We start from the raw sequence: 121896 nt of genomic DNA, 5'->3' as shown, positions 1-121896 counted from the left end.
GTTGGCTTGGTCCCTTTCACCCTTGTTGGTGTTGTAGTACGGGAGGGAGTACGTGACTCGGCTGATCACGAGGCTTCTGACCAGCTTTATAGTTTCACCCTCTCGCATACCGCTTCTTCTTTGCGATACTCGGGTGATAATTAGGGTGACTTGCATTGTTGCTTGTTTGAGGAGGCGGATTGCGTGCGTGCATCGCTGGTTGCTTCGCACCCACATACCCAACAGCCTAATTAGTTCTTTGTCCGGTATTTTTTGCCCTTCGAGGATGACGTTGAGATCTTCCTCCGATCGCCTTCCTCGCCTGACCCTCAGGAGCTCAGACTTTTCCGTTGAACAGGCAAGGCCTCTATTCTTGACGTATTCTTCTGCGCACGTTGCTGCTGCTTGCAGGCGTTCTTCTTTTTGGCTGAGGGAGCCTTGGTTGGTCCAGACCGTGATATCTGCGGCATATATGGTGTGTTGTATGCCTTCGATGTTTTCTAGTTTACGGGCCAATCCTATAATTGCGATGTTAAACAAAATCGGTGAAATGACTGATCCCTGCGGGGTTCTTTTGTTGGGGGTGTGGAACTTGTCACTTCGCAGGTCTCCTAATACCACCGTTGTCGTGCGATTTGAGAGGAATGCCTTCACATACCTGTGTATTTTCATGCCGCTGTTTAGACCGTCCAGCCCTTCTAGGATGGCTGCGTGGCTAACGTTGTCGAATGCGCCCTTGACATTCAGGGCCATTATCACGTTCTCTCCGTTGTATGAAATGTTGCTAAGGACTTCTTCGTTGATCTGTAGGAGGACGCCTTGCGTAGATAATTTGGTGCGGAATCCGAACATGCTGTGGGGGTACAGATCTTCGTCTTCCATGTGTTGCTGCAGTCTTCTTGTTACCACTCGTTCGTAAAGCTTGCCAAGGCATGTTCAAAAAGAACAGCGCGAAAAGACAAGGACCACAGGATGATACACAAAGACAAGCGCTGCTTTCAACTAAAGATTTATTGCTCGGAACGTGGTAATAAATACATCAGGCTCTAAGCAACAAAAAGAACACATAGGAGTGATACACACTTGTCCACGCACACAAAAAATACCAAACAGATACAGCAGCATTACTTCCTTGCAGATAGAAATTCTAATTCTTTCTTTGACAAAGATAAGGAGGGACTACTGATACATACGTCATTTAGCCGGGCGATTTCAGCAGCTTCAATGATTTCTCGAGTCAGCGTATTGGGGTGTCTACTTAACACTTTTGTTTGTTGGAAGAATGGTTGGCACGTTTTGCTTTCGCAGTCTCGGCAGTGGATGCCGAGGTGCCCTTTAACAGTATTATAAACAGTGATATCATGTTCTCTTAGGCGCTCGTTCACACATCTGCCCGTCTGGCCAACATACTGTTTCCCGCACGAAAGTGGAATAGAATAAATGACACCTTCTTGGCATGCAACAAACTTATTTTCATGCTTTATGGAACACTTTTTTGGCGTGAATTCATCATTAACTCGTTTACACAATTTCCCAAGCTTTTCGGGAGCCGAAAAAACAACTCTTACTTGAGCTCGGTTGCCTATCTTCTTTAGCTTATGGGAAAATTTATGAATGTAAGGAACAACTGTTGTTTTTTCTTTTTCCTTGGCAGACTCTGTCAGATCATTCTTGCTGTTTTTGCTTAAACTTGCGAGAATCGATTCAGAAACGGACACGAGCAGTTGCTTGGGATATCCTGCCTTTACAAGGCGATCAGTTTGCTGGTTGAAACTGTCTTGTTGAGCATGAATGCAAGATTTATTTAGAGCGTTGTAATAGCATGACTTAGCCACGGCACATTTAACTAGCTTGGAATGCGACGATGCGAATGGAAGTAGAGGCTTGTTGCTTCGCGGTTCAAACGACCAGCAGGTATGATTCGGCGTAAAGCTGAGTCAAAGATCAAGAAATCTAATCGTATTATTTTCAGGAACTTCGGAAGTCAACGTAAATGGATGAAGGTACTGGACAAAAATATCTTGAATCTCTTGCTTGACTGGTTCAAAATTGTGGACATCGGTGTCCAACAGAACAAAGAAATCGTCAAAAAACCGAAAACAGCGCAAGGCTTTTGACCCTTCTAATTGTCGTTGGAGCCTTCTGTCCTTTTGTGCGAGCAACAGATCACTAAGCACGGGCGCTATGCATGAGCCGATGCAGACTCCTTTTTTCTGCAGGTAAAGAACACCATCCCAGATTGCAAATGTTGAATTTAAATACACTTCAAGCAGTTCTAAGAACCCTGAGACTGAGATGCCTGCCTCATTTTGGAAGGCAACAACGTCGTGTTTTTCGATGCATTCTTCGATACATAAAAACAGCTCATCATGCGGCAGTGAATAATAAAGGTCTTTTACATCAAACGAGCAAGCCATGAGGCCTTTGTTCGTATGGGTTTCTAAAACCTGAATTACGTCCTGTGATTTTTTCAGCAGAAAGGGATCGTCTAAGGTCAATGAATTTAAAATCTTCTTAAGAAACACTGCTACACATTTTTGCCACGCGCCGTTCTCAGAGACGATTACACGGAAAGGACATTCCGGTTTGTGCGTCTTGGCATTAAAGAAAATATTTTAAATTCATTGACCTTAGACGATCCATTTCTGGTGAAAAAATCACAGGACGTAATTCAGGTTTTAGAAACCCATAAGAACAAAGGCCTCATGGCTTGCTCGTTTGATGTAAAAGACCTTTATTATTCACTGCCGCATGATGAGCTGTTTTTATGTATCGACGAATGCATCGAAAAACACGACGTTGTTGCCTTCCAAAATGAGGCAGGCATCTCAGTCTCAGGGTTCTTACAACTGCTTGAAGTGTATTTAAATTCAACATTTGCAATCTGGGATGGTGTTCTTTACCTGCAGAAAAAAGGAGTCTGCATCGGCTCATGCATAGCGCCCGTGCTTAGTGATCTGTTGCTCGCACAAAAGGACAGAAGGCTCCAACGACAATTAGAAGGGTCAAAAGCCTTGCGCTGTTTTCGGTTTTTTGACGATTTCTTTGTTCTGTTGGACACCGATGTCCACAATTTTGAACCAGTCAAGCAAGAGATTCAAGATATTTTTGTCCAGTACATTCATCTATTTACGTTGACTTCCGAAGTTCCTGAAAATAATACGATTAGATTTCTTGATCTTTGACTCAGCTTTACGCCGAATCATACCTGCTGGTCGTTTGAACCGCGAAGCAACAAGCCTCTACTTCCATTCGAATCGTCGCATTCCAAGCTAGTTAAATGTGCCGTGGCTAAGTCATGCTATTACAACGCTCTAAATAAATCTTGCATTCATGCTCAACATGACAGTTTCAACCAGCAAACTGATCGCCTTGTAAAGGCAGGATATCCCAAGCAACTGCTCGTGTCCGTTTCTGAATCGATTCTCGCAAGTTTAAGCAAAAACAGCAAGAATGATCTGACAGAGTCTGCCAAGGAAAAAGAAAAAACAACAGTTGTTCCTTACATTCATAAATTTTCCCATAAGCTAAAGAAGATAGGCAACCGAGCTCAAGTAAGAGTTGTTTTTTCGGCTCCCGAAAAGCTTGGGAAATTGTGTAAACGAGTTAATGATGAATTCACGCCAAAAAAGTGTTCCATAAAGCATGAAAATAAGTTTGTTGCATGCCAAGAAGGTGTCATTTATTCTATTCCACTTTCGTGCGGGAAACAGTATGTTGGCCAGACGGGCAGATGTGTGAACGAGCGCCTAAGAGAACATAATATCGCTGTTTATAATACTGTTAAAGGGCACCTCGGCATCCACTGCCGAGACTGCGAAAGCAAAACGTGCCAACCATTCTTCCAACAAACAAAAGTGTTAAGTAGACACCCCAATACGCTGACTCGAGAAATCATTGAAGCTGCTGAAATCGCCCGGCTAAATGACGCATGTATCAGTAGTCCCTCCTTATCTTTGTCAAAGAAAGAATTAGAATTTCTATCTGCAAGGAAGTAATGCTGCTGTATCTGTTTGGTATTTTTTGTGTGCGTGGACAAGTGTGTATCACTCCTATGTGTTCTTTTTGTTGCTTAGAGCCTGATGTATTTATTACCACGTTCCGAGCAATAAATCTTTAGTTGAAAGTCAGCGCTTGTCTTTGTGTATCATCCTGTGGTCCTTGTCTTTTCGCGCTGTTCTTCTTGAACATGGCATACCAACTCGCCCAAGCATCAGTCCTAACTTGCCAAGGCATGACGTAAGTGATATCGGTCGGAGATTTTCTACTTGTGGTTTCTTCCCAGGTTTGGGCATCATTACTACTTCCGAATCTTTCCATTCTTCCAGCACTGTTCCCGCAACCAAGTGCGCATTGAGGAAATCAGTCAGCTGCGTGACTGCCACATCGCTCGGATTGCAGATCAGTGCGTTCCTAAGCTTGTCTGCGCCCGCTGCTGTATTCCGGGTTTATGCCTTGATTGCCGCAAAGACCTCTTCTCTGGTAATCGGCCTGTCCAGGTTTGAGTTCTCCCGGCCGCGGTATTTACCCGTGTATGCTTCGGGTCGCTCCTCTCCGTAGCACTTGACACGGACTTTTTACAAAAGTTCTTCGTTTGTTCCTTCATATTGATGGAGTAGTCTTTGAATGGCTTTGTTGCTCTCCGATTTGGTCTTTGTGGGGTCCATTAAGGCTTTGAGGATACGCCACGTTCTTGCTGTGCTTAGGGTGCCGGTTAGCGAGCTGCTAAACTGTTGGTAGGTCTGTCTTGCAAGTTGCGTTGCGTACTCCTCTTCCTCTTTGGTGATTTCTGCAATCATCTTCTTTAGCTTCCTGTTTTGTCTCTGCTTTTTCCACCTTTTGGTGAGTCCGTGTCTTGCCTCCCATAGCCTGAGGAGCCGGGAATCTACCTCCTGTGTTTGTTCCGTTCTGTCCACTTCTTGAGTGCATCTCTGCTGTATGTCTTTCAGCTGCCTGCACCAATCTTCTATGGAGGTTATCCCCCCTTCCATTTGCTTGCAGTCCTTTCGGAAGGCGTTCCAGTCTATTCGGGTTGTTGCAATCTTGCGCTTGACATTTTCTGCTGACACTTTTTTTTTATTCGAGAAGTGTGCCATGACACTAGCGTTCTTATTATATAATGGTCGCTTCCCAGGTTCTCCAGCAGATTTTCCCACATGGCCTGCCTCGCTCCTCTGACGTACGTCAGATCAGGGCATGTGTCGGGGCTAACGCTGTTCCCTAGGCGCTTTGGATGATTTCCATCCGTTAGGAGGGTGCAGTTTGTGGTTTCAGCTGCCTCGCTGACCTGCGCCCTCTTTCTGTCGTCTTTTTGATACTCCCAGATCTGTCTGCGGGCGTTGAAATCTTCAACAATGAGCAGAGTATTAGATTTTGCCAATTTTCTTGCCCCTGCAAAGAGTTTCTGGAAGTCTCCGTCTCTCTGCAGCGGCGGACTATACAGATTTATAACGAATGTGCTTTTCACTTTCCTCTTTTTCTTGGGTATTACTTCCGTCACGATATGTTCTATCCGCGTGTCCGGGATTTCATTGTGCGCTAATGGTGACTAGCTTTTTGCTAACGAGCGTAGCCGTGAGACCCTTTTCCTGGCACGTGTATCCCTTGAGCGCCGGCACCGTGTTCATCTCCTGCAATGCTATTATGTCGGGAGAATTTTGTTGCGAATTTATGAATTGTTGCAGTAGGCCTTGTTTGTTGCGGTAGCCTCTGCAGTTAAAGCCTGTCTCTGGCTTCGCTAGTTATTCTCTGCGTGTTTTGATTTTTATGAAGTTTCGGAAACTTTGGTCCTGCATCGCCATTTTCTGGTTTTGCAATGCCATTTCCTGTTTCATGTGGCTCATCTGCTCTTGCTTTTTCTGCATGAACAATTTCATCTGATTTTCGAAGCTCATATCTGGCTGCTGTGGCTGTTGCTTCATTACTGGTGGGGACTGCGACCGTGGTGCGCTACCTGTCCTCTGCGCCTGCAGTTCCCTTACGAGATCATCTATGCGTTTTTTGAGCTGTCTGTTTTCTTTCTCGACATAGTTCTGGCTCTTTTTTCAGGGTTTTCATGCCTTCTGTTTCGTTCTTATTATTATTGCTGGTATTCTGATCCGAGTGCGGAAATAGCGATTTTGGAGGGCCCGCTCCCAAGCTCATCTTTACTCCGCCCTTCTTCTGCTCCTGCTGCTGCTTCTTGCCCTTGACGTTAGGTGGCGCCCCCAGCGGTGGAAACGAGCTGTCCCTGGACTGGCTCCGGCCCTGGCCCTGGTTCCGTGACTGGCTGCGGCCCCGGCTCCGTGAGCTGCTTCGTTCCCCTTCCGAGCTCAGTCACCTGGGACGTCGCCTGCGGCTCCAGCTCCGTCCCCGGTTTTGCTGCTGCTGTTGTTGTTGCTGCTGCTGTCGTTGCGGCTGCCTCCTGGCCCAATGCCCTCGCAGCTCCTTGGTGTCCTTGAGGCGCATGCGGCAGTCCTTGGTGCCGACCATGTGGTCGCCTCCGCATACGAGGCTCTGCGTGCGGCATTGGTGTCCCTCCACTGGGTTCTTCACTCCGCATGCTCTGCAGGCCTTCGCCTCTGGCGTCAGGCAGACGTCTGAGCGGTGTCCTTGCGTTCCGCATACGTAGCAAAATTGTATGGTTGGTCTGTAGGGGTAGGTTTTGTACTCCCCCGATCTGTAGACGACCCATTTGGGAAGGATGGGGCCGTCAAAGGTAATGAGCGCTGTTTCTGACTTGCCCAGCATCCTTGCCGCCAGGATCTCCACTCCTTGGGTGCATAGTCTCAGTCTGGATTCCAACGCTTCGGATGATAGCCCCGCCGGTATTCCGTGGATTACCGCGCGTTTCAGGTCCCCAGGCATGGCAGGATAGGCATTTGCTTCGTAGTTCCTCTCGCCGAATGAGATCTGTTTAATCTTCCTGATTTCGTCCGCCACTTCCAGCTTGGGAGTGCTCGCAAAGATGATGTTGGACCCCGGTCTGATCCTGACTAGAAAATCTTCTTCCTATAATCTTCCCCCGCACGCCTTCGCGATGGCTTGCGTTGCTTGATCCAGTTTGAGTTCGCTGACTTTGAGCCCAGCTCTGGGACGGATGATGACCTTCACGTCGTCACTCGGTAGCGGCGGCATCCTCTGCCTCGGCTGTCGGTGCGCTCCCGCCTTTTGTTGTTGCGGCGGCGCTCCCGTCGCGCCTGCCTGTGGCATGCCTCCGCTAGCTTTGGCTGCCGGCGCCATGTTGCCATTGCTCTTCATGTCTTGGGGTCTCTTCGCATTCAGTACAGCGTCGCCCTGCGTGGCGATCTTGGATCCTTTTTTCGGGCGCTTCGAGTAGCGTAGTACTTGCCAATGCTGCTCTTCGTCTTCTTGCTGCTGATTCGTGTCGCTCATGACGTCCTACTGCATCATTGCTTCTTCTACCCCTCCAGTATCCGCCTCCCCCGTGTTGGGGCACGTGGCAGCGGGAGCTTCCTCCATGTTTTCGACTTCCGCCGGTCTTTGGCCTGGCCCGGCCGTGAAACTATTTGCTAAAGCGTTGTTGCCCGGGACTCCATTTCGGCCGGTGCTGCGCCGCTCCGGCTTGATAGGTGCCCGCCCGGGTGTCGGGTGCGGCTAAGCCTACCGTTAGGCTTAGCTTCCCTGCCACGTGAAACTTTCGAGGTCCGGTAAAAAGTCAAAAAGGGGGCCTACCGGCTCGAGGGTGGTGCGCTCGTGGTCCTGATGCTTATCTTCGTGGAGGTTGCCAAAAAGTTTGGTGGCCCGATGGGTTTGTCCATCCGAAAACTTCGAAAATTCGCGGAGCCCACGCGACGTTCGTCAGACACCAAGCATGTGATCCGACTCGCTCCCATTGCGGAAATGTGCGATGCCTCTTGCGATGCTGATTCCTCGGTCTAGAAGCAACTGCTACCCCTCTACTCTTCTCGACGCAGGTAGTCGTCGATTTCCTGCGGACGTTGCCCTAAACGTGGTCGTGGGGTGTCAACAGCAGGTCCTCGAAGACCGATACGTCGGTACGGTCAGTGACGAAGAATATGCCCGGCCTCTCCGCAATGAAAGCACAACCGTCGGTTGTCGGAAGTCCTCCCGGCGTCGCATTTCCCGGGGCTTGAGCGTCGCTCACAGGCTGGTCGGGCGGGTGCTGGGAGGCCACGTTGTGGAATCAACGGCTCATCTCGACGAGGACGTAGGGGCTGTCGTTCTGGCTGAGGAGTCTCTACTACAGCGGCGTACGTCATGGCCTGGGGTTCTGTGGCCGTCGGGGTGCCAAGTGCCTGTTGCACTTCTTTCCGTACCACATCCATCAGATTCGCTACTCGCCGCTGTGGGGTGATTGGCAGTAATCGGCGCAGCTCCTCTCAAACGATTTCGAGGTTAATTCCCCGCAAGTTGTCGCTAGTGGTGGCCGTCATGTCCGAACGGGTTGCACAGGCAGAGGAAGGACGATTGTACTGCCGAGCTTCTCAATCGTGCAGGCTTCTTGCATGAATTCCTAGGCTGTTTTTGGACGAGGCTGCCAAAGAGATGTTTTTTCATGGCGCGCATTAAAAACTGAACTTTCTTTTCTCCGGTCATCTCGGGGTCGGCGCGGTGAAATAGGCGCTTCTTCTCTTCGACGTAACCACGGACGGGTTCATTCGGAAGCTGGATCCTGGACTCGAGGAGTCGTTCAGCTCTTTCTTTCCCCACGACACTGGTCAATACCTTCAATATTTCTCTCTTGAATACCTCCCATGTCGTAAGGGACGACTCGTAGTTTCCGTACCACGTGCGTGCGGAGTCATCCAATGAGAAGAACACGTGTCCAATTTTTGCCGCATCATCCCAATTGTTGAATGACGCCAGGCGCTCAAATTGGTCCAACCATTCTTCAGTGTCTTCGCCTAGGGATCTATTGAAAGTTGGCGGCATCCGCGGCTGCTGCAGTATGATCGGTGTCGACATTTTCGGCGAGGTTGCGCTGCTCGTTGCAGCCTCTTTTCGCTGTCTGGTGCGGTCCGGCAGTTTCCCGAACTCAGGCTCTTCTCCCTGGAGACGTCGGCTGGCTCGCTGAGCTGCTGGCTCGTCCTCGGGTGCGAAGCGCTGATGGCTGGCTTCACGACTTGAAGGGGGCGTCCGGAACATGAAAGGCTACCCAGCACCTCCATCAGATGTCACAAAGTCGTGACTGCAATCCGAGGAGCAGAACGACAGAGAAGATGGCGTCTAAACAAAAGTTTGTTTGGGGCTGACTTTCACCCACAATGGTCTGAATCACTCGGCAGCGGCGTAGCAACAAACGTGCTCAGCGGTCGTCTAACAGAATGCCCACCTCTGTCGGCCGTGCTCAATTTAAAGCTAATAGCGAACCCAGCACCTCCACCAGATGTCACGAAGTGGTCAGAACGACAGCGAAGATGGCGTCTAAACAAAAGTTTGTTTGGGGCTGGCTTTCACCCAAAATGGTCTGAATCACTAGGCAGCGGCGTTGCAACAAACGTGCTCGGCGGTCGTTTAACAGAATGCCTACCGCTGTCGGCCGTGCTCAAATTAAAGCTAATAGCGATCCCAGCACCTCCACCAGATGTCATGAAGTGGTGACTGCAATCCGAGGAGCAGAACGACAGCGAAGGTGGCGTCTAAACAAAAGATTATCTGGGGCTGACTTGCACCCACAATGGTCTGAATCACTCGGCGGCGGCGTAGTAACAAACGTGCTCGGCGGTCGTCTAACAGAATGCCCACCGCTGCCGGTTGTGCTCAATTTAAAGCTAATAGCGAGCCCAGCACCTCCACCAGATGTCACGAAGTGGTGACTGCAATCCGAGGAGCAGAACGACAGCGAAGATGGCGTCTAAACAAAAATTTATTTGGGGCTGACTTGCACCCACAATGGAGTGAATCACTCGGCGCGGCGTAGCAACAAACGTGCTCGGCGGTCGTCGAACAGAATGCCCGCCGCTGTCGGCCGTGCTCAATCTAAACCTATTAGCGAACTTTCTAATTAAAGCGTGCACAGTTACTAGAACATTCTGGAACAACGTAGAATCAGCTCTGCCAGGCTGCGCTCAGTTGAGATAAATCTAGTCGTGTCTTGCGTCGCAAACAAAGCGATAAAGCGGCGTGGCGGTTGATTTGAAGAATGAACAAACGCTGCAAAGATTCGCGGCCGCAGCATAGAACATGCGATGGTTGGTTCAAACGCCAATGCAGGATACCAGCGTTCCTCTGCCCGGCGCCCAGCTTGTTTGTTTAAGCTAACGTTCAAGCATTGACGTTACGTGCTCGTAACTTGCTGCGTTTTTTTTTACTTGGAATGTTGGCAAGACATCAATGGGTACTGTTACGTGCGGTGCAGAACAAGATTCGATGAGGAAAATTGCTAGTGGTCACCTAGAGAAGCCCAACATTTTAGTACTGTCTTGTCTTGCAGGCGGTAATGAAATGTCTTGCAGGCCGGACTTTATTTTCAGCGTGCAGGCTCTTCGCCAAATGTCGCAGCAGCAGCGTCACTGGAAGTCCATGCAGCCGCGGTACATGTTGCGGCAATCGTGTCCTCGGATGCCCATCATAGCGGAGTCCAGGTACTCCATGTTTTTGTCCACAGCCACTCTGGGAGGAAACATGACACAGCAAAATATGCGGTTGAGAAACGTCGCCCCTGTTTTCCAGTAAGTTTTAGAGGTCAACCTGAAATTTTTAATGTCGTCCGCTATCAACGAAACCTCCCAGAAAGGGCATACAATAATTCGGATTCATCACCATGCAGCTCCACTTCCCATGCACTTACCGGATTCGCTGAGAGCGGTGCTTAGGCTTTCGCACTTCATACGAGCTCATTTGTGTGGTCCCATAGAGCTTTCAAGAGGTAATCCCGTACCGGAGCCAGCGACGTCTGACTTGCATTATAATGTACCAACATTAATCTTGGTTTGGTATTCATATAAATCCTACAATGTTAATTGCCCCTTCCATTATCGGCGGATTCAGCCGATCATCGTTCGGGAATTGCGGTGAACCCGTCATAGAGCATGATGCCGAACTTATCCGGAAACCTCCAAAGTTTTCGTCCGAGCTGAGCAGGATTCGAAACCCCGCTGGAGCAAGCACAGCAGCTTCGCTTGCCATTGCCTTAGACCACTCGCTCGGCCATCAGCGCATTTGGTTTCCAACACGGTATCTTTACATAAAATAGCCAGGCAGTACCCGCGCTACATTAGCGTACTCGACTGGGCGGGTTGGCGCCGGAACATTATGAAGGAACCAAGAGCAAAAAAGATGGGACAAAATAAAAGAGAGATGCCAGAGCGCTGACTAGCAACCACATGCTTTTATTGCGCGGCCCCTACATACATCAGAAAATTGCTTGTGCAGAAGCAGAAAAAAAAGAAAAAGAGGAAAACATCAACGAAACCAAAGTCACTACTGCTCATCATTTAGAAATACACCAACTCGAGGCAGGACTGGGATACTGAAGGTTTGCTGACATTTGATGCGCCCTAGCGCGATAGCACAGGCCTCAGACATTTCAGTTGTCAGTGCATCTGAATAACGCCTGACGATGACACACCGATCAAAAAGTGGTCAACACTCTTGCCAGGTTTTGTAGTGGAGCGCCAGGTTGCTGTTGGGAGCGGCAGGCTGGAAACTGATCCTGGCAACATTTAACGCTAGAACCTTATGCAGTGAGGCTAGCCTAGCAGTGCTGTTCTATGAACTTGCTGGTAATAAATGGTATGTCATAAGGCTTAGTGAGGTTAGGAGGGCAGGACAGATTAGGCGTATACTTTACTGAAGGCCATGCTTATACTGTGCTCTCATGGGTTAGCGGACACACGGGAACTATGTGTTGAATTCATCATCAATATCGAAAGGCTGGCAATATAGAGGAGTTAGAGTATCAGCGAGAAGGTGGCAGTCATTGTAACTAGGTTTCATAAGAGGTAAAAGCTGCAGTTGGGGCAGGCCTACGCGTCTATATCCAGCCATGCTGACCAGATCGTTGAAACTTTCTATGAAGACGTTGAATCGCAAATAAACACAGCAAAACCACAGTACGTGCACTGTGGGCGACATCAGTGCGAAAGTACACAAAAAGAGGCCGGAGATCTGGCGGTAAGTGATCATAGCATAGGCTCCAGGTACAGCAAGGCGGAGTTATAAGCAGAGTTTGCTTAGAGAAAAATTTTACGGATCATGGATACCTTCCGCAAACGAGAGAACAGGAAGTAGACGTGGAAAAGCCCCAACTGTGAGATTAAAGTTGAAATTTATTTTATATTATGCGCTCAACCTAGCATCGCGAGGATGTGGAGGTCCTTAAGTTAGGGATATATTGTGGGACATATTTTTGCGTACCCTTTGATGCGGGCCAGGAGCAAAAATCAAATGTCAAGATCAGGTGCTTCATGGGATTCTTTTTCTTTGCGTATCTTCATTCTATATACATTCGTTACATTATATTCGGACAGACCTTTCAGCATTTCTTCTTTTGTCAAGTGCAGAAAGTCGTTGTCGGAGATGACACCACTCGTTGTGTCGTCTTTACTTCCGTATCCGTTTTTATTCGCGCTGTTCTTTCATAATGGACCGCGTACTGTGCCTAATGTTCTGTGTGCGGTCACGAAGACAGGGATGTCACCAAATTTTCGATGTTTGCAAGCTTCGATATCTCAGTTATGTCGAGCAGCTCAAGACAGGTCTCCACTAGACAATTTTGTTACCGTCTATTTCGGGCCCATGAATCTGTCAGAACTGATGAGTCTGTTAATAGGGATATTAATTTGGCTGTCTTTATTTTTTTGTTCACTATGAACGATTTGGTACATTGGGAACGTCGTTTTCTTTTTGCTGAAAAACTTGGAGGTCGCTGATTTAAAACTAAGGAGGCAGCCATAGAAAAAAAACCTTCGGCCATGGTGCCAGCTATACCCACCATGGTGTCGCAACTAAGGGATGTGACAGGAACTGAAAAACAAGTCTTGCCCACGCCAGCTGAACACCACTGCTATAACCAAATATCGGCAAGTGAGGGGCCTGCCCTGGAAAGTGGAAAAACCGAGAAGGGAGGAGGAGACAGGAGAGTTGTGAGAAAGAAGACAGGAAAGTGAAAAATGATGGGGAGGACAGGAAAAGGCGACTTCCGATTTCTCCCGGTCGGGTCAGGCCGGAGGTGTCGTCTACAGGAAGCTGGGGCCAAAGCGGTGTGTTTACTCCGCCAAGGGGCCTTAAGGTCCAAAGGCACGGCATCGGCTCAAGCACCAGATTTCCTTTTCCCCGGACACGGCTGAGCCACGCACTGCTGAGCGCGGGTGCTCGGGTCTGTGGTGTCGCAACTCACCAACATCTGCATGTAGCAGATGCCCCTGCGGGGTCCTACTTTCGACTGTGAAACAGGCCCTAAGCATTTGCTTCATGCCAAGCGACCAACACGAAAATGGTATGCCATACCCGCACGAGTACTGCCGCCCCCGCAGGGTTCGTTTAAGAGTCGTTGTGCATCGTCCATCGAAAGCTGTGGGTGGCATGTGTACTCACTCGGCCTGCTGACGTCCCATATCCAACACCATCTGCTGCCCGTGCTGGCAGGCAGCCATGCGTCCGCAGTAGACCCGCCGCATATCCTCTAGGGCTCTGAGACGCTCTTGGTTGCTGATCTGCGTGATCAACCTGTTGACGCCTTTCAGGCCGACCTGCGACAGTGAATACCAGAAGGCTACAGATTTAATCAATCAATCAATCAATCAATCAATCAATTAATCAATCAATCAATGAAAAAAAAAACAATAATCTTCCAGCGCTCTAAAATACTCTCATTTTGCCCGTTTTCAGGTTTCCCTTTCAATGCTCTTTTCAGAAGACAATTCATCTCGTCGAAGCGTCGGCAAGCGTCCTGAACCTCCTCCTCATTAGGACTCCAGTAGCTTCCGTCGACGCTTTGGCGATGGCGACTAGCGCCTCCTGGGTGCAGCTGGATAGCATCATCTCCCACTGCTCCAGCGCCGCGTCAGCTGACTAAGTGTTTGGGTTTACCTGTGCATATCCATGTAATGTGTGCGAATGTAGCAATATTACCACAGGCTCTATGTAACAAAAAACGGTGGTCTGAGTTGGCGGAAATTCGATGATTTGCGGATTACCGCGCCATTCTTGATCATTAGCATAAGCTGTGTTCAAGTTTCAAAATTCGAGATTGTTGATAAACGCGCAACCGCTTGGCAACAAAATCAGTGAAACAGAATCATTAACAAAAATGCATAGTGACAGCGAACATAACAGGTAAAATAAAAAATACATTTTGAGAACAATCACGATTTATGAAAAAAACACAATAAAAAGAAACACAAGAGCAATGTTAAACCAACTAGCCTGCAACAACACCCACGTAAACAAGAATATCAGAGCAAAATTTTATATGAAGAACGCGTGAGATAACTGGAAGATGACAGCTGGCCAGCTAAGGGACTTAAATATTTAGCAGCAATACAGTCAAATACTTAGAAATAACCATAGCTATGACTTAAGTGGGAGTATCTCCATTAAACAGAGTTGTTCAACTGCGGAAAAAAACTGGTTCTAGCGTCGATATTTAAAACTCGCTTTTCAATTCCCAAAATATATAGCTTATTTACAGTAAGTGAGAGCAATGCTCCAACATAAGTGACGCCAGTGTAATCTGAGATTCCTTCCAAATCGGGCTAATTCAAAAACTAGATGCAGTGCAACGCAGAGCAGCCAGCTTTATCTTATCAAAATATTCACGCAAACTGGCTGTCCCACAGATGATCAGTTCAAGAAGTTATCTTCTTTAGCAGACCGTGGAAAAACGGCTAGGCTGAAACTTCTCTCTTGATTATCAAGGAAGATCTTTAATATTGACACAACACATTACCTAACTTAAGCAGAATCAAAAATATTCACGACGAAGGCAAGATTATGAATACCGCACTCCACTAGCAGGCATTAATGCTTACGCCTACTCATTTTTCCCAAGAACTATCGCCAAGTTGAATAACTTAGCTGCTGTTCCACGATCAGTCACGTTGTCATCATTAGAAAAGGGTATTACCTAGAACCTTTAAATTGCATTTTGCATATGTTTCAATTATGGACTCATGTTTGTAATGTTTGTTGCTTTGTTCTTTTTCTAACATTTCTTTTTGTTGTGAAAAGGCTAGTTTTCTGCCTCCACCCTGTCACGGCATTCACCAGCCAATATTGCAAAATAAATAAATACTGGGAGACTGAGGATGGAGGAAGCTTTGTTGCCACTCAAAAGTATGGCGGCCACTTCTCCTCAGACGAAGATGAGAGACAATAATGAATATTTACAGACGTACACTAGATCGAACACAGCGCTTACTTTCTTACCCCACGGCCGAAAGCAACCGGCCCGGGCGCAGGATAGAGCGACGGGTTTAAGCGGGAGTCATGGACGATGACTGCATCACGGCAACGACTGTAATTGACAGGATGGGCATGGACGACGCGATAGTTCACAGAGGACGTTTGTTCGAGTACAAAGTACGAACCAATATAGCGGCTGCGCAATTCTTCGCACAAGCCGGGGGTACGCACTGGAGTCCACAGTAACGCTTAATGACCAGAGCAGACATAAACTGCACGGTGGCTGAAGTCATAGCTGCTTTTCCAGCAGGTTTGGCAGGCGGCATTATTCATTCGGGCAATAGCAGTCAAGACGGGAAGTAAATTTTTCGTGGGAGAGTATGGAAGAAGTTGTGGGGGCAGGAAACAAAAGCTCCGACAATGAAGGTAAATGCGCTGATATCATCATCATCATCATCTGCCTGACTACACTCACTGAAGGGCAAAACCCTCTCCCATGTCTCTACAATTAACCCTGTCCTTTTCCAGCTGCATACACCTTTTTCCTGTAAACTTCTTAATCTCATTTGCCCACCTAACCTTCGGCCGCCCCTGCTAAGCTTACTTTCTCTTTGAATCCACCCTTACAAAAATTGCTTTTGTGATTCTTTAGAAAATCTTTTAAATTTGCTAAATAGATATGTGTTTCCATTAGCTCTGTATGGAATTTTTGTCCACAGTTTCAATAACTAATTTGCAACCGCGTTGTTATAGTGACGCAACTAATGTCCTTTAAAAGAAACACTGTAATGACTTGCTTTAGAAACACCTTTTAGAATATGTTTAGAAACCCTTTTGAGTACACTCGTTTCATTGTAATGTGCTTCTTTTCAATCTTTATAAAATCTGGGTACAGTATTTCAATAACTAATTGGCCACCGCATGGTTATATAAATGCGGCTATTGTCCTAATTGCTCTAATGACTTGCTTTAGAAACTCCTTGAGAAATTGTTTAGAAACCCTTTTGAGTGCACTCCTTTCATTGCAATGTGCTGCTTTTGAATTTGTATAGAATTTGGGTACAGTGTTTCAATAACTAATTGGGCACCGCATTGTTATAGTGACACGGCTAATGTCATTTAAAAGAAACACCGTAACAACTTTATTTTGAAACTGGTTAAAGGAATTTTATAGAAATCTATTTGAATGCATTCATTTCATTGCAATGTGATCTATTTGTTTCTTTATAAGATTTGAGTAATGAGTTCCAATAACGAAATGGCCGCCACATTCCTACATAGCTCAGCTAGTGGCTTTCAGGAGACGCACTGTAATGAGACTCTTTTCAGGAAGCTCATCTGGAGTTATTTAGAAATGCTTTTCACACTCTTTTTTTGCAGCGTGTTTCTTTTGGATCTGCAAAAAATTCTGTAAGTAATTTGGATACAGCACTGCTGTGGAATGGGGTTACGCGTTGATCTCTATTTCCTGGTGGGAATGAAAACAGTCCGTAAGTGCACGATGTAAAAACTGTAAATGCTGTAAGCATGCAAGAAATACAGAGCAACAGCACACCTTATGCAATCAAGTAACTTTATTTCACTTAGCAACTTATACAGTAGCCTCTAGCGAGCCTTAGTAATTTGCAGCAATTGTGATGAAAATTGGTAGGAGGTACAATAAGTAGGAGGGACAATAATTTTCCACGCCACATGTGCAACAAAGATCAGATCTGAAAGAGGGAATGTTTTGATGAAAAAAACAGCGGAGTACCAACTCAAATATTGCCTAGCCTTCCCCCTTGAATAACTCTAAGTATGAGCCTGCCTTAATTTTGATACATTTATGCCCTACATAAGGTGCAAAATGGTAGTTGGAGCCACAGCAAAGGCTAGCTGCATGTTCATTCTACAAGAATTAAGCTAGAAAGCACTATGTTCCTTTTCTAAAAGGATATCATTTAAAGCTGTCCAGGGACTGTGAGCATAATAAAAAAGTGAACATGATCAAGGGATCAAAATTGTTTTGAAGAGCAAATACGAGATCTGTGCAGTATTGAAGTGACCTGCTATTGAAAGAGTATAGACTCTTAATTTTGGTGACAAGTGTTCTTCTCTACAATGATGCAGACGACACTACTATGCGTGAATCAACAGGTGGTATAATTTATAAGTGAATTTTTCTGTCATGCTGTTTTTGTTTCGACAGCTGAACAGTGAATGTGACGTTAAACTGATTATAGGCCACCTGATGAATGAAAAAACAGCATATCGCTGACATTCGTTGTCATTCCGGCTGTTGAGACCGGCTGCCTTTAGCATCGCAGTGAATTAAAATGACAAAGAAGCAATTACGTCGCATTTTCTTCCTGTCTCCCGTGACCTATAAGCATACTTTGATGTCACAGTCATCGTTCGGCTGTTGAATCCAAAACAGCATGAGAAACAAATTTGATTATAAATTATTTAGCGGTCGTACCAGAATACCACATGGAATTTTAGTATTCATGTATAATAATGCGTTATGCATCATTACAATGCAGAAAACATTCCCCCATACCTTAGGTGTCTTTACTCCATTAAGCAGCAGGAATAATAGCAAGACCCAAAATACAAGAATGAGCCAAAGAAAGAGTACGATATTCATTTCTACTCTGCATGACTGAAAATCATCTGATGAGAATGCAAATTTCACGGAGTACTTAATATCCGGTTCTGAGCAGTAATGAGCCAGTTAACCGTCACGCGTATTACTGTTTAGAAAATGGTGCGTATTGGTTGGCATTTCAGATCTGACCGGTTTGCAGCGCCTCCTAATAACCACAAAAACACTGTTTACTAAATCCGTGACCCTACCCAGCAAAAGGACTGGTTTCTTTTATTGCATATATGTCGCTTGCCTTTTCCTACACTGCTTTGCATGCACAGCTTGGTCCGCCCATATGGAATAGAGAGCGGTCAAAATAGGACGCTTTAGAGTTGGCTGTTGGACAATTCTTGTTAGGTGACAACATAAGCTGTGAATATCACCTGTTATAGCCCCCTTTCTTCACTCAACTGCTGCTGCCAACATGCAACTAGTGTTATACCTATGCACATGCTTTTCTGAACTGTGCTTAAGTATTTCCTGGATTCACAATAGACAGGTTGCTTCAAGCAATCTAAGAGATCATCAGAAGCAGGCTGCCAAATTTATTTCTCAAGAAAGGTATGGTGTGCTGCAGTAATTAATTGAACAAAAATAAAAAAGAAAGGAAAAGCATATCCGGTTTAGAGAACCAAAATATTTTGAAAAAAATTCTCTTTCACATTCGTTACATTCTTTTGTAGTAAATAGTAAGGAGGATAAATATGTTGGGATAATAAAAACCAACTCAAAGCACGCACTTGACATATGCAAACGCTTGATATGAGGTTTGCCTTTCTAACTATGCTGGTGTAAACATATTTAGTTTGTAATTCAGATCTTTGCACTGATTGCATTATACTGAAAATAAAAATTGGCCACAGGAGGCAGTTAGTTCATGCCGCCACTTCAAGCTATTCTTTGGATGTGATCTTCATTGTGCATATCCCGCAGTAAAATAATTCAGTTGCATAGACACCAGTATTTTCTAAAATAAAATGTGCTGACAACTTGCACTAAGCCGATGATGTGACCTGGCTGGCAGATTATGAGGTGCGTCGTTCTTGTCTGTGCAGAGATGAGGAGGTATCAGGTAGGAGCCACCCATGCTTGCCATTCTGAAGTGCTCAGATGTCTGCGTATAGACCAAAGCAAGAAAAAAATCTGTCAGTGAGATCGAGCGCACAACTGTTTTCACACAAATGCAAACAGAAGCAACAAACAGATCTGTATGTTTAAGCAGTAGCACTCTGGTCATTCAGCTTTGAAAATACTGCTAGCAGCATAATTCAGAAAGTACGACTTCAAACTAAATGCAATGTACCCTTAGAAAAGAACTGTAAACACCATCCAGCTCTGACTGATACCCCTGCCATATTGAACTATTTCATGACAATGAATAGTACTATTACATTAGCCTTTGACAATATTCTTCTGGTACACAAAATATTTGTTGCCGTTATAAAGCATGACAATCACAATCACTTGTATATGGAAAATTAATTCACCTTCTGTGTTTTACAAGTGACCAGTTAATTGCGGTAAGAAAATTAGGGCCAGTGAAAACTGTGAGAACAGCTGTCACTCAACCTCCATAGATGATAGGCAGCACAGAGCATCTACATCTGGGTCTCTCAGACTGGTGCCTCAAACACAGTGATTGCGCTTACTAAACATCTGACAAGACAGTGGTGCCGTCAACCCCCTTTGTTAAGGAGTAGAACACTCCTTCAATTCAGAAATGCTGCTTCATTTAGAAAGCTTCTCGCTTTCCTGCTCCAATAACGCTGAGTTAATACTGCTGAAATAGGTGCAAAAAGATAGCAGGTGTATTAAAAAAATCAAATCACACACACACACACACACACACACACACACACACACACACACACACACACACACACACACACACACACACACACACACACACACACACACACACACACACACACACACACACACACACACACACACACACACACACACACACACACACACACACACACACACACACACACACACACACACACACACACACACACACACACACACACACACACACACACACACACACACACACACACACACACACACACACACACACACACACACACACACACACACACACACACACACACACACACACACACACACACACACACACACACACACACACACACACACACACACACACACACACACACACACACACACACACACACACACACACACACACACACACACACACACACACACACACACACACACACACACACACACACACACACACACACACACACACACACACACACACACACACACACACACACACACACACACACACACACACACACACACACACACACACACACACACACACACACACACACACACACACACACACACACACACACACACACACACACACACACACACACACACACACACACACACACACACACACACACACACACACACACACACACACACACACACACACACACACACACACACACACACACACACACACACACACACACACACACACACACACACACACACACACACACACACACACACACACACACACACACACACACACACACACACACACACACACACACACACACACACACACACACACACACACACACACACACACACACACACACACACACACACACACACACACACACACACACACACACACACACACACACACACACACACACACACACACACACACACACACACACACACACACACACACACACACACACACACACACACACACACACACACACACACACACACACACACACACACACACACACACACACACACACACACACACACACACACACACACACACACACACACACACACACACACACACACACACACACACACACACACACACACACACACACACACACACACACACACACACACACACACACACACACACACACACACACACACACACACACACACACACACACACACACACACACACACACACACACACACACACACACACACACACACACACACACACACACACACACACACACACACACACACACACACACACACACACACACACACACACACACACACACACACACACACACACACACACACACACACACACACACACACACACACACACACACACACACACACACACACACACACACACACACACACACACACACACACACACACACACACACACACACACACACACACACACACACACACACACACACACACACACACACACACACACACACACACACACACACACACACACACACACACACACACACACACACACACACACACACACACACATATATATATGAAGGAAATGGGCCCCTCATTTCCTTTAACTTGTCTGCTATATATATATATATATATATATATATATATAATTGGTTTCTGGGGAAAAGAAATGGCGCAATATCTGTCTCATATATCCTTCGAAACCTGAACCGCGCCGTAAGGGAAGGGATAAAGGAGGGAGTGAAAGAAGAAAGGAAGAATAGGTGCCGTAGTGGAGGGCTACGGAATAATTTCGACCACCTGGGGATCTTTAACGTGCACTGACATCGCACAGCACACGGGCGCCTTGGCGTTTTTCCTCCATAAAAACGCAGCCGCCGCGGTCGGGTTCGAACCCGGGAACTCCGGATCAGTAGTCGAGCGCCATAAGAAAACTGCTAACCCACATACTCCTTTACCTGCATTTAAATGACTCCATTCAGTCATAGGCATATTAAAAACTCACGATATTCTAGCGCTCTGGTAGTGAGATCAATAAAGCATTGTTTCAGTTGCTGCAGAAAAGCAATGAAATTAGAGTCAGGTGAATGAATCAGCGCCAATATCACAGACATGACAAAACAATGTAAAATGGCAAGCTTTTTACGACACGACACTACAGCGCGAGTGGAAGCTCCAATTACATATCTAGGCGAAATTTAAGTGTCAGTACTTCTCTCAGTGAAGAACTCTGGCGAAACTGCATGTGTCACCATTGCACACATAAAGTCCTTTGAAATAAAATTATTTAAAAGCACACTCGATAAAACATTATGCGCAGTTTGGAATGGTACCGCCCAAAGTGTGCAATTACAAAAACTAAGGTATTTTCAGCACAATGCAGAGACACGTAGGAAGGTGTCAAGGTGTGTTACAGATCTTTTTCTTCGTAGAGGCCCATTACTGGAGCAGTTCGAAGTATGTTAAAAAAGAAAAATACCAGCCAAAAAAAGACGAACACACCAGGTGAGAACAACACAGGACAACTGCTGTACTAACGACTTAATTCTTTATTGTGTACAGACCGCCGAGTAATCTCAACGCATGCTCCAAGGCAGCACAGACGCTCAAGAATACTTATTCAAATAATCAAGTTCTTTTATCGTCAGCGCTATCAATGGTGAACTGACGCAAGCATCGCCATGTATTGCTATTTGAAAGGCCTCAAAGATTTCGCGGGCCTTCTGTGTTTTCCCATAGCCCAAAATGGTGACTTCAGAGAAACGTGGGAAACACTTGCCAGGACATATACTACATTGCCAATCAAGATTGCCATGTTCACCAGCGCCAACTTTTGTTTTGTGCTGGCGCATCCTCTCGTTCACACAGTCACCCGTCTGACCTATGTAAAATTTTCAACAGGTTAGCGGAATCTTATAAATCACTTCAGTCCGGCACTTTGCGTACATGGTTCTTCGTTTGGTCGTGCAACGCTTCTTGTTTCCGCCAGGCATAATTCGTGCACAATGTCCTGAAAGCTTAACGGGGGCCGAAAAAATCGAATTGACCCCTTGGCGCTCGGCGACTTCCTTAACATTGTGCGCCACTTCGTGCAAATAAGGCATAACTTGAAATCTTTTCCTTTTGTCAGTGGCATCATTATTTCCCTTCTTGACCTCGCGGTTCATCTCATTTGATACGGATTCAGCGACCGCTCTCAACATTTCTGCAGGGAAGCCTGCATCAGACAGGCGATTGGCTTGCGTAGCGACACTGGTTGACACGGTATGACAGCAACTTTTTTTCACAGAGTTCACGAAACATGCCTTAGCAGTACCTCTCTTGACTAGTTTCGAATGGTTAGAGCGAAAGGGTATGAGCCCTCTTTTTGTCCTAGGTAAATACATCCAGCACACAAGACCTTCTACAGAAAAGGTTAGTAGCAAGTCTAAAAGACGAATGGAGTTGTTAGTGGCTAATTCGTGAGTAAATTTCAGCAGGGATGAGCAGTGCCTAAAGGCACCCAAAACATGTTCAACTATCATCTGATAGGAGTCACTAGGACCGGTGTTTAAAAGCACTAAAAAGTCATCAACGTATCTGGCAATTCGCAGAACACGCCCGTTATCCAAAACACTTAGAAGCGAGCGGTCAAACTTTGCTAGGAAAATATTGCAGACCACTGGGGCCCCAGAAGCACCTATGCAGATCCCTTTCTTCTGAATATAAAACTCGTTTTTAAACCCGAAAAGAGTGGAAGAGAGGTACAGTACTCACGGATTGAAATAGGACATTCGGAGCGCTAGCCTTGCAGTGCCACGCAGGCATGTGGTAAGCCACAGGCCGGCTCATTGGCTACTGGAAGGAACAATTCTGCTTTGTAGATGTTCTCCCTCTCGCGCCATACCACAATGCACCACCTTGGTTCCATGAGCGTCTACGGGCGGCGCTCCATGAAGCGACGGCCACGCGCTCCGAATGTCCTATTTCAATCCGTGAGTACTGTACATAGCAAGGAGCTCCAAAAAGCTTTCACTCTAAATTCCACATCTTGTTTGAAAGGCAGTTCACCACACTCTTCAGTCAGTTCTCTCACCGCATGAAACAGTTCGTCGTGAGGGATAGAATAGTAAACGATGTCCTCGATGTCCACAGAGAAGGACATGTTTGCTCCTAGTAGGCCTTGGTGTAGCTCCTGTACAAGAGCTGCAGAGTTCCTAATCCCGAAAGGGTCTTTTGGCGTAAGGCTGTTCAGATGTCGTTGAAGATATTGTCCAACCACCTTTTGCCATGAGCCCTCTTCTGTAACGATGGCCCTCAACGGTACGGATGGCTTATGCGTCTTCGCTAAGAAAAAAACTTGCAGCGAATTCTGCGAAGATTTCTTCGCAGAATTTAGCTGGTGGTCCAAATTGAGTTCTCCGAGGAGCTGCTCAGCGGCGGACCTCACCTTGGTCGGCTTTTTCGAAGCGCTTACAATATACTTTCCATGGCTGCCGCAGCTTTTTCGCTGAACCGTTCCATAGACAGCTCAAAAAACAGCCTTCTTTGTCAGACTGTACAAGAGCCAGCTTTGAGTCACGAAAAAAAGTAACCACCTTGCGAAGGTTTTGCATTTTCCTTGCGATAACTTGGTTCCCCGACTTCTAAAGACCGTCAACACCTTTGGAGAGGCATCTCTCCTTTTCTTGGGTTGGTGCCAGGTCCGAGACACCTCTGAAAACCGCCAGTAGCTCATGGATCTTCACTTCAGGCACCAAGCTGTACTTGGGACCCTTTGACAACAGGGAGTCGATATTATCGGGTCCTGCTGCGCAGTAGATGTACGTCAGAGGTCCAGGGATCAGTGTTCTTTTCTTTCCAGGAAGCCAGCCCCGACATTGGTTCCAGTGGCATTCGGTGAGACGGGCTGCCAGCCGACATGAGCCCTGAAAACGTCTCTCGTTGGCCCAAGCATCATAGCTGTAAGCCGTCACGACACGGAGGCAGTCGGGCAGGTTCCTCACCTGTCGCCAGCATTCCGACTTAAGCATACGGCAGACCCTTCTCCAGTGCTCGGTGGACGGCTCCAGGAAGCCAAAAAACCCAGTCACGTCAGGTGGAGGCATGTCGTTCTTGATGCAGTACGTCAGGTATCGCGCATGGCAGGTAGTCATTGCAATGGCACTGACGCACGCGTCGGCACGATTATTCAGAGGTTGCCATAAAAGGAAAGAGCCCACGGTAGAAGAAAAGTACTGAAGCAGGACAAAATAGTGGGCCTATTGGTATGGCATGTTAAAGAAGAAAATACCACCGGGCACTGGAGAAGGGTGTGCCGTATACTTAAGTCGGAACGTTGGCGACAGGTGAGGAACCTGCGCGACTGGCTCCGTGTCGTGACGGCTTACAGCGCTGATGCTTGGGCCAACGAGAGACGTTTTCAGGGCTCATGTCGGCTGGCAGCCCGTCTCAACGAATGCCACTGGAACCAATGTCGGGTCTGGCTTCTTAGAAAGAAGAAAACAACACTGATCCCTGGACCGGTGACGTACATCGACTGTGCAGCAGGACCCGAGAATATCGACTCCCTGTTGTCCAAGGGTCCCAAGTACAGGTTGGTGCCTGAAGTGACGAACCATGAGCTACTGGCGGTCGTCAGAGGTGTCTCGAACCTGGCACCAACCCTATAAAAGGAGTGATGCCTCTCCGAAGGTGTTGACTGTCTTCAGAATTCGGGGAACCAAGTTATCGCAAGGAAAATGCAAGACCTTCGCAAGGTGGTTACTTTTTTTCGTGACTCAAAGCTGGCTCTTCTACAGTCTGACAAGGAAGGCTGTTTTTTTGTGCTGCCTATGGAACGGTTCAGCGAAAAAGCTGCGGCAGATATGGAAAAATATTTTGCAAGCGCTTCCAAAAAACCAACCAAGGTGAGGTCCGCAGCTGAGCAGCTCCTCGGTGAACTCAATTTGGACCACCTGCTAATATCTGTAAAGAAATCTTCGCAGAATTCGCTGCCAGTTTTTTCTCAGCGAAGACACATATGCCATCCGTACCGTTTAGGGCCATCGTTACAGAAGAGGGCTCGTGGCAAAAGGTGGTTGGACAAAATCATCCAAATCATCAACGACATCTGAACAGCGTTACGCCAAAAGACCCTTTCGGGATTAGGAACTCTGCAGCTCTTGTACAGGAGCTACAGCAAGGCCTACTAGGAGCAAACATGGCCTTCTTTGTGGACATCGAGGACGTTTACTATTCTATCCCTCACGACGAACTGTTTCATGCGGTCAGAGAACTGATTGAAGAGTGTGGTGAACTGGCCTTTCTAACAAGATGTGGAATCCAGAGTGAAAGTTTTTTGGAGCTCCTTGATATGTACCTCTCTACCACTCTTGTTGGGTTTAACAAAGAGTTTTATATTCAGAAGAAAGGGATCTGCAAAGGTGCTTGTGTAGCCCCTGTGCTCTGCAATGTTTTCCTTGCAAAGTTTGACCGCTCGCTTCTAAGTGTTTTGGATGACGGGCGTGTTCTGCGAATTGTCAGATACGTTGATGACTTTTTAGTGCTTTTAAACACCGGACCTAATAACTCCTACCAGATGATACTTGAACATGTTTTGGGTGCCTTTAGGCGCTGCTCATCCCTTCTGAAATTTACTCACGAATTAGCCACTAACAACTACATCCGTTTTTTAGACTTGCTACTAACCTTTTCTGGAGAAGGCCATGTGTGCTGGATGTATTCACCTAGGACAAAAAAAGGCACTTACACTTTGACTCTAACCATTCGAAACTAGTCAAGAGAGGTATTGCTAAGGCTTGTTTCGTGAACTCTGTGAAAAAAAGTTGCTGTCACACCGTGTCAACCAGTGTCGCTACGCAAGTCAAACGCCTGTCTGATGCAGGTTTCCCTGCAGAAATTTTGAGAGCGGTCGCTGAATCCGTATCAAATGAGATGAACCGCGAGGTCAAGAATGGAAATAATGATGCCACTGACAAAAGGAAAAAATTTCAAGTCATGCCTTATTTGCACGAAGTGGCGCACAATGTTAAGAAAGTCGCCGAGCGCCAAGGGGTCAATTTGATTTTTTCGGCCCCCGTTAAGCTTTCCGGACTTTGTGCACGAATTATGCCTGGCGGAAACAAGAAGCGTTGCACGGCCAAACATAGAACCATGTACGCAAAGTGCCGGACTGAAGTGATTTATAAGATTCCGCTGACCTGTGGAAAATTTTACATAGGTCAGACGGGTGACTGTGTGAACGAGAGGATGCGCCAGCACAAAACAAAAGTTGGCGCTGGTGAAGATGGCAATCTTGCTTGGCACTGTAGTAGATGTCCTGGCAAGTGTTCCCCACGTTTCTCTGAAGTCACCATTCTGGGCTATGGGAAAACACGGAAGGCCCCTGAAATCTTTGAGGCCTTTCAGAAAGCAAAACATGGCGATGCTTGCGTCAGTTCACCATCGATAGCACTGACGATAAAAGAACTTGATTATTTGTATAAGTATGCTTGAGCGTCTGTCCTGCCTTGGCGCATGCGTTGAGATTACTCGGCGGTCTCTACTCAATAAAAAATTCAGTTGTTAGTCCAGCCGTTGTCCTGTGTTGTTCTCTCCTGGTGTGTTCGTCTTTTTTTTGGCTGGTATTTTCTTCTTTACCATGCCATACCAACAGGCCCACCATTCTACCCTGCTTCAGTTAGAAGTGTGCTTGAAATGCCGAAAAATAAACTAATCAACCAAAACCAGTGCCCACAACATGCTTAATGCTCTATATGAGCGAACAACGCCGGAAATGAATTCAGAAAAGTTATTTTCGTGGCGACCGTCATCGGCAACATTTCTTGTGCATTTGCCGTGCACAACTCAGACAGCTGTAGCTACATCGTAATTTCACTTCGAGGCACTGAACGGTTGCGTGCAGTGAGTATTTGTAACATGAAATAGGCAGGCCATGTTTTTTTGAGCTTGGAATTATATCGTGTACGCACACACACACACACACACACATGCAAACACAAGCACGAAAAAATAAACGCCGAGCAAAACTGCTACTGGGAAGCATACGTCGTTCTAACAGAGCGCTTTCCACGCGTTGGTGCCATTCATCGCAATAATGAGGGCAAATATACCATGAAATCAAAACATGCAACTATACTACATAGCGCAACTTCTTCGCCTCGAATTTATAGGCGCGAAGCGACGGTTTCTACGGATGTGCAATGCCTCCTGAAGAACATGCCTGAAGCGTCAGGGGTTTTTCTGCCCGCCGTAGAGCGCGCGTCCGCCGTATGGCGGCGCTGTCAGATGACCCTCTAGCAGACGACACGCTGGCAGCACAGCATTTTCTTGTGAGTGCCGTCGCTGCAAAAAGTATGCCTTGTAGTGCGCTGTGTGTGATATTGTTTGTAAGGTGTGTTTAGTGTTACCGTTTGACAAGTGACGCGTTGATGACTGAAGTTGCTGGAGGGAGTAGCGAGCGAAGATGCATTGCTGTTGCGTTCCGTTTTGCACGTCCAGGCAGCGAAACAAGCCCGGTGTTTCGTTCCATGAAATTCCTGCCGACTTAGAACTCCGAGAAAGACGACTCAAGGTAATTTGAAGAAAAAAATGGGAGACAAACACAACATCAATTATTCTGCAGTTAGTAGCTTGCATTTCCACCCAAGGAAATGCTACTTGTAGACAGTTTGACTGGCCACCAAGACAGGGGTGGATTCTTTTACCCGACGTCAGCGCTCCTAAGATTGTTACAGGGCCTTAAGAAGTTCGTCGATGTCATGTTCAAAGACCAAACGCATCTTCAAAGACCACTGGACAAATGCTTGCTTTACAACTAGGGTGAAGAGAAGTGCGGGTTTGCCTACAGTCCTGACGTGTGAGAACAAGGATAGCGGCCACAGGGAAGCACTACTGCAGATTATATGCAAGAAGTTCAAACCGTTGCTAACAAACCATGCACTTGACGTAACGGACAAGAACGGAGTTGCGAAGATGTACAAGAAACCTCTTTCCCGAAAATTCTTGAAACTGCAGTAAGAAACGATTTCCGCCGTCTTCATCGCACCCACGCATGCCATGGTTTCTTGTAAGTGCGCTCGTGTCTGTGCCTTCAAGCTCAGTTTTTTTTAATATTCACAAGTCGCTCGCCATGGCTGATACTCCCCTTGTTTCAGTTGTCATTTCATCAACGCCTGCACTTGTCATTTGGAGAAATCCGGTCAGTCATCCCTGCTGTGTTACCCCCAAAGTCACTGTGTGCGTGTGCATCACACAGGAACCTAGTGAGCTGTTTCTAGCGGAAAGAATAGAGAAGAGGGGCATGGGTTCATTTGAAATTCGTCAACTTTATTCAAGGAGGTACCATTCAGCGAAAGCTCGTCGGAAAAATGATCAGAAACAGCGCAGGCTGCAGGGCCCCCCCAAGATCTGCTTCACCCAATTGAAACATCTCGCAATGCTCCGCAGCAAGATTGTAACAGACGCGCGCTCCGCAAAGTTCTAAGAACGTTAGATATGAGGGGTGTGCCCCCTGCGGGCAAACGACTCCCCAGACAGGTTACTGCGACCTCTCCGGCTTCCATCAATTGAGTGCCATTTGCAGGCCTCCTTTGCCACGGGTCACCTGGCTACAGTTGAGAGCTCAGGTAATTCCGGGCATCCTCCTTTCCTTATCCTATCTCATGGATTATTTTCCCTTTTTGCTTGTCTGAAGTAGTTGATTCCTTGCCATTGGCAGCAGTAAATATAAAACCATAGATCTTGCAGTGTAAATATTTATTTTGCGGCATTTCCAGCCACTTCAAGCACTTGTTGCAATATAGATGTTTCGTACATCTTCCTGTCGTTGTAAATCGTTCGAATGTTACTGATTATGCAGCAGACAAAAGGTCCTAACTTCATAATAGAACGGCGTGCAGACCACGCTTTCAGATTTCGAAAACGAAACTGATGATCCTTTTTCAGTATTTTGTGGAAGTCAGCTCAGACTTAAGCATTTGTTGCACTCTAAGCCCTTGGAAAACATGTTTTTTTGCCATTGACAAAATAAAAGTTGTTGCTCATTGCCTGAGTAAACGATGAAACAGCATGATCGGGCGCCGCGCATCACAGTCTCCCAGCCATTGAAACCGAAATTGAGGGCCATCTTTTAACGCCGCCAATCGGCCAGATTGCGCAATGTTGTGGCGATGTCGGGGCCCATTGAAATCGAGGAGACGCTTCAGAAATGTGCTTCAGGAGGCATTGGGCTGTGTGACTGGCTCGTGTTCACGTGAAAACAGCGCACTTGCGGAAGCAGTTGCGTCGAACTCGAACTTCTACTGCACTCCGAAGAAGTTGTGAGAGAACACTCAGCAGCATCTACAGCACTTCACGCACCCCACCAATACATTTTGAAAGAAAATTTCAAGCACTGGTACTCACATTCTTAAGCAATCCCGCCAGGTCGTTCTTTCTTTCAGGTTGTTGCCGGCGTTGTCACGGCGTGGTGCAAGGCGCAGTACGTCTTCTGATATCTTCAGAACAACTTCAGGTGCTTCAGAAGATCTTTCAAAGCGCACAAGTCGCACACTATTTTTTTTTTTTCACATTAGAGAACCACAGCACGAAAACGCCACGCAAGGTGCAACACGAAACGCAACGGTACTAGACAAAAAACAGCGCCCGAAATGCAGCCCAGCCACAAAAAGAACATTGCGCCGCAGCCTGCCGCAGCTGTCGACTTTGGGGATTGGAGTGAATTGGCTTCGACTGGCTATTTTAGCCGCGGCACATGGTGGGATTCTTGGTTTCCTTCGGATCCGGTTACTCTTGGGAGCGAAAATTCCTTTTGCGTGGCAGGGTTCGTAATTAGGACCAGCGCTGGCATATCGTTGGGCCTCTTTCCTGTAGCGGTCGCCACTCTAAACTGCATATTTCCTATACTGGAAAGGAATGTGCTGGGTGTGGCCATTATAAGCCGCTCCACGGTAGCTTGTCGGGCTTGCTTGAGGGAATTGTCAGTTTTGGCTTCGCGTCTAGCCACAGATGTGCTTGACAAGCCTGTGGATATCCCTTTAACACCGTATTTTGGCAGCGATGTACTTAATGTGCTTGATCCCTACACAATAAGTCTTGAGAACGAGACTACATGCTCTCGCTTGGGGCCAGGGCTTACTGGGACGACGCGGGAATCTGCGTGAGAATGGCCCTTAATTTGCAGAACTCTCAAAGTCAGCTTCTCTTTACAGCGGAAGGGGTCTTTACCATTCAGGCTAAACCTGTTTTAGGAGCTGATCGGGTGCAGCGCTGGAGCAACGTATTGTCAAAAATGTCGCGCACCTTTCGTGCACGCGCTTCTGGCTTGTGTTGTTGCGGCGATAAAGGGATTAGGCGAAGCTCTGCCAAGACATTTATGCGCAGATGAAATGCACCCTCAACCCGTTGCAATCCCGGCGGAATCGTGAAACGCAGCTTTGCAAATCCTCAGCGTAGCACCGAACTCCTGCCCCTAGGACAAGACGCGAAGCTGTAGTAGAAGTGTTTTTGCTATGCAGGAAACGTGACTTACGAAGTTTTGGAACTGTTCTACTAATACTGCACCGAATTATTGTCGTGCAGTGCGTCATGTGCTTGGTCGACTAACACCGTTCGTGGTAGAACACGTGCGCAATGCTCATGCTATACACAGGACGCAACGGGAAAATTAAGGCCCATTTTTTCCCCGAGGGAAAAATAGGAAATAACTTATGCTGACACAAATCAACACGAGCTCGAAAAATGGTGAATGCAGCAACTGCGGCGGTGAACAAAGCTACCCCTATTCGCGCTCATTAGTCAGTAGTGAGAGCTGATTTATATTTTGCCGTTCAACGAGGAAAAATATTCCTTTACAGATATCTGTATGCTTTGTTTATTCCGTTTCCGGAGATTTCAAGCGATCGCAATTGCAAGGAGGTTGTTTTTACTCAATAAAGGAAACGAATACACATATGAGCCGCTGAGTCCTGCCGAATTCTTTCTCGAGGTCAGTGGTTGATTCAGCGGTGCCTTTTGAAAATGTAACGCTTTACGTTTGCACTCAATTATTGCTAGCGTGCTCAGGCACACTTCGGTTTAAAATTTTACCGTGTTTTTACCGCGAACGGAGGGAGCTGATACAATGAAGACAGTGAACAGTCTCTAAAGTTTGGCTCATAAATACGTCTTACCGTGAGAATTCAATCGATTACTGCGAATGGAGCGAATTCATTCAGCGAAGGCACGACACAAGATTGATAAAGCACTCACTATGAAGTCTTACGGAGACGATTTCATTGAATTTGTTTTGAGTGCGAACGGAGCCAGTTCATATAGCGAAGGCACAAAACAAGCTGCAAAAAATTTGACTCATTATAAAGTCTTACGGAGGCAATTCTATTGAACTTGTTTTGACTCCGAACAGAAAGAACTCATATAGCGTAGGCACGAAACAAGCTCTATAAAATTATACTCATTTTGAAGTCTTAGCGAGCATGTTCTATAGAAACCGTGTTGACTCCGAACAGAGAGAGTTCGTAATCAAAAAAGCACAAAACAAGCGCTATAAAATTCGACTCATTTTAAAGTCATAAAGAGGAAATTCTATTGAATTTGTTTCGAATGCGAAAGGAGCGAGTTCATATAGCGAAGGCACAAAACAAGCTCTATAAAATTAGAATCATTTTTATATCTTACGCAGCTTGTTCTATAGAATCTGTTTTGACTGAGAACAGAGAGCGCTTATATAGCAAATGGCACAAAACAAGCTCTATAAAATTCGGCTCATTATGATGTCTTACAGAGGCAATTCTATAGATTTTGTTTTGACTGCGAACTGAGCGAGTTCGTATAGTGAAGGCACAAAACAAGTTCTATAAAATTTGGCTCATTATGAACTCTTATTCAGCCAATTCTATAGAATTTCCGCTGACCGCATACAGTGCTAGATTTTATAGTAAGGTCTCGTTAAAGATTAAATAAAAACTTAATGAGCTGGGTCGATATGCAGCGAGTTCCTAAGAGATCCTTTAAAATTATTGGGCTCCCTATACAAGTTAAAAAAACTCGATATTATTTTTGTAAGGGCTCCACTGCCCTTATGAACCAGCGGTTATCTTGCCTTCGCATTACATGCCCTGCTCAAGCCCATTTCTTCCTCTTGATTTCGACTAAGATGCCATTGACCCGCGTTTCCTGCCTCACCCACTCCGCCCGCTTCCGGTCTCTTAACGTTACACTTATAATTTTTCTTTCCATGGCTCGCTGCGTTGACCTCAACTTAAGCTGAACCCTTTTAGTTAGCCTCCACGTTTCTGCCCCGTGAGTGAGTACCGGTAAGATACAGCTATTGTACACTTTTCTTTTGAGGGGTATTGGTAACCTGCTAATCATGATCTGAGAGAACCTGCCATATGCGCTCCACCCCATTCCACTGAGTGGAATGCTTTCTCGTAATCAATGAAGGCTTTATATAGAGGTTGGTTATATTTTGCGCATTTCTCAATCACCTTATTGATAGTGTGAATATGATCTATTGTGGAATATTCTTTACGAAAGCCTGCCTGATCATTTGGTCGATTAAAGTCTGAGGTTGCCCTGACTCTATTTGCGATTACCTTGTAGACAACGGATACTAAGCTGATCAGTCTGTAATTTTTCAGGTCCTTGGCGTCTCCTTTTTATGAATTAAGATAATGTTTGCATTCTTCCAAGATTTTGGTACGGTCGAGTTCATAAGGCATTGCGTATAGAGTGTAGCTAGTTTTTCTAGCACGATGTCTCCTCCGTCCTTTAACAGATCTGCTGTTACCTGACCCTCCCCAGCTGCTTTTCCCCTTTTCATTGCTCCAAAGCATTTCATTACTTCATCTTTCGTTACTGGCGGGATGACGCATTGCTGTGCGCTACTGTGTCTCTCATTAATGTTCTGCTTACATTGGCTACTGTACAGATCTGTGTATACACGAGAAAAAACGGAGAGAAGTTGATTGTTCTTTGCATGGCAATGTTGTAAGCAAATGTAACGAAGGGGAGCATGGTGTCCCAGTTGCTGTGGTCGGGTTGGATATATGTGGACAACTGATCTGGTAGGGTCCGATGAAAGCCTTCGGTGAGCCCATTGGTCTGGGGCTGATAGGCGGAAGCGGTTTATGGAAGGTTCTCGAAGCGTGAAGCAGTTCGACAAAGACGTTGGATAGGAAGGACTTACCGCAGTCACTAAAGAAGATACGAGGGGCTCCATGGCGAAGAATTATAACGGTGAGAAATGAATGGGAAATCTCGAAAGAACAGCCGGGCGAAACGGGGCAGTTTCAGCATACCTGGTTAAGTAGTCGATTGCGGTGACGCTTTAACTGTTGCCCGAAGCCTTAAGGATAAGAGACCGTAGACGTCAATCCCAATGACTTCGAACGGTGAGAAAGGATGTGAGAGAGCCTGTAGCCCGCAGGAGGAGACATGGAGCGTTTGCACCGTTGGCAAGATATTCAAGATGCACTATATTTTGCAACAGACGTTGAGAGGCTAGGCCGAAACAAAAGGCGGTTGGTACGGTTAAATGTTTTCTGGAAGCGTAATTGGACGGCCATGGAGTCGTCGTGAAATGTGTGTAAAACTTCTCGGCACAAAAAAACAAGGAATGGCAGGTATCCAGCATTGACCGAGGGAGCTATAATTGTGCCAAAGAAGGGTGTCTTGAAACAGCAAGTTGGCGACAGAGGCGAGCATTTAGAGGTCACGTAGCGCCCCTCAGGCAATCCATGAAAGTCCGACAATTATAGTCGGCCTGATGTGCTGAGGCGAGATCACCGAGATTGGGAGCGGGCATCAAATGAGTGCCTACGGTTGTCAATATTCCAATGGCCATTGAATTAGCAGATTGGAGGGATGAAGAAGCAGGAGTCACCCCCGGAGGTGGCGTCGAGGCGAGGGCGCAACGAGCCAGCCCATCGGAGTCTTGGTGCTTTTTTTTCCGATTTGTATGAGACTGTAAAACAACACTCGTGGAGGCGGAGAATCCACCTTTCGAGGCGCCCGGAGAGGTTCTTCTGTGACGTTAGGAAGAACATAAAACTTCTTAAGTGACGACAACCTCCATAGCGCATGAGGATCAGTGACGATGGTGAAATGGCGGCCGTACAAATAGGGGAGAATTTTCTGAATGGTCCATACAACGGCGACGCACTCTTCTTCAGTGATCGTGTAGTTATTTTTCGTTGCAGTTAGGGCAAGACTTGCGTAGGCAATCATGTGCTCGGTTGACGAGTGCTGGCGCTGAAAAAAGACTGCACCAATGCAGTGCCTACGGCGTCCATGTGTTAAATTATTGGGGCGTTGGCAACAAAATGGTTCAGTATCGGATCAGACGTGAGAGCCTGCTTTTGGGTCATAAAGGCAACCTCGCAGGGTCCAGACTAAACGAAGGGCATGCTGGCGCAAAGAAGTTTATGCAAAGGGGCTGCGATGGCGGCGAAACTCCAGTATGAATTGAATGAAGTATAATCGTATAGTCCCGGGAAACTGCGCATGTCTGGACCCCGCGATGGGCGGGGAAAGTGCAGAACTGCAGTAACTTTGTCAGGGTTAGACTTTATACCATTCTGTGTAACGACGTGGCCGAGTACCTTGACAGAAGTGGGAGCGAAGCAGCAATTCTTCGTATTTAACTGAGGTCTGGCCTCGAAAAGCGCACCTAAAATTTCACCGAAGTGAGCAAGGTGCTCAGAAAAAGTCTAGGTGACAATTACGATGTCCTGGTAGCAGAGACAAGTTTTCCTTTTCATCCCGCGGCGTACGGTGTCAATCATGCTTTTATAAGCCATCGGGTGTGGCGAAAGCTGTCTTTTCTTTGTCGTCCTCATGCATCGATATTTTTCAGCATCCTGATCTCAGGTCGAAACTAGAGAAAATTTGAGCGCCTTGGAGGCAGTCGAGAGAGTCGCCAATCCGAGGGAGTGGGTAAACATCCTTTTGAGTGACGTTTATGGAGGCTTGGAAGTCGATAAAAAACGCGCTGAACCATCCTTCATCCTTCTTTTGAACCAAGAGAGAGAGAGAGAGGGTTTATTGATAAGAAAGGCAGAGAGGTTGGCCTAAAAAATAAATATCTGGCCTGCTACTCTGCTCTGGGGGACGGGAAGAGGAAATAAAAGAAGGTCACGATGGGGGACGATGATTATGGGAGGAGGCAGAAGGAAAACTACTTAAAAAAAAACAAGGCACACTTTCTGACATCACAAACGCGAGACAAGGTCCGTGTCGTTCAAAAAGCGTGAGAGCGCTCGCGTTGCCTTTACAGTTCTAAAACTATCTGGCCAAGCGCCGAGGATCAAATCCTCAGAGAGGAGCGATGTGTCCATAGACTTCAGAGCAGATGCGAGTATGAGTCTTTCACGTGCATACGCTGGACACGCCACTAAAACATGTTCTATAGTCTCTAGCACGCCACATGTGGTACAATCCGGGGAGTCCGCTTGTCCTATTAAGTGCAAGTATTTGCGCGTGAATGCCACGTTTAAACGTAGTCTGCGGATAACGCATGCAATAGGGCGAGTTATTCCGCGAGGAACTGAAAAGGTCATCGTCGGATCTAGCCGTTTAAGGCGGATGTGGCGGGTGTCTGGCAGGGCCCAGTACCTAGCCGTCGCCCTCCTCATCGATTCCGAAAGGAGACAAGTTATGTCCACTATATAGAACGGTACAGCTGTACGCAGGCCACTGCTGAAGGCGCTCCTTGCTTCAGCGTCGGCGGTCTCATTTCCATCGAGTCCGCAGTGTCCGGGGATCCACTGAAACACTATACGGTGGCCGTTTCCCTGAGCAAATGATACGAGACTAATGATGTCAATAGCCAGAGCTTGGTAAGCTGTGTGGCGTAGGAAGCATCCTAAAATGTGTAGCGCAGGTTTACAGTCGGTTAAAATGCACCATTCCTGAGGCGGTTCTCCGCAGATATGGCGAATCGATTCCCGAAGGCCCACAAGCTCTGCTGCGGCTGAAGTAGACTTGTGTCCCAAAATGAATCTGCGGGTCGTCTGTTGTGCAGGGATTGCGAAAGCTGCTGTTGATGATTTTGGAGACGCAGATTCATCCGTGTAGACGTGCACACATTTGTGGTATTCTGACCAGAAGTAGGCAAGTGCGAGTTGCTTCAGTCCGCTAACCGGCATCGCAGACTTCTTGATTATGCCAGGGACATGCAGGCAGACTGAAGGCTGAGCCATTACCCATGGGGGCTGCAAGGAAGGATGCGGCAGGGCATAGTCTGATGGCAATTCGGAGTGATGGAAGCGCAGTGCGCGTGCAAAACTGCTGTCCGTTCGCTCATCAAAATTATTCGTCAGCGGGTGACAGCGGTGCCGTATGAGCGCACGTAAATATACACGAAGTGGTTCGTGTGACAGGTACTGATATTGGGCACGCACGAGATTCCTCAATCGTGCCTTTGTTCGAGGCACAACATGGTAATCCGAGGCATATCTTTAGCGCATGTGCTTGGACACTCTCTAATGTCCGCAAGCAGGAAATACTCATGTTAGAGAGTACAGGAAGGCTGTGACGAATGTAGCCAATAAAGAGGGTATAGTAAAGTCGAAGCAAGGAGCGCTCCGTTGGGCCCCATTTAATGCCTGCCACTAAGTGAAGCACATGGCAAAAAAGAGTGAGTCTTTTCTTTAGCATGCTTATATGCCTCGACCATGGCAGATCGCGGTCAATGATAATGCCCAAAAATCTGTGGTGGGAGACGTATGGTATTGCAACCCCTTGAAGAGTTACCGGGTAGTGGCAAACAGACTTGCGCGTGAATGCGACCACAGAAAATTTTCCGCTGCCAAGTGCAAACCCTGACGCCGTAGGTACCTTGAAGTAGATGACACGGCACGTTGTAATCTCGCACGCATTTGCGGACGTGTCGAACCCGACGCCCAGATGCAGATATCATCAGCATAGGCAGTGATGTAAATGTTAGTGGGAAGTTCATTCACCAGTCCAATCAATGCTACGTTAAATAGGGTTGGGCTAAGAACTCCAACCTGAGGAACTCCACGGAAAACCTGATGACGGGTAGTCTCCCCATCAGGCGTAGACATGTAAACAGACAGGCCGTTGAGGTAGCTCCCAATCCACAAATACATCCGGCCGCCAACGCCAATGTCGTCAAGGGCATCAAGGATGGCGTGATGAAGTACATTATCGTAGGCCCCTTTAATGTCCAAGAAAACAGCAGCGACGAGTCGGCGACTACGTTTTTCATGTTCCACTGTCGATATGAGGTCGATTACGCTGTCAATCGAAGAACGTCCCCTCCGGAACCCGGTCACCATATGCGGATAGAGAGCATTCTGCTCTAAAAACCATTCGAGCCGCGCCAGCACCATTCGCTCCATAACTTTGCCGACGCAGCTTGCTAGTGCAACTGGCCGGTATGAGGTAAGCTCATAAGGAGGTTTGCCAGGCTTCAAAAGTGCAACCAGGCGGCTGATCTTCCAGTGTTCTGGAACGATTCCGGAAGCCCATGTATCATTGTAGTAACTGAACAGCACAGTTCGGCCTTCCATGCCAAGGTGAGAGAGCGACGCGTACGAAATCCCGTCAGGACCAGGTGCAGATGGACGCCTACACGAGGAAAGAGCAGCTTCTAGTTCAGGCATCGTGAATAGCATGTCGTAGTGGTTATCTGGTGAAGGTGGTACAAAAGCCTCCAAACTGGTTGATGGTACCATAGTTGTGCCCACAACCATTTTGCAGAATTCTTCTGCTCTCTCTACATTATTACGGCGTTGGTAAATAGACAGGGCATGGAAAGGATAGCGTTCCTGCGGGGGTGACCGCAAGCTCCTGGCTAAATGCCAAATACGCGACAGTGGTTTGCGAGGGTCCAGCGATGAACAGAACTGCCGCCAACGTTGTCTCCCTAGTCTCGCTAGGTGGTGCTTTATTTGTCGGTGAGCTCGGCGACAAAGAAAAGATCATACGTGGATTTGGTTCTTCTCTATTTCCTTTCGGCACGCCGACGGACTGCGCGTAGTCTTTCGAATTCCACGTGAAATTGTAGACCCTGGCGTAGGCGCACAAATATACCGCGTGGTCTCACTGAGAGAGGACGTAATCAGGCCTTCTATTTTAGATGGGATGGTGTTGAGAGGTCCACACAGGAAATCTCCACGGACGACCTAAAGGCAGGTCACTCTGTATATCGCACGCGAGACGGAGTAGTAGGTGCGTACCACTTGATGCAAACATAGGTTGGAATGTGGTCACTCCCATGTGTTTCCACGTCACTGCACCAGCTGACGTAAAACTGGAGACTTGTTGAAACAAACGCCAGATCCAAGCAGCTGCTGTACGACGTGCCACGCAGAAACGTAGGTGAACCATCGTTGATATTGATGAAGTTCTGTGAGTACATAAAGTCAAACAGGTTCCTGCCTCGGTTATTCATAACAGCACTGCCTCACTGAGGGTGATGAGCATTAAAATCGCCCACTATGATATGAGGAGCTGGACAACTCTGGATGGCTGAATATAGGAACGAAGTATCAATGGCATCTCTAGGTGGAATGTAGGCACCGATTATCGAAAAGACCCGTCCTTTTAGCGTGACTGTCAAACAGATGTAATGGTTTGTGTTGGGTGGCTGTAGAACTTGGCGGACGTGCGCAATGTCTTGGCGTATGCAAACTAACACTGCTAGTTTCGTCTTCTGTGCGAGACCACAGCAGCACGTATCCAGAAAGGCGGAAAGGCGACGGCATGTTTCGCTCACATATAACCAGCACAGGGAAGCGGTACTTGTGGACGCGTTGCCAGAAGTCACTCAGACGACCTCGTAGGCCTCGGGCATTCCATTGCAACACTACACTACGGCGCACGTGCATTGGCACAGAGGAGGTAGGTTTTGGTTGTGCCATAATGAATTACTGCAACGCCGCCAAGAGCGGCTCAAGTGCATCCAAAAACTGCACAACAATCTTTGCTGTTGGCGTGTTAATGCCTGAAAGCAGCACGCGCATGAACACACAAGCTTTTTTAACATTATGCTCACATCCTGACCTTCGGGCTTGCCAACAGTGTCAGCTGGAGTGGCAACCGGTCTTGGTCTTGCCATGGCGATCTCCTTGGATGGCAGAGCAGGCCATTCAGCATCAGAGGAAGAAGGTAAAACAAACGCATCAGACTGAGCTACTGCGGTAACATGGGACACGGCCGCAGACGTCTTGTTATCGTTGTTAGGCTCAAGCTGCTGTGCCGGCTGAGCTGATACTTCCCGCGACTGTGGTGCAGGTGGACTAGAATTGTGTGGAACCGGACGACGCCGCCGGGAACGAATACAACAGGTGGAGACCAGAGACTTAGAATAACGGCCTGAGGGGCGAGTTCGTGCATGATGAAATGAACGGCTGCGCAAATCAGGAGACAGACAAGAGACACCACATGCGCGTGTGGTGTCTCTTTCTTGTCTGTGTCCTGATTTGCGCAGCCGTTCATTTCACCAGAGACTTAAAGAAGGGCATATGATGTGGGACGTGAGCATGTCGGCTACATTATCGAGAATAATTTTGCGCTCACTAGAACACATGCAATACGGGCGACGGCGAATGATGCTCGAACCGTCAGCGTGGAGGTGAAACATAGCCGCACAGGTTAGGACGAAAACTATTGACTGGGTATCTAAGGAAGCCGCATGCTTGGTCAAGACGGCAAGCAATTCACCTCTTTGAGCCTGTATGAGATCGTTGCTGATCGTAGCTGAAATAGGTGCAAGGGGGAGAAGCGTTGGACTAAATGGAGAAGCTTGGTGGGGAGCAGGAAAGAACAGTGACAGATTGAGCGGCAGCCACAGAACCGACTTCAGTGCCTTCGTGCTGAAGAATGGGCCCGACGTGGAGGTGCAGGCACCGAGAAGTGAAGACCGATTGATTAAAAGAAGAAGGGACGCGACGAGTAAAATACCGCTTGAGAGAATACGGTGGCTTTGTGTGACGGAAACGTCCCCCAGCGTTCACGTGGGCAGAGAGGCCATCTTCGCAGCCTGGATAAAGTACATGATCAGTGGCGAAAACCAAATGATGAGAAGGCAGGACAGGAGTGACAGAAAGGGTGGATTCAATAACTTGCAGAGTAGGAGGACATGGAGTTACAGCTTGCGCACAGTGGAGGAAATCCCAGCGAGGATGAGGGGGGTGAGCACAGGAGGGAAGCACAGCGAACTCGATGTGCTGCAGGATGCTGTCGATAGTTTCCGCGTTGTACACCCGCGTTGTACACCAGGGTTGCCCGGAAGGAAGCGGTGATTCTTCGTCAGCATGGAGAGAAGGGCTGCAGTAAGTAATGTGGACTTTTCGCAGGTGGAAACACAAAGGAGAAATAATGACAGAAATAGCGGCGCCTGTATCAATCAAAGCTTCTACATTAGTGCCTTCACTATCAACAGTTAACATGTTTGACTGTGGCGGAGGATCAATTGAAGGATGGTGGGGCGGTGCAGTTTCACCTCCGCAAATTGCACAATTTAGTTCTCCGTGTGGCGGCCACAAGTCTGACAGGCTGAACGAAGAGGCGGCGAGCAGCGGCGGAAGCGTGAGGGGTAGCGGCGAGCAGCGGCGGAAGCGTGAGGGGTAGCGGCGGCGCGACGAACGGACGTTCGACGAGCGGTCAGGAGAAGTCGACAGAGAGGAGGAGCGAGGAGGAGCATTGGCGGAAAACGTCGTGGGGTAAGCATACGAAGAGTAAGCATGCGAGGAAGTTACCGAACTGTTCATGCTCGTCTCGCTCATGCCGACGACAAGCACAGAAAAAAATTTGCTGCGCTTTAACTACTGCTGATCCGGTTTAAAGAGCGAAAGCTGTGATGTATCGGACAAGGAGACGCAGCTTGGCGTCTGTAACGTTGAGTGCGTTCGGCACACTGGATAGACAGCGCGCCCACCCTGCCACCCTGGCAGGTGGCAGTTAAATTAATGGTTCATCGCCAGAGGTTGGTCACCGCATGAATGCTGCGGCCCTCTACATGCGAATCGAAATGTCAAAGCCAATGTGGTGCGCCACCATGGGGAACAACATATGGTAAGACCTATAGCCCCACTTGACCTCTGGCTCACTTGAAGGCCAACCGGCAAACACGGCGAAATCAGCTTCACCTAGCGTAGTGAAGCTTTCGCTTCAATATGGCTACGAATTCCATAGTAGTAGCAGACCGGACGAGGGGGAGGCGGGCGCCAAACCGATGGGTATATAGTGGGTCGCGGGGATAAGGAGGTGAGGCATGGCTGCACTGGCAGCGGCGTGAAGGATAGACAGCAACAGGAGGAGAAGAAGATGCAGCAAACTGGGCATTTTTCAAACGGAGTGGAATTTCAGCATTTGGCCTTCCCTCGGAGTGTGCGCTTATGCGGGCCACGCCAATGCGAGGTGTCAATGTCGCTTCTGCAACGCAGAATACAGCGATTAAATCTTTATTTGTGTCAGTCGGGGTTCACTCTGTCGATTTTTTTTTAATCATGTGGCGAAATTGAATCATTTGACACTCTACGGTCGATGTAGAGTGTCCAGGTGACTGAGGAGCAGTGGGTTCGGTGGAGTCGTAACTGGCGGCGGAGGGATCAGAATTGAGAGGAGGCGCACCGGCAAGTTCAGCGGAAGCACCAGTGCGATTTTGGTTGATGATTTCAATCTTGGGAAATGGTCCGACCAGGTAGCGGAGATTATGCAGGGATCGAGAGCAGCCTCCACCACTTGTGAGACTGAGGACGGAGCGAGCTTAACTGCCACTCGCAAGTACTGCTGCTGCTTCTCCGAACACGAATATGAGCGATGATGATGAATTTTTGCAGGTCAAGATGAAGGTAGCACACTGTACGTACAATACATTTACAGATTGAGAGTCGACTCACAAAGGAGGATAAGGACTACGAAACTAACCAATAAATGCGGTACACAAGGACAGAGAAATAGAGTTTTAAAAGACAGGTAGAAAAGAGACAAGGTTAAAACTCGATTACCTCAATGTAAAAGAGGAGACGAGAATTAAATGAATACAGGAGAGGTCTGCCTGGTGGTTCGCCTAGCATGCTACGCCAGGTGTTGGTGAAAGAACAGAAGAAGATAAGAAGAAAAAGGGGGAGGGGGAAGAGGAAAACTGAAAAATGGTGAGAGGTGAAGTCTAGCACACTCAACTTTCACGCACCCAAATGGTTTTTGGCTTTATGGGGGTTTAGCGTTTATTATATCAGATATTAGTGACCACTCTCCAGTATTTATGATCTACAACTCAGAACCAAGAGCTAAAACTGATTCTTCCTGCCAATTACATTGCAGTACATAACAGACCTGGATTGCAGCCATTCAAACAGATATCGCTATTTATGATCGGTCGTTCATACTTCACAATAAAGATGCAAGTGATGCCTATACCGCATTCATTGAAATCTCCGTACAGATATACATAAAACACTTTCCATTTAGAAGCTGTAAGAACCGAGAAAGATAAGGAAACCGTGGGTCACAAGGGCTCACATAGGCATGATCACAAAGAAGAATAATCTTTATCATGTCTTTCTAGCCAATCTAGTTGGTTTTAAAGCAGCCATAAACAAGTTGAATGCCGAATTGAAGAAGGCCAAGAAAGTACTTCCAGGAATCAGTCACTGACATCGCGCGGAACAGCCCAAATATCGTTTGGAAAGTAGTAAATAACGTTTTATGTCGCGGAAAGAAGAACACCGAACCAAACAGAATTGCATTTAACAACTCCGAATTGACTGTAAAGGCGCTCGAGGAATATTTTAATGAACATTTTATTAAATCTTTACCAAGTGACAAAAACCCTGCAAAATTAGATATGGCTATTCATAGTGCACCCGAAAGTGTGTTTTTGGAGCCATCCAATAAATCAAAAGTCTGCACAGCATTTATTCATTTGAATAGCATTACTGCATTAGATTTAGATAATATGCAAGTAAAGCCTGTTAATTATGTTATGCAGCATATCCTTCCTGTTTTAACTCATATCTATAAATTGGTCGTTTAAACGGGTGTATGTCCATTTGCCATGAAGAAATCTACATTACTAGCAGTTGATAAGGGCGGCGATAAAAAATTGCTGTCAAATTACAGAACAATATCTGTTCTCCCAATATTTTTAAAGTGGCTAGAGAAACAAACTTATGACCGAGTAATTCTTTTTCTAGACAAGCATAAAGTGCTAATCAGTGCCCAACATGGATTTTGGAAAAAAAGGTCAACAGAGACAGCCTTATTGACTCTAAAGGAAAATATGCTACAAAATATAGAAAATAACAATTCTACCTTAGGTTTATTTATTGGCTTCACGGAGGCCTTTGATTGTCTTAATCACGATATACTGCTGCATAAACTTTCACTCTACGGAATTCGGGGCATAGCACTGGAACTGTTTCGATCATATATGAGTGGTAGAACTCAGTGCGTATGCGTCGATAGGCAACAGTCAAATTTCTTAACAGTTGTACATGGTGTACCGCAAGGAAGTGTTTTTAGGCCGTTATGATTTAACTTATAAATAATGATGTTGTTACGCCAGACCAAACAGCGGAGTTCATAATATTGTCACGTTGGCGTAGAGTAAGCAACGGCGTTAAGCAACCGAGAGTCAGTAGCAGCGTAGCCCTGGACGAGAGCACTTCGTTCTCTTCTTGATCGGCGCGTTCGTCTTCCCGAGCGCTGGCGTCATTAGCCCCCTCCTCCGAAAGCATCTACCCGATGCTGAAAAGAAAGCAGGAGGTCTCGAGAAGAGCTTGAGTGGTGTCCTTGCGTAGTAGGCCTTCAGGCGAACCACGTGGACCACCTCGGGCCGGTGGTGGCATCGAGATTGTTGAGTCTCATGAGGGACGACTTCATAATTGAGGGCTCCAAGGCGTCGCACAATTCGGTAAGGACCGAAGTAGCGGCGCAAGAGCTTTTCACTCAGTCCGCGCCGTCGGATTTGAGACGAAACCCTGACAAGGTCACCTGGGTGGTATTCCGCATGCCGCCTCCGTAGGCTGTAGCGTTGTGCGTACGGGACCTGTTGGTCCTGAATTCAAACCCGTGCGAGTTGGCGGGCAGCTTCGGCGCGTTGCAAGAAAGACGCAACGTCGTCATTTGGATGATCGTCGACATGAGGCAGCATGGCATCGAGAGTTGTCTTGATCTGACGTCCATTTACTAGGCCAAATGGTGTCATGTGTCATGTTGGTTGTTTCCTGCACGGCTGTATTGTATGCGAACGTGACGTAGGGTAGGACGTCGTCCAAGCTTTTGTTCCACGTCCACGTGCATTGAAAGCATGTCCGCAAGCGTCTTGTTTAGACGATCCGTCAGTCCGTTAGCTTGGTGATGATTAGAAGTCGTTCGACGGTGACTGGTGTGACTGAAAATTAGATTATGGTGCAGGAGCTCAGAGGTAAAGGCAGCCCCTCTGTCCGTAATTAAAACTTGTGGAGAACCATGACGTAAGACGATTTGAGTAACAAAGAACTGGGCTACCTCGGTGGCGGTGATACTTTAAGAGATGCTGTCTCCGCATAACGTGTGAGATAGTCAGTGGCTACTATTATCCACCTTTTTCCGGAATCTGACGTAGGAAAGGGCACGAGCAAGTCCATGCCGACTTGTTCAAACACTTGCGAAGGCGGCTCAATTGGCTTGAGGAATCCGGCTGGCTTCACGGGCGGAACTTTGCGGCGCTGGCAATCCCGGCAAGTGCGGACATAATGCGCAACGTCAGGGCCCAGGCGAGGCCAGTAGCATTTGTCTTGAATCCTAGCTTGTGTTCTAGTAATACCAAGGTGGCCGGAAGCTGGTTCGTCATGGCAGGCGTGAAGAATTTCGTCGCGTAGTTTCACAGGGACGTCCAGCAAGTATTGCTTACTGTTCGCGGCGAAATTTTTCTTGAAGAGAACACCGTTTCGTATGCAGAGAGACGACAAAGCTCGCGTTAAGGCTTTAGGAACTCTCCTGCTGGTACCTTCAAGATAACGAATGATGTCGTGGAGGTCGGGGTCGGCGCGTTGATGCTCGACGAAATCGTTGGCATGTATTGCATTCAAGAAGACTTCATCGTCATCAGCAGCGTCGTCCGGAGCTGCTTGCACGGGAGCACGAGATAAGCATTCGGCGTCTGCGTGTGTGTGACCAGATTTGTAAATGACGGTGATATCGAACTCGAACTCTTGGAGTCGAAGTCTCCATCGTGCGAGGTGCCCGGAGGGATCCTTGAGGTTGGCAAGCCAGCATAGCGCGTGATGATCGGTCACTACTTTAAACAAGCGGCCATAAAGGTATGATCGGAACTTTGAAACTGCCCACACGATGGCGATGCATTCTTTTTCATTGGCAGAGTAGTTGGCTTCTGTCTTCGATAGTGCGCGGCTCGCATAGGCGATGACACGTGGTTGGTCCCGCCGAACTTGAATTAGAACAGCGCCCAAACCAACGTTGCTTGCATCGGTGTGGACCCTGGTGTCTGCAAGTTCATCAAAGTGCTCCAGCACAGGGGGTGACTGCTGGCGGCGTTGAAGCTCTTGAAATGTCATCTGCGGTGGTGGTTCCCAACTGAGCGGCACATGCGCCTTTGTCAGATCAGTGAGGGGTTAGGCAATGTTAGAGAAATTCTCCACGAAGCGGCGGTAATACGCGCATAGTCCGACGAATCGACGAAATTCCTTCTGATCACGCGTCGGTGGAAAATTGGCAATGGCGGATGTTTTCTCGGGATCTGGAAGGACTCCTTCGTAGTTCACGACTTGGTCTAACAACTTTAACTTTTCGTATGCAAAATGGCATTTTTCAGCTTTTAGAGTAAGGCCTGATGACGTTTTGGCCTGCATTACTTCCTCGAGGTGACGCTGGTGCTTCTCGAAACACGGGGAAAAACGATGACGTCGTCCAGGTAGACCAGACAAATTTGCCACTTCAAAGCCGCAAGAACGGTATCCATGAGCCTTTGGAAAGACTAAATGGCATCACCTGGAACTCGTAGAGGCCGTTTGGAGTGATGAATGCCGTTTTTTCGCGGTTCCTCTCGTCTACCTCAATTTTCCAATATCCAGCCTTCAGGTCCATGGAGGAGAAATATCTGGTGTTGCATAAGCGATCCAAGGCTTCGTAAATTCTGGGTAATGGGAACACATCCTTTTTGGTGATGTTGTTTAACCGACGGTAGTCAACAAAGGATCGTAAGGTGCCGTCCTTCTTCTTCACAAGCACGACAGGTGCCACCCACGGGCTCCTGGAAGGTCGAATAACGTCGTTGGCGAGCATTTCTTTCACTTGTGTGCTGATAGCCTCCCGTTATTTAGTGAACACTCGATAAGGTGACTGCCGGGCCGGAGTGGTGCAACATTATCATCAGTAATTATGCGATGTTTCGCACGATGCGTTCGCCCGACGCGTGACGACGACGCGAAGGCACCACGGTAGCGATCGAGCAGTTCGCGCACTTTGTCCCGCTGCTCGAGCGGCAGGGTTGAGTTAATGTCGTACTGAACACCAGGAGGTATATCAGGCTCAGTCGTTGAAGCAGTCGTTAAACTGTGCACACACCTAGCTTCACTAAGAGCGTTAATGTATGCCACAGTCGTCCGCTTGTCAAGGTGCTGGTGTTCGTTGCTGAAACTTGTGAGGAGAACGTTCACCTTGCTAACTTCGAAGAAGACAACCGCCCTGGCGACGGAAAGTCCTCTGTCCAGAAGCAACAATTGCTTGCTTTCCACGACACCCTCAATTTGCCGTATGTTCTTTGAGCCGACGGTTACCATTACACTGGAACGCGGAGGCACGGTCATGTGTTCGTCTAGAATGTGCAGCGCCGCTGGGAGAACACTATAAACGGATATTGCCGTCTCGGTCGAGAACTTGACGGACTGCGATTGAAGATCAATGACGGCACCGTTTTCAGTCGGAAAGCCCATGCCGAGTATGACGTCCCGAGAGCACTCGGCTACCACTACGAAACGTTGCCAGAAATGTTTGGCCTTGCACGGTTACCTGCGACGTGCGTGTTCCCGTTGGCGTGATCAAATGGCCCCCTGCAGTACGCATCTGTGGGCCGTCCCAAGCGGTTGTAACCTTTTTCACTGCCGCCGCATTTTTTCCACTGAGCACAGAATAATCGGCGCCAGTATCCACCAGCGCGGTTACATCGGCGCCACCGACCGAAATCTCTAAGTCGGCTGTTGCTAGCGTCTTACTTTGGGGATGTCGAGGCATTCGGTCTCGGCTGCAGTGCGTCGAAGGAGTCCGGCATTGAGGAAAAGGAGTCGTGGCCACGGAGGGATACGGGAGGACCTCGGCTTGTCTTGAGGCACTTTGTATGATGAGTCGTCGGTACGGCTAGGGCATTCGGCGTTGTGTGTGATTTGGAACTGTCTTGCGGCGATGGAGGATCTTGCACATTTTGTCGTTGAGCAGCCACATCTCCAGAGGCTGTTGCATCTAGTTTCCTCTACGGGAACTCCAAGACTGGTCCCGTCCTGGAGAACTGTAGCGACGAGGAGATGGTGATCGAGAGAAGCGACGCTGTGCTGAGCCCGCTTGCGAGACGTAGTCCGCGATCTCCTGCGGTCGTTCTCCACACGTCGGACGAGGACAACCGACGGGGAATCCTCGAAAACCCATCTCCTTGTACGGGCAGCGGCGCCAAACATGTCCAGCCTCACCGCAATGGTAGCACAGCGGCTGATTGTCTGGTGCTCTCCAGATATCCGTTCTGCGTCATCCTAGGCACTGTGGAGAATTCGGCTGCAGAGGTTGACTCCGCATAGCGGCGGAGGCAGGTGCATCGTAACGTGGGTTCGGCTGGGGCGGAATAAAACGTCGTGTGACGGCGGCGTAGCTGAGTTCAGGGTGCTGCGGCTGTACCGGGTCTGGGAGAGGTAGTGGTGTGCTCGCGCTTAAAGCTTGTTGCACCTCCTCGCGAACAATACCAGCAAGTGTGGCAACCTGAGGCTGTACCTTAGCCGGAAAGAGATTCTCCACTTCTTCGCGCATAATGGATCGAATTATCTCACGTAGAGATACTGCCGAGTTCATCGTGCCTCCCTCCACAGTGGCTGTGTGCATCGATGCTATTGCGCGGTCGTACTGTCGGGCCCTCATGTCAAGAGACTTCTCGATGGAGCTCGCCTCCTTTATGAAGTCAGTTACAGTCACTGACTGGAGGACTTCGAACCAGGCCGGCGAACAGCTGCTCCTTAACCCCTTTCATCAGCAAGCTTACCTTCCTCTTCTACGACATGCTTGGGTCCGCACGTCGGAAGAGTCGCTTCATTTCTTCGACGTACACCGTCACACTCTCGTTGGGGAGTTGATGTCGGGCACGCAAAAGCAGGTCAGCCTTCTCCTTGCGTAATGTGCTGTTCTTGGAGAAACTCGGATTTGAACGTATCCCACGTTCGAAGGCCATATTCGTTGTTGATAAACCAGGTCCTCGCGTAGTCTTCAAGGGCGAAATAAACATGAAGCATCTTGCAGTCAGCGCCCCAGCCATTGTAGATGGCCACCCGATCGTACTGGTCCAGCCAGTTTTTGGCGTCCTCGTGGGGTTGGCCGTAGATATGCGGTGGCTCACGCTGGTGGTGGAGCAGGACCGGCGGAACTGTAGCTGGGTTGGTATTCGTTGTGGGAGCCATTCGGGGTGAATTAGAAGAGAGTAGTCCAAATTCGGGAGATAGTCCTTGCAATCGGCGACTGCCCTGGTGGACTGGCGTGTCGACCTTAGGTATTTCTCCGGGTCTTGAACTGCGGCTTTAAGGGGGCGTACGATACATGAACAACGTACCCAGCACCTGGACCAGATGTCACGTTGGCGTTGGCGTAGAGTCAGCAAGGGCGTTAAGCGTCCGAGAGTCAGTAGCGGCGTAGCTGTAGTTGTTGTTGTTGTTGACCTCACACAATGGCACATACCCACAAGGGGGATTGGCCATAACCCCTGGACGAGAGCGCTTCCTCAACACTTCGTTCTCTTCTTGATCAGCGCGTTCGTCTTCCTGAGCGCTGGCGTCAATATATGCCGATGACAGCACAGTCTTATTTTCTGGTTCAAGCGTATCTAAATTAGTTTGAAAATGATGTGCTTGACAAGCTCTTGCTCTGGTCGCAGCGCCACAAGATATATATTTATGCAGCAAAAACAAAATCAATTATCATCTGGGCAAAAAATTAAACACTTGAAATTCAACTCGCAATTAGATATGCTGATAATGCAATTGAATTTGTGCATGAGCAAAAAATTATGGGAGTTCTTTTCTCATCTAATATCTGCTGAGATATGCAGGTGAATAAAATCTGTAAAAAGCTAGCTGCGAGAAAAGGAGCACTGTCACGATGCCGAAAGCTGCTGTCCTCAAAGGCGAAGCGACCAATTTATTATGCACTCTTCGAATCACCTTAATTACTGCAGCTTAATATGGGCGACCACTACAAAAACAAATATCGCGAATATTCTGTGCCTTGAAAGAAACCTCGTCGTCACATCACAAACGTACACTATTTATCCCCAACAAACGGTTTGTTTCCATTGTATCGCATTATCAGCATTGACCACATGTATGACTTCCGGATGCCACGTTTTGTTCCTTTTTCTAAGTTCTTATAAGGCCTTCATAACTGAAACAGCGTCCCTAAAAATTTAACATACTTCTGCTATTACCCGCAGCACGAATACTTGGTTTGTTCCTCATTTTAGAATTAATTTTAAACTCCAAGCATTGCAACACAATCTTCCGCATGTACTCAGCAAATATAAACTTACCACAAATTCCAGATTCAAAGAAATGCGACGGTGTTACGGTGTTTTGTCGAGTTGTGAGGTATTTTTTAGATTCATTAGTTCTGATTCTCTAGGTGCTCGGTGTTGTATAGAGAAAATTTTGTGCATTTCTCTAATTTTTTTGATTTAATACAACTGGATGTGTATATTCTGCTTTTCATGTATGTACAGTACTAACGGATTGAAATAGGACATTCGGAGCGCGTGGCCGTCGCTTCATGGAGCGCCGCCCGTAGACGCTCATGGAACCAAGGTGGTGCATTGTGGTATGGCGTGAGAGGGAGAACATCTACAAAGCAGAATTGTTCCTTCCAGTAGCCAATCAGCCGGCCTGTGGTTTACCACATGCCTGCGTGGCACTGCAAGGCTAGCGCTCCGAATGTCCTATTTCAATCCGTGAGTACTGTACATGTGTTTCAAATATGTATTAGTGAACATTAAGAACATCTTTGCGATTCTATTACATATGTGTTTCTTGATAACGTATTATTTTGCACTATAGGAGCCTAGAAGCTAAAGTTTTAATAAGACAATTGCATTTATTAAGTGTATTCAGTGTTTGTATTTATAGTGTTTACATGTGTTCTCTTTTGTTGTATCTTTCTTATGTTTTTTTTCCATCACCTGATATGTCGAAGCCATTGCTATCTAAAGGTTTTCCGGGCCCAGTCAAGCTGCGAAAGCAGCTTTTTGTCTGTAAATCCTTCCAGTTGTTCTGGATAAAATAAATTCAATTCAAAGCGACTCAGGCAATGAGGGACGCCCTAGTGAAAGTCTCCTGAAACTCGACCACCTGGGCTTCTTTAACGCGCACCGACATCGCACATGACACGGGCCTCTAGGATTTCGCCTCCATCGAAATTCCACCGCCGCAGCCAGGATCGAACCCGCGTCTTTCTGGTCAGCAGCCAGGTCCTGGACTGAGGACTCCAACCACTAGCTCAGTCAACATCTTTTCTTTGGTCATTAAACGTTTTCCATCCTTCGGCTCCGACGGCGATAATAAGCTATTGCTGTCAGAATGCTATGGCACAGCGAGGAGAAAAGAACGCTGACACAACGAGCCGTGTGACCTCCGCAAAGGGCGTATTGATCGTTTTTGTACGAAAACAACGAATGAAAGTATTAAGAAACGAAAAGTGAGAAGTGCATTAAGCCAGTGTTTACGAAAGCCCTAGAAGTGTGGCGCGTCGGCTGCTTGGCATATCGCTTTCTTGAGTCCTTCGGCGTGCGCTGTCATCAACTTCCTTAAGAAATCCACATAAAGGCCCCTCACGAGTGTGTCCAGTTGGTGTGAATAGGAAAGGCAATTGAGCACTGAGACGCCTGATAAGCACATCTACTAAAAAAAGGGTGGTTTGCCAGTTTTGAAAATGAAGAAAACGTGAGACAAGCTGATGCACGAATAAGTGAACAAGACGTATTCCACCAGACCCTAGCGAAATAAATAGATTACCGCGGCGCATGGGTTCCCATTGGGAATGGCATACAAGGGCAGCAGATATTCTGTGCATCACCTGCACTTTCTTCCTCGCGCAGTGGAGAACTTGCAACACGTAGGCAAGTTTTGCAAATAAAAAACTGTTGCAGACCTGAGGCCGAGCAAACACTCACAGTTTCCTACCCATCCAAGCCTGGGTTTGCCTCCTCATCGATACTGTGAATCCCAGTAGGCTCCACTGTTGACGATTCGGTGAAGAGGAACCCGCAGGTAGTGAAGGGTCCCTCAGTCCCAGCTTATGTCACCATAATGACTTGGCGTTGTACCTCAATGGCCCAACCAAAGCCGCTCGGATTCATCTAGAATAAGAGCCGCGCCTGATACTTCGGAAAACTGTTCAGCCAAAGGTAATGCCTGAAGTACACTTGTTTTGTCAAGAGAAAAGAGGGCGCATCATATGCATAGATTAAAATCTTAATTTCACATTGTGCCAGGGAAAAACCACGCACAGTTGCGCTGTTAATAACACTAAGGCATGTGCTTCCAGATATAAGGCAAACAACAAAGGCAATAATGGGCAGCATTGGCGAACAGATAATTTGAATTTAATAGGTTTGGTTAGCTCTTGGTAAACCAATTTCTTTTCATTTATTTATCTTAAAGGCCCTTTTCTAGGTATTACATAAGGAATGGGGTAATCAAAAGCTTTGTTACATTTTGTCATGATGATTCAAGAATCTAAACTTCGGCGTTGAAAGATGATTGGCAGGTGATAGCAGCAACGGAGTGGGACACCCTTCTATAGTACTCCTTATTGCAGTCTTATGTCCCTAAGCAAAACATCTCCAATATTTACATGCTCATAGACCACAAACAAGAAATCGTGATGGACTTTATTAAATGCCTTGACAAGGTCAATATGAATTAGAGCAACTTGTCCGGTCTCATCTGATCCTGTCTAAAATACTGAACGTGCAATATGAATATGGGTTTGGATGTTGCAGCTTCTGATACCGCAGACCTGATGCGTGCCTATTAGGTCAGAGACAGCTAGCTGCAGATGATTGCAAAGAACATTTCCAAAAATTTTGTAATCTTCATTACAGAGAGACAATATCGCTCGACTCCTTTCAACCGATTTGTATCTGTGCTTTTTGTAACTATTATAGTATTAAAGTTAGTAAATAATCCCAAGGAATCCGACATAGGGAAGTTTAATATGGAGAGAATCGTGCATGCTCTAAAGAACGGACGTAACCTAGAAGTGGTGGAGAGGAAATTAAGCATAGGTAAAAACCAGATGTATGCGTAAAGAGACAAGGAGGGCAATGTCATGAGCAATATAGATAACATAGTTAAAGTAGCGGAAGTGTTCTACACAAATCTACACAGTAACCAATGCTATCAGAACATGAATGATGGAGACAGTAGCGCACAGCAATGCGTCATCCCGCCAGTAACGAAAGTGGAAATAAAGAAAGCCTTAGGAGCAATGCAAAGGAGAAAAGCAGCTGGTGAGGATCAGGTAAGAACGGATCTGTTGAAAGACGGAGGGGAGATTGTGCTAGAAAAAATAGCCAACCCTGTATACGCAATACCTTATGACCTCGACCGTACCAGAAGCTTAGAAGAACGCTAACATTATCTTAATTCATACGAAAGAAGACACCAAGGACTTGCAGAATTACACACTGATCAGCTTACCGTCCGTTGCCTACAAGGTAATCACTAAGGTAATCACTAAGAGAGTCAGGGCCGCCTTAGATTTAATCAACCATATGAACAGGCAGGCTTCCCTAAAGGATATTATTAGCTCATACTTACACTCTCAATCAGGTGAGAGAGAAACGCGCAGAATATGACCCACCTTATATATAGCCTGCATTGATTACGAAAAAGCATTTGACTCAATGGAAACCTCAACAGTCATACAGACATTGCAGAATCAGGGTGTAGATGAGCCTTATGTGAAAATACTGGAAGGTATATATAGGAACTGCACAGCAGAACAGAAAGGATATAAACTGCGCGAACAAGACGGGACGAGAGGCACACAAATCGACAGACAAAGCGCAGCTACCATAGACCTTCATAAAGTCCGCGATAAATTTCAAATAAGGAAGGGCGTCTGGCAAGGAGACACGATCTCGCCAATGCTATTCATCGCCTGTTTACAGGAGGTACTTGTTGTATCTTGCCAAAGATTATCACGAGCGTTATCACATTGTTACAGTGCGCCGCGTATCTGATGTACGCGGTTAGTATGCACGTGTGCCATTGTATCGCTAACCAAAGGCATGCCTCGGTTGCACCCAGGCTTCCTTTATAAGGCGAAGCCCCTGAATCATTTGGATTTATGTTCGTGTTGCTGTTCGAATAAATACTTGACTTCGCGGCGTCTCTGGTCAACATGGTGACGAGGATGGGATCTTTCGGGCTGAGGCAATGACCGAGCCTGCAGTAACAACGACGACGCACGGCAAGCGAGGGCATCAATGATGACGACCAACCTGGAATCTGTGGCCGAGTTCTGCCCTGACTCTGGCAATATCGACGTCTACGTGGAAAGGTTCGACTTGTATGCAACCGCCAACGGAATAGACGCAAGAAGTTGCAAGTCTTCTTAACGATCCTGGGTGAATAGGCTTACGTGACCCTGTGTAGCCTGCTGCTCCCGAAGAAACCCACGGAAGTCAAATAGGAAGAAGCTACAGCTCTCCGAAAACAATATGCTCCAAAACGATCTGTGGTTACTGAGCGTTATCACTTCTACCAATGAAAGCAAGAGCCGAACGAGAGCCTGCAACAGGTCATCGTCGAGCTGAAAACACTGCATGCAACGTGTTCGTTCGGAAGTGTTTTGGAAGAAGCGCTCCTTGATCGACTGATTGCTTGAATCAGAAATGATTCAATTTGATGCCGTCTTCTTGCCCTGTCGGAAGACGAAGTCACTTGGGAGCAAGTCTGCAAAATCGCCAACGCCTTGGAAACTGCCCAGGAAAACACCAGAGAAATGCTGAGGGAGGGGTCAACCGCCCGTCCTGCCGACGTTAACTGGCATCGGGAACACACGACGCCAGGAAAAAAAACACGCAACGAAGGACTAGACCGCGAGCAGCGGGCCCCCCAAAACAGAGCATGGAAGCAACGTGGGAAAAGCAAGGTTCGCACCTGTCATAGATGCGGCCGACTGCACGCGCCAGTGAGTTACCCTTTTCTCAAAAGTACGTGCTTCTAATGCTCAAAGCCAGGTCATGTAGCGAAAATGTGCAAAACAAACGTCGTGCACAAATTTGAGGAGACAGTGTCTGCCACTGATTTGCTTGCAGTTTGTGCAACAAATAAGGTTCACATCTCTCCGCCTAATGTGCTTAATTTTTTAAGTAAACGGCAACCTGTTTCCGATAGAATTGGACACAGGAACCGCTGTGACCATAACGTCTGAAAGAGACTTTGATGAAAATTTTCCTAAACACCCATGTTCCAAAGATGACTTGCGTTTAGGTGTGTATAACGGCACTGCACTCAAAGTGAAAGGTGTTGGGGAGGTCAGTGTCTCTTATCGGAACCGAAGCTACAATCTGCCTCTGATAGTTGCAGAGCAAGAAAATGAAGCTCGCATGCCGACGCTTCTAGGTCGAGATTGGATAACGCCGCTTAAAGTTGAACTGCGCAGTGCTGTGCAGTTGTTGCAACATGACGTGGATAATAAACAATTACTTAAAAACATTTGTCATTCTCTCACCTAACCAGTTCGGTTTCAGAATGGGATTTTCCACCGAATTAGCTGTGATCGCTCTCAACGATAAAATTACATCCTACATCAGCGCAGGTAACTTTGCTGGTGCATTATTTATTTACCTTTACAAAGCTTTTCATTCCCTCAACCAAGCTATTTTATTCAATAATCTTGACGCTGTCGGCAAAACTGGGCCTGCACTTTCGCTAATCAGAAGCTATTTATTCAATAGAAAACAAGCCGTGTTCATCTCGGGAACATAATCAAAATTCAAGACTACTAACGTTGGAGTTCCGCAAGGTTCCCTTCTTGGCCCTCTCCTATTTTTATCATATATCAATGACCTCTCTAGACGGCTTTATAATTCCAGGTGTTTTCTTTATGCTGACGACACAACAATCTTAACCACAGATTCACATATAAATGAAGTGGTCGATAAACTTAACATTGATGCACAGAATGTATTCGATTGGTGCAGAAATAATTTGCTGTTCATTATTGCATCCAAATCCAGCTTTATAGTTTTTAGGTCACCTCAAAAATGTTTTTGCGAAAACCAGTATGTTAGCATAGGTTCAAACTCAATCCTTTCAGCTGATCACCTATCCCTTTTAGGCGTAGTACTGGACAAACATCTTAAATTTCAGACCCCCATCTCATCTATTTCCCGAAAAATGGCGTTTGGTATTAGTATAATAATTAAAGTTTGCCCGTATTTCCATGTTCCCATTCTCATTTCCCTCTATTACTCTTTCATCCACTCCTATATTCAGTATTGCATTTCATCTTGGAGAAACATGTATCATTCGCATTTATCTTCTCTGCAAACTATTCAAAATCAAGCAATTCGAATTATCACTTATAGTCACAACTCTGCAAACGCCCCTCGTCTGCTCCTATCATACAATATTTTATCAGTGCACAAAATAATCCACTACAAATTATGTACCCTTATGTACAAATATGTTAGAAATCTACTTCCTTTTTCGTTAATTAGCAGTGATCAAAATTCGTTTCGCAACGACACGCGTTTTGCTAATAACATTAACTTTCTACTCCCTAAACCTAACACTAATTATGGAAAGCAAACACTTCGTTTCACTGCCACTACATTATGGAACTCATTACCAGTTAGCATTAAGCAATCACCTAATATCTGTGCCTTTAAATCCGCTCTCCGTCAATTGTTACAATCCCACTAACAGTATTTTACTTAGTGTATGGTACTAGTTTTGTCATTTATATTATTCAATGAGTTCTCTTTTGTATTGGTCTGTATGATATTAGGTGTGTAACCATTTTTCATACAAATAAGGGTTTGCATTATTTCTTGTATTTCACTCACTGCTCATTTATGACGCCAACAACTTCACATTTTTTTCTTTTGCATCTGCTGTCTGCAATTCATTTTTACAATTGTTCTTACAGGAGGCCCCGTCCACAGTCTGACTTTGGGGCCTCCTTTCTGTATTCCAGTATTTTTCTCTTACCTTGTACCATAAACATGTAATAAACGAACCTTGAACATTGAACGCACAGGGTGGCAGGCAGATGGTAGCTGCGGAAGCCGACAAAAGGTTAAAACAGCTTTACGGTGAAGCGTTTGAGCCAGGCTATGGTTCAATCAATGAAGTCACTGGTAGCATTCAAATGAAAAACGTTGCGCAACCAACCTTTTGTAAGGCGAGACCAGTTCCATATGCTTTGCGTTAACGAGCGGAGCATGAATTGCGAGACCTTGAGAAAGCTGGTGTGGTGTTCAGGGTCAGGCACAGTGCTTGGGCTACACCACTCGTAATTGTGCAAAAGAAACCAGAAAAAGTGATCAGGATATGTGGTGATTACAGAGTCACTGTAAATCGGGGAATCGAACTCGACAACTATCTACGTCCACTTCCGGAGGACATATTCGCATCACTGGTTGGCGGAACCGTGTTCACTTTATTGGATTTGTCCAAAGCTTACCTGCAGCTTGAGCTAGATGAGCAGGCAGAGGAACTGCTCACAGTGGATACGTACTTACATGGGACTTCTCAGGTTTCGGCGATTGCCGTACGGGATGGCAAGCGCACCCGCAATGTTTCAGGCCCTGATGGACTAGGTTTTACAAAGCATCCCTGGTTCTGCCTATTACCTGGACGGTGTGTTGATAGCCGGCGAAAACCTGACAGAGTGCTATCAGCGTTCCGAGCATGTGCTACAAACTCTCACTAAGCACGGCATTCGTGTAAACCCATGCAAATGAAATAATTTTGCATTTAATGTTAGATTAACCATATCATTTACATAAACATTAAACAAAAAGGGTCCCAAAACAGAACCTTGTGGAACGCCGTACTGAATATGAGAAAAAGTACTAAATGATTATTTAATTTTCACTACTTGTTTACGGTGCGAAAGGTAACTTGCAAAAAATTGTTGGTATGGACCACGGAATCCAATACTTTCCAACTTACGTAACAAAACGGAGTGCTCCACGGTATCGAATGCTTTCGATAAATCCAAAAATAATCCAACAACACATTGATTAACATCCAGGTTACCATTTATAAAATCACAGCAATCTTCGAGAAGTTCAACCGCACCAATATTACGACGGAAACCATACTGTGTAGTACTCCAACAAGAATACTTCTCACAAAAACATGTCATATATTGGTGCACAATTTTTTCCATCAGGATGCTAATGACTGAAAGTATGGCAATTGGTCTGTAATTTGTTTGATCTGTCTTTTTTCCCGACTTGAATGGGTCTTAGCACTGAGATCTTCAGACCTGATGGTATTTCTCCGGTCTTGAAACACCCATTAAGTATATGTAAAAGTACATCTTTAAGTTTAGAGTAATTGTTTCGCAAATCACGCAGTCTAATCTTATCGTAGCCTGGTGGTTTGTTGTCTGGTAGCGTCCTAATAAGGTTCCACAACTCATCTTGATCAACAGGAGGAAAAGCAGCAGAATTAATTGTTTTCTTGCCTTGGTATTGAATGGTAGAAACAACAGTTTGTTTTTTTAAGTTCCCTAATGGATGATACAAACGCATCATTAAAAGAATTTGCATTGGTCGAAGGATCTGCTTTCAGAAAAGTACAGAGCAACTTCTCATCCAAATTAGATTTCTTCTGTCTACCTAATAATTCATTTAATAGACTCCAAGTTTTCCTCGTATTGCTGCTACACCTAGAAAACTCAGCAGAAAAATATTGCTTCTTTGCTTGCCTCAGCATAGCAGTAAGCTTATTACGATGTGCCCTATACTGCTCTTTCAAGGCAAGATTCTCGACGTCTTGTTTATAGTCATTCCATAGTTTGTCCTTCTCATGAGAAAGTTTAAGTATATCATTCGTTATCCATTTCTTCTCTGGATTTCTTAACTTGATTTTAACCTCCTTCGTGAAACTGGCATATATCTCATCAAACTTGGCTACTAACGAGTTATAAGCGCCAATGTGAGTTTGACTTAGCAGAGACTTCCAATAAAAAGTTTGAACGTGCTCATCCAAGCACTTGTTATCAATTATTTTTATCGTTCTAACGGTTTGACCCGGCATTTCCCTTTCTTGCGCCAGAACACACAGCACTGTGAAATAATGATCCGCCACCCTTTCTTCATATTACTGCAGCGTTGGCGACATTATTCGGGAGTCTGACTGCTATATGGTCGATGCACGACTGAGTAAGTCTGGTGCCATGACTTCTTCCCTGGTAAAACTAGAAATCATATTTTCTATTTCATATGAAGCTAGTAAATCTAAATAGCACGCGCTTACTCCGCCATATCACCCTCAGCCGAACAGGTCGACATAACGTGCTCTCAAATAGTGAAACAGTCGCTGTTAAAGCAATTGTTCGAAGAACAGCGGGATAAAAGTTCCAGGTCACTGCAGCAAAGAATGAACAATTTTCTGTTCGCTTATAGAACAACGCCGCATACATGCACAGGCCAAACACCAGCTGAACTCTTGTTGAGGAGGAAGTTAGGCACAAGGTTATCGTTATTGAAACCAAATCTGCAAGATGCAATAAATGCCAAATCGGAGAGGAATGTCCGCAGTGCGAACAAGCGGAGGAGTGCACCTAGAGTATTTTCTGTTGGTGATGCAGTGTTTGTGCGCTCGGTACGTAAGGAACAGGTGAAGTGGCGTCCAGGCAAGGTCGTGGATGTGAAATCGACAATGTCTTACCTTGTGGTTGTCGATAGACAGACACGGTTTGTGCATGCGGATCACTTGCGACATTCTTGTGTAAAGCATATTGTTGTAAAAGAAAATGGTGTCAATTTACCACTAGCAAGTGACCTGCTCGAGAGTGAACGCTTCCTTGTACCCGCCTCAAACCGGCCAGTGTTGGATCGAAGTGATGGTTCTCCACTCGCAATCGTAGCCGAAATTGCATCAACGTCGGAACAAAGTGATGCCGGTTCACCTGCGCTACCCAGGCGCAGCGCTCGTGATAAGCGAAAGCCTAACCGTCCGACATATGACAGATTCTGATCTTGTTGGAGGGGAAGTGTTCTATCTTGCCAAAGATTGTCACGCATGTCGTCACATTTTTACAGTGCACCGCGTATATGATGTATGCGGCTAGTGTGCTAACCAATTGCATTCCTCGGTTGCATCCAGGCTTCCTTTATAAGGCGAAGCCCCTGAATCTTTTGGCTGTTATGTTCGCGTTGATGTTCGAATAAATACTTTACTTCACGGCGTCTCTGGTTCACAGTATTCTTATGCCAGAATTGGGAACACTTGGCGATAAGAGTTAATGAAGAATACGTGAATAATCTGCGCTTCGCTAATGCCATTGCCTCGCTGAGTCACTCAGGAGATGAGCTGCTAATCGTGATCAATGAGTTATACAGACAGAGCAGAACGGTGGGTCTAAATTTTAACGTGCAGAAAACCAAAGTAGTGTTGAACAGTCTAGCAAGGGAACAGCAGTTCACAATTAAAAGCGAGGTGCTGGAAGTGGTAAATAAATTCTACTTAGGGCAGGTAGTGACAGCTGATCCGGATCATGAGAGGGAAATAACTAAAATGATAAAAATGGGGTGGAGCGCATATGGCTTGTTCTCTCAGATAATGAATAGCAGGCTACTAATAGCCATCAAGAGAAATGTGTACAACAACGGTATTTTACCGGTACTCACCTACGGGGCAGAAACGTCGAGTATAACGAAAAGGGTTAAGCTTAAGTTAAGGACAAAACAGCGAGCCATGGAAAGAAAAATTATAGGTGTAACGTTAAGAGACTGAGATCGGGCACAGTGGGTGAGAGAACAAACGCGTGTTAATGACTTCCTAGTCGAAATCAAGAGGAAGAAATTGGCTTTGGCAGGACATGTACTGCGAAGGCAAGATAACCGCGGGTCCTTAAGGGTAACGGAGTAGATTCCAAGAGAAGGCAAGCGTAGCAGGTGGCGGCAGAAGGTTTGGGGGGCGGATGAGATTACGAAATTTGCAGGCATAAGGTTGGCGCAGCTGACAAAGAACAGCGTAATGGAGAAACATGGGAGAGGCTTTGCCCTGCAGTGGGTGAAGTCAAGCTTATAGTGATGATGATGATGATGCCCAGAATAGAAAGTGGGGCAAATAAACCAACATCGTAAGAAGCTTGGAAAACCTCCATTAAGACAGGTGCTAGGCAATTGGAAAACGTTTTATAGAACTCGCTATTAATACCACCTTGCCATGAGATTTCTGAGCCGTCTGGCCAGAAATTGCATCTTTAATTTCATCCAATGTGACAGGCCCCTCCACTACAGCACGTTGCTCGTCATCAAGTCGAGGAAAAGCTTCGAATGAGCGACGTTAATCTGATCTCGCATTTATGCACGCATAACCCCCAAACAGCTTCCGGTAATAGTCAAAGAAAACATCAGTAATACTAGGCCCATCCCGGCTTGTAAATTACAGATGTCGGAAATAAGGGAGTGACATGCCTTTCTGCTAAATTTTTTTCCGTGCTTGGCGTTAAACCCCTTGATACTGAAAGTGGCGCATTTCTGTGAACTTTGCCGCCGCCCCAAAGACTCTCGCACAGCCTCCTCGCCCGACTCTCTGCCCGGCGCTTTTCTGAACGATGATTGGCCCGCCCGGCCGTCGCCCAGGCAACGCGCGGGAAAGGATCGTTTTCTCGTGGTTTCTTCTTTCGTCGGCGCCATGCGCAAGCTGTCTGCCTCTGATTCTGGTCGAGCTCCGTTGAGTTACGCGCTGAGTATTCGAACTCTGCTTTTAGGGCCGCGTTATGTTCGATTGCTGTGCATTTCAGTGCACATGCCGGAGTGAGAATGGCGTCGTGCTTTTCGTGATTACTCGAGGATAAAATGACATCAGCCGAAGAAAAAAGTGGATCCACAACATCACACCCTTAGGGACTTTGTTCCGATAAAGCACACCGGCCTCGGCGATGTACTGTGCATTTCGTGGTACTTAAACTACTGTGCATACTTGAAACTTCATGCGAGATCATCAGGAAGCTGATAATCTTGCTTAATTCGCTTGTCGTTATGCGTCGTTTCACACGCTAATCTTTCTATTTGATGGCATTCTGGCATGTCTGTTCTTTTCGCGTGTGTTATTGTGCGGATTACGCCTATTACAGGCATTTTAATTTCTGAATCTGAGTGTAGGTTTCCGCGAAAAAGGTTTGCGACCTCAGCCCCAGAGAGCATGCGATGCTTTTGAGGGAGCACGGTTAGGTTAGGCGCCGGCGGGTCGTTTCCCCCTTCCGCCGTGAGCAGCAGTTGCAAACTAAATATCATAACCCTAGTGCGGGGAGTCGCGAGGGGACAAGACAAGGTCGGCGCAACCGCCAATTGGAGGCTGGGCGGGGCTTTGGGGCCAACGGATTGTGATTCCTTGAACGGCGTGGTTTCACGGGGCAGCAGGCGGCGTCGAGGTCTCCCACGGTGCAAGGGCCAAGTTATTTATTTATTTTTTGCCTCAAAAACGGGTGGGGGATCAAATGCGGTCGCGTTTAAGGTTGGCGGCTTGAAACTAAAGCCGACGCACGACGGTTCAACGGCTTTCGCTAGATCCAACTGGTCCACCGGATCGGGCTCTCTCGGCCACTTGCATGGGCCTTCAGATGTGTAGTGTGAATTAAATAAATTAGCCGAGAGCTCGAAAAGAACAGCTGCGCCCAACTGTTAAAGCTATTGAATTACGTCACAACGCGCACCTCGCCGCGGAGCCGAATTAGTCTGGCTGGGCCGGCGGCGGCTGGCGCAATCGGCGCGAAATAGACATGCTCCAAGTCTCCAACAGTGCGGTCAGTGCGCCGAAGCCGCCGAACGCGTCGGCGGTCAAGCGCATAGAGGGTCTCGCTTTGGCCGACGTGACGTCACAGTGCAGCGCGCGCGCTAGCGTTGCGCCGGAGCATAAACGCGCCAGTGGACACGGTGGCACGGCCGTGACAATGTCACCTAGCGTACCCCTACCTGTGCAGGTTTTCGCTTGATGCTTGCTCTTCGTCTCTGGCGGATCGGCATAGTTCCCTGCTGAAGGATGCTGCCTGCACATTAACGGAATCAACGCTGCGCAATGGCCCCATGGGAACAGCTCGTTCTGCGCATCTTCTTCCGGCTTCCATATTTTCCGCCTCCCACACGTGGATAAGGACTACGGCGCACTATCTTCGGGCAGGCTGACGTCACCACACCATCACGGGACAGCAAGGCCAGTGCATATAAAGGGCGCTCCTGAAACCTTCTGCTTCAGTGGACACGGCGGCACGGCCGTGACAATGTCACCTAACGTAACCCTACCTGTGCAGGTTTTCTCTGGATGCTTGCTCTTCGTCGTTGGCGGATCGGCATCATTCCCTGCTGAAGATTGCTGCCTGCACCTTGACGGAATCAACGCTGGGCAATGGCCCCATGGTCACAGCTCGTTCTGCGCATCTTCTTCCGGCTTCCATATTTTCCGCCTCCCACACGTGGATAAGGACTACGGCGCACTATCTTCCGGCACGCTGACGTCACCACACCGTCAAGGGACAGCAAGGCCAGTGCATATAAAGGGCGCTCCTGCAAGCTCCTGCTTTAGTGGACACGGCGGCACGGCCGTGACAATGTCACCTATGGTACCCCTACTTGTGCAGGTTGGTGATGAAAAGTATAGCTTTCTTAGAGATAACCCTTGTATAATAGTGCTGCCGTGTCCACACGGGTTTTTCAATTATGCGTGTGACTTTTTCGATGGCACTTCTTTTACTCAAGCTGTCTGGAGACATTGAATCAAATCCCGGCCCTGTTACTGAAAAAATGTTTCCTGAACTAATTAGCACACAGAAAGAACCGCAGTTTTGGCCGAGGGGCTTGGGCGTCCGCCTCAGCTGCGGAAGGTGGCTGTTTCGAAACCCACCCCCGGCAACCCACCGGTAAAAATTGGTACAAGCGTCCCCCGGCCCGGCGCCCGGCTTCCTCAGGGGTGTACGCTTGGAAGAAGCTCCACAAACCCCGCTGCGCCCTCCAGGACAAAACCAGTTTCGAACACAGTCAGCCTGCAAAGGTGGTTCGTAAGTTGCGAGGTCGCAGCGAGTGCTGCGAGTTAGATGAAGTTTAAATGAGTCCGCTCTGCGAGAGTTCAGCACATTTGGTGGATCAGCTGGGTAACGGTCCATGTACGCTGACCTCGAGGACACTTTTGACGTCAGATCTCAACGAATGGCTACAACACCAGTCCACAAGGCGAACAGCCGCCTGCGAGGCCTACAACCCGAGTTCGGCCAACTGACAGCACCGGTAAGGGCCATGACATCCACCGCGGCTAGACAGACGACTCAGCATTCCGGGAATGCCCCGCCATTCCTCCTTCACGCACCTCGGTCACCACCACCGTTCCACGGGGACAGGTTCGAGGACGTCGAAGACTGGTTGGCCAGCTTTTACCGAGTGGGACGGCGAGCGCAAGCTGCGCAACGTCTTCTTCCCGCTGCAGGACTCGGCCAAAACATGGTTTGAGAACCACGAAGCTTCCTTTAACACCTGGGAGGCTTTTCGTCGCGAGCTGCTAGCGACATTTACCAGCAGCGAAAGAAAAGAAAACGCTGAAATCGCCCTGCGCTCGAGATCACAGCAGCCGAACGAGGGCGTCGCGATGTTCATCGAGGACATGACGTGACTGTTCAATCGGGCCGACCCTGCTATGCCCGAAGACCAGAAGGTACGCCACTTAGTGCGTGGCGTAAAAGAGCAGCTGTTTGCCGGACTGGTACGTGACCCGCCACGAACAGTGTCCGACTTCACCAAGGAGGCAATGGGTATCGAGCGCTCTCTGCAGGAACGGGGCACCCACTATGGACGTCAGGCTACTGTAGCAGCCACTTCCCAGTCCCAGTACACGCCTACGTCGCTGCACGCCGAGGAGCTTCGGGAGCTTGTAAGAAGCCTTGTGCGCGAGGAACTGGCGAAACTTCGCTTTGAAGCTCCACAGGTCAGCGTCGCTGCTGTGACGGACGTGATCCGCGAAGAAACCCGACGAGTTGCGCAGCCACCCTCAGCTCCACAGCCGGCGCCCTCCGTTATGACGTACAGCGAGGCGCTACGACGTCTGGGGCCAGCGATGCGAGCCTTTTCCCCTATCGCTCTTGTGCCATACCTGCAGGAGCCAATCGCACCAGCACCATCCGTGCCGCAAGAGTACAGGCCACCGTGAGCAGAGCGCACGTTTGGCGTACGACAAACAATCGGTCCCTCTGTTACCACTGCGGAGAGCCCGGCCACATCCTCCGCCACTGTCCCTACCGCAGGATGGGTTTAGGGGGGTTTTCACCTGATGCACCTCGACCACGCTACACACGGGATATCGAACAGTATTTGGCTGATAATGTGCAATATTCGACCTCTCAGCGACAGTTCCCGATCGCCATCCCCAAGGCGGTTCTCTTCGCCCTGCCGCCCGTCCTTCTGTGGCCAGTTCAGAGGTACTTCCCCACGTCGGGAAAACTGAAGACGGCGTCCTTCGGGGGTAGGGCTGCCGCTACTGGGCCGAGTCAAGAGCCTCCACCCGACGATCCGCCACGACGCTCCGACCGACGACGACCTTACCCGACGACATCGACGACGCGCTGCGACCGACTGGCCTCCGCCGAAATTACGGTATCCGCCGACACCCACGACTTTACCGCACTCGTGGATACCGGTGCCGATTTTTCTGGAATGAGCAGACGGTTAGCCACGGCCTTGAGGAAGGTTCTGACACCTTGGCCTGGGCCGCAGATTCGGACAGTTGGTGGCCACGTGGTAACTCCGATCGGAGTCTGCACTTCGCGAATCCAGATCCACGGTGTTACTTTCCCTGGTTGCTTTGTTGTGTTACCCGAGTGCTCCAAAGACCTCATACTCAGTTTGGATTTCCTTCAGGAGTACGGTGCCGTTATCAACCTCCAGGAGCTAATCGTGTCGTTTTCCACCCAAGGCCCTGTCGACGGCGATACCGAGCCACGCAGGGCTAAGTTATATGTCTGTGACAATCACGTTTTGATCCCACCAATATCCAGCATGTTTGTTACTGTAGATTGCGATAACAGCACGAATATTCGTGGCATCGCTGAAACCAACATGTCGCTGCTCCTTGTTCGGCAAGTCTGTGTTTCTCGAGGAATTTTTGAACTGAACAATGGCCGAACCGAGCTCTTGGTGACAAATTTTGGCTGTGAACCTCAGTGTTTGCCTGGCAGAACAGCTATTGCGTATTTGGAGGAACTCAGCGAATTCGCGGGACAGCACGCTTTGTCTGGAACCCCGGCATCAGTGGAGAAACCGACCACTCCCAAAAAAACTGACATGAACCCAAACCTCCCATCTAATCAGAAACGCTGCCGGGAAAGCGTTATCCAGTCCTTCCTCGACTGCTTTGCCTCGACCTCCAAGGTTAGGCAGACATCGCTCACATAGCACCGAATTATAGTTGACGCCAACCAACGGCCGTTATGTTAGCCGCCTTACCGAATCTCTTCGAAGGAACGCGATGCCATTCGCCGCCATGTTCAAGCAATGCTGAAGGACGACGTGATACAGCCGTCGACGAGCCCGTGGGCGTCGCCTGTTGTTCTAGTGGCAAAGAAAGATGGAACCCTACGGTTATGCGTTGATTACAGACGTGTAAACAAAGTCACAAAAAAGGATGTTTATAGTCTCCCGCGTATTGATAAACTCCCTGGTCCGGCTGCGCCACGCCAAGTACTTCTCATCGCTAGATTTACGAAGCGGCATTGGCAAATCGAAGTGGACGAACGCCACCGGTAAAAGACCGCCTTTATTACACCAGACGGTCTGTACGAATTCCGGGTGCTCCCTTTCGCCCTGTGCTCGGCACCTGCAACCTTTCAGAGGATGATGGACACCGTTCTTGCCGATCTCAAATGGCAGTCCTGTCTCGTGTACTTGGATGACGTTGTCATCTTTTCTGACACGTTCGAATAGCACTTCAGACGCCTGCGCGCTGTGCTCGAAGCAATTCGGACGGCCGGTCTTTCCCTGAAGCCAGAAAAGTGTCACTTCGCTTTCGAAGAGTTGAAGTTTCTGGGCCACATCGTGAGCGCTCAAGGGGTTAGCCCAGACCCCGATAAGACTGCTGCCGTGGCTGCTTTTCCTGTGCCCACCGATAAACGCAGTGTGCGCCGCTTTCTGGGTCTCTGCGCCTATTATCGGCGTTTTGTGCAGAACTTCTCCCAGATCGCTGAGCCCCTCACCCGACTCACGAAAGATTCCGAACCATTCTTCTGCGGCCTGGAGCAACAGCAAGCCTTTGAAGACCTCGGCACTCGCCTCCAAAGTACGCCCATCCTTGGATTCTACTATTCTACCATTCTACCACCGAAAAAGAATGCCTGGCCATTGTGTGGGCAGTAACCAAATTTCGCCCGTACCTATAAGGCCACCATTTCAGGGTCGTCAGCGACCACCACTCGTTGTGTTCACTGGCGAATCTCAAAGATCCCTCGGGACGGCTTGCACGCTGGAGCCTTCGACTTCAGGAATTCGATGTCACCATCGTCTATAAGTCTGGTAGGAAGCACAGTGATGCCGACTGTTTGTCTCGTGCTCCTATCGAGGACAACCGAGCTGACCCCGACGACGATTCTGCTTTTCTTGGCGCCATCTCCACGTCCATTTTCATTCAACACCAAAGGGACGACAGCGAACTACGACCCCTCATTGAGTATCTAGAAGGAGGCGCTCAGCCTCCAACGCGAATCTTTTCGCGCGGGCTGTCGTCCTTCTGTTGACGCGACGGCGTCCTGTATAAAAAAAACTACAGTCCAACAGAAGCTGTCTACCTACTCGTCGTGCCTACGGCCCTTCGCGACGAAGTCCTGAAGCCGAGCCATGATGACCTACCTTCTGGTCACCTGGGTTTTTGTCGAACTTTGGCGCGAATACGGCAAAAATACTACTGGCCCAGGGTTGCTGCAGTTGTGAAGCGTTACGTAAGAACTTGCCGCAAGTGCCAGCGTCGCAAGACGCCGCCGACTAAGCCAGCCGGCCTACTCCAGCCTATTGATCCGCCTCAGGTCCCCTTCCACCAAGTTGGCATGGACATACTCGGCCCATTTCCGGAGTCTTCACTGGGTAACCGCTACATTGTGGTCGCCACCGACAACCTAAGCCGATACTTTGAGACTAAACCTCTTCCTCCTGGTACTGCTGACGAAATTGCGAAGTTTTTCATTCAGAACATTGTGCTTCGTCACGGTGCACCCACCATCGTTTTAACTGACAGGGGAACAGCGTTCACCTCGGCCCATACGCAAGAGGTTATACGACTAAGCGGCACCAGTCACCGCAAAACAACTGCTTACCACCCTGAAACGAACGGCCTCACCGAACGGCTCAACAAGACGATCGCCGACATGATTTCTATGTATGTCGACGCAGACCACCGGAACTGGGACGCCATACTTCCTTACGTCACCTTTGCCTATAATACTGCGGACCAACAAAGGACACGCTTCACTCCATTTCCTTTAGTACATGGTCGCGAAACCACAACCATGCTGGATGCAGTGCTGCTTCCAGCTTGCGCTACCCCCTCTGTTATGAGTGCTGCCCAATTTGTTCGTTACGCTGAGGCCGCCCGCCAACTAGCTAGAGGGCGCATCCGGCACCAGCAAGTTCACGACACTCGGCGCTACAACCTCCGCCACCGAAATTTGCGTTACCTGCCCGGCGAACAAGTCTGGGTCTGGAGCCCAATCCGCATGCGGGGGCGCTCCGAGAAGCTTCTACGCAGATACTTTGGCCCCTACGAGGTGCTCCGCCAGCTCAGTGAAGTCACCTACGAAGTTCTCCCCCAAGGAACAGTTCGCTCTTCTAGACGGCCGACCTCCGAAGTTGTCCACGTCGCTCGGATGATGCCTTACCATGCCCGCTGGCCCCTCGCGCGTGCCTACATCACACGCCAGACACGTGCAACTACCCTTGCGCAAGATGCCTGCAATTGCTACCACACCGAGTCGGTGTCTTCAAGAGAGGAGGAGCAATGCCACACTACAAACTCCTCTAGTGGCGCCATACCGCGGCTAAACTGCATTTCCTGGCAGTTGGCAAGCCTTGAGCCATCTCGGGGCTAGATGCTTCGTCTTCATCAGCTCTCGTGCTGCCTGCTGCCTTGCGCGTCCCCACGTCTTGCGCGTCTAAGTGAAGAAAGTAAACCAGCCCTGCTTACGTCAACCGTTTCTCGGTGACAATATTGTCCAAAATCCTAGAAATTCAGCAAAACCAAACATCGTCTGAGGCACGCATTCTTGAAATACAATCCAGGCTTCAGGCTATTGAAAACAAACAGCAGAGCCTTGTCGGAACACACAAAAAGCTAGACGACTTAGAAACTGCTGTGGAAGGTCACGGCATGACGATGAATAGTATCTCCAGGCAGCTTGACGGTTTAGAAAACTGGTCTCGTCACAACAACCTCATAATTTGAGGTGTAAAAGAGGAAGGGCGCGAATATGAAGAGATCTTGCTGAAGAAGGTAAATGACTATATATTCGGAGGAAACTTGGACACAAACTAAACACTATCGAAAGAATTCAGAGACCAGGAAAGAAAACGCCGGGCAATGACCGTCTTGTTACCCTGAAGCTAAATGATTCCAGAGTTAAGATGAAAATTATGCAAAACTGCCACAAGCTCAAATGTAGTCAAATAAGCATATCAGAGGACTATTCTAAAAGAGTTGTTGATATCCGAAAAGAGCTCTGGAATTCGTCACATGTAGAAAGGAGCAATAACCAGAAAGTTAAAATTTTTTTCGATGTGATTAAAATTGGCAACGACCTTTACATTTTGAATGAAGTAACCTGTCAGAGTGTGAAGTGTCCTACACCAGCTGATAACGACCAAGTGTGACTCAATAATTCTCTCAACACATGCTTTAAAGCGATAAATATAAACGTCAGAAGCATTGTAAACAAAGCAACCGCCATTGAAAGCATTATCTTGGAACACGAACCTCATGTGCTAGTAATAACTGAAACTTGGCTTGATCATGACGAATCGGACGGGGAAGTCACGCCACCAAATTATACAATAGTGAGAAGAGATCGGATAGAAAGAGGAGGTGGAGTGGCAATAATGGTCAAAAGCGGGACAGTATTTTCTGTCTTAGATGGTCCAAGTAACATTGAATCAGGATGGATAAAAAATAGGTTAAATAACCGCTCGGTGATAGTAGGTTGTGCATAAAGAGCTCCAAACTCCCCTGTAGACATGCGTGTTAGCTTAAAAAATTCATGGACAGGAATTTAAAACAGGATGTACTCAATCCTACTTTTAGGCGATTTTAATTTGCCCGGAATTGACTAGAATACACTCTCTTTTAGTGCAACGGATATGCCTAGCTGTGAAGAACTAATTGAGCTTGCATTTTGTTGTAACCTAACTCAAGTTGTAGAAGGTTACACCAGAGTATGCGCAACAACATCCTCACTTCTTGACCTAGTCTTTGTATCCTCAAAACTACTACCACATCTTTGTGTTTGCGAACCCTGCGAAGGTAAATCTGAGAACAAAATGGTAATATAATTTTTAGATATGGTGCCAGATCATTCGCATAGTAAATGTAAGGCGCTTCTAAACTTCGCAGCCGCTGACGACGTTGGTGTGTTGAAATGCCTCGAGGGTTCATTCGATGATCTTATGCACCTTGATGTTAGTAATGCTACCGTAGACAAACTATGGGCCTACTTTTTAAACACGGTGGAACACTGTATTAAGCACTTTATTCCCAAGCGTTCAAAATGTACAAGGAAGAAGAATCCCTGGATAACAAGAGAAATCATACACATGAAACGGAAATTTAAAAAAAAACGGAGGGCAAACAGGGTTAAGTCTGTTCCTGGCGAGAGCAGTGCCATTAGTCAAAGGAGTAAGGAACTCAAGCATCTTGTCAAGCGGGCTGAGGACAAGTTCTACAATGTAACACTAAAAAAATTTTAATTGAGGCAGCTAACAAATTTTAGCGCTATGGTATTCCTGCGCAGCCTCGAAATAATGGAGACAAAAATAATGCAGATAGAGCTGAAAAACTTAACTCTTTTTTTTCATTCGTGTTCACTTCTGACGACGCCTTGTCACCAAAAGTAGCAGACGCGCCTGGCTGCCCTCCTGTTCAACACTTAGGAGTCACACAGCAAGGAGTGCTTAACTTGCTGCTTAAATTGCCTGTAAAGAAAAGCTCAGGCCCTGATGGAATCCCCAATGAACTCCTGTTTAGATATGCAGAGTGGGTTGTCAAGTACCTCACAAAAAATTTTTCAAATGTCTATTACCACGAGTTTGTTTCCTTTCCCGTCCGCTTGGAAATATGCCAATGTTATTCCGGTCCATATGAGTGGTTCTACATCGGTTGTCCATAATTTCCGACCAATTTCTCTCCTTTGTACATGTTCTAAGTTGCTTGAACATTTTGTATTTAAACACCTTATGACATATCTTGAAAATAATAACATACTTCATCCCTCTCAACATGGGTTCCGAAAAGACCTTTCTACAATTACCCAGCTCATAGAAACTGTTCACGATCTTTCCGAGGGAATAAACAGCCGTGGTCAAACTGACATATTATACTTGGACGTTTCAAAAGCATTCGATAAGGTATCCCATCCAAAGTTGCTGCTGAAGAATAATGCTTTATTCAGGAACTCCAAAATAGCAAACAGGTTTTCTTCCTACCTTTCCTCCCGTGAACAGTCTGTACACTTCGAAGGTTATCAATCGTCCTCTTCCATTGTGGTTCCAGGTGTTCCACAGGGAAGTGTTTTGGGCCCCCTTTTATATCTGGTCTTCATAAATGACCTCCCAAAAGCTATCACAGTCCCAATCAGACTGCTCGCTGATGATTGTGTAGTAAACAAAATAATTAAAGGGACCCTGAGGAGAAATTGATGTTGGCTTGTATCGATAGAATACCATCTCCTAACCACAAAAACGCCGCACTTAGTGAAAACAAAGCTCTTGTAAGGTAGAAAATAGCAAGAACCAAAATACAGGTATCGCCGCCACAGGTCAACCTCGCAAGTACAAGCGTAATCACGCGATAGGACAAGAGACACCACCTTGGAGGAATTTTCCTTCCTACATGGGTAGCGAATCTCTGAGGCTGACAAAGGAAGGTTGCGCGGTTCAATATTGAAGTAAGTTTCGTTTTAAAACCAATAGTAAACTTTTCTCACAAAAGAAAGGCAGACAAAAGACAACCTGGATGTTGGAAGCAAAGAAAACCGATACTTGGCGGCGCCACAGGCGGCCAGGAGAGTTTCGATTTGTTATGGCGCTTCGCATCTATGAGCTTTGCGTGCCCCGCGGTTTTCTTTTTGACGCGCCTCGATTTACAAGCGCCGAACAGCAGATGAACTCCAAGTGCCGCTTCAAGTGCTAGTTAACCTTTGAACAAGCCTGTTCAGGCTTGTCAGATGATCGCCACGGTCGATGAAAAACTGTGATGGCACGATGGTCGGTGATCGAACAAGGCAGCACTTGTGTATTCGCAGGCTCGCCCGGCGAAACATTCCCGGCTGTGCCAGTCCACTTCAAACTACTTAACGGAAATCGTTTATTAGGAACGGGAGACAAGGTACAAGGAATTCAGAAAAATTGCTGATGGCCTAGCTCTGTTAGGCCAGGATATACCAAGCGAAAGCGCGGAGATTTCTGCATCAGAAGAATGCATTCACTAGATGCATTTATTGATGTGTGCAACTTCGGCCGTCGTGGTGGAGTGGTAGCGTCTCCGCCTCAGACGCCAAAGGCCCTGGTTCGATTCCGCGCCTCGCCACAGTTTTTTTATTATTCAGTGAGTGGGCGGGGGGCTTCAGAAGCTCCCGTAGATGCCGCCACCGAATACGTTGGTTAGCGGTTAAGCGGAGGCTCTGTTAAGGCGCGTTCGTTTACGCACTCCGGCGTAACGCGCGCGCGCTGCTCGCCGACGTCACGTCGGCCAAAGCGAGACCCTCTATATTCCAACTGCGTTTGACCGCTGACCGCACTGGCGGAGACTTGGAGTATGTCTCTATTTCGCGCCGAGTGTGCCAGCCGCCGCCGGCCCGGCCAGACTGATTCGGCTCCACGGCGAGGTGCGCGTTGTGACGTAATTCAATAGCTTCGGCAATTGGGCGGAGCTGTTGTTTTCGAGCTCACGGCCAATTTAATCATTTCACAGTACACATCTGAACGCACATGCAAGTGGGCGAGAGAGCCCGATCCAGTGGACGCGTTGGATCTATCGGAAGCAATTGAAGCGTCGTGAGCCGGCTTTAGTTTCAAGCCGCCAACTTTAAGCGCGACCGCCTTGAGCACCCATCCGTTTTTTGTGGCAAAAAAATAAATAACTTGGCGCTTCGGCGCCATTCAAGGAATCCCAATCCATTGACCCAAAAGCCCCGGCCAGCCTCCGATGGGTGCAACGCGCCGACCTTGTCCTGGCCCCTCGCGACTCTACGCACTCGGGTTATGATGTCTGCTAACTGAGGAAGGGGGAAACGACCCGCCGGCGCCTAACCTAACCGTGCTCCCTCAAAATCATTGCACGCTCTGTGGGGCTGAGGTCTCTGAAATGCAGGCTGGAGTTTTTGCGAGAACTACGTCGTCGGGTTCGGGAACGGGATCCATTGTAACGCTGGCAAAACGACGATGCAAACGTAAACGAAGCGACGGTAGCGAGCCCTGATAGATGCCTTCAACGTGCGGCGGCGGTAGCTTTCGTTTTGGCAGCTGCTAGACGGCACCGCTAGCCGCCAGAAGTCACGGAGTCTCCGTTTACGTCACGTTTCACGTCATAAGAGTTCTCTGTGACGTCATAAGAGTTCTCGAGTTTGAATCGGAGCGGCGAGAAAAACTTTTTCAACTTCGAATCCAAATTTCTTTGAAATAAATACATCTTTCGCTCCCGAACAAGTGGCAACAAAGCCACGATATGCCGAACTATCAAATTTTGCTAACAAAAAAAATCTGGCAGAGTTTTCCTCAGTGTCCCTTTAAGACCCGAACTGATCAAGAAGAACTGGACGCTAATCTGCATGCAATAGAAAATTGGTACGCTAAGTGGCAAATGGTGCTTAACTCTAACAAATCCGTAATCATGTCTGTTACTAGAAAGAAAAATATAATGATATACCCTTACTCCATTGCTGGTAAACCAGTTAATAGAGTACACCAGCATAAGTATATCGGCTTAACCTTCACTTATGACCTATACTGGAATAGACACTTAAATAATGTATGCTCCAAGGCACGCAAAGCAATTTGGGCTCTAATACGCAAAATCTGTAGTGCAACTCTCGATGTAAAAATACTAACTTATAACACCCTTGTAAAACCTGTAATTGAATATGGCAAAATTGTTTAGGATCCTTACACCGCGTCTAACAAAAAAAATTGAAAAAATTCTGAAACTTGTTTCCCGTTTTATCTTCAATAAATATGACTGAACTGATTCACAAACCGAATTAGGTAAATTAGCAAACCTTAAAAGTTTAGAATACTGCACTGAGGTAGATAGGCTGAAGTTTCTTTACCTTTTAATTTATGGCCATTTTAATATCAACACATCAACATATTTTAAAATACACCCTAATGAGACATCAAGACATCGCCATTGATTGTACATTCCTGTGCAGCGTTCTTATAATGATTGTTTTAAGTAGAGCTTTTTCCTTGTGTTATTAAAGAACGGAACATGCTGCCTAATTCCGTTGTAGATAGTAACTCCCTCGATGCCTATCTAGAATGCCTGAAATCTTACCTGGACCGTAGTACACCAATGTAGTAGTTCTGCCTCAGCACCTGCGTTTTCTTTACTGTTTCATTTTTCCTTAATCTCTTTTGTGTCGATGTCGTAGTTGCGAAATGCACCTTGTTTTGAATATGTATTTATTAGATTTTCCACTCCTGTAATAGCCTGAGAAAGGCTGACAGTATCAATAAATGAACGAATAACAGAGCCTGCGCTTAACCGCAAACCAGCGTATTCGGTGGCGGTATCTATGTCAGCCACTGAAACCCCCCGCCCTTCCACTGAATAAAAAAAGAAACCCTGTGCCGAGGCTCGGAATCAAACCAGAGCGTTTGGCGTTTCACGCGGAGACGCTACCACTCCGCCACGACGGCTAAACGTATAACCGTCAATAAAGGCGCATCTAGTGAATGCACTCTTCCAATGCAGAAATCTCCGCGCTTTCGCTACTTATATCCTGGCCTAACAGAGCTAGGCCATCAGCAATTTTTCTTAACTGCATTGCACCGTGTCTCCCGTCCCTAATAAAGGATTTCCATTAAGTAGTTTGAAGCTGACTGGCACAGCCGAGAATGTTTCGCCGGACGAGCGTGCGAAGACACAAGTGCTCTTTACACTGCGAACTGCCTTGTACGATCACTGACCATTGTGCCATCATAGTTTTTTATTTACCGTGGCGATCATCTGACCAGCCTTAACAGGTTCCTTCAAAGGTTAACTAGCACTTGAAGCGGCACTTGGAGCTCCTCTGCTGTTCGACGCTTGTATATCGAAGCACGTCAAAAACAAAACCACGGGGCACGCAAACTCATAGACGCGAAGCGCCATAACAAATTGAAACTCTCCTGGCCGCCTGTGGCGCCGCCAAGCATCGGTGTTCTTTCCTTCCAACATTCAGGTTGTCTTTTTTCAGCCTTCCTTGTGTGATAAAAGTGCGCTATCGGTTTTGAAACAAAACTTAATCAATATTGAATCGCGCAACCTTCCTTTGTCAGCCTCAGAGATTCTCGATAAATGTAGGAGGAAAAATTTTTTTCAAGGTGGCGTCCCTTGTCATATGACGTCTCCACGCTTGTACTTGCGAGATTGGCCTATGGCGACGATACCTGTATTTGGTTCTTGCTATTTTCTACCGTAAAAGAGCTTTGTTTTCAGTAAGAGCGGCGTTTTTGTGATCATTGGCTGATTCTATCGACACAAGCCATATTCGATTCCTCCTCAGTGTCCCTTTAAAGACAAAGCTTAAAGGGGCTACGAAACACTGCTTGAAAGAATGCTGGCTATACTTCAGATGGATTCTTTATGTCACATAGATGCTGACTAAAATAGAATTAGCAGGAATCAACGTATAGAAACGGGAGTTATTCAATGAAGAAATTTCAATATACCAGCAAACAAATTGCTGCCCTAAACTCAACTCAACCATGGCCCGCCACTAGAAACGTGCTGATTGGACACAGAGAGCAAGGCGCGCCGGCTGAATGGATGGATAGAAGGTAGGAGCGCCTCTTTGAAACGGGGGGATCGCAGTTGCCACCATGATCAGCATTTTGTAGCGAGAGCTACACTGGGTTGCCATTCGAGCATTTCGCGGTACATGGGAGAGGAAAGTTGTGCGCATGCGCCGTTACCATGGAAACCGAAGAGGAGCAAAGTGCGGCGTACGCTTCGCCGTCGCCATGGCCGCGGGCCTGCTCCACCGTCAAAACCGAGCGTGACCTCACGCGGATGAGCATATGTGCGCATGCGCCGATACCATGATAACCAGAGAGACCCCACAGCTGCACCGCGTTCTTCTTCGCCGCCACGCCGCACGCCGCTCTATCACCCAAACCCCGCGTCGCATGCGCAGCATTGCGTATAAAAGGCGGAGATGTAGTGGGCGTCTGTATCATAGCGTTTGACATGCATGCAGAGAAGGAGAGTGCAGGCGCTGCTAAACGGCGGTATAGACAATAGAAGATTAACTCTTCCGATCCTGAGGTTGTCGCCTGGCAGTTGGCCTGAACCAAAAAAGGACGCTGGAGTCTGTGTGTACGTCAAACAAGGTATCACTGCTGTCAGACATCTCCCTTCGATCGCGGTGAATAATAGTGAAGCCTGCTGTGTTCGGCTTACGGAAAGCGGCAGTATCATGCAATGAGTCTACGTTGCACCGGGAACTTCTGTCAAGCAGACGGTTGATGTGGTTTCCACGTGTATACCAGCCTACGACACGATTTAACAGTTGTGTGTGAGTTTGGGTGATTTCATCAGGAAACAGGACTCTCTCATTAAGTGTATGAAAGAAAAGTTTGGCTTTAATTTAGCATTGGACCCTCACGTCCAGACTACACAATGAGGAACTACTATAGAGCTTGTATACTAAAGATACTGTACCGAATCGAAATACTGTATCGACAAAAACGATACCGCTGCATGCTACTTCACAGATCATCGGGCAGTCTTAGTCTCTTTCAAGCAAAATGAACAAAAGATGTGTATATACCCAAACTCTCTCATTGCTAAACATAGTGACCAAAACAAGCTCAGCCAGGCAAACGTACCTATCGCAACGTGTATCCTGGCATAGTGAGCAATGCAATTTTTTATTTGTGTACTAGTTAGTTCTAACTGATTATAATGCCAATTTTCCCTGGGGCGTTTCTCTATCGCTTCCTTTATGCCGGCGGCTATTGGCGCTATTTGTTCGTCATTTAATTTTGCGTTCTCTGTTTGAATTCTCTACATTTCTTTTTTGACCAGGGCTCCCAACTGTAGACTGATACCCTTATGATCCCTTCCCAGGCTTTGCATCTCCTCTTCGTCTCTTTCCATTATTGCGAGCTTGCTGTAGAAATCCTGCTCCATTATGCAGTAGTCATTGGTCATCTGCCTGTTAGGGGATTCTTCTATGTGATTTGTCACTCACATTTAGTTTATCTATTTACAATAACCAGGTTGTGTCCCTCGCAGAAGTCTAGAATCAACTTCCCGCTGCAATCTGTGTATCCATCCAGATCCTCGATCTGTCCATTCATATCGCCCAGCAGAAAAATCTCCGCACTGTCTCCAAACTGCTTTATATTGTCATTGAGACTCTTAACTAGTTCCTTGTTTTCTTTCCTGCATTTGTACTCCTTCCCTAAATACAATACCCCTAGCCATGTTCTTTTACCGGCAATTGTACCTGATACCAGAGATGTTCTTTGCAAGTTGACTTTATTCTTTGCCAGTTTGTTCCGTTTGTTCTTGTTTGTTCAGCGTACCTACCCCTCCTCCCTTCTTCTCCGTTGTTCTGTTGCTCCCTTCCCAGACGCAGCCATCTATAAACGGTGGATGTTCTAGATCCCCAAGATGTGTCTCGCATAGCGCGTACACACCTGCTTCTTCGTCCTTTAACTGCTGTTCTAGTTCTAACTAAATCGCTTTCTTTCTATCGCCTTGCATGTTTATGTACCTGATCCTGGAGTTAAATTTATTGTTCGTTTTTTTTATTCGAGATGTTTGCCATTAGGCATAGTGAGAAAGGAGATAAAATTAGAAGAAGGGATGTAAGCAAGCCTCACTTAAGAAGTCCAAAGAGAGAGCGAGAGAAAGACAAATGGAAAGGCAGGGAGGTTAACTAGGCAGCGCCCGGTATGCTACCCTACACGTGGGAAGGGGCACGAAGGGAGAGATAGACAGGGGAGAGAACAAAGGGAGATGATCATTTTTCCACATGTCCATTGACCGTTACTTGCAGGGTACACAGGGCACACACTGATATTTAACAACCTTGAAATAAGTCCCGAGTCCTTCAAGAACTTGAAAAGTGCCTTCCAAGTTGTCCTCTGCGATGAAGGCTTAATTACTCCAAGGACCCAGAATCTTGGCTTCAGTATGAGGCCGAGGATCTAAACGGTGGAGTTTTGCAGCCAGGAGATCACGCTCACGCTCAAACCGAGGGCAGTTACAAAGAAGGTGTCCTATAGTTTCGTCGCACCCACAGATCTCACACGCAGGATAGTCTGCCATTGCGATTAAGTGGAAGTAGGCATTTGTGAACGCCACTCCCAGCCACAGGCGACACAACAGCGTAGCATCACAGCGGGAGCGGCCGGACGGAGGACTGAGTTGAAGTAGGGGGTCTAGGCAGTGCAGACGACATGTGAGGCTGCCAGTAGAAGACCATGACGCTAAAAGCTCTCTTCGGCCAAGCATTAGCAGGTGTCTTCCTCCGTCGGCTCTTATCAACGGTATCTGGACTCGAGTCCTTCAGAAGGAAGGGATCGTCAAGTGTGAGAACCTTGAGCCTAGACTGAAGGAATTGCCCCAAAGCTTTCTGCCAAGTGCCATTCTCATTGAGGGTAATTGTCACTGAGAATGGCACTTGGCAGAAAGCTTTGGGGCAATTCCTTCAGTCTAGGCTCAAGGTTCTGACACTTGACGATCCCTTCCTTCTGAAGGACTCGAGTAAAGTTCTTGACTTCCTGAAATCTAACCGCAGAGCTCTCATGCCATTCTCGGTTGACATTAAAGATCTTTATTATTCTTTGCCACATGACAAGCTTTTGTCTTGCGTTGAAAGTAGCATCGATGCGTTCGGCTCGGTTGCATTTCAAAATTCTTCCGGTATGTCGGTAGGTGGCTTCTTAGAATTGTTGACGGTCTATCTTAATTCCACTTTTGTTAAATGGGGCGAGAGCAGTTACATTCAGAAAAGCGGTGTGTGCATTGGCTCATGCATTGCTCCCATCCTCAGTAACATCTACCTTGCCCATCATGACCGACTGCTCGCTGAACGACTCCCTTCAATTGTCACAAAAGTTTTAGATTTGTAGACGATTACTTAGTATTACTTGCTGACAATGTTTGCTCCTTTCCATGTACTGTTTCTCGTGTTCTCTCCTCCTTTGAGCAGTGCTTGTCACCTCTCATGTTGACACATGAGACACCTGAGAGTGGGTCACTACGCTTCCTTGATTTAAGGCTTTCTCTAGCAGAAAGACACTTATGCTGGCGGTATGAGCCGAGAGGGGGCAAGTCCCTGCTTCCTTATAGTTCTGCCCACTCTAAGATTGTTAAGCGCGGCATCGCGAACCAGTGTTTTACTAATGCTCAAAAGAAATCTTGTCTACACTCTATGGGTGACAGCTTTAACAAACAGTCTTCTAGGCTGGAAAGAGCAGGCTACCCTAAGACACTTCTCATCTCGGTAGCAGAAGGCCTCCTGAAGAAGCTTAAGGGAGGAATACGCGAAGTGGCGGTTCCAGACAAGCACAACAAGGTTGTTGTGATTCCTTACCTGCACGCGGTGTCTCACCGGTTGAAGAGAATAGGCCAGCGGGCTGATGTTAAGAGTGGTGTTTTCGGCTCCCGACAAGCTCTCCAAGCTCTGCCACAGAGTAAACGCCCCTGCAGAGCGTAAACCAGCCTGCCCGGTCAAACACCGTTCACCGTTTGTATCCTGCAAAGTCGGTGTCGTGTATAAAATTCTTTTGAGTTGTGGCAGGGCTTACATAGGCCAAACTGGTCGGTGCCTTAATGAGCGACTGATGGAGCACTCTAATGACGTCAGCAACACAGCAAAAAGGAACCTGGGAGTGCATTGCTTGAAGTGTCCGTCTCGCCCTTGCAAGCCGTTGTTTCAAGATTGCACTGTTCTAGATAAAAATGCCCATCAAAGCACTCGCGAAATCATGGAGGCATTGCACATCTTGAAACTAGGAGAGGACTGTGTCAGCTCTCCCTCGATCGCCCTGACGAAACGAGAAGTAGATTATTTGAGCCAGATGTCATCTCGGTGATTTCTTCATTCGGTTTTGATTTTCAGCGATTTTAGAACCTTTTGGCTCTTAGTAGTTTTCAGGTGTGTTTGCCGCCATGTCATGAGCAGCCTCTTATTTGCCCCTTTTGGCCCTGCAATTTTAGTCTCTCTCGCACGGTTTTAGATCTTTTTTACCCTTTTTTTTGGCTTTATTTTCCCCTAGCAAATTGTTAGTGCCCTGCTTTTTGCTCCCTAGTTTCATTCCTCGCCTTGTACTGCGGTTTAAAGCCCTTTGGCTCTTGTTTTTGTGTTTTTGTTGCAAAATGCCGGTGCCTTGTCTTATCGTTCATCATTGACTTGCACTGCGTTGTTGTTTGTTATTAGCAGTCATCCTTGTGCGCTGTTGCAGCCTCTTCTTTCCGCCTGTAAATATCTTATCCCGCGTATCAATTCCAGCAGTAGCGGCATCATGCGTTCCCTTCCATTTCCTGTATAAATATCCCCTTTCCGCAATAAAAATTCAGTTGAAGTCAGCGCTGTGGTGTCTTGTCTCGCTTCGTCCCCGTCTTTATTCGCGCTGTATCGCATTATGGAAAATTACCAACTAGCCCGATCTGCCACTCTTGCAAGAGGCCTCAAGTCGCGAATCGCAAGTTTTCGGCAATATGTTTTCATTAGCCACTTCCCGATATTAGTCATCTGTGAACCCAACTTATCCCGAGCAATCAGGCTTTCCGGGTACGAGCCCTTCTTCGATCCGACATGCGGGGACCGCAGCAAAGTTCTGGTCTTCATCCACACCGACGTAACGTACGTTTGCTACCAAGTTCAACCCACAATGACAATCAGTACGTGTGTTTAATTTTCAAAAAAAGGATCCTTAGAGTTCACACTGATTGCGGTGTATGTCTCCCCCTTGTCACAATTGGTCTGCGAGAGGTTAAAGACAATTATGGAGGCAATCCGCCTGCTTGGATTATTAGCGGAGATTTCAACGCCACCACCAACTCTGGGGAAGTCCTATAGTCAACGCCAGAGGGAGGTCCCTGGCCTTATTTGCTTCAGAAAATGAACTTTACGTAATGAATGACCACACCCCGATATACCTACGAGGCAGTTCATACAGCAGTTGCCTAGGCCTGACGCTATTTTCGCGGTCTCTGCGCCGGCGTGTCCAGTGGTTGTGTGATGTGGATCCCCCGGGAATGACCACATACCCACCTACCTCAAAATTCCAGGTCTTGGGGCGTCCGACCCAGCTAAACACGCGCACATCGATTGGACGGCATTTTAAAACTCGAATGGAAGAGGCGTGCAAAGAAGCCCTCACTTCCAGTTTGGAGGACATTATAGCAAAGCAACAGCAATGAAGGCGGCTAGAGGCTTCCTCACGTCAACTAGAATGCGCACCGAATTTGATATCGAATTAGACCACCGACGCGCTATTCGCCGGCGTGCAGGAAGACGCTACTGACGGACCAAAAGTGTGAGGGACCTTAGAGAGGCGCGTCGTTTGCAGAGGAAAATCAAGCGAGGAATGGACACGCTGGCGGAACAACGCTGGAAGTCCTTCTGTCAATCTCTGGACCCTCGATAGCCATGTTACTCATTTGGCAGACAGTGCGGGGGCTTCGAACGCTTCCACAGAAAAGACAGCCTTTCTATGCGTTGGCTCCACATCAAAACCGTCACCAGATTGAAGTTGCAACTGAATTCTGCAGGGCAGTCGCGCGTGAAATGACTACCTCGGGTTCTAAGCGTGTTTCTCCTGCATCAAGGGATGCAGCGATGGATGTTGTGTTTACTCGTGAGGAACTTGATGCTGCCCTTGCAGAAAGTAAGCATTCGTCTGCACCAGGTCCAGACGGCATTATATATGCTGCGCTGTGCCACCTTGGCCACGACGCGCGTAGAGAGCTACTCAGCCTTTACAACCACTCATGTCAAGACGGAGTTGTTCCTCCCCAGGTAAAATCAAGTCGCATGATACCATTACTAAAACCAGGAAAATCCCCTCTCGACCTGTCATCATACAGGCCCATAGCTTTGGCCAGCTGTGTGGGATAAGTCATCAAAACAATGCTTCTGGCGCGTATTGAGTGGCACCTTGAGCACAATGACGTGTATCCTAATGTCATGGTGCTTTTCCGACGGGGTCGATCCTCAATAGACAACGTCTTTCATCTTGTGTCCACAGTACTGCAGCAGAAACACCAGCAGCACATGTGCGCGGCACTTTTTGTTGATATCAAAGGTGCATAAGATCACGTGACACGTGAGGCCATTCTTGATGCGCTAGATGCTGTTGGAATTGGTGGACGGATGTATAGGTGGATCCAAAGCTATGTGACCAAAGGACATTTTTTTATTATGTGTGAAGATAGCTCCACACCCCTGCATTACACCTACCGGGGCGTGCCCCAGGGCGGAGTGCTTAGTCCTTCATTGTTTAATCTAACACTCATAAGACACCAGGAGTGCCTACCTAACACCTTCCATATCTCTTTGTATGCCGATGACATCAGCATCTAGGCCTCCTCGGTGACGCGTCTCCAGGTCCGAGCAAGACTTCAGAGGGAAACAACCGTAACTTCTTCCTATCTCCGAGAGCAAGGTCTTAGCGTGTCAGCCGAGACGTGCGCTATAGTGCCATTGCCTATCGTCCGTCTCATCGTTCTTTAGGAATTGTTATAGATCAGAATTTGTCATGCAGCCCGCATTGCAAAATGTGGCAAATGTTCTCGATAAATCGATTATCAACAGTCCACTTACTATAGTATTCTTCAACGTCCCATCGCAGGCCTACCTTCACTAGGAAGCGTCGTCTCACGGAGGCTGTAGCCGTGCAAGTCCACAGCAAGTGTTTTGCATCACACAGTTCAAGCGTAGCACCAAAATGTGGACACTTGTCAGTCACTTCTAAACGTTTGTCACACCACCGATTACGCACACAGGGAGTCAGAGCCGCCCCTGCCCGAATCCGGAGCACAGATACCTTTTCTTCCCGAGTGAGATTACAGGGGAGAGGGTACGAACACAGAGGATTTAGAGCACGTGTTCTCTCACGCAAAGCTTGTTTCTTGGAAGAATGGGACAGGAACGGATCTGGGGGAAGAGGGGAAGGTGGCGCGATGCCTGATGTGTCAAGGTGTGTCGTTGTATCCACATGAATGTTATGCGGATCGTGAGCATGGCCGCGAATCCAGTGCATGCGCACAGGACAGGGGTATTTTGTGGAGAGTTGGTGAGTGCATTGTGTAATTTGGAATATGCGCCGGATAGCCTTACGCTTCTTAAGGGCGGCAAGGTAGTCAGTGTAATTATTAACAATATCAAAAGTGGGTACGAGTGCAAGGGAAGCAATTGCATTGTGTATCGCTTGAAGCTCCAAGGCGATGGGGGAGCAAGTATCCGCACTATATGTAGCGCGGGAGTTAAAATGAGAATGGGAGAGACTGTAAACTGCGGTAACTCCCTGCAGTGCTGTGTGTGATGCATAGGTGTGTATTATGCACCCTGGATGTAGATGAGCGGTTGATATCGGCGGCGAAGCAGATGAGCGATTGTGTGTAAGTTGACAGTATGACCAAGCAGGAAGAGTCTGTAAACGATGAAGCTGAAACGACATTTTGCGTGCTCTGTTTGCCTCACGCAGGTCAATGATTTCACTTATTGTATTAAGTTGAGAGTACTCTTGCAGAATGGTCATTGGTGTAATACAAGAGGCATAAGTTATGGCGCTCATAGCCTGCCGATTGATTGATTCAAGGAAGTCCCACTGTCGACGGGTGAGGCGGCGAAATTGGGCCTAATACACTATCCTCGGCTGGAGGATGGAGTGCACATGCTGGCGGGCAATATCAGAACGCGCTCTGCCAGAGTGCATAGCTGTGCATCGAATTCGACCAAGAAAAGCCTGTGCCGGTTTACGTGTTGCGTTTAGCCACGGCGTCCCAGTCCCAGATGTATGAAGTAGAAGACCTAGAACACGCACACTTTCTACTTGAGGAATTTGAGAACTATCTGCCGTGAAGGTAAAAGGGGCTGCTTTCCGTAAGCCACATCGTTTTCTACTACGAATGAAACTTAATTTATTGCACAATAGGGTCATACCCAAAGGGGGGAGCTGTGATGTTAAGCCAAGGAGCACTTGCTGGAGCGCCGAGTGTAGCACAGACGCAGCTGCATAACAGGACCACTAAGTAGGTCGTCGGCATGCGCAAAGACGCGTAGAGAAGGCATTGTCTCTAGGGCTCGGACGAGAGGTATAAAAGCTACGTTAAACAATGTTGGAGCGAGCACCGAGCCCTGGGGTACACCGCGGTTTGGAGGTAAAGTGACCAAAAGGCTTCCCATGGACACGTACACTGAAAGTTCTGTTTGTTAAAATTGAGTGAATGAAGAGGAGAAACCGATGCGGGAGACCAAGATCTTGAAGAGTAGTTTTCTTCCTGGACCTCCTAGTGGTCATTTTGTTGGGCTCAGTCACCATTGTTCTACTTTCTAGTTTGCTTCTACCTACCCCAACGCCCTGAGCCGCAGTGGACCCCTAAAAAACCAGCTGCCCGGCCTGCCAGGCACCAGCCGATCTCTGCTCCTAGCCTTCCACTAAAATGGGTTCCATCTCAAATGCTGTTGACGGGAACGTGGGGCCATCTAGCGCCGCGCTGCCCGGTGATCCTCCAAAAGTTAACAATGTGCACTGCTAAATGTGAAACGAATGGCTTTTTTTTTTGCATCATTCCTTGGAACCGAAACGGCGCTTGTAGAGTGCAATGGCTCGATCGGATCGATTCCACAGAGCCGTTCTGAGATACTTAGAGAGTAGCCATAAGTGCTGTGCTCTAGGTTGTAGCATGGGTACAAAGAGTCGCAAAATCGTTCGAACCAAAAAAAGAAAAGATAGCCAGAGCCTATTCATGTGTATTTTTGTTTCATTTGCTTTTCAGCTCTTTTATCTAAGGCAAACAAGTTGGTCTTGTTGATGTAATATAAAACGAAATGACTTGACAAAACGTATCTCTTATTTATTAACACAATTTGCAGTATATTTGCTGTTTGTGCAATCATAAAGCTCCTGCCAAATGATCATATCCACTGCTAAAACCTTCCACTGTATAGGGACACCGTCAGCGCCATAAATTTGTTTTTGCGAGCTAATTAAAAAATTAAAAACCGGAGTATACGCGGCTCGACCGATGCTAATAGTATCGCTATAAGTCATTCCATGCAACCAACAGGCAAAACAATACACTGAAAATGTGTTCCGCGACCCCTTTAAGAGTCCTACAATTTTTTTTTTATTGTTTTAATGAAATCTTACAATGTATGAAAAATTGCGCTCGTAAACTCTTTCCCGTTCAAAAAAGGTTTCGCCCAGAATTGTTGGGTGTGACTTGCATTAAGGCCGTTGTGTTTAGAAATTTCTCTCCTGAAGTGTTGACTGGCGAGCCACTGAAAACAATGGCATGCAGTGCTCTTTTTATAACATTTCTTTTTTTTTTTGCCGTTATGCCCTGCTTGAGTAGGCACTCATCGCTGGTACGGACCCGATGTTGTGCTCTGTGTTGTTGTTGTGTCTTCTCGTTCCGTAAAAATTTGAGCGCATTGAATCATCCTCACCGATGTTGTGCTTCTTGCTTTCTGCAACTCTTTTAACTGCTGCACAGATGTGTTCAAGTGGAAAGAACGGCTACTTAGTGTTGGTGCGCAGAATTCATTTTTTTTTTCAGCGCGAAATACACCGGACGAAGAAAGGAGATACACGCAGCACGAACGCTGTTCGTCCTGCGTGTATCTTCTTTCATTGTCCGGTGTATTTCGCACTGAAAAAAAAATTCATTCTACACAAGGATGCGTGTCTGCTGCTTGTTAATTTAGTTCTCGTTCTTCTTTAAGAAAGAGGTTTCATCATGAAAAGCAAGCGGGCCTGCACGGGCACGAGAGAATGAGCACAGGCCCGGTCAATAGATGGTAAAACAGCGCGGAAAAACACGAGGACGAAACAAACACGACGACACGAGTGCTCGTGTCGTCATGGATAGTAGTAACCAACTTTCTCAGCTTTCCGTACTTCTAAACGGTCAATAGAAATTGGTAGCGGGCCACTGTCGGGTTCGGAGTCTGGAACGAAGTATCGACGAGTATGGTCAGGCCTAGTCTAGATAACGGCCCATGCAGATCTCTAGTGCCGACTATAAAGTTATATTGCGTAGCTTTCCTCGAATTTAAATCCCGAATTCAAGTTCAGCGGTCGTGCTATTTCTGCAGCATTTAACCAGCATCGCTTCCTCGCTCTGTTATCCGATCCTCCATATTCCTTTATTTTTGGCTCATAGGACGCGTGGGCCCCAGATGGTGGAAGGGACATTCGCAATTTTCTAATTGGACCGGCAGTTTTAAGAAACTGAAAGTGACAGCCATAGACATTGCTCAGTGTGTTTCACTTAATTCGTTTTTTTTTTTAATTAAGACGACCGGCTGATACTTAAGGCCGCTATACCTAGCGCAACGCGTTTACAGTGCGCGTGCCGAAAAAAAGAAGAGAAAAAGAACTCTCCCGAGTATTCCCGATGGCGAGCGCGGCTGTAAGCGCATCCCAGCGCAGGGGCTAGGACAGCCTACCTCCGCGGCCTTGACGAAGCGGTGCGTACGCGAGCAGATTTGCAAGGAAATTCCAGAGTTCAAGAGAAGGAAGGGGGAGGGAGAAGTAGCTTAACTTGAGCTGCGACGTCTCTCTCTCTTAGCACCCTCGCTTCTTTCTGTAAATTTCCAACTATGTTCTTTAAAGGACCGCGCCGCGGTGGCTCGGGTTCGAACCCGTCCGCGGCGGCTGCGTTTTTATGGAGGCAAAACTCTAAGGCGCCCGTGTGCTGTGCGATGTCAGTACACGTTAAAGATCCCCAGGTGGTCAAACTTATTCCAGAGCCCTCCACTACGGCACCTTTTTCTTCCATTCTTCTTTCACTCCCTCCTTTGTCCCTTCCCTTACAGTGCGGTTCAGGTGTCCACCGATATGTCAGTCAGATACTGCGCCAATTCCTCTCCCCGAAAACCAATTTTCATTTTCCACTTTTTCTGGAAACAAAGCTCTTGTAAGAATGAAAATAGCAAGAACTAAATTACAGGTATCGCCGCACAGTGCAAATCTCGCAAGTACAAGAGTGATGATCAAATAGGAGAGCACGACCACAGATCCCTGAGTCTGCCAAACATGCATGAAGGTTACGTGTTTTATCAATACTGAAGTATATAAGTTTTGCATTGAAACAACCAGTGCACTTTTATCACACTAGGAAGACGGAAGAAAGACAACCTGATTGTTGGAAGTCAAAGAAAACCTGCATTTGGTGAAGGAGCGGGCGGCCAGCTGAGTTTGAGGGGCCTCGCGGCTATGCGTTCTGCGTGCCCGCATGCTTTCGTTATGCGCCTCGATTTACAAGGGCGGAGCAGCAGAGGGCCTCCAAATTCCCCTCAAAGTGCTCCTCGGACGAAGTTCGTGCAAAGGCACGCAATTGCGACAAAGAGCTGTGTATAGACAATGTACAACGCGCCTCCGCGCTAGCAAACGCACCGCTCGGCGTGTTCGCTTCATCAACGTACAAATACGCTGGGCTGCATAACCTGCCCTACGAAGACTAATATTACGAAATTTAAATATGCCCGCACGTTCCAGTCGCTAGACATCAGTCGTGACGGGGGCTATGCGGTGACAGCGACACTTCCGACTCCTCGGCGCTATGGCTTTCTTGCCAGACCCGCAGCATCAGCCCTCAAAAGCATCGCATGCTATGTGGGGTTGAGGTCTCTGAATACAGGCTGCAGTTTTTTGCGAGAACTTCGTTGTCGGGACCGGGATCCATCGCAACGCTGGTGCAAACGTAAACGAAGCGACGACGGCTGGTAGAGACCTTCAACGCCCGGCCAGCAGTAGTTTTCATTCCGGCTGCCGGACAAGCGGCAACAAAGCCGCGAAATGCCGAACTATCGGATTTTATTAGCAACAAGAAAAATTAGACCGTGGCTTAGCTCTGGTTAAGCCTGGATATACAAGCGAAAAGCTTGGTTTGACGTCATGGTTATGCTTCGTAGCTTAGCTGGTATTGTATACATCGTTTATCTATAGGCGTAGACTTCTTTACTCAATGGCATGAAGCGACAGTATTACAAGCGGCTGTCTGTATGGTTTCGCTGTTGTGCTGCCAACTCCCAAGCGAGTACTTCTGGCTCGGACGAATTTAGTTTACCAGCTTTTCTGCGTAGTCTAGCAGCGGCCGCACTCTCCTTCTCTTCCATGTCGAGTGCGCATGCCTATTCTCTGGCAAGCGCATTATATAGCCTCCTTGCGCATGCACATGACGCACATGTGCAGTAGCGCGCGGCTGCGCCTAAAAGTCAGGCGACGGAGTCGGCGGCGACGACGGCTGCAGCAGCGGCGAGGAGCGACCACATGCACGGTGCGTGACGTCCCTCGTTTGTGCGCATGCGCAGAACTCACCAGCCGCCACCTGCGCCGTGCGGGACGTCACTCGTGCTCCGACATACGCCGGCTCGCGCGAAGCGCGGTGTTGACTAGCGTAGTGAAGCTTTTCGCTTCAAAATTTGATAGCTTTGTCCTCAGTGTCCGTTAAGAGTGCGTTGCACCACGTTATGCTGTTTTAGGTCAGGCTTCGCGCAGCGATGTAGACAGGCCCCGTTTTCGGGAAGCCGTGAAGAGCGAGCTTGGAGCTCGAGCGTTAATTTTGAGACAGCTTTTGTAGCTGAGCTCGTCGCTCCTGTTTCTTCTCTGTCTGTATTTGTTTCTGTGCAATATAAAAGTCATGAAAGTGTTACAAAAAGTCCAGTTACTTTGTTCGTCCGTGTGTCATTGTTCGCTCATCGTGTGGCTGTCTGCTACGAGTCCAACGCCAAATACACGAGCACCTCAAAGGAAGTGAAGTGTGAAAAAGGAAGAGCCTATCATTTTTACTGCAGTTTTATGCATGCTGTCAAGGCGAGAGCCGCATCTGTCAGCGCCTGTCTCGCGCACATAAAGCGCTTGCCAAGTCAGAACCAAAGAAAGACCCCGAAGAAAGATCGAGGGTTTGCGTGGTGCCGACCCTCAAACGGGCGGGACTACCCTTCACATCTCAATCATAGATTGCCAGAAAAGCAGAGGCCTGAAGTGAAATTAAATACAATCACCCGTAGTCATGGCAAGTCCTTTGATTGTTGGCAGATTGTAATTATGACAGCACTGTTTTTGAACATCTGATTCTCTTGACCCATACTGTGGGAGGGAAAAGGCCTCCCACGGCTTCACAGTGTTGCGTGAGCTACTCGTATCATTCGGTGCCTACCGAGTAGTTCTGGGACAAATCTCAGGTGGAGACGCTCGCATTCTGTATCTCCCCCACTTGACGAAGGGGGGACGGCTGGGGTTCAGGACTCCTTTGTCCTCCCCCCTCCCCCCATTTTCGCCATTGGACAGAAGCTCAGTGACAAGGCCATTCAGAAGCTTCAGAAGTATAAGCAGATAGCAATAACCAGCATCAGAGACAGTGTACGACCAATGTTCTGTGAAATCTGGGCACCTTATTTTCATTCGTGCTCAAGCAGTGGTGCGAGCTGCCACAGGTTTTGCCCTGCTGGGGAAGAATCACCGTCCAAGATGAAAAGAACTCACAATCTGGGAGAACCAACTCCGGATCGTGCTCCCTTCCTGAACAAAGCGCAAGAAATAGGAGTGTGGCCGATCTGCAAGCGAGGCCAAACTGCTTGCCCGCTATTTGCTACGAAAGACTCAAAACGCTGCTCGGTCCCTTATCAGCCAGGTTTGGGTGCTGTGTCCGAACAATTGTTTTACTTCGCGGACTGCATTGGAGACGGTCACCACCATTGCAGTGTTGTGGTTCAACCGGCGTCACTCCAGCTTCGAGGATGTGCTAGAAGAACTGGGTGTCCTCCCTTGAAAGCAACTGGACAGGAGCCGCTTTGAAAGCGACCAGATAAGTATTTATAAAATATCTGCAAAGCTGACAGGTGCAGCTAACTGCCATAGCCGAAGATTGAGGATTCCATTTTCAAGCACGGCGTGGATGAAGCTTATGCCACAGGAGAATCCTAGTCTCTTCTTAAATGTTCTGAACAATATTATCACCAAATTTCATGTGATTTGAGTGATAATTTTTGATCTGACATACACATAAACATTCAATTCAGTTTACCTCTTTTTGGTGTTTCTGACAACCTTTAAGTTGGTCGCACACAATTTTTCTTCTTGCTCGCTTTGGCTCGCAAAGAAACTTTTTCGCATATGTACCTTGATCCGCACATTTTACATATATACACAATTTTACCACATCTTTATTAGAGTTTGGTAAAAAATACTGGCACTTTAAAAGAAAATAACACATCAATTTTATTGTTGTTCAAAATATGCAGATGAAACTATTTCATCTAGAATTCGGCATTTTATTACCGATGCTGTTTTAAAATGCAGTTATATTAAGTACTAAAAAGATTGTGTGCACAAGAAAGGTGTTCTTTATACACACGCGGGGGAAAACGGGTGCGATAACCGGAAGTCGTTAAAACAATCGTCAACCGATGGCATTTGCTTGGGCGGGGCGCCGTCCACAAGCTGTTTTGTTTACTTTTGTCTTGCTTATTGGAACCCATGAGTTGAGGGAGGAGAGGAAGAGTGACATGTTTAGTTGCCGATAGCTTCAATTTTAATGAAGCTGTGCAAAATATTCATCTCCTCAAGCCCTCGAGGCATTTGGATGAGAGGCTTGATGCTTTTACTATTCTGTGTGTGCATGTACGCGTGTGTGACTGAGTTAATACTTGAGACAAAACCCAAACGGTTACGACTTGAGCCCTTAAATATGACTCGGCATTTACTTCTGGCCCGCACTGAATGCATACATGTGTCCTGCACCTAGTATAACATTTCATTGTTATCTATACGGACTGCTAACATGAATTAGCGCGTTTTTGTGTCGGTGTACAAAAACTTATGTACGCCAAGAATATTTAGAAAACAATGCAATGGCGTTTACGACGACAGTTACTATAAGTGCTAATTACAGAAGAGATTCAGAAGAACGAAGTTCGTGGGTCGCATAATTACCATTACCCGATGACATTGTGATTGCACTGAGTCCGCTGAATTTCACTGCTTCTAATCTCTCGCCATTTCTTGCGGTTTGCAGCATGCTCATCTGATGACGCTTCCACGTGCACGGATGGAAAATGATGAAGACCACGCTTTCAAATTACAGCGTGAGAGACAGCGTACAGGCAGGGTGTTAGGATTTCTCCCGAGTGATTGTTCAAATTAGAGAAATGTATGAACCGACCGGCTTTCAACCGGAGTGGCAATCCTTCTTGGTGATGCGCTCAGCCTTTCTTCGCGTCTAGAGCTCTGTTGCTCTGCTTTGTGGCGAGGTGTTTAGTGGTGTTTCCTGAAAGCTTTGTAACTAATTTATTTACATTAAATAGAATATGTTTTCAATTTAATTAACACCAAAAAAGCTGCGGCAATGGCGTAGTGGCGTGAAGCAGCGGCCAGCCGAACTGATTTTTTGGCGCCACCGCGGGTTCGGATCGCGCGCACCCAGCTATAAAGGTATATTGCTTCAGTGTCTTACCCCGTTGTGATGCCGGCTTTCCAGTGCTGTGAAGCTCATAAGCTGTTGCTTAAAATAAGACAATATTGAGGCCACTTAAAAGTCAAACGGGTCGCTAAAATGTACCATTTGGTCTAAATGGTGGTAATCTCTAACTCCCCGAGTCTGATGTGAATGATTCCTCTTGTTGATATTTTAATGCTCTACCGCATCCAATTAAAAGCGGTTGTGTGTCTGTCCGAAGCGTGCTGCCAGCACATGGGCCACTTTGGTCACGTGACGTTTTGACGTCATCCCAAGCTGTCCACCTGCCCACCGTGGCAGTTCAAATAATGATTAGTAGCGAGAGATTCCTCAAGAACTCCATAGGTCTCACAAGCCCCACCGATGGTAGCACCCGCCATCACAGGGCACTGGCGCGTTGCTGCACCTCTGCACCAGGAGCAGAATCAGGACTCCCAGGTAACTGTGCATGTAGAGAATGACCAGTTCTACCGCAGTACACGTCCAAAATGATGCTATATCACGCGAACTTGTCTTATGATCTATCAACCAAAGTTAGCAAGTTCAGATCAAGCAAAATCATAGAAAGTCAAGATAAACTATGCAAAGCCAGGGCTAATGGTGCTAGCGCACAATAAGTCGTGGTTAACCCCAAGCTAAACCGCCCCTGATTTTTTTGCTTGCACTTCTACGCATTACCCAAACGCTAAGTGTCAAATTCCCGACTATGCCTAAAAGGAATGTGGTTCATCAAAACAGGCGCGCGATTACGTGGTCGCACATCTAACATGAAACAAATAAACCAAGAGATGTTAATATGTTCCGGTTATTTTGCGAGCAGTACAACTCTGGCTTTTAAAGTCGGAGGGAGCGACGATTCAAAGCAAGGTGGTTGAGCTGCTGCTTATTTACATGGTGACACTAGAGTGGTTGGCTTTGCCCACCACATTGGGGCGCCGCTTTCCTATACCGCAATTCCAGCGAAAATAGAAAATAGAACGATGACACGACTGTGCTGAAGTACTCACAGTGTGAATGAAAAAGCTTCCACACCAACGCAGCCAGCAAGCTTGACTTGGCAGGAGAATTTTGTTGACGCATTTTCTGCACTGAAGCCAGTTCTTTGAAACCTCACTGAGCTGAAATCGGACTTTGTTTCGGGAAAGAAGGCTTCAAATTTTTTATTTCAACATCCTTACAAAGTATAATTTCTACGTGTTTTACTCTACAACTCTAATCATCTGATAGACTCGCGGCTGATAATGAAAGTGTTGACTGCGGGACTCCCGTTCCCTTTGGACCGGCGGCCACCCGCAAGGCGCGTCCAGTGCCCCCTTGTTAGCGCACTATACAGGGTGTTTCACCTAACACTTTGCACAATTTTTAAAAATAGGCTTCTTGAGTTAGAAAAGTGCTTTTTTTACGGCATAGAACTGTCAGTGGCGTAGTACATCGCGGCGATGCAGAAGGTATTCGGCTCCCCGCCTTTCGTGTTCGCCTCGTGTGCCTCCAGACTGCAGAAACTAGATCTTCTCCGGGAATTTTCACCTTAAGAAGAAGCGCTTTAAAACAGGAATTCATAACGGGCTGCACAAACAAAAAGCCTTAGCCAGGAGTATGGTTCGGGCCACCACCCTCTCCCTTAGACAGTGCATCTTGCCCTCCCTCGCCCTCACAACATCATGTCAATCAGTCAGTCAGTTTTTAATTGCAGGAAAATCACATCATCCTGCGGGTGGCAGAGACTAAAGGCATGGTTGGCTGACGAGGTCTCTGCCCCCGTAACAAAGGAGCAACCTACAGCAGTACAGCAGAGAGCTGGTACAAAAAAGAGAAGCTGCGTTACAGATAGTACACGCATACATACAACATATGGCTGTACTTAAGCACTATGGACAGTTTTTTTTATATCACATTGTAGATTCACTCAAATATCACAAAAACACGTAAAAACAAGTCAACAATTAAAAACAAAATTTACATTTATCATTGTTACTTAACAATCTCATCGGAAAACAAAATTGCCCGCGCAGTTCACGTTTGAACCTTTTTCTGGGTAGGCAGAAATCTAATGTCTTCCCTTCCTCACACTCACCTGACAAGGTCTGTCCTCCCTCGCTCTCATGCTCACGAATTTTCATGCGCCCATCCTCCCTTGTCCTCACCTGACCGAGTGAAATCCTCATGAGGTGAGAGTGAGAACGCCCTCATGAGGGCTCGCCCTCGTGAGGATGCCCATGTCTGGCGAGGGACTGCTACATAAGCGCAAAATAAGAGACAATCACAAGAACGATGGACAGGACAACGCGCTTGTGACACATCCTTCACGTGCATTTTGTTGTTCTCATTCTCTCATGTCATTCTTCCCACAGGCATTGTTCCTTGTTAAAACTTCTATAGCTTTTAATATTTTATCGCTTTATCCGGCCCTTTACGCCGCCCCTGAAGTTGACTCAGCTGACAGCTTGCCTCGAGACTACTTAATATATGTGTGCACATTTCGAATAAATTTGAGTTGTAAGTCAGCGCCTGTGTTGTACGTTCCCCTATTCGTCGTGTGTTTGGGCTGTTTCCTTTTAAGTACGTAATTTCTCAGGGATGCGCCCATGACGATGACTGCACCTCCGCGCTGCTTTTGTTTACATAGCTGCATGTGCAGAGGTAGCAACTGCGCGTTCGTGCGGCATAAAGCGAAAGCTGCGTTCTACTTTGAATGAACAGACTGTTCTCTTTTCCTTCGGCTGTACGTTTAATTGTTTACGCAGTCCGAAAACTCTGTAAGGATAGCCGATGAATGCGAGCGCCCGCCTGGGGAACGCTTCACAGCCAGATGGTTGACACCGCGTAGGTCCAGTTTGTAATTGCTTTTTCTGGTGTGTCAAATACTTGATTTTAGATTGCTTTATCTACAAGCATGATAGGCGCCTATTTGCAACAACTAAGATGGCGTAATTTTTTGTTCACAAGTGACGACGCCGACTGTTGCCGGCGCCTGCAGCTTTGGTCGACAAACTGTGTCGCACCACCTAGCAGTGACACTTCCCGATCCATATATGAGCATCCTAATATGTAAGCAGTCGTTGATTTCATGTTACTGTTGTCCAAACTATGCTCGATGACCATTTTGTATCCGTTAAAACTTGTGACCTCTCTCTCCACAATCCCTGACATTGCACACACGGACACAGCGAACTCGCAAGGCATACTCGTACCGCTTATGAGGGTCGAAAGGTGGACATATGAAATGGTATAATAACCATTCGAATAAAGTATAGACTAGAGAAACTAGTCAGGTCGTCGTCTCATCGACGTAAAGGTTTCACTCGGACGCCGATTTGGTGCCGACTGGTGCCTACGTCAGCAACGGCATATATTTGTCGAACAACCCACCGACCACCGGAGTCGTCGACGTAGCGGCTGGTATATGGGTCGCACGTCGCCGTTCATTGCAAAGAGGGCATAACACGTCCAGAACGGCCGAACTGTGGGTTCTGCACCTCCCAAAGCCGTTGCTACTAGGAAGGCGATGAAACCCTACACGTTCAACTGTACGTGGTTAGATCCAGGCCATTTTTAACCAAATGTTATCGCTAGATACCTCGTGTTCAGCCCGAAACACGGCGAGAACGTGTTTTAGACAAGCGTTTTGTTTGGTGTACGTCACGTTACTGTGCTGTGATGTCACTAATACCTACTGATATCTTTCGTAATAGACGTCATTTACTGGGTACCGATTTTGAGAAAGTTTATTTTAGGACTCTTTGCAGCTGAAATAAAATATACTTTAAGGGTTTGCTTCATGAAAAAATTTGTCGTGACTGCCGTTACATAAGACCAGCTTTTAGTAGCCTCAAAATTTTCTGTCTCAACCGCTTTTAAGAGGGGATATTTGAGTGAATATCGTAATTTTGGTTTGTCCATGCCAGAGGCCGCCGTCCAGAGGCGCCGTCATCGCTTTCCTTTTTCTCACGGAAGAAAGTACCCGATTTCCCTGGCAATATTTTAGCACCGGCCAACTCCTTTTATAATTTTCGAGTTTACCGCAGCTGCTTTTTTGCCTTGTTGACATTAAGAACACGAAAGGAGTAAAAAGGCCGGAAGCTGCCCTCTAGCGCACTCCCTTTAAGGGGCAGGGTGTGCTGCCAAAGCGCTGGCGTAGGAAGAAATAAAATTATTGATTGATTGATTGGTTGATTGATTGATTGATTGATTGAAATACTTACGGTTGCAACTCAAACAAATTTCCTCTTCAAAAGATAGGTAATTGCTAGCAGTTACGAATATTTGAAACGAGGTTTTAATGCAACCTCTTTGTTAACCTCAATTCCTCCGACGCCACGTTTAAAATCCTCCGAATTTTTCTAACTGCATCTGGTTCCTATGCATTGCAGTGTGAATATTCCCCCGTTGCCATGAGTAAGCATTCGTATATTTAGAGATCCATATCTACTGCGGAACTTGGGCTGCATATCCTGCTCCTAAAAGGGAGTGCACTAGAAGCCAGCTTGCTTCCTTTTCACTCCAATATAAGCTTACTGATGCTAGAGTGCAGAAAGTTTAAACGTCAGCTTTAAATCTTGCGCTTCCGAGTGCAACCATCAGTTGTTATTTGACGACTGCCGAGCACGTTTGTTCCTATATCGCCGCCGCTGATTTGTTAAGTTCTCTGTGGTGCCAAGCCGGCACAATACAGAGTTTCAGTGCTACTTCAGTCTGCTCATCTATGTTTCGCGGAGCTGTCCTCAGCATGCTACAAAACTAACCGTAAAATAATGCACAGGATAGGGAATGTCAGACTTGCAGGGTATTTGCTGAGGTAACCGCTGACAGAATCCCCGCAACCGGCAACATTAGTCAACAAAAAGACCAGCGGGACTTTCATAAAGTGCACTAGAAGGCAAAGATTCGTGACGTAAGTCGGTTGATACCGAATTTCCTAGGTTATAAGCTGCTCTCATGCACATATATAGTCTTTCAAAATTACAATTAATTCCAAACATCCGCTGTCAAGCAAGCTCTGCGTAAGGGCGTGGAAGAGGAATATGTAAGGGCCGTAGAAAATATTCATTCAGACTGCACAGCGACCATAGACCTTCAGATGAAAATTGATAGCTTAAAAATTACACACGCTGCTTAGGGTAAGCGGACTATATCTCCGCTGCTCCTCTCTGCCCACTCACAAGAGGATTCAGTAGCACAGATTTGGAAGGTTTTGCATACAACGTTTTTCTTAATTTACTTCCTCTTTCGATATCGAGAGCATGTCAAATTATATAACAGTTTTAAATTTTCAATATTCACCCATAGGGCATAAGCTTGGAGGCTAACGGAAAAGCTATGGATTAAATTGCGGACGACGCACTGAGCTATGCAAATGATAAATTTGCGATGTTAAGACTCGGGAAGGATGGGAGTGGAGATCGTTAAGAAACTAAGAAGAGCGGTTTGCATGCTAGCGGGAATAGAGAAACAGCAAATAGACATGGGCTGGGTGTTTAGGGCTGAGAGGAGATAAGACAACAGATGAAAGTAAAGGGTGGATTCCAAGAAAGAGAAAGCGTTGCAGGGGCACGGTAGAAACCCAGATGGAGGAATGAGATTAGCAAGTTTGGGGAGTTGCCACAGGACAGATTTAACTGGAGGAACTTACCAAGAAAGGAAGCTGTGGAAGCACTTCTCGATGATCATTGCTCGGATATTGCGGTCCTCACCGAGTCATGGCTTACCGCAGATATTCAGGACAGCGAACTTCTCGAGGTTAGTAAAGCGTTCAGTGTCTACAGACTTGACAGAGCTGGCCGAAGAGGAGGTGGTGTCCCGATTCTCATTAAATCAACGGTAGTCTCAAACTTCGTGCCTGTTCGTTGTAGCCTTGAACTAGTATGTATTAACCAGTCCTTTACGTTTAGCAACACATTGCTTATTGCCTGCTACCGTCCGCCAGATATAGATCGTTCTTTTGTTTATGAGCTGTATTCCGTCCTTTTGCACCTCTAATCCCGCTTCCCACGAGCGAACTTGGTCCTATGCGGAGACTTTAATTATCCGGATATCGACTGGGCACAGCTGTCAGCATCTTCTCGTCAGTCGAAAAAAATTTATTGACTTTCGACTGGGCACAGCTGTCAGCATCTTCTCGTCAGTCGAAAAAATTTATTGACTTTATTCTTACTTTTAATCTGTTTCAGTCAGTTAGAGCCCCAACCCGTGGCACCAACATCCTTGATCTAGTGTTTGTCTCAAAGCCTGAGTTATGTCAGTCTCTCTCGTGTACAAGTGGCCTTAGTGATCACAATCTGTTATTTTTTAATTTGGCTATTTCAATTCCCACCCGTAAGCCATCTTTAAAATATATTCGCGAATCTACCAAAGCCGACTATGCGCAAATTAACCTTGAACTGGAAGCGTTTTTTTATCAATTTAGTAAAACTGCTCACACCCGAACAATTCAATAGTAATTGGTTACTTTACAAGCAAAAAATACTTTCACTCATGGAAACATATGTCCCGCTTATCTGCATTCGCAGATATGCTGATAAGCACAGGTTTTCTAACGACCTTCGACGTATTTTAAGAAAAAAAGCGGCTTTTCCGAGCTGCCAAAAATTCTGCCTCTGTTTCCAAGTGGGACAAGTACTTTGAATGCCTCCGGGCTTATACAAATCTTTTGAGGTACTCCAAAGAGAAATATTTCCATGAAGACTTGCATAACATCATTCGGAATAACCCTAAGAAATTCTGGAATATCCTGTTGGCAAACCGTAACTAACCTCAAAATATCATCTTGCATGACCAAGATGGCTCGCACGTCCCCGCAGATAGCTGCGCAGATGTCATGAACACCTACTTTTCTTCAGTTTTTACTCGGGAATCAGTCCTTAATGTACCCAGCTATCCCAGCCGTAATTTCAGCCAGATGCCTCCAATTTCAATTTCAGTCAAAGGCATAGCTAAACTTGTTGATAACTGGAAGCCGTCAAGCGCTCCCGGGCCGGACGACATAACTACCAAGGTTCTTAAAAGTAAAAGAGATATTCCAAGCCAGACAGTACAAATCATTTTTAGTCAATTTCAAGTTCTGCAATTCTAAATAACTGGGCATTAAGTAAGGTTGTCTCGATTTTCAAAGCTGGTGACCGTTCTGATCCGTCGAGCTATCGACCAACTTTATTAACATGTATTGCTTGTAAAATGCTGGAACACATCATATTGTCACAAGTCTGCTCTCACCTGGAAAGGAATTCCTTCTTTTTTACCAATTGACATGGTTTGCGCTCTGGATTTTCGTGCGATACCCAGCTTTTCGAGTTTACTACCGACGTTCACCTGAACTTAGATTCATCATTTCAAATTGATATCATCTACCTGGATTTCTCTAAAGCCTTTGACCGGATTCCACACCAACGCCTTATGGCTAAAGTCTCTCCTCTCTCCCTAGATCCCTTAAAACTGTCATGGATTTCTTCTTTCCTCTCAGACCGCACCCAGTTTACTGTTGTCGGAAATCACCGCTCCAAAGCCTCCAAAGTTATTTCGGGTGTACCCCAAGGCTCTGTCCTAGGACCACACTTATATTCAGTGTTTATCAACGACCTTCCTGCAACTATCTCTTCCTCAATTCGCCGTTTCGCTGATGATTGCGTTCTTTATCGCTGCACAACTGCCACCTCTGACCACAGACTCCTCCAGAAAGACCTCGATATAATAGAAACCTGGTGCACCACCTGGCTGATGAATCTAAACATATCCAAATGCAAGAGCATGCAAATATCCCGAAAGCATTCCACCTTTAACTATTCATGCTCGTTAAACTCCACTATCATTTCACGTGTTGAATCATACCGATACTTTGGTGTTTTCACCGACAAACTCAACTGGACTGAACACATCACGAAATTAGTGGCAGAGACATCCAAAACACTTGGTTTCATTAAGCGTTCCCTCTCTATATCCCCCAGTTCCATAAGAAAACTTGCTTAAGAGGTGTACGTTAAACCGAAACTTGAATTTACCAGCGCAATATGGAGCCCTCATCAGCAATATCTAACTGAATCGCTTGAAAGCATCCAAAGCTGGGCGCCTCGCTTCATCTGTTCCGAATATGATAGACGGGTTAGCGTTAGTGCCATTAAATCATCCATTAACCTTGAATCATTAGCGCATCGAAAGAAGATTTCACGGCTGTGCGTATTCCCAAATATATATTATAATCGCCTCGACCGCAGAACCTTCCTTTTAGTACCACCTGTACGAGCATCACGTCGTCTTTTCAATTCTATGAGCGTGCAACGCATAACTGGTTCGACACACGCATTTAATAAGTCTTTCTTACCCTTGGCCATTTAAAAATGGAACTCGATTCCTGAACCTATACTCCATGAACGTGACAACTATAAATTTAGGCAGCTAATATCAGCTCACTTTGCCAAATAATCTTTTTATCACCAAACATTTCCAGGTTTACTCAGATACAAAACGCGAATTTTGCTTTGTATCTGTTCCCTACGCCCAAGTATGTGTCATATTTTCTGCTTTGCCTTGTAACTTTTTTTTCTCTCTTCTGTGTTTGTAATAATTGTGCATGTATACCCTTGTACTGATTTGTAAAGATATGAAAAAATCAATCGCATGGGTGTTCTTTTCGTCTTTTTTTTTCGTTTTTTCCTTTCAATAACCATGGTTTCATAAGAATTTGTAACGTTACTTGCCTATCTGGTTTTTATTTCACTTTTATATCACCACATGATTACTGCAATTATTATCCCCCCTTATGTAATGCCCAACCCAGGGCCCTTAAGGGATAATAGATGATGAATGATGATGAATATGACAGTGGTATTCCCCCTGCAGCGGATGTATCTAGGTCACTGCTGCGAGCGATGGGGGGGGGGGGGGGGGATGACGACGGCCCATGATGAACATCCACTCGAGCTGGCCAGTGGGTGCCCTTTCGCGTAACACGCTGAGAGTAGGAATGCGACACGTGTGCGCGCAGTATGAGAGCGCGCTAGGCTGATAGTGTAGTGCCTGGCTTACAGTTTCTCGCCAGACTTCCACCAGTGGAGCGATCGATTCTGCGATGCAGAAATGGAACGAACCCTCTCACCTGGTTGCTCAGTGACAGCAAACCTCCGCCACCGCCGACATCCGGCTGAGGTCTCGAGCTTTCAGGCAACCCCGACGTGAGCGACGCTTGTATGAGGCCCAAGATGGCGGCCAAACTAGCGGCCATTCCTGTGCCGAGGAGCTCATCGGGAGGAGTCCGAACGTCCCGCTGCACTGGTACGTTACTTTCTGCAAGAGAGGGAAACCCGCCAGTCGATAACGAAGGCTTTTAATCATGGCGTATGTGCCGCCAGTTGTTGCGGCAGCTCTGATTGGCATCGCGCTCTAATCAAATTAAAGGAATTGCGAGTGTCTACTTGACGTGAAGACGAGATTCATGAGCTGGCGCACTGGTGCAAGGGGAAATGACCAGCTTTTGGAGCGGACTCTGATGAATTCTTTGCTTTGATCTGCTTGATTACCTGCTGGATTCATTTACATGCGCGCGTCAACGAGCGCTGTCCGCTCCTTGTGAACTGCGTTGTTACGCATCGCACGTAAGTGCATACAGAAGCACACTTGTTGCAAAGCTAATAGGGGGGCCAGTTGTTGATCATTATACGAACGTAGGCGCTAAAAGCGAAGCAAGACTATACACACCCGACACAAGCGCAAACTGACAACTGTTTATTTCTTGCGGAAGATGCGTTTATATACGCAACGTCAGTTTTTATGAAAGGCAACCTTCCCGTCATCAAACACGTGACCATCACCACGACCCAGAATCTGAACTTATCTTATCAACTAATTATTTTCTAAGTGCAATAGATGAAGTGCTTACACACGTTCCATTTTCCGCCCTTCGAATTAAAAACGCTTCAACTATTTCTCTTTCAATCCTTTCTTTCTTGCTACCTACAATTGTGGTCCTGTGGAATAGTGATTCGCATTTATTTTTGCACCTGCTGCATTACTGCGCTAGATTCTCCGGGTGGTTAATTTTTTTGTAGTCATTATTGTGCTCCAGAAGCCTTGTGTTGACACATCTTCCTGACTGTCCAATGTATTGTTTCCCGCGTGATATAGAAATCTTATAAATAATGTCTTTCTGGCATGGTATGAACATTTACCTATGGACAATGTCACATTGCTTGCGTTTGTCACACTTTCCTTTCGTATTCACCTTTTTGGAAAGGCTTATGAGTTTTTTTGGTGCGCTAAATACAACCTTCGCTTGGTGTTTGTTTGCCACTTTCTTCAATCCGTGCGGTACCTTATGCATATGCGGTATGACAGTCAATCCTTCTCTATTTCGCTGCTCTTTCGACTGCTTTCGTTTCGTAGTCAAGGATTTTAGCACTTTTTCTTTCGGCCCCTGACGCGATCATGTTCTCAGGGAACTCACTATCAATCAGCCGACTGATTTGCATGCTGATGCTCTCAGTCATTTTGTGATCGCAGGACTTCGTAAGGCTCTGCATCATACACGAGTGGGCAACAATCCTTTTGACAAGCTTAGACTGGCTGAGATCATATCTCGTGATGTTTTTATCACTTTTTATAATATACTACCAGCAAGTATAGACAGGAGTTTCCTGTATTTTTAGATCAAGGAATTTTATCATAGCGAGAAATATAGCGCGGAGTACGAGAACACGCAAGAAGAAACGAACAACACGAGCGCTGGTGTTGCTCGTTTCTTCATGCGTGCTGTCCTACTCTACGCTATATTCTCCAGCTGTGATAATGAACCAACAAGCCCAAAAAGCCACTCTTTTGAACTATTTATCGAAGCTTGTTCATGTAGTTCATAAGTGAAGTTAAGGCCATCGAATATGCGTTTAAAAAGCGCGACCATCGCATCCGCGTCAACCGCGCCTGCTTTTTCCGCAATAAAACAGAGCAAGATATAATCGAACATGTACATGGCAAAGGGTGATCGCACCCTCAAACCAGAGCTTGAGCCGCCGCGGTGGCTGAGCGGTTATGGCGCTCGGCTGCTGGCCCGAAAGACGCGGGCTCGATCCCGGCCGCGGTGGTCGAATTTCGATGGTGGCGAAATTCTAGAGGCCAGTGTACGGTGCGATGTCAGTGCACGTTAAGGAACCCCAGGTGGTCGAAATATCCGCAGCCCTTGACTGCGGTGTTTCTCATGGCCTGAGTCGCTTTGGGACGTTAAGCCAAATAAACTAAACCAAATCATCAAACCAGAGCTTGAAGGTAGGAATGTGTCGGCATGCTTTCGCACGACATCGGCACATTGACACAACATCGCACCTGGGATGATGCACTCACGCTGCTTGATATTGCAGGCCACTCTCAGCTGGATGGTCTGTTCATGGCTCCTTCACCAAGACCACCTCCCGTCACCGTACCTGCTACAGATTTCGCCGAATTCCAGTCGAAACGTGCCACTTCTGGAAGAATCCTACCCATTCGTCTGGCAACCCGGATCTACAACACCAGCGTTCGAAGCGGTTGGCGCGCAGTATAAGGGCCCGTTCACACTTGTCCAAAAATCCGGCGAGCGAAGCATATTCGGCCGCTTTTGACGCCGAGCGAGGCGGAAAGCGGCCCGGCAAGGGCGATCGTTCTGGACCCAAATTTTCCGCGTTCACCGCCGCGGCGAAAAACATGTCGGCGCCCTTCGAAGCAGGGCCCCTCGCCTCGGAATGAATTCGTCGTTGTTGCGGCCTTGTTCAGCGCGTTCGCTGGCCATAAATCGGACACCGGTGCATCGCTTCGTCTCACCTCAGCTATAAGCAAAATATAAGTGATAAATTTGCTTTATTTTTTATTTTGAGTGACGATTCTGCCGCTACTAGGCCTACGAGGAGCGCCGGTATTGTTCACAGTACTAGTTCCCGTCCTGACACGCAAATGGCGGCACTAGGCTGGGCGTTTCGTTGCGAGTCTGCATACGCGGAACTAAAAATAGGAATGTGCTTGCGTTTACGTACGCAAGCGTGCATACGGTTATGGTACACAAACAGCATCGATTTATGCTCTTTTCTAACCATATCTGTGTATGCCGCGATCGGTGACGTGGTGGCCGGGAAGTGTGTGGAAAAGCGAGAAACAGCAGCGGCGCGGCGGTTCCGCCTCACTCTTGCGTCCACAGATGAGAACAGGTACTAGTTTTCCCGGCGAGCGAATCCGCTTCGCTCGCCAGATTTTTGGACAAGTGTGAATGCGCTCTAAGAACCACCCAGCAAGCGCACACTTCGGGCACGACATCGCACCTGTCATTATGCACTCACGCTGCTTGATGTTGCAGGTTGGTTACTTGAACAACGCGACTCGTGCTAAGAGTAACAATTGCTGTCTTTCGGCAGTGTCGTGCCCACCTGCTCTTGAAGGCATGTTAAAGCGAATGTTCGCGTATTTTAGCGGCTTTTTTTCAGGCTTGTGCAAAATCTTGCTAATGCTCTCTGGTGATGTTGAATCCAACCCAGGTCCCATGTCTAAAGGCGAAGCTGACACATTTGCCGACGCACTTGAAACGATCCGTAAACTTGAAGACGGTTGTACTCTCCTACTCGAGGAGATAAAAGGTGCCAAAGAAAAACAGGCAGAAAGTGAAAACGAAATTCGGCTGCTTAGTGCTAAGGTAGCGACCTTAGAAGCAGCCATCGCATAACGTAGTACAACAGAGGAAGAAAAAAAGGCCGACATAGTGTGCGTCTCGAATCAGCTGACAGCCATTGCGTCAAGGTGTGACGAAGCGGAAAATAGGATGCGGCGTTCAAACCTTCTAATCTTCGGAATAGAAGATGAATCAGATCAAGCCTGGGGAATGTGGGGGAGAAAATAATAAAATTCTGCGCGGAAAATTTAGAAATTACCGCTGCCAGCCATAAGTTTGAACGGGTTCCACGAGTGGGGAAATGTAACGCTGAGAAGCGGAGGCCAATAATAATAATAATAATAATAATAATAATAATAATAATAATAATAATAATAATAATAATAATAATAATAATAATAATAATAATAATAATAATAATAATAATTGCTTTTGGAGGGAAAAGAAATGGCGCAGTATCTGCCTCATATATCGTTGGGCACCTGAACCGCGCCGTAAGGGAAGGGTAAAGGAGGGAGTGAAACAAGAAAGGAAGAGAGAGGTGCCTTAGTGGAGGGCTCCGGAATAATTTAGACCACCTGGGGATCTTTAACGTGCACTGACATCGCACACCACACGGGCGCCTTAGCGTTTTTCCTCCATAAAAACGCAGCCGCCGCGGTCGGGTTCGAACCCGGGAACTCCGGATCAGTAGTCGAGCGCCCTAACCACTGAGCCACCGCGGCGGGGTAGGCCAGTAATTGCAAAGTTGACCTTTTTCAAGGACAAAACACTTCTCTCATCAGGGTCTAAACTGAAGGGAACAGATTTGGCAGCCCGTGAGGATTTTTCGCTTACAGCACGCAAGGCAATGGCAAAGCTGACCGAGTTCGCAAAGCAGCATAAGTTGAAGTATAAGTTATCAGTTGATAAACTGCGCATGGGCTCAAAAACGTACATCTACAATGCCGCTACTGATGCTGTCGTGCAGTTAGATCAGTAGCTCATACGAGGCAATAGTACGCGCATCCACAAAAAAAATAAACCTGTCATATCTTCCCCTTTATCATTATCATTTACTTATATCCGAAGTATCTTATCCAATAGCGCTCATGCCTCATCTTTTCTCGAAGACAGTGACTGCGATATTAGAACTTTCACCGAAACATGGCTACATCCCGATATCAAAAACAGCGAAGTTCTTTTTAGCTCCAACTCATATAATATATACAGGCGTGATCGCATTCATAAGCGAAGCGGGGGCGTACTATTAGGCATAATAAAATCGTTCGCATCATTTGCTATAAATACCGATTCCGATCTTGAGATCAGTTGGACAGCTTGCATTATTTCCCCCTTAAACTTTTGATAGGCAACTGTTACCGCGAACCGAACTTCAATGACTCATTCTCAGATTTTCAGATAGACTACCTGTAAGCCTTACGAGGGCATTTGAGCTGTTCCAGGCTGATGTAACTAATCTTCTCGGAGACCTTAATTTTCCACAGATCGACTGGGCAAAGCTCTTATCACCTTGCACTGATTCAACAAGCTTCATAAATTTGACTTCAGATTTCAACTTATTTCAACTAGTTACCTAACCCACCCGTCGTCCCAAAACCTTAAACCTTATCTTTACATCAGCCCCTGACACAGTGTGTGACATAAATTACTTAGACGGGTTGAGCAACCACAATTTACTTCAACTGAAAATTAACATTCCACTCCCGTTCACTCGCATCACGAGGAAAAAGATTGGCGACTATAACAGAGGAGATTACAATCGAATAAATGATAAACATCAAGCGTTTTCTTATAATATCCTGATGGCCTCTTTTCAACACAGGTCAGTAGAAGATAACTCAATTCTTTTAAGAGACAAGCTCGCAGAACTAGGAGGCAAACATGCTCCACTTATCACGCTATTAAATGACAAATCTAACCCCTGGGTTACTGGAAAGCATCAACGCATGAGAAATAAGAAAAAACGATTGTGCAAAAATGGAAAGCACGAAGGTACGCCATGCGCGTGGCGTAAATATAAAACCTACCTAAAACCTATATTGTTCCGCCGTTTGTATCGCAAAAAATAAATATTTTTCAAAAGACCTTCCTGCGCTACTTAATAATAATCCAAGCAAGTTCTTCAAAAGAATACGTCAGAATAGCGTCAGTAATGATATCTCAATACATGACGCTAACAACACCCCCTACTCCGATGCTCACTATCCTAAAGCATTTAACTCGTTTTTCGCATCTGTTTTCACCGAAGATAATTCTAACATCGCGTATGTACCAGATTTTGATTACCCTACATGGCACCAGTTGACATTCCACTCGATGGCATAGTACACCTGATCAATAACCTTGAAGTATCCTCTTAATCTGGTGCTGAAGAAATTAATTCAAAAATACTAAAAAATACCATTTCTGCCTCCAGCAACACCTTCATATCTTTAAGCAGTCAATATCTACAGGTGAGCTCCCCACCGATTGAAAAATAGGAAAGGTTGTACCGGTTTTTAAAAACCGGCAACAAACACTCGCACGAAAAATACCACCCCATCTCACTTACCTGCATCTGTTGCAAGATGCTTGAACATATTTTTGCATCAGACATCTACAATCACCTTGAATCTAATCATGTTTTTTTAATTAAGCAGCATGGTTGCCGAAAAGGCTTTTCCTGTGCGACGCAGTTATTTGAGTTTACAACCGACCTACACTTCAACATGAACAGTAACTTACAAACTGATTGCATCTTTTTGGACTTTGCCAAAGCATTTGTTCGGGTAGCACATTGTCGATTAATATCTAAACTTTCTGCGCTCAAATTGGATTTTTTAACCCTGTCACGGCTCCTTAATTTTCTTTGTAATCGCGAACAGTTCACCGTTGTTAATAATTATTCCTCTCCTCTCTCCGACGTTACATCAGGAGTGCCGCAAGGAAGCGTCCTCGGTCCATTGCTCTTCTTAATTTACATTAATGACCTGCCAGTAAACATCTCATCTTGGATACGCATATTTTCTGACGACTGCATTTTTTATCGACCAATAAAAAGTACTAACGACCACCTTGCACTTCAAATGACCTCGATTGCATTAACGACTGGTGTAAAACGTGGCTAAAGGCTTGAAACATTTTTAAGTGTAAGATAATTTCTTTTAGCCGAAAATCAGTCAATTCGTATTTTCCCTACCACATTAATAACGATACATTGGCTCGGACTACACAGTAAAAGTATCTAGGCGTCCATCTTTTACCAAAGCTTTCTTTGGCTGAACATATAACCTCAATTTTCGCTAATGCTTCCCGGTCACTAGGTTTCCTTCGCCGTAACCTGAAATGCCCTACTCTTCACGTGCGTAAACAAGCCTACATTACTTTTGTCAGACCGCAGCTAGAGTACGCTTCATCCATCTGGTCAGCTCATCAGAAATATCTAATAGAGAAGTTGGAAGCTGTCCAGAATAGAGCTTGTTGCTTCATTTCGCAAAATTACAGCAGTCAGTCCAGTTTATCCTAACTAAAGATCGAAATTTCACTCCACCGGTTGCAAATTTGTCGCGACATTGCCCTTTTATCTATCTTTCACAAATACGTCCATGCCACTGATTCACTGCCAGCACATCTACGACGTTCCTCCTACTTATCACATAGATTACATAATAAGTACGGCTATGCCCGCATTTATGGCAACACACACTCTTTCAACTTCTCGTCACTCCCGCGTGCCATCTGTCTCTGGAATGATCTTCCGGACTGCATCGCCCTGCAGGGTAATCATGGCATCTTTCGCAAACACCTACTCAAGCACTTCATTGTAAACGCTTAGCACGTCATTTATGTAGTCACGATTCATATAACTTTGTTTTCAGCTGCTTGAGACTATTGCCTCTTTGGTTCTGTATGCGCAGCTTTTCTGATGTATGCCTGATATACTTTATTTTGTGCATTTCCCCTATTTTTGCTACATGACGCATAGTTGTTTTTTTTTTTACTTTTATTTTTTTTTGTGAATTTCGATACCGTATCTGAACCCACCTGTTTTTTTTGTATTTTGCTGTACTTTACTACGTTTTTTTTATTTCTAACCTATTTTGCCCAAACTTCTGTATTTGACCCCCTTACACAATGCCCCTCAAGAGGCCTGCAAGGTATCTGTAAATAAATAAATAAATATGTAGACGATTTCTTGCTGTTTTAGTGCGGTTGACGCGGATGCAATGGTCATGCTTTTTAAACGCATATTCGACAGCCTTGACTTCACTTTTGAACTAGCTGAAAAAACGATGATAAGATTCTTTGATTCTTTGATCTACAAACACAGGAAACCCCTTTCCATACTTGGTGTTTGTATCATACAAAAAGTGATAAAAGCCTCATGAGATATGATTCCAGCCAGTTTAAGCTTGTCAGAAGGAGTGTTGCTCAAAATAAATAAATAAATATGTAGACGATTTCTTGCTGTTTTAGTGCGGTTGACGCGGATGCAATGGTCATGCTTTTTAAACGCATATTCGACAGCCTTGACTTCACTTTTGAACTAGCTGAAAAAACGATGATAAGATTCTTTGATTCTTTGATTTACAAACACAGGAAACCCCTTTCCATACTTGGTGTTTGTATCATACAAAAAGTGATAAAAGCCTCATGAGATATGATTCCAGCCAGTTTAAGCTTGTCAGAAGGAGTGTTGCTCACTCGTGCATGATACAGAGCTTTACGAAGTCCTACGATCACAAAATGACTGAAAGCAACTGCATGCAAATCAGTAGGCTGATCGATAGTGGGTTCCTTAAAAACATGATCGTGTCAATGGCGGAAAGAAAAACTGCTAAAATCCTTGACGATTAAAGGAAAGAAGTCGAAAGAGCAGGGAAATAGAGAAGGATTGGCTGTCACACCGCATATGCATAAGGTATCGCACGGATTGAAGAAAGTGACAAACAAACACTAAGTGCAAGTTGTATCTAGCGCACCAAAAAACTGATAAGCCTCTGCAACAAGATGAAAGCGAAAGGAAAGCGTGACAAGCGCAAGGATTGTGACATTGCTCATAGGAAAAGGTTCGCACCATGCCAGAGAGACATTATTTATAAGATTTCAATATTATGCGGGAAACATTACATTGGGCAGTCAGGAAGATGTGTCAAATCGAGGCTTCTAGAGCACAATAATTACTGCGAAAAAATTAACCACCCGGAGAATCTAGCGCAGCACTGCAGCAGGTGCAAAAATAAATGCGAACCACTATTCCACAGGACCACAATTGTAGGTAAGCAGAAAGAAAGGATTGAAAGAGAAATAGTTGAAACGTTTTTAATTGGAAGGGTGGAAAATGGAACGTGTTTAAGCAGTCCATCTATTGAAGTTACGAAAAATTAATTGATATGATAAGTGCAGATGTTGGGTCGTGGTGGTGGTCACGTGTTTGATGACGGGAAGTTTGCTTTTCCTAAAAACCGACGTTGCGCATATAAATGCATCTTCCGTAAGGAATAAACAGTTGTTAGTTTGCGCTTGTGTCGTGTGTGTGTTGTCTTTTTGTGTCGCTTTTAGCGCATACGTTCGCATAATCAACCTGTTGGCTGGGCAGCACTTCAGACCAGTAAACGTTCCTTGAACCAATTTAAGAGCAGGGACATAACAGGCAATTAGCATGGGCGGCATTTAAAAAAGATTTCCGGCATCTTTAAAGCTTTACTCTTTTATGTGCGATATTATGTCAGGAGCACATTTCTGGAGCCGCACATATGAGTTTCTTGCATAATATCTGTTAACAGAAGAGAATTTTAATACACCCTTTAGTCACACTACAAGGAAAAATTTCAAGACAATGAATTTTTATGCAGCTGCAGCCAGTCGTGATGACGTAGTCATGTGGTCAGAAACTGTCGTGGCAGCCCCGACTATCGTGCCGAGAAGAGCGCCGCTCACCAGAAGTACGTCCCCTCAGGCGATGATTTCTTGATAGCGAACGCTTTCTGGGACCACTCAATATTGCAGAGACGCCACCGTATACGTGGGTCCCTCGAAGGGCGCTTCATCCGCCTCGGGAATGTCGCGAACTCGACACTTCGTATTTGGCTTGGCTGGGGTTGGGTCGTGAACACAAATTCTGTCGGAGAATGGGGCTAGTTGGGCGTGTTGGTAGATATTTTTCAGAAAAGCAGCGCCAAAAGATGCGGACAAAGACGAGATGACTAGGATGGGCGCTGATTCTTGCCTCTCCTAGTGATTACTTCATTGCACCATAGCCGCGGTAATGTGCTAGAACAATTCTCCCCTTAAGAAATTTAACAATAATCCAAGTTTTCTGCCCAACCACAGCCAAGCCAGATATGAAACTTCAACTTCCATGGCGTTCCATGGCCTCTGGAAGTGGATGCACTACCAAATAACTTCTTTTTCCTAGAGGCACCTTTGGGAAACTCAATAGCTCGAACATCTGGGACCCACAGCGGCCGCACTGTCCGTTCGTGAGCCGACTCTTTCGGGCAACTATAGACGACGCTACCGTTTGACCATAAGAAAGCAGCCATCGTTATAAAGTCTGCCGGGCAGCTGCAAAACAAACCAGCAACCTCAGGAAACTCGCGGCTCACCGTCACCACGGAACAAAAAAGGGGTGCGCAGTTTATCAGGAAGACATGCGATTCACGACAAACGTGTGATAGCGCGCGGTCTGTTCAGTTTAAGAAATGTAGCTAATGGAGAAGGCAATTAGCCTGTATAGTACGGCACGCGTTTTATAAAAATTTTCCTCGTGTTCTTGCATTTATGTTTCATCTTCCGATTGTGGTTCACTACGCACGCCATTATTAGTGTGCGGATTTTGTAACCGCGATATACTTTGCAAATAAGAAAATGTTGCTTCGGAATTGCCCCTGATTTGCGACTCTTGTCATCAGGTTTAGCTTGGAAGGCTTTGTTCTACGTCTTGTTCGAGGAAGTCATCTACAAGTCCTTGGCAATAAAGTTGTTTCTCTCTCTCAGATGTTGAATAGGTTTCATGCATTTTTACAGCTTATTCTTGAAAAAAAAACCAGACGGAGCACGGCAAAGGAGACGAGGCACGCTCGACGACTGGTTTGTTTCAAGAACATGTACTAATTGACCCAGATTTAAACTGTACTATACATTGCTATGCTTCGGACGCCTGGTCCTTGGACCTGTTCGGAGCTATCGATAACGCGCACGAAGAACCAGAACGGTGGGATTATATTACAACAAGATGCCAAACCCTTTGCTGAACACGCACTGTGTAAAGGACGCCTTCGCACGGAGAAGAGCTTGAATAGTACGAACAGGACTGGCATCCTGAGATTGCGCGTGTCGGGATTCCTTCGTTCATCGTCAAAGCCTCTCGCTAAAAGCCGTTCATAGCGGGGCACGCTTTGCTTGATCAGCCAGAATGCGGCGGTGGACGGACGCAAAGCCGAGGATGCCACCGCGCTTTGCCGTTCATTCGTTAATATTGCACACGACCTAGCGAGCGTGCATAGGTGCTGGTGCGGAACAGAGCCGGATCACGTGACTGCAGCCTTGTTCGGACATTGTATGTCAGTCGTTTCGCACTGCTTGAGGTGTCCTCTCCAAGCCCCGTCGCAGGGCCCGCCTGAAAACGCGTGCTCGTCATCGTCGTTACTCAGCGGCCCGGGGTCGGGCAATCGAGCTTACCTCGGTCTGCCCGGCTTTGCAACAGATGGAGCATGAGCAGGAGGAGAGCGCCGAGGGTGCGTGGCTCCATCGCTGGCCGCCGTGGAGTTCTCCCAGCTGGCCGGAAGGCTTAGTACCGATAATCAGTTTGCAACGCGCGATGGAAGAGAGTGCCGATATACGCTCTGCAGATGTGGAACGGATGAGACAACTTTATCAAACCAAGTCAAGGACGCTGATTTCTTTGCTGCTGCTTCAACAAGCAGTCGAATCTCAGCGGCTGCGCCCAGGAGAGTGCAGGCGTCAGTTGGGAAACCCAACGGCGACGGAGGAGAAGGCGCGTCCGGAATACACCAAGCAGAAAACACGGCTCGCCTCTGTTTGCGCAGTGTGTGCAGTCCACGCGCCGGTTGGGGCGAGAAATTTCCCGTCCTACGAAAGCTGCTTGTTTCGCCTGCCCAAAGCGAGCGTCGCATATTCAGACGGTGAGCGGCACAGTGTGGAAAGCGGCTTGTCTAACGTATTCGCCTGCGGGCGTTGCGCATGCGGCATCGGCCCGCATTGCGGACGGTTAAATAAGTGTAGGGGCTACAGACACTTTGGGGAAAGGCGAAGAGTTGTCGCGGTTGCAAAAATTCTGCCACTCTGCTCCATGCGTTCAAGGCATTGTTAAACGCAGCCTGTATTCGCTGCCTGTAAGCCAGTAAAACAAGTACGATCGGCAGGCGCGGTCACTTCCACATCCAGCGTTGTGCACATCCCGCATGGACGTTCTGTGCGCAGCGTGTGCAACGCAGTGCCGCCAAACACGCACCGCCACTGGGCCGAGGCCGCGGGGGCTGTGAACGCCCATGATGGCGCAAGTTCGGCGCCACGGCCGCGTGCGTTGCGCATGATCCATGCGGGCCAGACTTCACAAAGAACTCGGCGCTGCCATGGGCTCGGCCCATTCTGCAGCCACTGGGGCTCCGTGCATAAGCGAGAACAAATGATTATAAACCATGGCTTATCAACCTGTAGGCAAATAGTTGAGAGTGTCGTAGGCCATGCGTGGCTCAATCAGTAATGTAACTTGCAAAATCCTATCAAATCAATATTATTCCTGACTTGTGCATGTATATAAAATCATGCCCACGTGGTGAAGGAAAAGAAAGAAGGCAAAGTGTGCTTCCTGAAGTGGCTTCACCCAAGCTACACTACAATGGCAACTGGCACATGTAAACAGCATGAAATATGTCATCACACAATCGTCATCAACAGACACTGCGATTTGTGAAGTACAAGCATCATAATATGCTCATAAGTTCGAAAATATTGAACTTTCTCTAATGTAACTTTGAAAAACACGAAGCATCCAAAATATTGCATTTGACACTGCCACTGTTAAAGGGGTAGTGACACCACATTTTTGTGTTGCACCTCTAGGTTGTAAATAATGCGTTGCGATTCTGTAAGCATGGTACACGAAGATAGAAGCACGAACTCGTGTTATATAAATAATATTCGTACTATCTGTGCCCACCAGATTCGGTTTCAGTTCTTAGTTGCCACGTTTCTACACGACGTCAAAAACAGGACAATGCACTCTCACGTGGGCCTGGAAAACCGTGACGTCGAGTGGCCATATCGTCTGCTTGACACGCACGTGCGTAAGCACGGAGGCAACGAAAAAACGGGAGCAGGGCCAGTCCCAAATTAATGGCGAATAGCTTCGAGTTAGAAGGAGAATAATTGTATTTTGGCGAGGACACTGATTATGAGGCATCGGAAGACGACAAAAACGATGAAGAAGACGCCGCGTTTGCGCACCCCGACAACCACTTTATTTTTACAGCGCTTGAGGTAAACTTGCATGAGTTTTTTCCTGTTCGGAACTGCACCAAACGCTGGCCAATCCCCCCCCCCCCCCCCCCCGTGAGTATGTGCGTATAGATTTTGTCGCGAGCACCCATTACGCCGTTCGGATGCCATTTCCTCCTTAACTGTTTGCACGTGTTCTCCCAGGTACATGTAGAGTGCCGTAAACTGCGTGATTGAGGGGCATAATTTTGCCGCTCCAGCAAGTCATTCGCACACCGCTATTCGTTTCTTTTATATTTTTTTTTGTTTCTGCTCCGTGAAACACACGACCTTGCGCTTGTCGCATGCTTCGTGGAGAGCGTGCGCTAATTCGAGAATTCGCAACAACGCGGCCTAGCATGCACAAAGCTGTCTTTCCGAAATTGCCCTCGGCTGCGGGCGCGACGACATGCAAGTGCAGTTTTGCGTGGTGCAATAGTAGTAGTAGTAATAAAAAATAATAATAATAATCACGACATTTATCCTAGGTGTGAATGCGGCCGCTGTCGCGCCATGAACACCGCGCTCGAGTCTGTGTGCTGCCGTGAAATCCCAGAAGTAGCGGCCCACATCCCCGAGTGTGCGCTGTGCATCACCAGCAGCAACATATTTGTACAGGGGTACCTTAACATCTACGCACTGCAACATGCATATTCGGCACTACTTGAAGACAGACCGGCCTCGTCAATGCACCAGAGATCCACAGGTAACAGGGTGTTGCATGTTCGATCATATATGCTAGATGCACTTGCGATATTGTCATGCTCCACTCCTGTATCTGTTTCAATGATGACATTTGTGTCTTTTGCATTAAACTCTACATTTGTCTTGATCTTCAAACCTAGCTTCGCCACCATTTCGCTTGTAGCTATACAATTTGAATGCAGCCACTTTCGTATGAACTAAGTTTTAAAGTTTCAGCACAGTGGTTGAAATTTAGCAATCCTGACAGCAAGGCTGAAAGCAGTGAAAATATATCTTCCTACATTATATCGCTACATACTCTCTTAATCTTTCTATGCACCCAACCTGGCACATCAGTTGCTGGCACTTGCCACTGATATTGAACAAATAATGAAAAAAGTGATTCAGGGTTCTGTAACTAACAGTTTTTTTGTGTGTTTTGCACATCACCATCATAACGTTGCGACTATTTTTTGCAGTCGTTACAGGTACACGGCGTACCGACAGTTTGTGCGCTGGATTTGGCGTCGCCTTGGGAGGAGGAATCGCAGAGTTCTGCCAAGCTGTGTTGTGGGAGAAATGAGAAATGCTTTCCCCGCACAGCGATACTGTGGGTTTCGCTACCTGGAATAAATCAGTGTCAGAAATGAACCGTGCCCACTAACGGTAACAAGGTGTACAGTCATTTATTTCACATCAAAATGTAAAACAGAATAATGAACTCCAGGTAAAACAAAAAATAAAATGTACATTGGTCTGAATTATTAGAAGTGATATATCGAAAAAATGTTTACTTTGTATAGATATAGATATACATACCTTGGGCTGGCCTAGGTACACATACAACATATGTATGAAATGCTGCCTTCAACATTACAACTGCCGAAATTCACACCACATAATAGGGTTTTACCTGTGATTACATATCGCATTGTTTTGTAGTCACTATGAATGAACACACACATTTTCATACGAAACAGTAAAATGGCAGAACACCTATACCTGCATTAGTTCCCATGCATAAAGAGTGGCTCCAGCCAAGCCAGTTTGTGCCAAGGATATGCGGATACAATGAGATATCGCTATACAATGGACTTCTTCACTTGTATGCACGTTTTTCAAATTCCTGAGAAGTGCATAAAGCCCACATACTGCGTCAGGGTGCATGCCTTGCCTTCTGCAAAGCACTGAATATTATCATGCCAGCATTTCCTCAATATCCATGTTATCCAGTAGAACCAGTTTCATAGAATCAAACCTTCTCCCATTATCTTTTTTTCTCCCATTTGCTCACCTCTGTTTGAAAGGAAAAGCAAGCAAATGTTACCCTGATCAGTAGTACACTAATGAAGTTTTGTACATGCAATACAGCACAGCAGCCTGTGTGCACTTCACACAAAACAAATACGTGCAAGTAATGAAGACTTGAGGGTTAGACAAGTTGCAGTGGGCTCCTTTTTGAAGGACAAGGACAGCAGAAAGGTTACACTTGTGCTAATTCAATGGAGGTAATTTGGAAGAAGCAAAACATTACAGCTAAATTAAATTAAGCAGAGGGAGGAACATAATGAAAAGGAGTGGTAATAGTTGGCTGCAATTATGAGCGATTAAGTAGAAACTGTATATGTTTATCAAGGAGCTTTCACTAAGGAGCTTCCAAACTCGAGAAAGCCAGGATGTAGTATCACTAGGAGCTCCAGCTTCTCACTGTTCCGTGAAAGATTTCGAATTTGAGCTTTTTATGGTGAATTCTTTGCAGGCAGCTACATTTCCTTTATGCAGGTGTTGCGCAGATCAGTGAGCACAGCAGATCGATAGGAATGCTGTCAATTTAATCTGAACTCTCACGAAAGTTATACCGTGGTAAATAAGAACCTGCACATGGCCAGACATCTCCTCAAGCAAGTTAGCACATCAAGAATGGCAGGTGTGGTGGCAAACCATTCATAGTGTTTTATAGAAAGAGGTGAGTTACGAAAACAATACTGATTAATAAAAAGTGTTACTACTTTCAAATAAGGCTAAGCATCGATTCTGGGACTTCCTTTTGAGGCAGTACCAGGCCTTCAAACAATAAAAGTGAGCAGCAGGTAAATGTTCAACTTTTTCAGGGCTGCATCCCACGGCGGGCTTGCTACAACAGGTGCAGGACTATGCACTGGGGCATCATCGGAGATATTTTATCACTGGCCAGCACTCTGTGTGAGAAAAAAAGTCAACCTTCAAGCTACTAGAAAACCAAGCACTGCGCTGTCTATACCTGTTTAATATAGCCCAGCCTAAATCGTCTGGCCTAGATAAAACAAAAATCAGCTGCGAGCAGTTGGAGCCATTACGACGATATGTCAGGTCAAATGCATAGCCCATTTTACTCAGTGCTGCATGGGTGTTGTTTGCGGAGTTCCTGCCACCTGTGCAAGAATTATAACTGATTCGAAAAGACCAGCGCGGAAGCAGACAGAGACACGAGAAGAAAAAACACTGACGACAGGACGAGCGCTGACTAACAACTTTTTATTGTCGAGGAATACCCAGCACAATATATGCCAAAACACCACGTGACAGTCAGGGGGCCAAAGATTACAACCTAATCCACAGTCATCGAGGGGCGGCCAACACATGCTTGATCCAGAAGGAAAAACCACAAAAGTGAAAAAAAAGTGAACAAAAGGGGGTGAAACTTTATGAAGTGAGCATATCAAAAGTACTTTAACCAGCAAAAAATCAAGGAAAAAAAAACACAAGTGCCAAACAACATCGTGGCCAAAGGGCGGTGTCAAGACCACTTTAACAACAACAAAGAGCGAGCCTAAAAGGGCCCAAGCAAGCGAAGCAAAAGCAGAGTCAGAAATCTAAAAACATATAAAACGTCATGCAACCCTACAGATGCCACAAACAACTAAAACCAAATGAAAACAACCTAAGAAGCAAAAACTTGTCAACGCCAATAAGGTAATAGGAAAAAAACAGTCTGCATGTAAAAACACAATTTGGACAATAACCACTTATGAGCCGCACCAAAAAACCTGAGGAGAAGAATGCGCACGGGCTAGCATAGGAAAATTTATGAGCAAACGGGAAGTGGCAGGTGAACACGTAAAATCAGTAATCTTTAGGCATGTTCAATGAAGCGCATTTCATTCTCATGCAGTGAAATTGAGGGCGTGCTTACGCAACTGTCCCTTGCCTTAGCAATAACGTAGGCCTCAATGACCTCGCTTTCTGTTTTGTTTTTTTGATGTTGCTAAGAACCTTGTGTTTTCTAATATAGGTTTACACTTGTGGCGAGCCTGGTTGCAGTGGTCAGCTAGATTACTTCCAGACCCTCTATCTACGTTGAGGAAGTGCTCCCTGGCCCTGACATTAAAGCATCTTCCCGTCTGGCCTATGTACACACAACCGCACGTTAGGGGTATCTGATAGACAACCCCTGTCCGGCAGTGTGTGTACCGTTGCCCGTGTCTCGTAGTGCAGGTCGCCTGTCTTTCCTTGTTGTTCAAGACACATATCCTCGATAGCTTGCACGGTGCGGAAAAGACGACCTGGACGTTATACCGTCCTGCTACCTTTCTCACGTTGTGGGACATCGTGTGAAGGTACGGTATGACTGCAAGAATGATAGTAACAAACGCACTTCAGGCGGCGTAAGCCAAGAGATGTGTGCATATGGCAAAGTCAATCTTTGGCAGCCTGGTACAGCGCCTCTACTCTGCCGGGTACACGCCTTCATTAGTTACTAACTTATGTGAGGCGATGGTCAAAAAGTTAAAGGAGGGGGGGCAGGTTGGGAAGGAGCGAGAGAAGAAATGCGTTGCAGTCCTACCGTACCTTCACAAGATGTCCTACAACGTGAGAAAGGTAGCAGGACGGTATAACGTCCAGGTCGTCTTTTCCGCACCGTGCAAGCTATCGAGGATATGTGTCTTGAACAACAAGGCAAGACAGGCGACCTGCACTACGAGACACGGGCAACGGTACACACACTGCCGGACAGGGGTTGTCTATCAGATATCCCTAACGTGCGGATGTGTGTACATAGGCCAGACGGGAAGATGCTTTAATATCAGGGCCAGGGAGCACTTCCTCAACGTAGATGGAGGGTCTGGAAGTAATCTACCAGACCACTGCAACCAGCCTCGCCACAAGTGTAAACCTATATTAGAGAACACAAGGTTCTTAGCAACGTCAAAAAACAAAACAGAAAGGGAGGTCATTGAGGCCTACTTTATTGCTAAGGCAGGGGACAGTTGTGCAAGCACGCCCTCAATTTCACCGCACGAGAAAGAAATGCGCTTCCTTGACCATGCCTAAAGATTACTGATTTTACGTGTTCACCTGCCACTTCCCGTTTGCTCATAAATTTTCCTATGCTAGCCCGTGCGCATTCTTCTCCTCAGGTTTTTTGGTGCGGCTCATAAGTGGTAATTGTCCAAATTGTGTTTTTACATGCAGACTGTTTTTTACCTCTTGCCTTATTGGCGTTGACAAGTTTTAGCTTTTTAGGTTTTTTTCATTTGGTTTTAGTTGTTTGTGGCATCTGTAGGGTTGCATGACGTTTTATGTGTTTTTAGGTTTCTGACTGTGCTTTTGCTTCGCTTGCTTGGGCCCTTTTAGGCTCGCTCTTTGTTGTTAAAGTGTTCTTGACACCGCCCTTTGGCCACGATGTTGTTTGGCACTTGTGTTTTTTTCCTTGGTTTTTTGCTGTTTTTTTCTTTGGTTTTTTTCCTTGGTTTTTTGCTGGTTAAAGTACTTTTGATATGCTCACTTCATAAAGTTTCACTCCCTTTTTTCACTTTTTGTGGTTTTTCCTTCTGGTTCAAGGATGTGTTGGCCGCCCCTCGATGACTGTGGATTAGGTTGTAATCTTTGGCCCCCTGACTGTCACGTGGTGTTTTGGCATATATTGTGCTGGGTGTTCCTCGACAATAAAGAGTTGTTAGTCAGCGCTTGTCCTGTCGTCAGTGTTTTTTCTTCTCGTGTCCCTGTCTGTTTCTGCGCTGGTCTTTTCGAATCATGTCACACCAACTCGCCCAAACGGCAATTTTGAATATACAACTGCCAGACATGAAGGGCACTGTGTGATATTTGGAAGACAGTTTCAATTTTTTAAATGTGTGCCAAACTCTCATTAATTTCTCTATTGTTGCTGTTGTGGCGCTATCAATTTGACTTTCATATTGCAAACTGATCCTCGCACTTGCAAAGCAGAAGAAGCCTTTCAGAAGGTAAACAACATTTTTTGTTGTTCTTGATCATTATACGCCCTGTACACTACCCCCACCCCCCACGTAATATCCTCGGAAGAGAGCCTTAAGGCGCAAACTGACCAAATAAATAAAAATATCTAAGTGCTCGCCGACCCTGTATGAAGAGATGAAACAAGATAGGCTTCCCTAATCCTTTTAAAGCACTGTAGCCTAGAGTTCCACACCTGGTTTTAGTTGTCATTTTTGTCTCATTTTGTTGTTATTTTGGTCGTGTACTTCATTTATTATTTTTCGACGGTTTACTGCTTTTTCAAAAACATCTCCACCTCAAACTACTTGTGTTACCTCTCTTTTGTTTTTGTCATCAACTTTCTGCACTGCACAAATATAAACAAGTTTCACACAAAGGCACGTGCTCCATAGCACCAGTCACCTGTGAGTCTGCGAAAAAATGCCTTGGCCACCAGACGCGTAACGCTTGTTCAACGTGCCACAATGCAAAAAACGCAACACAGGAAGCATGCCCATACTTGGAGGGCTGAGCTGCATTACAAACGATTAAAAAACATACTTTTTACCCAACACCCTAAGATTTAAAAGAACCTGCTGATGCAGTAGTACAATGAGCCCGCATGCAGGACATTACTTCGGAAAGCATACACCTGTGGGACTTTCAGAGGCTATACTAAGCAAGGACATCAACACACACAAAAATAATGACAGACTTCGGGAATTTTGATTGGACAGAACAATTTGCACAAAGAAAACAGGGCAAAATGTCACTGAACCTGCGACTATGGAATCGACTTTATAACGAGAAAGAAAGCAAAAGTCAGTTTTTGTGTAGAGGGCTGCTGTCATGCAGCTTACACAAATTACGTTTTATAAATTATACTTCACCTGACCCCAACACGTCCGATCTTCTGTCGGTACTACACGGACCTAGTTTTTAATGAGTCCAAGCTATTTTCTGTGGTCCTCCTACTTTTTAACGCTACGATTTTTTTGTCTCTTCGGTCTGCTACAGCTGTTTGATTTTTAGAAAACGTTTCTGAAGCTTCACCTGCAGAAAGTATCTGCGCTGTACTTCCACTTGCGTGTACTTGGACCATGCATCCATCATCCTGTGCAAATATTCACACCTCATCCTCCGAGTGCTAAGGCTGAGCAGCTAAAGGATCAAGTTACATGTCTCACGGAGCAGTTTTACTGCCTTTATAGAATGTACAAAAGCATAGCACAAGATTCTGCTGTCTTACAATTAGTGAGTAAGAGGGAGTCCTGGCCAAGTTAAAACTGCATAGTCTGCAACGTCCAACCACAGTTCAAGGCAAATGTTAGGTTTGCAAGCGTCCCTTGCACTTCGCAGTTGTCTTCTTCACAGCACTAATCCAGCGTGGCTGGCTGCTATGCTACACAAGAAGACATTGCTTCCACAACAGCTGCAGCCAAACTGGTTTATTCCAGCCGCTGCGCGTCTCTTCTTTTAGTTCTTCACGTCACAGCGCACAGCGCTAACCTGCCACCGCAAGGCCTCCCCCTCAGGAGGAAGAGTCGCCCCGGCAAAGTCTTCCGGCTAGGTGAAAGAGGGCAGGGAGATGTCTTGTTTAGAAGAAGAGGAAAGAGAAGTGAGAGAGCAGCTGATGAAGGGAGCACGGTGTTGTCGACGTAGGAAAGCTTTATGTTGTTGGCAGAGATGCCTGT

General features: G+C 46.7%; 2 protein-coding genes and 1 pseudogene across 2 annotated transcripts; 2 read left to right on the top strand and 1 right to left on the bottom strand.

The window, feature by feature from the left end:
- Nucleotides 1-9802: 9802 nt before the first annotated feature.
- Nucleotides 9803-112752, bottom strand: LOC144122908 (uncharacterized). The gene is made up of 4 exons (XM_077655873.1): nucleotides 112484-112752; nucleotides 101294-101481; nucleotides 13480-13634; nucleotides 9803-10554 (listed from the first exon to the last, which is right to left on the bottom strand). Exons 1-4 carry the CDS (start codon nucleotides 112551-112553, stop codon nucleotides 10452-10454), a joined length of 516 nt encoding a protein of 171 aa, XP_077511999.1. The 5' UTR covers nucleotides 112554-112752; the 3' UTR covers nucleotides 9803-10451.
- On the top strand, nucleotides 54369-65265 carry LOC144126330 (uncharacterized; annotated as a pseudogene).
- Nucleotides 112753-113226: 474 nt separating the features above from the next.
- On the top strand, nucleotides 113227-115618 carry LOC144123678 (uncharacterized). Its single transcript, XM_077656463.1, has 3 exons — nucleotides 113227-113237; nucleotides 114790-114921; nucleotides 115465-115618. Exons 1-3 carry the CDS (start codon nucleotides 113227-113229, stop codon nucleotides 115616-115618), a joined length of 297 nt encoding a protein of 98 aa, XP_077512589.1.
- The last annotated feature ends 6278 nt before the right edge of the window (nucleotides 115619-121896 follow it).

Source organism: Amblyomma americanum, chromosome 3 (genome assembly GCF_052857255.1).
Source record: "Amblyomma americanum isolate KBUSLIRL-KWMA chromosome 3, ASM5285725v1, whole genome shotgun sequence".
Taxonomy (NCBI): Eukaryota; Metazoa; Arthropoda; class Arachnida; order Ixodida; family Ixodidae; genus Amblyomma; species Amblyomma americanum.
Note: the sequence above shows the minus strand (reverse complement) of the source record. Positions and strands in the feature narration are given on the sequence as shown.

Coding starts and splice junctions, on each gene's coding strand:
- LOC144122908 (XM_077655873.1), bottom strand. CDS start 112,553: ATGGAGCCACGCACCCTCGGCGCTCTCCTCCTGCTCATGCTCCATCTG. Junction 101,482..112,483: donor GCAAAGCCGGGCAGACCGAG/GTAAGCTCGATT, acceptor CCTCTCTTGCAG/AAAGTAACGTACCAGTGCAG. Junction 13,635..101,293: donor TGCTGTCACTGAGCAACCAG/GTGAGAGGGTTC, acceptor TCACTGTCGCAG/GTCGGCCTGAAAGGCGTCAA.
- LOC144123678 (XM_077656463.1), top strand. Junction 114,922..115,464: donor AGCAACATATTTGTACAGGG/GTACCTTAACAT, acceptor TATTTTTTGCAG/TCGTTACAGGTACACGGCGT.